The sequence below is a fragment of the Loxodonta africana genome, chromosome 16 (genome assembly GCF_030014295.1).
Source record: "Loxodonta africana isolate mLoxAfr1 chromosome 16, mLoxAfr1.hap2, whole genome shotgun sequence".
NCBI classification, from domain to species: domain Eukaryota; kingdom Metazoa; phylum Chordata; class Mammalia; order Proboscidea; family Elephantidae; genus Loxodonta; species Loxodonta africana.
In genome coordinates this window covers 21179077-21323255 of record NC_087357.1, presented here as the reverse complement: position 1 = coordinate 21323255, position 144179 = coordinate 21179077, and the positions used below count along the sequence as shown (strand labels likewise).

The window sequence follows — 144179 nt, the reverse complement described above, 5'->3', positions numbered from 1 at the left end:
GACTGTGGAGAGCAACACACATTTAAAGTGGCATGGTCAGCCACCATCTTTGATCAGGGCACTGCTGTTTCTGCTGTCGTTGTTGTTGTTAGGTGCCATCGAGTCGGTTCCGACTCACAGCGACCCTAGGAACAACAGAACGAAACACAACCCAGTCCTCCGCCATTCTTACAATTGTTGTTATGCTTGAGCCCATTGTTGCAGCCACTGTGTCAATCCACCTCGTTGAGGGTCCTCCTCTTTTCTGCTGACCCTGTACTTTGCCAAGCATGATATCCTTCTCCAGAGATTGATCCCTCCTGTCAACATGTCCAAAGTATGTAAGACGTAGTCTCACCATCCTTGCTTCTAAGGACCATTCTGGTTGTACTTCTTCTAAGGCAGATTTGTTCATTCTTTTTTTTTTTTTTTTTTTTCTGGCAGTCCATGGTATATTCAATATTCTTTGCCAACACCACAATTCAAAGGCATCAATTCTTTTTCAGTCTTCCTTATTCATTGTCCAGCTTTCACACGCATATGATGTGATTGAAAATACCATGGCTTGGGTCAGGTGCACCTTAGTCTTCAAGGTGACATCTTTGCTCTTCAACACTTTAAAGAGGTCCTTTGCAGCAGATTTATCCAATGCAATGCGTCTTTTGATTTCTTGACTGCTGCTTCCATGGGTGTTGATTGTGGATCCAAGTAAAATGAAATCCTTGACAACTTCAATCTTTTCTCCATTTATGATGATGTTGCTCATTGGTCCAGTTGTGAGGATTTTTGTTTTCTTTATGTTGAGGTGTAATCCATACTGAAGGCTGTGGTTTTTGATCTTCATTAGTAAGTGCTTCAAGTCCTCTTCACTTTCAGCAAGCAAGGTTGTGTCATCTGCATAACGCAATCCTGATGCCCTGTTCTTCTTCGTATAGTCCAGCTTCTCGGATTATTTGTTCAGCATACAGATTGAATAGGCATGGTGAAAGAATACAACCCTGGCACACACCTTTCCTGACTTTAAACCATGCAGTATCCCCTTGTTCTGTCTGAACAACTGCCTCTTGATCTACATAAAGGTTCCTCAAGAGCACAATTAAGTGTTCTGGAACTCCCATTCTTTGCAATGTTATCCATAATTTCTTATGATCCACACAGTCCAATGCCTTTGCATAGTCAATAAAACAGGTAAACATCTTGCTGGTATTCTCTGCTTTCAGCCAGGATCCATCTGACATCAACAGTGATATCCCTGGTTCCACGTCCTCTTCTGAAACGGGCCTGAATTTCTTGCAGTTCCCTGTTGATATACTGCCGCAGCCATTTTTGAATGATCTTCAGCAAAATTTTGCTTGTGTGTGATAGTAATGATATTGTTCTATAATTTCCACATTCGGTTGGATCATCTTTCTTGGGAATAGGCATAAATATGGATCTCTTCCAGTCAGTTGGCCAGGAAGCTGTCTTCCATATTTCTTGGCATAGACGAGTGAGCACCTCGAGCGCTGCATCTGTTTGTTGAAACATCTCAATTAATACTCCGTCAGCTTCTGAAGCCTTGTTTTTTGCCAATGCCTTCAGAGCAGCTTGGACTTGTTCCTTCAGTACCATCAGTTCCTGATCATATGCCACCTCTTGAAATGGTTGAACATCGACTAATTCTTTTTGGTATAATGACCCTGTGTATTCCTTCCATCTTCTTTTGATGCTTCCTGCATCATTTAATATTTTCCCCATAGAATCCTTCGCTATTGCAACTCAAGGCTTGAATTTTTTCTTCAGTTCTTTCAGCTTGAGAAATGCCGAGTGTGTTCTTCCTTTTTGGTTTTCCATCTCCAGCTCTTTGCACATGTCATTATAATACTTTACTTTGCCTTCTCAAGCTGCCCTTTGAAATCTTCTGTTCAGTTCTTTTACTTCATCAATTCTTCCCCTTGCTTTAGCTGCTCGATGTTTGAGAGCAAGTTTCAGAGTCTCCTCCGACATACATCTTGGTCTTTTCTTTCTTTCCTGTCTTTCCAGTGACCTCTTGCTTTCTTCATGTATGATGTCCTTGATGTCATTCCACAACAATTCATCTGGTCTTTGGTCACCAGTGTTCAATGCATCAGATCTATTCTTGAGATGGTCTCTAAATTCAGATGGGATATACTCAAGATCATATTTTGGCTCTCATGGACTTGCTCTGATTTTCTTCAGTTTCAGCTTCAACTTGCGTATGAGCAATTGATGGTCTGTTCCACAGTCGGCCCCTGGCCTTGTTCTGACTGACGATATTGAACTTTTCCATCTTCTCTTTCCACAAATGTAGTCAGTTTGATTTCTGTGTGTTCCATCTGGCGAGGTCCATGTGTATAGTCACCATTTATGTTGGTGAAAGAAGGTATTTGTAACGAAGAAGTCATTGGTCTTGCAAAATTCTATCATTCGATCTCCAGCATTGTTCTATCACCAAGGCCATATTTTCCAACTACTGATCCTTCTTTGTTTCCAACTTTCACGTTAAAATCACCAGTAATTGTCAATGCATCTTGATTGCATGTTTGATCAATTTCAGACTACAGCAGCTGATAAAAATCTTCTATTTTGTCATCTTTGGCCCTAGTGGTTGGTGTGTAAATTTGAATAATAGTTGTATTAACTGGTCTTCCTTGTAGGCGTCTGGATATTACCCTATCACTGACAGCATTGTACTTCAGCAAAGATCTTGAAATGTTCTTCTTGATGGTGAGTGCAACACCATTCTTCTTCAAGTTGTCATTCCAGTCATAGTAGACTATATGATTGTCCGATTCAAAATGACCAATGCCAGTCCATTTCAGTTCATGCCTAGGATATCAATGTTTATGCATTCCAATTCATTTTTAACAATTCCTAATTTTTCTAGATTCATACTTTGTACATTCCATGCTCCAATTATTAATGAATGTTTGCAGCTGTTTCTTCTCGTTTTGAGTGGTGCCACATCATCAAATGAAGGTCCCGAAAGCTTTACTCCATCCACGTCATTAAGGTCAACTCTACTTTGAGAAGGCAGCTCTTCCCCAGTCATCTTTTGAGTGCCTTCCAACCTGGGCGGCTCAACTTCCAGCACTATATCAGACAATGTTCTGCTGCTATTCATAAGGTTTTCACTGGCTAATGCTTTTCAGAAGTAGACTGCCGGGTCTTTCTTCCTAGTCTGTCTTAGTCTGGAAGCTCAGCTGAAACTTGATCCCCCACGTGTCTGTCAGTTTGTCGTACTGGGGGGCTTGCGTGTCGCTGTGATGCTGGAAGCTATGCCACCGGTATTCAGATAACAGCAGGGTCACCCATGGAGGACAGGTTTCAGCTGTTTCTGACTCTCCTCAAAATCTGACAGGCAGGAGAGTTGGTTGCTATGCGACTTGTACATTGTCCTTGTTTTCTAAGAGGGAGGCTAGGTTTCTAGCAGGGCTTCGACCTGTAATTTTTCCCATTCTGGTTTACCCAAATTAAAAAAATTTGGACCTGTTCCAGTTTTGCTTCCATGGCCACAAACGAACTGGAAAGAACTGGTTCGAAGCCCTGGTGCAAAGGCCCTGTGGTGATGACGAAGGAGAGGGAATAGGTGTGTTTAAGGAACTGTGAGGAGGCCACTCAGCTAGAGTTTAGCAGGCAAGGGGGAGAATGGTCCATGGTAAGACTGCCAGAAAGCGCCTGGTTGGCCGAGTGAGGAGTTTGAATTTTATTCTGAGGATAAATAAGAAGGTACCTGAAGGATTTCAGCAGGGAAGTGACATGACCTGATTTTTGTGCTTTACCATGTTCTTCTTAAAAAATAGACTGGAGGCATTGAGGGGTTCATCTTTTCTAACCAAAGGCCTGGGTACCTCATCTTTTTTTGGGGAAAGGCCCATGTTCACTCCAGATGTTACCAACATCTGTGACCAGCAAATGGTACAGGGGGTCTGGGAAAAGGAAGGAGCTTAACTCAAGAGCCGTTCAACCCCAAAGGCCTTCTTGATCTTGTTTAAACATTCCAACAACAAAAGGTGCACCAGCTTTGAGCACCATATTGCCAGGTGACAGGAGTCTGGCTGAGCAGAAGGAGGCAGCAGCCTGACAGCCTCCTTTCCCCGGATTTCAAAATGGGAGTTGAGAGCCTGGAATTACAGCCAGATGCAATCCAGCCCTCTCTTAACATTTTTTTTATCACCTGAACTCTTTCCACAGCTCCCTGGTTCCACAGCAGGTGTTCCCATATGATTTCTGCTGTGATCCACCCCCACTTTCAGGGAGCGGGTTGCAGGTACAGCCCTCCGCTTTTCAAAGCCTTTTCCCTGGTCATCAGAGCATAGGCTCAGGGTTGGGCTCTGTGAAATGTGGGTCTTTCACCCCTTCCCTCCTCCCTTCTTCTCCTCTCCCTCCACCCCTCCACTTGTTCCTCTTCTTTTTACATCAAGTTATCTGTTCAGAGCAATGCCATCTCCCAGAACTGCCTGGATGGCATCTTGTCTCCCATCAAAGCCACTGAAACTTTCTTAGGCCCAGCCAGTTGTGTATCTCACAGCTTTAACTGCTGTGGTCTTTGGGGGCAGCTCCCCCTGTATCAGAGCTGGAGAGCAGGAAGTGTCATTTGTAAGTGCCTGCCACGGAGCCTGGTGGTCAGGCTAATGGTTTGCTAGTTAAAGCAAGACTTGAGCCAGCCCAGAACATTCTGTTAACACACATACCTCTTGAGCAAGGGCTCTGGAGTTAGACCACCTTGGTTCAAATTCTGGCTATACTGTGACTAGCACTGGGACAGATGGCAGAGAATTTATTCTCTCTGAGACTCAGTTTCCTCATCTGTAAAATGGGGCTAATAATTATAGCATCTTCTTCATAGCGTTGTTAGGAGGATTAAGTAAAATACATGTAAAGCATTTAGCACATGGGAGTATCTCAGGGGGTCAAATATCCTATGAATCAATGAAATTCTACCAGATTCTATGGGTGTTGGGATCATGGAGGAGACACAGCTGCCACGAGAGATGCCACAGGAAGCAAGGGAAGGCAGCGGGGGACAGGGTAGGGGAGGACTGTGGCCTTTCCACCCTCCTTCAGTCCTCCAGTTCCTGGGTAGTACAAACGGTTAACACACTTGGTCGCCAACCAAAAGGTTGGAGGTTTAGATCCACCGAGAAGCACTTTAGAAGAAAGTCCCAATGATCTACTTGGGAAAAATCAGCCATTGAAAACCTTGTGGACCACAGTCCTGCTCTGACACACATGGGTTGGAATCAACCTGAAGGCAACTGGTCACTGGTTGGTCTTGTTCTACAATCTTCTACTAGCACCTCCCAGTGGCCAAGCCCACCCAGAGACCCAAGCTTGATAAACATAGCTCCCTTTAGTGCCATGCCAAACTGTGGAAGGGCAGGGAAGGGGTCTGAGAGTGCGTTCATGCACATGCATGTTTTTACGCTTTGTGTGTGTGTGCTCAAGGCCACAAAATCATACATACAGCACACCAAGAAGTAATCTATCATATGTGATCTTCGCAAAATCCTTATAATGCAAAGAAACTGAGGCTCAGAGGGATTCATGTCTCTAAGGTCACACAGCTCGTAAGCCATGGACCCGGAGTGGCAGCCCAGCATCGTTGCCCCAGAGCCCCCACCACACCCGCAGACGCATGGCTGGCTCCAGCTGACATTTTGATAAAACTACAGTCTGGAGGCTTTGTGAAGTGGCTGAAGGTGACCACATGCTCTCAGTCAGGAACAGGCACCCACTCCTTCAAGAGAGCAAACACCCGAGGGAGATGGCCCAGTGCAGCCCACCTCCTGTTTTGATTTTCCGTATACATGCACTTTACCATTTACAATGCTTCCTCAGCAACGCTCACTCTGGTAAGACAGGAAAACCTCTGTGGTTGTTGTTAGGTGCTGTCAAGTTGATTCCAACTCATAGTGACCCCAGGTGACAGAGTAGAACTGCCCCATAGGTTTTTTTTTTTTTTGGCTGTAATCTTTATGGGAGCGGATCGCCAGGTCTTTTCTCCCTCGGAGCCGCTGGTGGGTTTGCGAACCGCCAACTTTTCAGTTAGCAGACAAGCGTCTAACCACTGCACCACCAGGGAGAAGGTCAATCACAAAAAAAGAAAATAGTAGTTTTGGGGAAGAAAAATATTGAATTCTGTTCAGATAAATGCAGGGAAAATTAGTTTCTGACAAGAAATCAAAAGAAGAGCTGCCTCCCCGCCACCCAAAGGCCCGGGATAAGCCTGGGGAGGGCCTGGGCACAAGATGGGAAGCAGCAAGAAGGAAGGCTGTAGATGTCCATCTTCCGCCCTCTTGTAAGCCCAAGGATCAAGGCCACTGGCTGGTCGCAACATCAGGAGGCCAGGGACCCAGGTGAAGTTAGCAAGTATTTTTGTAAGCAGGCAAACAAGCCAACGAAATATGTTTCTCTTTTCCTTTTTTTTTTTGGGGGGGGGCAGTGTGAGAGGAGGGATGAGCTCACCTCTTATTTTTGTAATTAATCACCTGGCCATACTGGCAGCAAGTCTAATCTCTGCCCTTTTTGAGGCCTCCCACTACTGAATTGTGTAATTACTCTGGGGCGTACTCAGCCAAAAGTGGGAATCAGCATTGCTTGCAAAAACCAGATGGAGTGAAAGGCAAAGAAGGCAAAGGTCACAAACTAGTGGCCCCCAGGGGCAAAGCTGGCCCACAGATGTGCTTTATGTGACCCGTACAATGTTGGCCAACATGAGTTAAAAATCAATGATATCGCTATTAACTTTTAAAAATCAGACAAGTTCAGGATTTCTGGGTTCTCTTGAAAAGGTAAACTGTCTGGCCATACTCAGTCCCCATTCCTGGAGGACAAGGATGCTGGCCCTGGTGTGGCTGTCCCCTTTAGCTGGGCCCTGTGCTCCCCAGCTCACCACAGACTCCACCACCCTCCATTGCTCCCTGACCCAGAAGCTAAGTGTTCATTGCCATTCAACACCGTCATGGCATTGCTTTCCCTACCTCTCACTCACTCCACTCATTTGCATTACTTACCTGGTCCCTGTCACCAAAAACAAAACAACCCATTGCCATTAACTCATAGTGACCCTACAGGACAAAGTAGAACCGCCCCATGGCATTTCCAAAGAGCATCTGGTGGATTCAAGCTACTGACTTTTTGGTTAGCAGTTGAACTCATAACCACTATACCACAAGGGTTTCCCTGTAGGTGCCTGCATTTGCCTACTACAGCCATTGTTTCCCTTCTTGCTACTTGCCATCACTGCCACCAGGGAACCAGTGGCCAAACAGAGCCGCCCCAACCTACCCTGCCAAAGTTACCTCTTGTCTGCTTCCACATGAGGCCTCCGTTCAGACTAAGTAGTTGTTATGGATTGAATTGCATCTGCTAAAAAGATAGGTTGAAGTCCTAACCAGCTGTACCTATGAATGGCACTAGAAAATGGGGATGTAAGGATCCAAACACCTAACCTCCCAGCTCCACTGATGCTGTGGGAACACCAGCCCTCAAGATAGGCTCACAGCAAAGATCTGGGTGGGGGGGCCAGTGGGAGGGGTCAGACTGCACCCAGAGTCGCAGGTAAATGCTCACTGACCATCAAGGGAGACCTCTGTCTCTGGAAGAATCAATCCCTGTGGGCCAGTTGACAAATGTTCCCTTTATTTCTTTACTGTTGCTTCCCCTTCTATTTATTTAGACCCAAGGATAGAGGTCAAGGATAAACAGTTCAATAGACTCAACAAGATTTGGAGAAGGGCCCTGGTGAAGTAACGGTTAAGTGTTGGGCTGCTAATCAAAAGGTTGGCAGCTTGAACCCAACCAACCGCTCTGTGGGAGAAAGGCCTGGCAATCTGCTTCCGTAAAGATTACAGCCAAGAAAACCCTACAGGAATTTCTACTCTGTCACGTGAGGTCACTGTGAGTTAATATTGACTCAATAGCACCTAAGAACAACAACAGGTTTGGGGACACATTGTCTCTAGAGAGCACCATTGCTTCTGTTCCTAAGTCTGTCTTCTCTCTTTCTCTTTGTTCTCCAAACGTCCCTCCAAGTTTATCTCACACACCCGTATATATGTTTATTTCACTCAGCAAAGACTTACTGAGCACTTACTGCGTGCCATGTACTGGAGATCCAAAGATGAGAGAATCAGTCTTAGCCCCAAGGCATCCCCAAGTGTGGCACGCAGGGTCCTAAGGCCATACATGTTCAAGATGCCACTGGAGTCCTCAACGTCATGGGCTACCTCCAGCTTCTAGGGGATGAGACCAATAGGCCCTTGGGTGAAGCTTTAAAAGAGAAAGGAATGGGGTTCTCCAAGTGCAAGAGATGGGAGAAGACTTTTCCTGGCCTGGGAGCTACGAATGTGAATGAATTAAGGTGGGAGACAGGCTTCGACTGGAGCTTGGGGTGGTTCAGGATGTGTATCAGGGAAGTGAAGGTAGAGGGTAAAGCTGGATCTGGAGACAAGAGAGCAAAACCATCAGGGGCCAGATAACCAGGGCCTCCTATGTCACCCTAATCAGCTTGGACTTTGTCCAGTAAGCAAGGAGGCACCGGTGATGAGTTTAAGTGGGTGAGTGACACAGCCTGATTGGCATTTTAGAAGATCATTCACCTGGAACACTGAGGGCTAGGGGTTGAGAGCAGGGCTGAGAGACTGGAGGCTACCGGAAAGGTCCAGGCAGCGATGTGGAGGGCCTGAGCCATGGACCTGGCAGTGAGGGTGGGGCTGGGAGGACAGATGTGAAAGATATTTAGTGGGAGAAAACAGACCGACCCACTCACGTGAGTCTCCTGCAAAGATCCCCGCCTGGTGGTAAGCAAGGCCTGTGAGCTGGAAGAAGCACACCCATGGACCCAGGCAGGGGCAGGAGAAAGCGGACTCTGGAGAGAAGAGGCTATTCTAGACTGAGTCACCTGACCCTGGGCCGACTGATCAGCACTGGCTGTACAAACAATTGCTGGAATGGTTGCTGGGCGCAAGGTACAGTGACAGCACACAGATCAGTACTCACCAGTTTGGTGAAGAGACACCAGCAATGGCCAGAAAATAATTTGCTGTGGTTTTGCTGTTGTTGGGTGCTGCAGAGTCGATTTGGACTCACAGTGACCCCGTGTGACAGTAGAACTGCCCCAGAGGTTTTCTTGGCTGTAATCTTTATGGAAGAAGATCACCAGTTCTTTTTCCCGCCGAGCCACTGGGTGGCTTCAAACCACCAACCTTTTGGTTAGTGCTTAACCATTGTGTCACTGAGGGCACTGTGTTTATAAAGCACTTGAGCTCTTAATGAACTACACGGGCAAAATTGGTAAAATTAACTGCATTTGATAGTTGAAAAAACTGAGCCTAAAGGAAGTTGGTGACTCTCCCAGGAGTACGCGTAGCCACCACCAGTCCGTCAGTGGAGGCTTGTGTGTTGCTATGATGCTGAACAGGTTTCAGCTGAACTTCCAGACTAAGACAGACTAGGAAGAAAGGCCTGGAGATCTACTTCCAAAAATCAACCAATGAAAAAATTATCCAGGCGGCATTTCGTTTCTGTTATGCATGGGGCTGCCATGAGTTGGGAGCCGACTCGATGGCAGCTAACCACGACAACAACAACAAAGCTCGTAGGAGAGGGAGCTAGCAGTAAACCCCATCTCTGGAGATGAAGTTTAGCTCCTGGCCACACCATCCTGACTTTCTCTCTCAGATTCTGCAGCTAATGTTGTCTGTTTCGTGTGATCTAACACTTGACCCGTCTCTAATTATTGCATAGGATAGTGATGGCTTAACACTTGAGGTCTATGCTACGTGACACGAGCTGTTCTAGCACTTTCTATGTTGTGAACTGACCAAAGCCAATTTGTCCAACAGCTGTCAGGCTCTTTTGGAAATAATAGGGGCCTCTGATAATTAGGGGGAGTTGGGGGCTCTGTCTCCTGCCCTTCAACCTTGTTACCTGGTGGCTTTATAATACAAGTAGCTCTGCTGGATGGACAAAGAGGCATAAAATCATTCGCGCAGGCTGTCCCTGTAGTCCCCACTCTGCCTTTTTGGGCACTCTACACACACTTGACAGAAAATGCCACTTTGCAATCATAGTTCAAAGCTGGCCTTCTAGCTGGACCGGGAACCAGAGTCAAGACCAAATGGAGGTTGAGTCCTAGAAGCCTATCCCGAAAGTGCTGGGCTACCAGTTTTGCCAGGTTCTTTTGTTTATGACAGGGCAAAGGTGTTTGTTCAGTCATTTTAGTCTTGAACATCACTCATTTCATCAACAAAAACATATTTCTTTTGCCCCTTATGCTAATTAACTGAGGCCTTGGTGCAGCTTAAGATAGGAATATTCAAAGTCCCTGCCATAGACATACTGAAGGGTGGGTTATTTAACAAATGCTCCATATGCTTGCACAGTTCCAAGCACTTTCCACATCTAATTCCCTTAGATTGCCATAATAACCCCATGAGGTACATATTAATAATATCCCCATGTCACGGATGAGGAAACAGGCATGGAGGAGCTAAGGGCTATTTCTCCTTGAAGGCAAGAGACCATGGGTGTGGTCTTTCTCCCCACTTCCACCCAAACAGCCAAGCTCAGTGCTGGGCACGCGCTAAATACTTGTTGGTATAGGTGATCATCACCAGTATGGCAATTGGTTTTTAGAAGGTGGCCTGAGACTGGCGTGCGTGGTTGAGTGCTAGCTGAGCACTACCTGCAATAGTGATTACCTGAATCTAAGCTGCAGCCATCATTCTCCTCACCAGCCTTCCTCCAACTCCTGTGTGTCCTGCCTGGCCCAGTGTTGGCCTCGGTAAGGGCCAGCCACACCAGTGTCTGTAGATTTGCTTGTCTGAGCTCCCCTCAACAGACACAGATTATCTTCTTTGCATCTTAGGGCACCGTAGTACACAGCACTCAACGAATTCTGAAATGAGTAAATGGATTCATGATTTAGGGAGAAAAATCACACAGGCGTGTGTGTGTATGTTGTTTCTATTCCTGTCTAACTCCTTTTATAAAAACGTCCTTCATTGATTATCATGCTAATTTGGAAGAAAATGTACAGTTTCCATAATACATTAGAAATAAACCAAGCAATAGAATATGAAAGAGGAGAAAGATATATTAATACAAATCATGTACCTACTATGTGCCAGGCACGTTCACATATATATCAAATGTGAATCACTTAATTTGCACAAAATTTATTCAAGCCAGTTCAGAGAGGTTAGGCAACTTGCCCAAGATCACACAGCAAGGAGATGGTATTGCTGCCGGCCCTGTCTGATGCCAAACTCAGGTTCTTGCAACCGCGCCACAGAGCTGGCATGCTTGCGTATGCAGAGAAAAGGTCAATGCCAGAAGGTGTCTTTTTTAGTTCATGTCTTTTATTAACCCATCCACAATTACTTGTCTTCTGGTTTGTTGAAGCAATAGATTTTAGAAGGTACTCAGGTCTGCCTTCCCCAAAAGTGAAACGGCTTTTGAAAATATCACAGCGCACTCTTTACTCAGAAAGCTGACAAGTCTAGACAGAAAGGTAGATCCAAATCTCAAGTTCCCTCCTCTCTTTCAGGTTTTCTATTACAATGAACGGAGGGGGAGAAACTTCCCAACATGCAAAACGTATGCAGAATTTTATTCAGAAATGTTTAATAAATCAAGGATGCACTTAGAACAAGGAGCATCACACAGCCCAGGTGATAGCTCTTTGTGAGGCTAGAGATCCAAGGAAGCGGACTCATGTTTCTGCAGATCTGATTGATGGGATGGGAGAAATCAGGAAAAGAAAAAGAAAAAAAAAAAAAACCACTCTGTGCCATAGACAAGCGCGGAACAGAAGAAATTTAAAATGCGAGAGGGAAGATTGAAGCCCCACTGAAAGATTAAAGAAAGGAAAGAAGTACAAATGGGCAGATCAATTGTTGTGCGAAGATCCCGAGGTGTTGTTTAATTCATACTGGTCTGCGCTGCATTTGAAGTTTGCACAATTGTACCATCTCAATGTTGCTGATATCTTTCCAGACCTCACAGATGACAGGAGCCAGAACCACCAGCGGTGAGAGGCCAGGGTCCATGTTGGCAAGGGGGTGGGGTGATGCCTCTAAAGTTGGAATTCATAGCTTGGCTACGAGTCTTTGCCAAAAGAGGGCCTCTGTCATCTGATCAAACGTGGCTGCCCACTTTCGTTTATTTTTTCTGTTTTTATTTATTTTATCCATCCACCCAGCAAATGTTTATTGACACTTACTCTATGCCAGGCCCTGTGCTAGGGGCCGAGAATATGGCAGTGAACAAAACAGACAAGATCTGGCAATGTAAAGAACAGTGCACGGGTCATAAGGGCACAAAACGAGTCTGGAGGAGGAAGCAGAAGTCACACCAAACAAGGTCTATAGATAAGAATTTGGGATTTTATTCTAAGTGGAAAGGGCAGATACTGAAGAGTTTTAAGCAGGGACTGTGACATTATCCAATTCGGTTTTTATAAAATAAATGCCACCTGATTTGTTAAAAAAAACTCAACTCCAACTCATGACCACCCCATGTGTTACAGGGTAGAACTGCTGCATAGAGTTTTCTTGGCTATAATCCTTAGGGAAGCAGATCACCAGGACTTTCTTTCGCTGGGCTCCCAGGTGAGTTTGAACCACCAGCCTTATAGGTTAGTCTAGCACAAACCATTTGCTCCGCCTAGGGATCTACTTGAGTAGAGAGTGGATTTAACAGAGGGCAGGAGTGGAAGCAGGCAGAGAAGTGAGGAGGCTAGGGAGGAGATGGTGTGGGCTTGGACTGGGGTGAGGCAGAGAGGTAGAAAATACTGGAAGGATTTGAGATGTATTCTGGAGGTAGAAACATGCTGACGGTTTGAATTTGAGGAGCGGGGAAAAAAGAGGCCGATGATGATTTCCAGGTCTCTAACTCAGAATCGACCCCACGGCACTGGGTTTTTTGGGTAACTTGAAAAGCTGCGTGTTTCCTGGAGCCATTTTCTAAGATGGAGAGAATTGGAAGAAACTATTCATTCCTTCCATTATCCAGCTGACATTTCTTGAACACTAATATGTTAGAGGGTGCCCTGTTGGTGCAGTGGTTAAAGAGATTGGCTGCTAACCCAAAGGTCAGCAGTTCAAATCCACCAGCCTCTCCTTGGAAACCCTATGGGGTAGTTCTCCTCTGTCCTATAGGGTCGCTACGAGTCAGACTTGACTCGACAGCAATGGAGTAATGGAAAATATGCTAGAGACTGAACAGCTGCTCTGAGGAAAAAAAAAGAGGGTTTGTATGATGGATTCATCCAGACTCCTGGATCAGCCTCGTAGACAGATACCCTCTGGCCACACCGAGGGGCCACATGGAATTCAAGATTGCCATTTTGTCAGAGGGATTTCCCACGCTGTTTACCCAACTTTAACCTGTACTTACCAGGTCACAAGGTTTTTTGTTTTTTTTATAATTTTTATTGTGCTTTAAGTGAAAGTTTACAAATCAAGTCAGTCTCTCACACAAAAACCCATATACACCTTGCTACACACTCCCAATTACTCTCCCCCTAACAAGACAGCCCGCTCTCTCCCTCCACTATCTCTTTTCGTGTCCATTTCACCAGCTTCTAACCCCCTCCACCCTCTCATCTCCCCTCCAGGCAGGAGAGGCCAACATAGTCTCAAGTGTCCATCTTATCTTAGAAGCTCACTCCTCACCAGCATCCCTCTCCAACCCACTGTCCAGTCCAATCCATGTCTGAAGAGTTGGCTTCGGGAATGGTTCCTGTCCTGGGGACAGGGTTTTTAAAAACTCAAAATTGACCTGGAATTGATGATAGAAAAAAAAAAAAAAAAACTTCATTTTTCCTACAAAACTGACTTATGTCTGGTATAAATCATGCCAAATGATCAGGTTTTCCTTTTCCCTTTGGTCAACAGGAAGCTTAGCTATAAACTTACAGCTCAGCTTAATAATTGTGTATAGTTTATGGTTTTCATAATGTGATTCTGGCTTTCCCTTTGGTATGGACCACCCCAACAAAATATCTGTTTTGGTCTGCCCCATGGACCTGGATCAGCCAGGCCATGTTCGTGGTTCCAGCCATATCTAATTGGACCAAGTATAGACTGGGGGTGTTCATCCAAAACTTGACTGAGTCACTCAGGTTTTCTGGATTGGGTATTAAGCTAAGGAATGCAGAGTAAGTGTCCAACTAACGGTTAGAGTGGTTGCTGTGGGGTGCTACCCAATCTCCTCTTCACAAATGAAGCACTCTGTCTCTCAGCTGCCAGGTATTGGCTGCTGAGGGCTCTCAGTTGAAATTCTCTCCAGAATTACCCTTAACCAAAGAGACTCACTTACTTTGTACATGTCCTCAGGAAAGACCAATTGCTAGAAAAAGAAATCATGGTTGGGAAAGTAGTGGGCCAACAAAAAAGAGAGAAATCCTTAATGACATTGAATGACATAATAGCACCCACAATGGACTTAAAGATGCCAATGATCCTGAAGATGGTGCAGGACCAGGGGACATTTCTTTTGATATACATAAGGTTGCCATGAGTTGCAGCCAACTCCACAGCAGCAAACAACAACAAAGAGAGTTGCCTTGCCCAAAGTCATACCCCATCCAACGGGGCAGCCCACATCCAATGACTGGATGATCTCAAACACAAAGGTTCAGCCCCCGTGACTCATGGCAGGGCAATGCTGCAGGCCATCCCAGCTCCAGGGTTTCCAGTGGGGTACACCTCTGTTGTGACTACTACATTGCAGCCCAACTTCTCCCTGTGCCCTGGTCTGCTTTCCTCACAACCATGTTGGATATTGATCCTAAAAGCACTGCCCAAATCTCCTGCACACAAATTTCAGCATCTCCGTTGTTTCCCAAGAAACTCAACCTAAGACAATAGTGTCTGTTGAAGCTGAAAGCACATGATTAATCAACACTGAACACATGGCCATCTGTGATGGTTAAAGTTGAGTGTCAACTTGGCTGGCCCATGATTCTCAATGGTTTGGCAGTTATGATGTAGTTTGGCAGCTTTTTAATGATGTAATCACTTCCATAATGAGAGCTGATATACTATGATCACCTCCAGGATGAGATCTGTTGTGAGCAGCCAATCAGCTGAAAGGGAGTTTTCTTGGGGGTGTGGCCTGCATCCAATATAGGTGGACTATCTGACAAGGCTCACTGGCTTTTAATCATTCAGGATCCTGCAGCTGGCTCCTGTTCATTTGATCTCCAGTTCTTGGGACTTGAGCTAGCAGCTTACCTGCCGTCTTACCTACCGATCCTGAAATTCATTGGCCTCCACAGCCTGTGAACCAGAGGCCTCCTACCTGATTTTGGATTTGCCAGCACTTGTGGATATGTGAGTTGGGAGAATCCTCCAACCTGACCCATGAACTTGGGACTTTCCAGCCTCTACAACTGCATGCCTAGGATATTTATCTGCATTACACAGATGACACAGCCTTGCTTGCTGAACGTGAAGAGGACTTGAAGTGCTTACTGATGAAGATCCAAGACCACAGCCTTCAGTATGGATTACACTTCAACATATAGAAAACAAAAATCCTTACAACTGGACCAATAAGCAGCATCATGATAAACAGAAAGGACTGAAGTTGTCAAGAATTTCATTTTACTTGGATCTACAATCAACACGCATGGAAGCAGCAGCCAAGAAATCAAAAGACGTATTGCATTGGGCAAATCTGCTGCAAAAGACCTCTTTAAAGTGTTAAAAAGCAAAGATAACACCTTGAGAACTAAGGTGCACCTAACCAAAGCCATGGTGTTTATAATCACCTCACATACATGCGAAAGCTGGACAATGAATAAGGAAGACCAAAGAAGAATTGATGCCTTTGAATTGTGGTTTTGGAGAAGAATATTGAATATACCATGCACTCCCAGAAGAACGAACAAGTCTGTCTTGGAAGTACAAGCAGAATTCTCCTTAGAGGCAAGGATGGCGAAACTACGTCTCATATACTTTGGACATGTTGTCAGGAGAGATCAGTCCCTGGAGAAGGACATCATGCTTGATAAAATAGAGGGCCAGTGGAAGAGGAAGACCCTTAAGAAGATGGATTGACACAGTGGTTGCAACGATAGGCTCAAGCGTAGCAACAATTGTGAGAATGGTACCGGACCAGGCAGTGTTTTGTTCTGTTGTGCATGGGGCCACTATGAGTCAGAACCGACTCAATGGCACCTAACAACAGCAACAGCTCATGAGCCATTTCCTTTATATAACTCTTCATATTTATAGGCTCACTGGTTTTGCTTCTCTAGAGAACCCAGCCTAAGTCACCACCTCTAATAATAAGTAATAGTGAGGAAAATGGGGAAACAAAAATTGATTAGTCAATGGTCAATCTTTGCTTTCCAATGGGTTGTTTTCTTCAATAAGTGCTCAGGTGGCTTGGGGTAAATGGCAGAATCACTATCTCAGGATCCTAGTCTACACAGTAAGTAGAGTGGAGACAGCATGTGGCTTGAAGTCAGAAGACTTCAAATCTTGGCCCAGTGACAGCTGTGTGACCTTGGACAAGGTATTTAACCTCTCTGAGTCTAGGTTTCTTTAACTGCAAAATGGGCCAAATAATCTTGCAGGGCTTGTATGAGGACTACGGGATTGTGGAAGCACACGGAACAAAGAAGTTGCTCACTGATGCTGGTGTTCTTTCCTCACAAACATTGAGGGTATCCTAGGATCTTCCAGGTCAGCGAATGGGCTTCTGAAGTACCAAGGAGTTTACAATCAATGTGAACATACTGAACTGTGCTGGAGGATTTGGGGCAGAGTGAGGGAAGGGATGCAGATTGCCTGCCCTGGGCCAAGGTGCCAAGTTAATGAAGCCATTTCCCTTCTCCCTTTCTCCCAAGAGGGGCCCCCCTGGAAGCTACTAGATCAAGCAGGCGGCTATGGGAACTATGGAAAGGAGCAGTGACTCTTCCCCACAGGATGTCTTCTCTGATCAGGGATTACTTTAGGAATTTAACCATAGAATAGTCATGTGGCTTCAAGTGAGTGTCATGATGGGAATATGACTCCACGAGGCAGGGGCCCGGACTGTCTTCTTTACTCCCTAAAGCAGTGCCCAGCACATAGTAGGTGCTCAATAAATACTTGTGGAGTAAATGATTCAGTGATATTTAGCCCTCCCCTCTCTCCACCATGAAGAAGTTCTATTGATCCCACACCTACCGCCACTGAGTCAATTCTGACTCATAGCAACCTTGTAGGACAGTGTAGAACTGCCCCATAGGGTTTCCAAGGCTGTAAATCTTTATGGAAGCAGACTGACACATCTTTCTCCCCTAGAGTGGCTGGGTTAGCAGCCAAGTGCTTAACCACTGTACCACCAGGATTCCTTCTCCTGATCCCAGGGGTGGCATAGTTTCTGGGTAAACACTCTGAGGGCCGCCCTCGCATTGTTTTCTGTGTGAACAGTGCGCCATAAAGTCGTGCAAGGCTTTGACATCCTCTGCCATGGTTGGCCAACTATGGCCCACAGCTTGCCGCCTGATTTTGTAAATACAGTTTTATTGAAACACAGCCAAGCCCATTGGCGTAAGTGTAGTCTATGGGTCTTTCAAGCTGTAACAATGGCAGGGTTGAGTAGCTGTGACAGAAGCTGCATGGCCCCCCAAAACTAAAATATTTATTCTTTGGCCCTTTACAGAAAAATTTTGCCTCCCTTGCCCTAGGTTGGAGACAGGATATAATGAGCACTGTGCCTTCTCATCTCTGAGGTCTTGGGATCCGCAATACCATTCCATCAAAAGACCTTTCTGACATCAAAACTGGTGTCTTTTGCCAAGTTCTGCCTAGTATATGCCAGCCACTGAACTAAGCAGTTTATTCTTAGGCTTTCACATATACCTCTCAGCAAAACAGCATACAGTGTGGTTGTTGTTGTTGTTTGTTGCCACCAAGTCAGCTCTGACTCATTGCAACCCCATGTACAACAGAATGGAACATTGCCTAGTTCTGTGCCATCTTCACAATCATTGTTGTGCTCAAGTTGCAGCCACTATGTATTTTGAGTGCCTTCCAACCTAGGGGCTCATCTTCCAACACTGTATTGAACTATATTCTGTTGTGATGCCTATGGTTTTCATTAGCTAATTTTCAGAAGTAGCTTACCAGGCCTTTCTTCCTAGTCTGTCGTAGGTGGCAGCTCCACTGAAACCTGTCCACCATGGATGACCTTGATGGTATGGGAAATACTGTTGGCATAGCTTCCAGCATCATAGCAACATGCAAGCCACCACAGTACACACACTGACAGAGGGTGGAACACCAGGAAGTAGGAACTCTGCCATCTCTATTTTACAGATGAGAAAACTGAGGCCCAGAGAGGGAAAGCAACCTACCCAAAGTCACACAGAGAGATGCAGCAGAGCTGGTGTCCCTACACACTCCTCTACCCTGCCTTTCCATACCAACGCTTAGCAGGAAGACAACTGTCACTTGAGGAAAAGCAAATAAACATGAAACAGATTCATTCAGATGGAACAGTTGCCTGCTGTATAAAAACAATCCCTAACTCAGGACATCAAAGGGTGGGTCTCCGGAAAAGGCATTGTGAGGAAGCATTTCCTCGAGGTGGAACAGTCAGTCCACTAAAGAACTAGACTCCCGGGGGCTCCCAATGGCAGGACAGGGCCTTTATGCAGCAGTGTGTAACCCGACACGTGAGAAAATATCCCCCAGCACCGGAGAGAAGAGGCTGACGTGATAACATCTGAAACCCCCACCAGGATGAGGGCTAAAGGCTCTGTGTTTGGCCTTTAAAAAGCAGAGATCCCAGGTCACTCCACCTCCGCAGATAAAGACACAGTACATGATAAGCCAGGCCTTTTGTCCTTCCAAATTAAAAGGATTAAGTAACCTTCGGACAGTTCTTTACTTTAGGGCTAAGTACAGAAACGTATTCAACTTCACATTGTCATGATAACACTTTAGGGAAATAAGAGACAATATGTGGGAGACCTGTGGTTAATACAGAAATAAGAGCAAGATTACATGTCAGGGAAATTAATCTGGATTAAAAAGATGACCAGCAAACCCACCCGGGTCACTTGCTGTTGACACAGGAAGAAAAGCTGCTGGTTTATTTTCTGCCAACCTCTCCACAAAGTCAGCAGGTCACTAGTTCACACGAGTTTGTGTAGGGAAAAAGAGACTCTTATATTACATGAGTGATTTCGTGATTTGACATGCCTGAAAATTTTCATTTCTACTTTTTACCGCATGTGCAGATACTGTGAGGATTCCAGCTTTAGAATCTGGAAAATTGCAAACGCCTCTTGCCTGCTGCCCTTTGGCCCTTGCTCTGTGCTCAGAATAAGGGTCGATAGTATCTCAACAACACACCAATGACTCACTTCGCCACCATCACCATCTCCTGGTGCAAGGAAACCCCCCCACCCATGAGATTTTCTGTTACATCATCCTGCCACACTCTTTTTAGCACTTATCACTGTTGTTTTTAGATGCTTTTGAGTCGGTTCCAGCTCACAGGGACCCTGTACGCACAACAGAACCAAACACTGCCTCGTCCTGCTCCATGTTCACAATATTTGCTATGCTTGAGCCCATCATTGCAGCCACTGTGACAACTCATCTGCTTGAGGGTCTTCCTTTCTTTCTCTGATCCTCTACCAAGCATGATGTCCCTCTCTGGAGAGTGGTCTGTCCTGAGAACATGTCCAAAGTACATGAAATGAAGTCTCACCATCCTTGCTTCTAAAGAGCAATCTGGCTGTACTTCCTTCAAGACAGATTTGTTTGTTCTTCTGGCAGTCCACGGTACATTCAATATTCTTCACCAATGCTGTAATTCAAAGGTATCAATTCTTCTTCAGCCTTCCTTATTCATCATCCAGCTTTCGCTTGCATATGAGGTGATTGAAAAGACTACGATTTGGGTCAGGCATACCTTAGTCCCTAAAGTAACATCTTTGCTTTTTAACACTTAAAAGGTCTTTTGCAGCAGATTTGCCCAATGCAATACATGGTTTGATTATTTGACTGCTGATTCAAGGATGTTGATTGTGTGTTCAAGTAAAATGAAATCCTTGAAACTCTTGATGTTGCTTGTTTGTCTAGTTATGAGGATTTTTGTTTTATGTTGAGGTGTAATCCATACTGAAGGCTGTGGTCTTTGATCTCCTTCAGTAAGTGCTTCAAGTCTTCTTTGCTTTCAGCAAGCAAGGCTGTGTCATCTGCATATTGCAGGTTGTTAATGAGTCTTCCTCCAATCCTGACACTTTGTTCAGCTTCTCAGATTATTTGCTCAGCATACAGATTGAATAAGTATAGTGAAAGGATACAGCCCTGATGCACGCTTTTCCTGATTTTAAACCACACAGTATCTCCTTGTTCTGTTCAATGTACAGGTCTCTGTACAGGTTCCTCATGAGCACAATTAAGTTTTCTGGAATTCCCATTCTTCGCAATGTTATCCGTAATTTTTTATGATCCACACAGTCATATATCTTCGTGTAGTCAATAAAACACAAGTAAACATCTTTCTGCTTTTCTGTGCTTTCAGCCAAGATCCATCTGACATCAGCCATGATATCCCTCTTTCCACGTCCTCTTCTGAATCTGGCTTGAATTTCTGGCAGTTCCCTGTTGATGTACTGCTGCAACCATTTTTGAATTATCTTCAGCTAAATTTTACTTGTGTGTGGTATTAATGATACTGTTTGATAATTTCCAATTCTGTTGGGTCACCTTTCTTTGGAATGGGTGCAAATACACATCTCTTCCAGTCAGTTGGTCAGGTAACTCTCTTCCAAATTTCTTGGTGTAAGCGAGTAAGTGATCCCAGCACTGCATTCGTTTGTTGAAACATCTCAATTGGTATTCTGTCAATTCCCGGAACTTTGTTTTTCTCCAATGCCTTCAGTGCAGCTTTGACTTCTTCCTTCAATACCATCAGTTCTTGATCATATGCTACCTCCTGAAATGGGTGAATGTCAACAAATTCTTTTTGGTGCAGTGATTTTGTGTATTCCTTCCATCTTCTTTTGATGTTTCCTGCATCGTTCAGTATGTTGTTCATAGAATCCTTCAAAATTGCAACTTGAGTCTTGAATTTTTTTCTTCAGTTCTTTCAGCTTGAGAAAAGCTGAGCACGTTCTTCCCTTTTGATTTCCTAACTCCAGGTCTTTGCACATTTTGTTATAATGCTTTAGTTAGCACTTAAAACAGACAAACAAACTAGTTGCGGTTGAGTTGATTCCAACTCATAGTGACCCTGTAGGACAGAGTAGGACTGTCCCATAGGGCTTCCAAGGAGCAGCTGGTAGATTTGAACCGCAGGACTTTTGGTTAGCAGCCGTAGCTCTTAACCACTGTGCCACCAGAGCTTATCACTAACCAAATCTAACTTGTTTATTTTTTCATTGTCCGTCCCAGCTTCCCTTCAGCCAGAATGTGTCAGCTTACTTCTTGCCTGGGCACCAGCACTTAGCTCACAGCAGAACCTCAGTAAATATTCAGTGAATATCAGAATCTTCATGATTAAGTTGGAATGTACTTAAAATTTCACTAATACTTTTGTTTTTCATGTACAGTTTTTCTTTTTACATGATGGCTAATCTTATGTGTCAACTTGGCTATGCTATGGTGCCCAGTTGTTTGCTCAAACACTAATCTAGATGTTGCTACGAAGGTATTTACATGCAGGGGTAGGTAATCCAATAAGTTATCCAGTGGTGGTTACCTTGCTTACCAGGTCATCTGTAGTGAACAAATTCACTTTTTTTTTTTTTCTCTCCACATTAAAGATTCTGCTTCTAGGTATGGCTGGCATCTTTTTCTCTCCCAACCCCACAGCACCTTCCTGCAGAATTAAAGCCTCTTCATATATACACACACACACACACACACACACACATATATATATCAGGAGGGATCAGTCCCTGGAGAAGGACATCATGCTTGGTAAAGTAGAGGGTCAGCAAAAAAGAGGAAGACCCTCAAGGAGAAGGATTGACACAGTGGCTGCAACAATAGGCTTAAGAGTAACAGCGATGATAAGGATGGTGCAGGAGCAGGCAGTGTTTTGTTCTGTTGTACAGAGAGTCGCTATTGAGTCAGAACTGACTTGATGGCACCTAACAACAACAACAATATATATTTACAATCTCTAACAGTGGCAGATGACCCAGTAAGCAAGGTAAGCATGGTGAAATCTACGTGAAATTGTTCACTACAGATTAGTGAGTAAGCACAAGTAAGCCTGTGCTTATCTTGCTTATGGGTAATCCATCCTTGTTTATATATGATGAACATTTAAACTAGTCAATCTTAAGCAAAGCAGATTACCCTCCATAATGTGAATGGGCCTCATGCAATCAGTTGAAGGCCTTAAGAGCAAAAACTGAGGTTTCCTGAGGGAGAGGAAGCCTGCCTCAAGAAAGTATATAGAGATATTGCTGGAATTTCTAGCCCACTACCTGGCTTACTGATTTCAGACACAAGACTGCAAGAGGTTCCAGCCCATTGCCTAACTTATGGATCTTGGACTTGCCAGCTCCCCTAATGATGTGAGCCAGTTCTTCAAAATAAATGTCTCTGTACAGTGATAGGAAGAGCCCTGGTGACATAGTGGTTAAGTGCTTGCCTGTTAACTGCAAGATAGGTGGTTCAAATCCACCAGCGGCTCCACAGGAGGAAAATGTAACCATCTGCTTTGGTTAAGATGATAGCCTTGTAAACCCTATGGTGCAGTTCTACTCTGTCCTATCCAGTCACTGTGAGCTGGAATCGACTTAACAGCAATGGGTTTGGTTTTTGGTGTACAGTGATAACATACCCAACTGTCACTTTTATACCTTTTTTCACTCATTCAACATATATTTATTAAGAACCTACCACATGCCAGGCAATGGGCAGTCTTATGTCTGAAATTGGTAGGCCAGGTGGTTGGCTGGAAATTCCAGCAGGATGTTGATTTGTGCCAGGCTTTCAATGGTGAGTAAAACAGAGGGGCTGCCCTCCTGGAGCGTCCAGTATAGTGGGGCAGTGTAGGACCAAATATGAATAAAATAGCAACATAGGTGTGTCATTACGACCTTGATAAGTGTTATGAGGAGCTCGGGTGGTGCAGTGGTTGAAAGCTACTATGGCCAGCTATGGTCAGCAGTTCGAATCAACCAGTCGCTCCTTGGAAACCCTATGGGGCAGTTCTACTCTGTCCTATAGGGTCACTATGAGTCAGAATCGACTCGATGGCAAGGGGTTTGGTGTTTTTGGTTAAGTGTTATGAAGGACAAACACACGCAGGGCTTCTGAGGACATAATGTTCAGGCTGAGAGCTAAAAGATGCATTAACTAATGAGTTAACTTGTTAAGGAGTGATTAGGGCTTGAGTTAAGGACAGAGTTAGGGTTAGATTTACAGTTAGGGAAAGCATAGGGTAAGTTTAGAGAAGAATTTTCCAGAAAAAGGGCCTAGCATGCTCACGTCTAATAGAGGTCAGGTGAATGTTGACCAGGGTGAATGGATGGCTACCTAAAATCAGGTCTAGACAAAAAATTGGAGAAAAGAAGACAAATTGGATATTACTTGGGAGTTAAAATGTCAGGTCTTGGTTAGTCCTTCCAAAGCCCATCTGGTGCCTGGGGCGCTGACTGGCCTTTTCCTGGACAGGTACCTGTGAGTGGTCTCCAGGCAGGTGACCTGGCTTCCAAAGGTGGATGCAGCAACTGAGCAGTCCGTGTGCATGTGGGGAATAGGAATGGCAGACGTGGAAAGGGGAGAGCCAGAGACGTGGGGAACAAATCACAGGCGTCAGGCCCACAGGTGGATTATCCAATAGGCAAGGTAAGCACAGTACTTACCTGGCTTACCAGGTCATCCGTAATGAACAATTTCACAGTTTTTCAGCACATCAAAGTTTCTGCTTCTAGGTATGGTTGGCACCTCTCTTTCTCCCAACCCCACAGCACCTTCATATAGAATCAAATCATCTTTTCAAATTTACAATCCCTGACAGGGGTAGATGACCCAGTAAGCAGGGTAAGTACAGTGAACAGTTTTACATAGATACATCATGTGGTGAAATCTACGTAAAATTGTTCCTTATAGATTAGTAAGTAAGGACAAGTAAGCCCGTGCTTAGGTTGCTTACTGGGTAATCAGCCCTGCCCAGGCCCCAGGAGGGTTGCCAAGCCTGGGGTTAGCACTCAGGTCTGCAGGCGTCCTGGGGCCCTTGCATAGATTACAGTGGACAGTCAGATGTTTACAGAAGCTCAAGGTGATCCCTATTAAGGAGATCAATTATGTCCACAAGAACCTGGGCTTAATAGGTAACCAAAAAAAAAAAAAAATTTTTTTTTTTTTTTTTTATAACCAAGGTAGCTAAGGAACGGAGACAACAATTGCCCCTAAATATGAACATCATGGTTTGTTTGGTTTTTTTCCCCCTTGATCAAAGAAAGACTCCAATAAAAGGAAAAAAAAAAATAATTAAAAAGTAAAAACCTTACACAATGAGATTTCAAAGAAAACTTTTGAAGCTGACAAGCAACTGTGGGCAGTACTTCAAAGGGCCTGGAATCAATGTTTGTCAATAGCAGTTTGCATCCTTTAATTTATCTTTCATGAATATAAAGCGTGATGTAATTAAGAGCCCATCCATGGCCTTAATTCAGCTTGAGATTTGATGAATCAGAACTCCTTGAATATTCTGTTGGAATCAGAAGTGGCCCAGGCCTGGGACTGAAGCCTCGCCTGACCCAGGGCCTTCCATCTGTGGCTGGGATGCTAGTAATACCTCTGAGCCTTCTGCGCTTAACACCCAGTGACCCCACCCCCCCACCCCCGCCCCGCCAAACGCACTCAGGAGCCAGGAAACTCTTTATCTCTGCCCTCTTTTCTTTGGAGACATTCTCCCCAGAAAAAAAAAACCACCCCATGACTCAGCCCAGCCCCAAAGCTACCATTTGTTTAATCAAGATAGTTGGTTTGCAAAACATTAAACAGTATCTGATGCCTAGTTAATAATTTGCATCCCCTTCATTGGTTCCTGAATCCCTGGAGAAGACTGACATTTCCCCCCCTAAAGGCAGAGACAACGAGGGAAATTATATTGAGAGAAAACGCGAGTCCTTAAACTGCAAAGATGTTTGCCCGAGTGTCTGATCTCCAGGTTCTGCTTCTAATGGTTCTGGGGAGGAAGGTCACCTTGGGGGTAAGTGTTCTTTTCAAATACCTACAGTGGCGGAGATTCTGAAGTTATTAGGAGGGCTGAACCAGCTGGACCGGGAGTAATGATAAAGTTTAGTGAAATGTTGATGTTGTCAAGTTGAATGTGTCCCAATTAGCCAGCTGCCACTGAGGTGACTCTGACTTACGGCAACCCCATGTGTATCAGAGAACTGTGCTCTATAGGGTTATCAATGGCTGGTTTTTTGGAAATAGATCACCAGGCCTTTCTTCCAAGGTGCCTCTGGGTGGACTTGAACCTTCAACATTTCTGCTAGCAGCCAAGTGTGTTAATCATTTGCACCACCCAGGGACTCCATGTCCCAATTACCAGAGCCAATGCCCTGTACTATTGGCTGCTGTCGAGCAGCCCATTCCATAGAGACATACATCCGAGAGAGCCCTCAGAGCAGAGCCTCTGTGAACACATTCCCACAAAGGGGCTGGGGTGAGAAAGTCCACTAAGGCGGTGGGTTGTAATGTGGTGTGGATCTCAGAGACCCTTTTGAGAAGCTGTTGAAAGCTACAGACTCTCTCCCCAGCACAACTCACGGGCTAACATGCACACCCAATTTCCAGCCTTTTCGAGCAGACACTAGGGTATGAACCCCTGTGCTATGGGGTTCCTTTGGAGAGAACCTCGCTGGCTGCAAATGATCCTAACAGATTTGCTTAGGTAGATTCCATCTGTGAAAGCTGTATGGTTACTATGGCCTCTCCTTTGTCATGTGACTGCAATGGAAGGTTCACGGAGGGCACCAGCAGCCCAAAGGAGGTTGTGGTGAGCAGGGAAAGGAAGCGCCACCAGAGGTTCTTGGATGGGGACTGGAGACCCTCTGGGAACAGACTAGATGCCAGCTTCTGTGGTGTGCCTCTGAGATCCAAGTGTCAGTGGGCTCTCGGGGGACATGAGAGAAGACCTTAAGCAGAAAGAGAGCCCCTGGGAGCTCCACCTGGGAAGTGGTCTGAGGAATGAGTGCGGGTGTGGGAACCAGCATTGGAACTTTGCTGAGTTCTGGTATGGAATGGTGGGCAAGTAACGTAAACTCTCTGAGCCTCAGTCTCCCCTCCGGTAAAACAAATGACAATCTCTCACAGAATGGGGGGCCACGTCAGGATTAAAAGAAGTAATGCGGGTTTTCAAAAATTGATACTTCTTTTCTCTTAAAATTTCCAGAATAAGCACAACCGCTCTAGAAAAATCAGAGAATGCAGCCCTTTGCGGGGGCGGGGGCGGGGGCTGGAAGAGGGCAGGCAGGGGATGGGAGCTGAACTAACAGTCCTAAGCTCTTTATCTGATTAGGTACCTTTGCATTTCACTTCCCAGTTTACTCCATGGGCTGTTTCTGCAGGAAGCAGATTAGAGTCCAGGTTTTCTGATCGGTATGTTTTCAAAACGACAGCTTCTCCCCCCACTTTCAGTGAACTGTACACAGACACCTACCTACCTCAGCCCTGTATTAAGCTGCCAAATGACTCACTTTTTTCCTTCAAATTATGACTTGTGTACGCAAGGTGGCTGCAATTACAGATTGTTATCAAGCCCTCAACAGCATTTGATTGTTTGTTGAACGTCTGGGGCCGAGACATGACAGAAATACCACAGGTCCAAGGAAAGGCGGTGGAAATTATCAGAGGCTCACAAGGGGCCCAGGAAAAGTGCCAGTCGGAAAGAATTAGACCCTAAAGTTTGCAGGCAAGGAGAAGAGTCAGAAGCAGTCTGTTTGAAGTTCAAAAAAAGATAATGGCCCCAAAATATCCCTTTTTTTTTGCAAGCCCCAGTGAATTTTTAGGGTTAGCAATGAAATTATAAGTCAATAATAGATAAAAGAAAAAATATGAGAGGTAGCCTTCAGGCAATGAGCTTAGTCAATTCCAAAGAGAGGACTCAGGGCTTTGGAATGTTTTCTTACCCCAGATGTGTGCCGGACAGGTGGTCGGGGAGGCGAGTTGCGTTCCACAGGCCAGTACACAGAAATCCAGGGGAAAGTGGGCAAAGAGCTCAAATGCTTTGGAGAGTTCAGGCCATCATCAGGGGGAAAAGGAGCCACATTGCCAGATGGGCTGGGCAGCCTCTCCCACCCCATGGAGCTAAAAATAATACTCAACTGCCACCCTTGAATGAGGAGCCTTGTGTGCCAGGCCTTGTGCCAAGCGCTGTCCATAAAGGGCTTATCTCCAAAGGACCCTAAGAAGTAGGCACTGATACTCTTTCCATTTTACAGATGAGGAGCTGAGCCAGAAAAAGGGTGGATGGGTGGGTGACTTGGCCCCAAGTCATGCAGCTGGGAGATGGCAGAGCTGAGTTCTATGCCACAGGCTGAGTCAGACAGAGTCTTCTGCCTGTAGCCCTGGCTAAGGATAGCATTTCTTCTGTCCACATAGCTGCAAAGACCTGGCATTCGCAGTAGGAACAGGCAGACACTCAGACCTGGAGCCTGTTTGCTGAGTGGATCAGAATGGACTCCCCATGCCTCTGACATTTTAAGGAAAAGCAGTCACGGGATCTATGATCACGACCCATTGGAAAGATGTCGAACTGTCCCCTGAATTCAGATCATGCAGCAAACACTATGATAACTTCTTGGGATTGCCTGCAACTTAGTTCTTTATTCAGTTATCCGTTTCCTTACAAGAACCAAAGGGATATGGGTCAAAAGTTATTGCCGTGAACTCCAGGGAATCATTCATAGTGACTTCTTGTTCTGGTCTAGCTTTGTTTTCCCTTTCCTATCTTTTTTTTTTCAAGTGCAAATAGTTTTTTTGGAGGTAATCCCAGGAAATACAGTAGTGGAGTAGGGAAGTAGGGAAGCAAAGGAGCCAATACAGGGTGAATCAACAAGCAAGTTTCTGCTGTGGGCAACAGGAGACTCATCTCTCTAGGGAACTGTGGGAGCCATTATAGACCACACTCCTCAGAGTTAGCCCAGCAGAGAGGAGAGGAAGCTGCAATGTTTACATACCAACTTCCGTTCTTACCTATTGTTTTTGAGCACCTGTCCTCACTACGGAGACTCTGGTGGTGTAGCAGTTAAGTGCTACGGCTGCTAACCAAAAGGTCGGCAGTTCGAATCCACCAGATGCTCCTTGGAAACTCTATGGGACAGTTCTACTCTGTCTTATAGGGTCACTATGGGTCAGAATCAACTCGACAGCAGTGGGTTTTTTTTTTTTTTTTTTTTCTCGTTGGTCCTCCCTACAGCCTGGTATTGTTGCCTCCATTTTATGGATGAGAAAACAAGCCCAGAGGTGTTAAACTGCCTCTCCCAAGGTCACATAGTAAATAAGTGGCCAGGCCAGGATTTGGACCCAGGTCTTCCTGACTAAAACTTTGCCTTCTCCATCACGGGAGGCCAACTCAACTATTCGAACAACAATGTGAACTGTCCCCAGGGCTCAGAATCTCTTCTAGCTACGGCTTTTAAAGTTATTTGGGTACATCTGGGCTTGACCATAAGGGAATTTGACCTTTTCCAGGGTCAGAAGTCAAAGGACAATGCTGGGCAGACACATCCTTGCTTATCTTGGCTCATCCCCAGAGAGGAGGGAAGACAATGACTTCTCTACCCAACAAAAATCCATTAAAACCCATTGCCATCCAGTCAATTCCCACTCACAGCTACACTATAGGACAGAGCAGAACTCCCCCAGAGAGTTTCCAGGGAGTGACTGGTGGATTTGAACTGCTGACTTTTTGGTTAGCAGCTAAGCTCTTAACCACTGTTCCACCAGGGCTCCAACAATGGGAGTTTACAATTAAAATGCTTGTTTGCTCACATTTCTAGTGTCGGCCCTAGAACTCCAGAATCCTCCTAGGTGAGGAGCCTCAAAAATGTTTGCATATCGATACCTTAGGGGTATATCCTGCCTATAAAAAAAAAAAATTTTTTTTTTTTTTTTTTTTTTTAGGGCTGAGTTTATTTGCCTGCTAGAAGGTCATCCTGAAGAGTATTTTAATTTTCTTTTCATTGCTTGACCTCATTGGAAAATCATAGTATTTCACATAAAAACATGGATTTTCAGCTTTTAAAAAAAAATTTTTTGGAAAAAATCAGACATTCTAGCAACACTGGGCTTGCATTTGTGCATGGCGCCATAGAGCAGAGTAGCAATTGTTCCTTCCCATCATTAGAAGAGGGATAAACCATCCAGGTGCCACAGTCCCCACTGCTCCCTATTGTTGACACCCTTTCTGCTTGGTGACTATACATCATCTTCCTGGTTCTGCCTTGTACTGTGTGTGTGTGTGCATGCACGCGCACGCATACACACGCACATGGAACATGTCTAGTTATTGTTCAGAAACAGTGGATGTTGGAACGTTGGAGCCAGCCATGATGGCTTTGGATAGACAAGTACCTAGGCTAACGTTCTAGTTAATTTAAACATCCCAAATCTGCATGGCCCTCAAGACCAAACAACGCCTTTGGTGGGAAGTGAGCCATGCTGTTCAAAGCCTCGACTCCCCAGAACAAACATGAGGGTCTTTTTCAGGCTTAGGAGAGACGGAAGGGCCGTTCCTCCATCTTGCTGTTGTCCACAGAGTCTTTCGGAAGACAGAGGGACTGAGTTTCACTGCAACTTCTTTGAGATGTTTTTTTTACACTGAACCTAAGCACAACCCCAACTCATTAGCTCTGGCAGTTTACAGTGGTATTTAGGGAAATCAGGTTGCAGGAAATCGCATGTGTATATCGGCACAGATATATTTATATTTTAAATTCATTAGGGTTTCCTAAGTGCAAAGCAATTCTGCTGTCATGGAGAAGCCGCATGGCAGAACACTCGGCAGCCGGGATTTTAAATAAAACATGCTTTTTCTTCATAATTAATATAACAAGCTTTCCTGGCTTAGGACTTGGCAAAGATTCCAGGAAAAATGATGAGGGAGGGGATTGGCGTGACGTGACGGTGACCCGACAAAACAAGTTCCAGGAAAGAGAGTTTGTGCTGAGCGAGCTCTCCTCAACAGGCCCTTCTCCAGCAGCTCACTCAGTGACTTGTAAAAAAATTTTTTAAAAACCTGACTAACAGCCGTGACTAGTAATAATAATAATAGCAGCACCAGTCATTTTTAAAGTCTTTACCATATGCCAAGTATTGTGTGTTTTGTGTGTATTATCTCACTTAAGCTTCCCAACAAACAACACTATGAGATAGGGTCTATGGTCATTCCCATTTTACAGATAGGAAACGAACCTACAGAGAAGCTAGATCTGCCCAAGATGGCATTGCTGGGATGTTCCAGAGCTGGGATTCAAACCTAGGTCTGCCCAATGCCAAGTTCCATGCCTGGAACCACTGTGCTATAGGTTGGAGTTCCAGGCACTGCTCAGTATGGTATCAAAGATTTCCTAGTGGGTGGCAGCCTCAAACTCCAGCTTCAGGCAGGAGATAAAGTCACTTCTACCTGGAGGCTTCTTCAGCAGACCCTGAAGCTTTTCTTTCTAACACCAGAAGGATCAAATCTTGCCAGAGAGCTGAACAGTTGAGTTCAGTCTTTTCAAAATTTTAATCATAAATGTATCCATCTTCAGAAACTTTGCCAAAGCCTGAACTTCTTTCTTCACATCTTTTTGTTAAACAAACACACCTTGTCTCTACATAAGTAAGTTTATTTTAAATGCATCTGTCTCTACTATAAATGGAAAACCGAAGAAAACAAAATGGTGTCATTGAGTTCTAACTGGCTACTATTGCTGCCACACTACACCTCTGCGTCAGGAGCCTACTTCTCTTTATTAAAAGGGGGAACTAGTAAGAGTTAGAAGAACGTGAAGGAGCCCTGGTAGCGCAATGTTTAAGTGCTTGGGTGCTAACTAAAAGTTGGTGTTTCAAAACCATTAGCGGTTCCACAGGAGAAAAGACCTGGCAATCTGCTCCCATAAAGATTACTGCCTAGGGAACAGTACAGGGTAGTTCTACTCCGTCCTGTAGGGCGGCTCTGAGTCAGAATGGACTCGACAGTACATAACAACAACAATAACAGAAGAGTGGTAGAGACATACCAACACCACCTTGAGTCTTTCTCTGTCCCAGGACTGGAAGGATTGACCGTAACTTGAGAAGGGAATTTTTCTCACACTGAGTTTCAATGTCATCTCACATCCTAACCCAGCACCACCTCACGTCATTTCCGGAACCACCAGTGGCTCACCTTCCACACCATGGAAAGCACAGAGGTGAGAATAGTTTCAGTTGTGGAATTGGTTCCCAGCAGTGGGTAGTTATTTCTCTGAACTCTTAGGTTGTTTGCCGAGGCCAATTGTCCAAAAAGGTCCATGTGGGTGTTTGTGCCCATGTGGGTAGAGGTCAGGTTCAGCCCATCTTTTGTTTGTTCATATGCCTTTTCAAAGGGCTTCCAAGTTCATTATCACATCCAGAAATGAGTGTTGACATCCAATCTCCTTGTCCTGGTTGGCTTTACCCTGTAACCTCCAAAATTCTCTCAGTCAGTTTGACCCAAGCCCCTGGGATTACTGATTTGCACAGATATCACTCACCAAGCACTCGACTGAAGAGTCATCCATTGCCATGTGCCACACTCCTCCTAAGAAGGAGTGAATAAAACATCAGATTGGATAACGGAATCCTTACTTCTATGATTGGGCAAACTGAGGCATAGAGAGATCTAGCCACTTGCACAGAAGGAAAGATAGGCCTGCAAGTCTCTTTGGGAGGGAGGTCCATGCCTAAAAGATATAATCAATGTGTGGCCTAGGGTAGAGTCACCTGGGTAGCTGCTCGAAAATGCAAGTTCTGGGCCTGCCCCAGACCTATTGAAGCACAACCTCTCCAAGTGGGGCCTAGGAAGCTGAATTTTTATCAAGCTTATCAGAGGGTCCTTATGCACATGGTAGTTTGAGAACCGAAAAACCAAACCAAACCCATTGCTATCGTCGAGTCGATTCCGATTCAGAGCAACCATATAGGACAGAGTGGAACAGCCTCATTGGGTTTCCAAGGAGTGGCTGGTAGATTCAAACTGCTGACCTTTTGGTTAGCAGCCATAGCTCTTAAACACTATGCCGCCAGGGCTCCCAGTTTGAGAGCCAGTGCCTTAGCAGAGGGGCTCTCTTCTCTGCCCCACTGGCCCTCATGCAATCTCCATCCACTACGTGCTTGCAGCCCAGCCCTCTGGATGAGGTCGTCTTGACTAGTTCACTGGGCAGAGGGCTGTGACCAGCTCTGAGCTTTACAGCAGGGAAGATGCACAGGGATCCTCCAGGCCAAGAGTAGACGATTGGCCTCAGAGCCAAGGGGCTTGGTCCAGGGCCCTCTTGCTCCAATTTGCTCGTGTCCTTACACAGCCACAACACCCTTCTAGGCCTCAGCTTCCTCCTTTGTGGATCAAGGGTCTGCCCGCTCCTCTCCACGATGCCTCCTGGCTCATCACTGTGGTCCTGTGAATGGCTTCACCCAAACTCTCAAGAAGGAAACCATCCACAGGGACCTCTGGCCAGTGCCTTCTCCTTGAGCCTCCAATGTTCCCCATCATAGCCTCCCTTCCTGACCTGAGCTTCAGATTAAAGAAAATCCCCAGTGCACTTGCCAAGCCTGAGGCAGCACCGAGCAGCTTCTGCACTAAAAAAGAGTGAGAGTCTTTGTAGCTAAAAAGGACTGAATGGCTTTGCGTAACTGCCGGCCTCGGGACACAGCTGATGTTTCAGCAGGAACTAGAGTGGGAGGATGACATGAGGCAATGCTTGGGCTGATGACCGGGACATTGGTAACTATTGTCCTCAGCCATCACCACCACTCGGCCTGGCCTTGAGCTCTCTGTCCAGCAGTAGAAACATGTCCTTCTGAGCAAGGCACACTTGCCCTGGTCCACCTTCCAGCCCAGCTTCTGCAGACCACACCTGGCCATGGTGCAGAGTTCTCCCCTGCCCAGGTGGCCTTAGGACTAATGCAATCCTTCCCTGGCAATTGGCAGCCCAGATGCATGGCTGAACATCCAAGGAGGAAGGGATGTGTGGATTCAGAGTCCCAGGCTTTTCCCATCAGGTGAAAGACGTCATTGCTGCTGATTCTGAGCTGAGTCTCTGGGCCCCAAGGACAGGTCTGCCCTGTCTCCTCCCTTCCCTGCTTCTCTATTCAATGAGAATAATGGACAAGGACATTTTTCATCAGCTAACTCCTGGAACACCAACTCAGGCTTTCAGCCTCCACCTTTTTGTTCTGTTTTCCAGAAAGCTGAGAATTCTGCTATGTAGAAAAAAGAGCCTGAGTTGAAATAATCACCAGATTAAAGACCTCAGTGCCCCTCCCCCCGCCCCAGGAGATTACCTTGTAAATGAGTAAGACTTAGAATGGGTCCTTTCTCTGTCCCTTCTCATCTTCTCTACTGACCAACGTCATCTTAAAAGAGATCCAGGCCTTGAAGCATGTTAACTGGAATTTAACATTCCCTAACCTCAGGAAGGCCAGAGTCCTGAGCCCTAGAGCCCTTAAGAAGGCCCGAGTGTGGATCTCAAGTGGTCCCTCTGATCTACTGCAAAGCACCTAACTTTCCATGGGCAAGAAGCAGCTGTTTTCAGCTCTCAGAGAGAAGCTGGGTCAGCGTGACCATGCGCTGCTTTATGAGGTACGTTGAGGACCAGGAATAGACATGGTAGAAATGGGCCTGGCTTATGTTCCTTTGGATCTGAGTAGAAATCATTGCTGACATATATTTGCCACAGTGGGCTAGCTGAGCGGAACTTCATATGTTTCCCAACTGTCCCTGGGGCCGAATGGCCCTCTCTATGGCCTGCTAGGCCTAGACCAATCTGGACAGGCTCTTCCTAAAGCTTTCCAAGGGTAGGGTTCCCAATCTCTTACCTAGATTAACATCCTGTCCCTCATGGTGAGGAACTCTTCTGTTCCCTTCTTCTCCATTCCTTTACTCAACCCATGCATACCATGGTTGTCTCATGGTTCATAGAAATGGGGATCGAGGGCAAGAACTCTGGAGTAAGTCTGGCTCGATTATACCCTGGCTCCGGCATTTACTAGCCAAGTAACTTTGGGCAACTTAATCTCTGCAAACCTCAATCTTCTCCCTTCTACAATGGGCTTAACTATGGTACTTATCAAGTTGATGTGTGCAATAAATGAGACAGCAAGCCTTTAGCACAATCCTTGGTACACTGTCAGCTCTTCATAAATGTGAACTGAGATTGTAGCCATCCTCCTCCTCATCTTCTTCATCAACCTTCCTCCTTGGATTTGCAAGTACCTGTCTCTGGAAAAACTGAACAGAATGACAGGATAAAAGAAGGCAAATATTGTGTCCTTCCTCCCAGCTCCCACCACCAGGTTATTCTCAGGAACCCAGACAGGGCGTCGTGGAGACCAAGCGTATGGCCTTTCCCGTATGGCCCCAGATATTCAGCCTGGTGTTGGGGCTGCTAGTGTTCACCTTTCACCCCCTCCTCTGCCCCGTGGGTGGGCACTGTGATTAACAAAATGACAGGGCTTGCTTCAGATTCTTGAGATCCCTAAAATGCTGCCCAATTGGGTGGCAGCAGCTTCAGCTCCCCAAGAGCTGCTGGGATCTGGAGGGCCAGCCAGCCAGGGAAGATCCTGCTTTCTTTATGTTTGGTTTCCCTCTGAGAGCCAGCGCCAGCTCCTGGGAAGGGCACGTCTGCCACCTGCTGGCTGTGGGTAGCACAGCACCTGGCTGTACCTCGGTTCCAGCTAAAACCAAGATTGGGGCTCTGGCCCAGTTGGCAGGCCCTGGAGGGTCCTTCCTGCTCAGGGCTTAGGAAGGATGTTCCCAGAGGTCCTCCCTCCTGTCCTGCCCAATTCTCAGGCCTGAAGGTAGCCAGACTCAGCTCCAATACAAGAATTAAGCCGGCATCTTCTCAGTGCTGGGTAGAGTAGGACCTTGTCCTCTAGACAATGGCCAGGACCAAGGCAGATATGACTGGCTGTGACGAGAGAGAGGTTGAAGGAGGGGTCACATTTGTTCTTGGGGTACCATCATGCTCCTTCTTTGGCCACTGCCCTGGCACTCACGCCCAGGTGTGTTGGGGCTTCAGATGCTCCCATTCCAGTTCCCCATGCCTGGGAACACCCCTGAGAACTGAACTTGCAATTTTCTTACCAGGCCTCCCTACTATCACCCCCCACCCCACCCCCTGCCCAACAACAACAAACAGAAAAAACACCTGGCCTTGGTCTCAGTTCTTGCAGACACAGAGCTGGATGACCTCGAGGTAATTAAACAGAGCCAGAGTCCTAGATAACAAGCAGCCTTTCTCCTCTTTTCTGCATTGCTTTCCCTTCTCCATCTTTTTTATTTTGTAATTTTTCAAACCTACAGAGAAATGGAAAGACTAATACAATGAATGCACTTCACCCAGGTAGATGCACCCATTATTAGCATGAAATCCCATTTGCCTTCTCATATACACACACACACACACACACACTCGTTTGTTTTGTTTCGTTTGCTGAATCATTTCCCGATAAACTGCGGACACCGCCCCTGAAGACTTCAGCACACACATCAGGACATTTTCCTACAGAATCTCAATGCTGTTCTTACTCTCAAGAAATACAACATTGATACAATAATGTTATCTAAGTCCATATTTAAACTTCCCAGTCGTCCCAACAATGTCCTTTAGTTTTGGGGGTTTTTTGTTCAAGGATCACATACTGTCTTTAGTTGTCACATAGCTTTAGTCTCATTTAATAAAGAAGAGTTCTCCCAACTTTTATGCCTTTCTTGAAGCTGACGTTTTTGTAGAGTCTAGGCTAGCTGTTTGGAGAAGTGCCCCCAATTTGGATCACGTCCCTCATGATTAGATTGGGACATAAATTTTTGTCAGTGATACTATCTGGCGATGCTATACCATTGGTACATCTTATCAGGATATGTTCTTTCTTTTTATTTTTCTTTCCTGATTTATCTTCTGCCTACTTTCCAAAACTGTGTAAGGAGGCCTACAGTAAAATGCTCACGTAAAACAGAAAATGTAAACTCCTGCTGAGGGTAAAAAAAAAAAAAAAGACAAAAATCCAGTTGCCATCAAGTTGATTCTTACTCATAGTGACACCACGCATGTCAGAGCACAACTATCCTCCATAGGGGTTTCAATGGTTGTGACCTTCTGGAAGCAGATGGCCAGTCTTTCTTCCAAGGCGCCTCTGTGTGGATTCAAACCACCAACCTTTTGGTTAGTAGTTGAGTGCTTAGCCATTTGCACCATCCAGGGTAGAGGAAGCAAATCCACCAAACTGCCTAGATTGATGTGGGTACTGGCAAGATGCATCCTGTTGATCTCAGCTTTCTGACAGCCAAGATAGAAAGTGAAACTTGTCGAATGACAGAAATCTCTTTTTCCAAATCAGAAGTTGGCGAGCTTTTGAAAAGTGCCAGATGGAAAATATTTTGGGCTATACTATCTCTGTCACAACTACGATGCCATTGTAGCGTGAAAGCAGCCATAGACAAAATGTAAATAAATGGGCATGGCTGTGTTCTGAAAAAACTTTATTTACCAAAATGCAACTATTGGATTTGGCCCACAGGTCTTAGTTTGCCAACCACTGATCTAAGCGAAAGGAGATATACTAGTTATTAAAGAATAAAGCTTTCTTTTTCGGGTAAGTACTATATTCTAACAGAAACTAGTCAGATCCTTATTTATGTATTCAACAAATACTTTTTGAGGGATGCCATGTGCGAAGCACCATGCTAGGTATAAGGTAATGCATTGTCAATCAGACAAGATCCCTTCCTTCCTGGAAGACAGTCTGGTGTGAGAGACAACAGGAAAATCATCTAATATAAAACTATGTGCTGTAATAAGGACCTGGAAGAGATGAACTGCATGCAGTGACAGAATAATGGGGTGAGGAGAGGTCCTACTGATACAGTGGTCAGGGAAGGCTTCCCTGAGAAGATGACATCTAACCTGAGACCCAGCAAAAGTCACACGGAGAGGGAAAAGCAAGTGCAAAGGCCCTGAGGTCGAAGGAGCTTGGCTTCTGCCATTTTGAAGATCTGAGAGGAAGCGGGGTGTAGCTGAAGCATAGTAAGGGGCAGTGGAGGTGAGGGGGATGGGACAAGGTTAGGCGAGGTCAACGGGGCATTTGTAAATCATGGAAGGAGTTTATATTTTATTCCATGACCAATAGAAAGTCAATGGAGACTTCTCAGCACCTGTCCATCCCCAACCCCCAAGGAGCTGTCAGCCCCAGGAGATCACCTAGACCCAAGTGTGAATCCTCATCCCATCACAGCTGTGTGACCTCAGGGAGTTGTCCTAACTTCTCTGAGCCTCAATTTCCTTGTGTATTAACAAGGCCAATAAAAGGCTCATCACAAGGTGTTTAGAAACCCACCCAGTGGTACCACGGAAGATAGGTCTGGTGATCTGCTTCTGTTAAGATTACCACCAAGAAAACCCTATGGAGCAGTTCTACTCTGTAACACATGGGGTCACCATGAGTTGGAATCAATTTGATAGCAACCAACAACAAGGTTGTTACTAGAATTAAATGCAGCAATGCAAAAGCAAGCAGAGGGAATATGCTCCATATGTGATCATCACTGTAACTGATAATCTCGCCAATACTCGTGCAGCCAGGTTCCAGCATGAGAATAGATAAGTGCGAGAGACACAAGTCCTTGCTGAGGAGGAAGGGCAAGGCTATGGGTGCTCAGCCAGCACAAGAAGGAAGGGGGTATATCCAAATAGACCTGCCCCTTCCTATCAACACCCTGCTCCCAGCCACAACCCCCAGAAAGCACCCAGTGCTCCTGCACCCTGTGTGAGATCCTGAGGAAGGTTCCTCTCCAGCTTGCCAGAGCTCAGGGAACTGGCTAAGCAGAGCCTGGGACTCACTTTTGCTCTGCTTTGTGTTGTTTTTCAGTTCTCCCTGTTGTCCTTACTTCCAGACCTGGACCCAGGTGAGTCTGCTGATCACCCTGGGGCTTCCCACCTCCCATAGGCTGGTTCTGGGATGGAAGAAAGGGGGCCCAAACATGAGAGTGTTGGAGGAACCTCAGGGTACAGCTGGTCCAGGGTGTCACAGACTCCCATGAGAATTTGCCCAGATAAGCACACGCTTGGGGCCTGTAGGCGCATGCACACATTCAATGCTGCCTGGTATGAGGACTTCGAGGGAAAAACTGCTGATGTAGTTAAAGTGCTTCATCTCACAGAGGAGGAAACCAGGGCCCAGGGAAGGGAAGCACTTGCCCAGAGTCACTCCATCAGCTAGTGGCTGAGCTGAGGTGGAAGGGCCAAGCAAAGTAAGGCTGTGAGTGAGCAAGGCCACTCCAGGCAAGCTGGCCCTGTGACAGCCCACCTCCTCCACCCCCTTTGTTGAAGAGCCAGCACCTGCATGCCAGGTGATGTCAGCAGCATGTAGGCAGCCGCTGGATGACCCACTCCACCCTTGTCCCCTTGTCCTGGCCACGTGTTTACTCAAGGCTCGATTTGTTCACTGTCCAGTGAGCCCCTCTCTTTCACCAGCTTAAAGCTACACCTGCAGGCCATACACACACATTCAAACACACAACACACAGCACACACAAACACACACACAACGCACATAGCACAACACCTACAACACACACACACAACACATATACACACAACACACACGACAAACGCACAGAGCATACGCACACACAACACACATGCACACAACACTCACAACACACACAAATGCAAACACACATAAACACACAACACACACACACTCACACATGACACACAGACACACACAGTCACGGGCTCCTGCTCTCTCACAGACTCACCCTCTCACCACTCCCTTTCCTCTCTCTGCCCAGCGCCCACAGCTGGGCCAGGCTGCACAGGCTGCCACATCACCCATCCTTGGTCTCTGGCTCTGGGTCCGAGTCTCTCTTGGCTGCTCTGAACCCCAAGGGAGAAAACTCCCTACACTGCTGCGTCAGGGCAGGGGCCATCATCCCCCACTGGTATGACCTGGGCTGGTTACCCACAGTGGATGGCAGAACCAGGCAGATAGCACATGGAGGCTGCAGTCAAGTCTAAACTTTGCATCGAGGATTTATTTGGAGCAAATATGGTGATAACTGGGCCAAATTCAGCTTAACAGTAGCAAAGCTCTGGATGGGCAGAAAGACTTATGCCAGCTAAAGGCAAGTGGCACTAAATGCCAGGTCTTTGTCCAGCCCATGTGCTCAGGGAACACTTGTGGAATTGAATAAAAATATATATATCCGCATGGCGTGTGGGTTTTGAGAGGATCTGTGTCTTTCCCGAAAGCAAAGGACAGGGTTCAATTCAACACCATCTAATTCAGTTCCTAGGAAGATCATATTTCAGAAGGACCCCCGTTGCTGATGGCCATACCAGCATCCACGTGTAGAGCACAGTGTCCAAAGCCAAGAACCTCAATAAGCTGCCACATCCCCAGCCTTCAGAACCAATTGCTCAGGCACCATTGGAAGAGTGCGCTTTGGCCTGGGGCTGTGCTCGGTGCTTCGGGGAGACAGAGCTTCAGACGCTGTGGTTTCACACAGTGGAAGAAACAGGAGCTCAGAAGACTCAAGAAGCCCCTCTCTTCAAGTATCTGAAAAGCAACCACACCCCTAACTTATGAGGGAGCATTATGGGAATTAAGAGGTGCCTTTATTTTTTTTATCCCAAGACACTCTACTGCCGAGTGCCAGAAGGTTGTAATAGACCTCTCCATGATTATGAGTTTACGACACCCCTGGAGTTGCACAGTGAACAACCTGAACAACTGTAAGCAATAACCCTGCAGAGCAGAGTCACAGAAAAGTGATTATAGATAGATCAGAAACTATAGAGTCAGATTCGATTTGTAAACCAGGAAGAACTTCCTAATCATCAGAGTTATCCAAAGACTAAATGGATTGTCTTGGGAGGCAGTGAGTTCTCCATCACTAGAAGCATTCAAGCATAGGCTGAAAAACAATTTGGTAGGGCATGGAGAGTGTTGGATAAGATCACCTTTAGCATCTTGAAATTCTGGGCTCTAGAAGAACTCTGCCAATAGCTTCCGATAGTTTGGTGAGGAGATAAAGGGCACCTGAAGCAGGGCACCCCAGGGCTTCAGAGTCTATCTCAAAGTTTTCCGTCTGCCCCTGACTGTGGAGTGGGGTGCAATGTAGAGTCTAAGCCTTTCTGCAAAGAGCACGTTAAGTTTGAAAAACATCCTTGTGAGATATCTGAGTTAATTTCACATGATGGTGGTGCTTTGATGGAATTTGTCAGATCCTTCGATAAGAGTGTGGCCAAGGAAACACCGAGTCATGTCCATGGCCGCTGTTTCTTTGGTTGGTCTTGCTGGAGACAGTGCGTGGTGAGGGTCTTGCTGCAGCAGAAGGTGCACAGACCATAGTCCTCAGTGGGTGACAGAGGAAGTAGTCATCAAACAGCCCAGCCTCTGCCCATCTTCCCAAAGCAGGTGATAACGACAGCCCCACTGGCCTGCAGAGATGCCTCTTCAAAGCTGGCTTGGCTCTGCCCAGCAACACAGGCTGAGCCATCCATCAGCTGTCCTGCTGCCTGCCAGTGAGGGTCTCTGCTGGGCTTGCCCCGACAGCCGGATTGGAACCATCAAACACAGGTCGACAGGGCTGGGGTTTGGAGTAGGCCCTTGGAGGAGCCGTCTGTGCCACGATGATGGATGACGCCAACAGGGACAGCATTCCAGGGATTTTTATTTCGTTCCACACATCTGGCAAGCTCTTTAACTGGAGCAGCTGCAAAGTCCCCACGGCAGGAACTCTGAGCTTTATCCGAGAGACCCTGGGCATGGGCCCTGGGCAGGCTGGTCCAACGAACCAGAGCATGTGCTAAAGAAGATTTCCCAATGCGTGCTACTTCCTGAAACCTAAAACCCATTGAGTTTCATGAAAACAAACACAAGAGGCCCCACAGCTCATAAACAGGTAATACTCGGCATTAGGTAGACCTGGGCTATGATGCTATCTCTTTCTGCCTTATTTTTTCCCTATCAGTAAAATAGGAAGAATAATGCCTACATTATAGAGTTGTTTTAAAGTTAAACAAGATTATGTGTAAACCACATTTATTTTATTGTATTTTGGATAAAGGTTTACAGAATAAACTAGTTTCTCATTAAACAGTTAGTACACATACTGTTTTATGACATTGGTTAACAACCCCGACATACCAACACTCTCCCTTCTCGACCTTGGGTCCCCTATTACCAGCTTTCCTGTCCTCTCCTGCCTTGTAGTCCTTGTCCCTGGGCTGTTGTGCCCCTTGAGTCTCATTTTGTTTTGTGGGCCTGTCTAATCTTTGGCTGAAGGGTGAACCGTGGGAATGACTTCATTACTGAGCCAAAAGGGTGTTCAGGGGCCGTATTTCCAGGGTTTCTCTAGTCTCTGTCAGGCCAGTAAGTCTGGTCTCTTTTTGTGAGTTAGAATTTTGTTCTACATTTTTCTCCAGCTCTGTCCAGGACCCTCTATTTCGATCCCTGCCAGAGCAGTCAGTGGTGGTAGCCAGGTACCATGTAGCTGTACTGGACTCAGCCTGTTGGAGGCCGGTGGTAAACGCGGTTCATTGGTCCTTTGGGCTAATCTTTCCCTTGTATGTTTAGTTTTCTTCATTATTCCTTGCTCCTGAAGGGGTGATTAGCTTAGATGGCTGCTCATAGGCTTTTAAGACCCCAGACACTACTAATCAAAGGAGACTGTTTAACATTTTCTTTATAAACCATGTTATACCAGTTGAGCTAGATGTTCCGAGACCATGGTCCCCATGGTCTTCAGCCCAGAGATTTGCTCCTTCAGGGAGTTCAGATGTGTCTATGGAGCTTCCATGACTTTGCCTCTTACAAGTTGTGCTGGTTTCCCCGGAAAATATATTTATTTAGTATAATGTCCAGTACGTAGAAAACACTCAATACAAATAACCTATTATTAGGATGATTTGGGTGAACTTTCATCATTCTTCCTGATAAGTTCTAGAAAAAGACTCTGATATGTAGACAAATCCACAAAAATTTCTTTTTATATCTAATAAAATGTTTCTGACAGCTGCCCCATTCTTTCTTTTCTTTCCCTTTGTTTTCTATAGCCTGGATAAAGTTTCAAATAATCTATATTTAAACCCAGAGTGGTGCCCCCCAGGCTATCAATGGAACCAAATCTCATATCAAGCTGTGATCCTTCTCCACCCAGGAAAACATTTGCACACGTTTCTAGACTCATCAAGGTCATCAAGGAGCCCTGGTGGTGCAGTGGTTAAGCGCTTGGCTACTAGCTGAAAAGTCGAAGGTACGAACACACCAGCGGCTTCATGGGAGAAACGTCCTGACAATCTGCTCCCATAAAGAGTGTAGCCTCGGAAATTCCGTGGGGCAGTTCTACTCTGTCTTATAGAGTCCCTACGAGTTGGAATCGATGGCACACAATATAAAGCTCATCAGGCATTTTCTTCATCAAGTAACTATGACCCAGATTTCACATAGTCTCTTTCCTGAATTCTCCATTTACTCTGCCCTGGTGGCACAGATATTAAGCACTCAGCTGCTAACCGAAAGGTCAGTGGTTCGAACCCGCCAGCCACTCTGGGGGAGAAGGATGTGGCAGTCTGCTTCTGTAAAGATTTATAGCCTTGGAAACCCCATGGGGCAGTTCTACTTTGTCCTGTAGGGTCACTATGAGTCAGAATCACTCGAAGGCAGTGGGTTTTTTTTTTTTTTAATTAATTTTTAGGTAGGCAACATCTTTGCTGGCAGAGCAGTGTGGTGGTCAATGAGAAGGCAGGTGCACTTGGCCACAGACGGACAAGTCCGTCTGTCAGGTGACACCAACAAACTGTATGTGGGGCTCTGTGCTGAGCACTGTAGGCAAGAAAGAGTATTAGACATGGTGCCTGTTCTTACTCTTACTCTCCAAAGCAAAAACCAACTATCACTGAAACCAAATCTCTAGGTGGGGGAAACAAATCCAATAGACTAAGTTCAATATTAATTCCTGGAGAGAGATGCCATCTGGCTTCTTTCCAGCCATCGGATCTAAGATTCTGCAGCTAACCAGGCCACTGAGGAATACTGTTGTATCTGAAATTCTTATCCTCCTAGCAACCCAATATCAATCAAGCCCTGTGTATCAGTTCATTATTACTGTATAATACACTATTTAGGTTATAATTCTCCGAGTTGGCAATTTAGGCTGAGTTCAGCTGGGTGGTTTTGGTCTAGGCCAGGCTCAGCCGATCTTGGCTGGGCTTGCTCAGTGTCTGCAGTCAGCTAGTGGATTGGCTGATGTCTCATTTTGCTAATCTTGAATGACACTTGTCATATGGTTGACATCTCAGCTGGGACCACTGGGCCTGCTGCTGCCCCCACGTGGTCTCCTTCTCCTGTAGAACTTGTTCATGTGGAAGTCACAGGAGTACAGAAGAGGGAAAGGATGCACACGAGGCTCTTTAAGGCCCAGACTTGTTGCTGACACACTGTCTTTCCACCACATGCCCGTGGTGAAAGCAAATTTCACGGCCAGACCAGATCCAAGGCATGGGGAAATGGACTTCATCTCTTGGTGGAAGGAGTTACAAAGTCACATTGCAAAGGGTGTGGATACAAGGAAGGGCAGAGAATCTGGGCCATTTTGTAATCAATCTACCACATTCTGGAATGGGGTTTCAGTTTGTTCGTATCACACCAGGGTTCCAGTGTGGAACTTGAGGCTGCCAGGCCTAGACTCAGCCACATTTAGCTTCCCCACCTCTTCATTACCCATCCATCTCCTCCCTTGGCTGGGTTTCTTCCCCACCCAACCCTGACTGGAAGCTCTTTGAGGGCAGAGAACACTCCCAGTTTTATTTGTATAACTCTCCACTACTGTCCCCAATTCCTTCCTGCTCCCACCATAACACTCGACCACTGTAGGTCCACAATACACGTTTCTCAAATAGGCAACAGAATGAAGTGCCATTAAAAAAGACAAAATGAGCTTTAAATTTGGGGGTAGAGAAACTTTCCCAGGTATTGCTCCTCTAAACCACCTTAAAACACATTTCAGCCCAACCTCAAATGTAAGGAGATTTGCACAGCCTTCAACAGGACAGCATCTTCCATCTTGGTGAGCTGGGGCCTCCAGGCCTATGTTCATTCTATCCACCTCAACCAAGGACTCTTGGTCCTAGGGAATGTGTGTTGTATGTGTGTGTCCTGTGTGCCATCATGTCAATTCTGACTTATAGTGGCCCTATGGGACAGAGAAGTACTGCCCCACAGAGCTTCCAAGGCTGTAATCTTTATGGAAGCAGACTGCCACATCTTTCTCCTGTGAAGCGGCTGGTGGGTTTGAACCACTCACCTTCCTGTTAGCAGATGAGCACTTAATCACTGTGCCACAAGGGCTCCCTCCTAGAATATATAAAAAATATATATATAAAAAAATAGAATAGGAGGGGTTTATTTCACTGCTTAGCAGGAATAAGATTCAAAGTCTAAGTGTTATATTCTCTCTTTAGCTTCACTGAGACATGAGCAGACCTTGTTAACAGGATTGGAGTCAAGTCACAATCCTCCAACAGACATTCCATCCATCCCCTGTCACTTGGAAATTCACAAAATCCAATCTACATAATAGTCCTCACCATTTCCAAATATCTTAAAAGTGGTGATTCGAAATGGCCTAGCCAAGATTAGCCAGTTTGATTCTCATTCTGGGAGTGATGGGAGAAACTATGGGAGCAAACTAATGGGCACTTATCTACAAACACCTGTGGGAAAAACAAACACCAACACTCCAAAGAAAAAAGAAAGTAAGAAATGATGCAACCATCCTATTACCAAGCCCCGTTGTCTCCCCCAAATGTCAGTTTGAAATCTTTCATGTCAAACTCAGGAAACATTTTTTTTTTTCCTCTCTCCCTCACTTTTCTCACTCTCTGCTTTATCATGCTAGATGGAAGAAAACTTTATTTGCTCTAGGAAGACAATGGCTTTATCGTCAACCTAGATCCTCATCCCTGGAAAGGTGGCCCTCCTCTGGGAGCATCTTCATAGTGGGGGAACGCAGCTCGGGAGAAATAATGAGCAAGCAAAGGGAGTCTTGACTTGACACTGTGATAAATGAGGTGAAACTTTGGCAAGGAACCAGAGTTGGCGTATTCAAAAAAGAAATAGAAAGATAGTTCCATTTTAATGGGAAATATAAAACAGCCATTGTGCAGAAGTCGATTTTTCAAAAGCCAAAGAGATAAAGACTGTAACAAACTGACTGAGAGCCAAGTAAGATAAAGTGGTTGATAATCAGGCGTGGTACAGTGCCATCCTCCAAGCCGTCAGCCGCTCTGTGGGAGTGCCTTTTCAAGTCGGCTATCTGCATTTGCTCCTGCTTCATTATCATACGCATCTCTGGACAGCTTCCTTACAGCTTCGAGGACTTGCCACACACCCGCCAGACAGAGAGAAAAGTCAACCCAACTTTCTTCAAATTCCAAACTTCTCTCCATGAACCACAGAGCTACCAGTATCTCCCAAGGCCCCAGACACCAAGGAGCTTGAGTCTTGCCTTACTCACTTGTGCTTTTCCTGGTTAACTAGCATGAGGTTGACAACTAGAGGCAACACAGTACGCTGCCTTCTGCATCATTGGGCAAGATCCATGTGCCTGTTCAAGGTTGACCTAATTAGCAGGCTGGATAGTCAATGGGGATGGCTGACCCCTTTCCAAAGGGCAAGTGTGGGTGAATCCGAGGCAGTGTAAGGTGTCGGTTGAGGCAGTTGAGCATTGAGGTTGAGCTAGTGTGATTTAGTGATTGTTTGGAGACAATTTGCCTGAATTCTTATCTTGCTACTTATAAGCTGTGTGACCTTGGACAAGTTACTTAACCTCTTTGAGCCTCAGGTTTCTCAACTTAAAATACAGATGATAATAAAACACCTCCCAAATTGTCACAAGGCTTATAACAGGGCCTGGTACACAGTAAAGGCTCAATAAATCTTACCTGTTGTGATGAGTGTACAGCTACAACTTGAGGGTCATTTTATGCTATGACCAAGAAGAAAGGGACCAGCTTCTTTGACTTCATAAAGCTAAGGTGATTAATAATGTCCTATTGAGAAATATCATTCACAGACTCAACCAAGAAGACACTCGTGTGCCACTTGATTTAACTCTGGGTAGATCCCACACAGGACCTGGAGACCTTTTAGGCCCTATTCCTCTTCCTGCTGTTCGCAGATGAGAAAACTGAGGCACCAAGAATACAAGTGACTTGTCCAGGATCACACAGTTAGTTCAAAGCCACTTGACTTGGTCTCACAGTGTCCAATAAGGTGCTCCTGAATCTGCCAAGTGCCAACACTGCCTTGCTAGTCCTACCATCTCCCAGATGAAAACTCACAATGCCTGACCTCACCCTACCCCCCACCCAAGGGTACCTGACCCCACCCGGTCCCCCACCAGTGTGAGAACAGGAAAGACAAGTGATTCCTTCCTCAGGATTTTGAACTCTTTGGAAAAAAGATTTTCAACTAAATAAAATACTGACTTCTTTGGGTCTAATGAGGTTTTCTTCTTACTATTACCTCCTTCCAGATTGGACTCCTGACAACTATGAGTATAGCTACGAGTATTATGACCAGAAAGAGAACACCACTAGTACTTTTTCCTACACGGAGAATCCTGATTGGTACTACACAGAGGACGGTGGGTAGCAAACCTGGTTCTGGAGGCCCTCCTGTGAAATGCAGCACACCTGGAGAGGAGTTGACGTGTGGCCATATGCAAGGGCCTCTCTCTCTCTTCCTCTCTGACTAGCATTGTAAAAGAGGTATCAAAAAAATGATTTAGACTGAATTCTCTTAAGTGAGAATCATACAGTATGAGGCCTGGGGAGGTTTTTAGAGACCATTTCTCAAATGACAGATGAGGTGAGTGAGGCCAAGAGGACTTGGCCAAGGTCATACAGCAAGTCAGTACAACACAATCCAGGTGTCTGTGTTCCCACTCTAATAAGCTTTCCACAGCCTGATACTGTGAGTACGAGTCATGTACTAAACCATCCCATAGCTTTGATGGCAAGTCAGATCCTAATTACACAGAAGAGTCTGAGTTAGCATTTGGCATCAGACTGTAGCATTAGCAAATTTGCCATTGGACTTGCTCTTCCTTCCACATTTGCTGCGTTTTCCTTTCTCCTTTCACTCTTCAGAAGCATCCAAATTTATGGGGTGTGTGTGTGTGTCCTCACACATGTGTACTTCTACCACACTTGTGTTTGTAGCTTTGTAACCCAAGCAATGAGGACAGAGAGGAAAATGAGGAGCAGGGCCCCAGCAAAGCTGTGTGACTAAGCCAGGAGAAGGAACGGAAAGCACTTAGTAGCTGGAATAAAAGCTGTGTTAACTGTGCGAAGTGGCCTGGAAGGCAGGGCCAAGATATGGGGCATAAGGGGAACATCAGAAGGGACCATCAAAACAAGAGCTGGGCCCAGGGATCCTAGTTCCTGAACCAAAGAACAATGTGTGTGAACAGAAGGATAAAAATTCCCCAAGGGAAGAGCCATTCAGACAACCATGAAAAGCCAAAGGCACAGATGAAATATGACAAAATCTAACTGAACAAGTAGTTGAAGAAAGATGAAGGCCACTGGGTCATTTCCTCCTCACCGTCAATTCCTCTGTCACCCTCGTGCCTTTGGTCTTCTTTCCTGATGTTCAGAAAGCTTGTGTTTCATTAGGGGTGGGTGTTCTTTCCCCACTTCTGACCCCCACCCCTGGGCACTGGGAGTAGGGAGGTCTTCAGGCTTGTGAAATGCCTTCAGCATCAGAGACAGACCCCGTGGCACTCCCAGTGAGATGGGGAGGAGAAAAACACTGATGGTGGAAAGGGGAGTTTCTCAATGAGAAAGGCCCCATCCAAAGCCAGACCAAGGAGAGAGAGCCACAATTCCTTCTTGCCTATCCTCTTGCGAGCCTGAATTGCTTTCTCTGGTCGCACGACGGCAGTTTTCCTTGCTGTTTAAGGATGACGTATGTTTCTTCCTTTACTCAACCACCGGTTATATGGTTATATAGTTTCTCATTTGAGGCCGGGGGTTGAAACTAGATGAACATGTGGGGACTTCTCACTGGCTGTTCATTGCAAGCGCTGACTCCAGCCCATGTGTCTTAGATCCATGCCAGTCCAACCCCTGTGAGCATGGTGGGGACTGCCTTGTCAATGGGGACACCTTCAAGTGCAGCTGCCCAGCCCTTTTCTCTGGGAGCAGGTGTCAGAAAGGTGAGTGCCTTTTCCCCAGATTCATTCTTCCTCTCAGATGAACAAGAGGCAGTTCCTCCTTTAACTCCAGGGGGTAAAGAAGGGCCAAGTGGTCCCACAGAAAGGATTATAACAGCACGCATGATATCATGTATAATGAATCCTCAGCCTGGTCACAGGCAGCATCACATTGCGTCCTCACCCCACACCGTGACATGGCACTAGTATATCCGTTCTACAGATGAAAAGATTGAGGCTAACAAGGTATAAGAGCTGGACTCTGACCAAGGTGCATTCCAAACCCAGGACATTTTTTTAGGGTGTTTAGACTAACAACAACAGAGAAGCAGTATCCTCAGCGAGAGAGCAGAAGGAATCTCAGGGCACATAGGGCCCAAATCAACAGCTAAATGTAGCCAGAGAGAGCAGAAGACTCGCTCATGGTCACACAGCTAGTTAGGAGGAGAGCAGGAATTAGAGCCTGGTGCCCACTCCTGGCTCTTTGTTCTTGTCATCCTCACTCATGGAAACCCTGAAAAAATCTGTGTCTGCCTTCAGCAAGCTCGAGTGGGCATAGCATGAGGTCAGAGGATAGAGCACTGAGGTTAGAACTCCTATGGGCTAATTACACCCCTGCAGAGAACCTGGATTCTGTTCAATTTAGGAGTCTTCTAACTGGAGGGGCTGCGGTTATTGTTAGGTGCCACTGAGTTGATTTAGACTCATATAGACCCCATATGGGCAGAGCAGAACTACTCCACACCATTTTCTAAGCTGTAATCTTTATGGAAGCAGCTCTGCAGGAGAGACTGGAGGGGTAGGGAAGGTCTTCTGTATTTATAGGGTCTTCTGGTTGGCTTATTTACTCTGTGCTGTCTTCATTGATTATTCCAATTTCAATCCTTTAGTTCCTTAATAGGATCCCTGGTGGCGCAGTGGTTGAGGGCTACGGCTGCTATCCAAAAGGTCAGCAGTTCGAGTCCACCAGCTGCTCCTTGGAAACCCCATGGGGTAGTTCTATTCTGTCCTACAGGGTTGCTATGAGTCAGAGTCAACTCGATGGCAATGGGTTTGTTTTTTTGTTTTGTTTTCATTTACTTAATAAATGTTTCAGGATATTTAGGGATATCAGGCATGAACATAGCATCTGGGATGAGTATGAAAGCTCAAGCTTCGACTTCTCAGAAGAATAATATGTCTGTAAAAGAAACATGAAATCAGCTACAAAATGCAGAAACTCAAATTGCAGCTTTGTTTATTTAAAGTGTAAAAAATCAGGGTTCTTATAAAGATAGAAAAAAAAAGACCGTGAGCATGAGTAGAAACTGGGGAGCAGTCATCAGTGACTCCAAGTGGAAGTGCTATGGCTGTTAACCAAGAGGTTGGCAGTTCGGATCTACCAGGTGTTCCTTGGAAACTCTGCAGGGCAGTTCTGCTGTGTCCTATAGGGTTGCTATGAGTCAGAATCGACTTGACAGTGACCGGTTTGGTCTTTTTTTGGGGGGTGTAACGTGGTATTTCAGGACCACGGACAGGGGCATGTGTAATGCTCTCTGCCACCCACCCACACTCACTCCCAAACATTGTACTGGTTCCGTGCCTATGATGGAGTCCTGGGGTGGTACAAACAGTTAACATACTCAGCTGTTTACCAAAAGGTTGGAGGTTCAAGTCCACCCAGAGATGCCTCAGAAGAAAGGCTTGGTAGTCTACTTCCAAAAAATCAACCTTTGAAAATCCTACAGAGCACAGTTCTACTCTAACACACATAGGGTCTCTGTGAGTTGGTGGTGACTTGACAGCAACCTACATGCTATGATGCATGGGTATTCCTCTAAGTAAAATGTCCTCCCAAATAATGTCCTACTACTTTTCCCCCACTTCTCTGTGAATATTCCACAGTGCAAAACAAGTGCAAGAACAGCCAGTGTGGCCGGGGTGAATGCCTCATTATCAAGAGCCCTCCCTACCACCGCTGCACCTGTAAACATCCTTACCTGGGTCCAGACTGCTCCAGAGGTAAGTGGTCCCTTCTCCACAAGCCTTTCTCTGCCCTAGCCTGAGTCCGGTCTCTGCATCCTCCTGCGTGGAAGTCCAGATGGATCTGATGTTTTTGTGGCATCCAAGATGGCTCTGTTAACTAGGACTTGTTAAGATTGGTCAGCCCTGGAGAGCTTAGTGGGAAGTGACTGATATGTGTCTCTTCCCATCCAAAAAGAATCATCTTGAAACTCACTTCCCCAGGAAGCAGGCCCTGGTCTATTCCTGGGATGGGCCATGTAGGGGAATTAACACATTTTGAGCCACTGCTATGAATCAAGCACAGTCCCAGGAAAGTTACATTCCTTCTTATATTCTCCCAACAACACTGCAAGGAACAGCTTTACAGATGAAGACACTGAAGTTCAGAGAAGTTAAATAACTAGCTCATGGTCACAGAGCTATCAAGGGACAGAGCCAAGTTTCAGCCTAGCTCAGAGTGGTTCCAAAAATTCCTGCTCAGTCCCTCTTGTTCTTCCTTACTGAGAGACCCATCTACTCTTTATGCATGACTTTCACCCACATTGCTTCCTTCATGTTGGCTCGTGTTCTTGAAGTTTATGTGTACATTTACCAGAGAGCCAATGGGTCTGTCTTTCCCCTTTGGTGACCCATCTTTTGTGAAAGAATGGACACAAGAAGAGTGCCACCAATATCTCCTGGTTATCTCAGACGTACCTTCAACTCTGTCTGCAAAACCCTCCTGGCCCCACTTCTTATGTTCACAGTGGTTCCCGCATGTTGGCCAAACCCCTGCCAAAATGGCGGTACCTGTTCCAGGAATAGGCGGAGATCCAAGTTTACCTGTGCCTGCCCTGACGAGTTCAGGGGGAGATTCTGTGAAATAGGTATGAGTCTCTGCCACCACTGCATCAGAAACTCAAGACTACAAGGGAGGTCCCTGGAATTCATTTTGTTTGGGTTTTGTTTCCAGAATATGGTTCAAGTCAAGTTTCCCATACCCTGCTACTGTCTCCATCTGCCAACCTGAGGACATAGGGTGTGTCTGGCTCCATGTTAAGAAAGTAATAAACTGGGATGTAGTACAGGGCAAAGCAAACACACCTGTTCACTCATGGGCCTCAGCCCACCCTCCACCAGTTTTTGTGTGAGCCAAACTTGAGGAACTACCCCTCTACCCCTTCGTCATTTAAAGCTGGATTGAAGGTAGAAAAGTCAAGACACCTTCCTTCTGGGACTTTGGGGTGAAACCTCAGGGTGGTAAAAATTCAGACCCAATCCTATCACCACTTGATATGCCCACCTTTTTGGGAGCAGCATGCCAGTTGCTATCAGTTCTCACATCCCTGCCTGCTCTCTCCGAGGTCCTGATGACTGCTATGTTGGTGATGGCTACTCTTACAGAGGGAAAGTGAGTAAGACAGTCAACCAGCACTCATGCCTTTACTGGAACTCCCACCTCCTCTTGCAGGAGAATTATAACATGTTTATGGAGGATGCAGAAGTCCATGGGATTGGGGAGCACAACTTCTGCAGGTAAACATTACTTTCTTCCCTGTGTTCAGGCTTGACTGCTTATCAGTGTAAGGGTCTGTTTGTTCTTTTTCTCTACTCCCAGTTTTCCTGGGCCAGCTTAGAAATTTTGAAACTGATCCACAAACTCATCAGCTTTCTTTTTAGGAAGATTTTCCTACTCAGGATAGGCTAGATTATGCTGCTGTAACAAATAACCCCCAAATCTATGTGGCTCACATACATCAAAGTTTATTTCTTGTTAATGTTACGTGTGTCATATGGGTTGGTAGGGATGGGGTGGGGGAAGGGGATTCTGCTCCACAAAGTTATTAAAAAGCCCAGGGATGGCAAGGAGAGACTGGAAAATGGAGCAGAGCATTGGTTCACTTTACTGTCCCAAACTAGAAGTGACACATCATTTCCCCACAAACATTTCATTGGTCAGTAGTCACATAGCCCCATGACTTTAAGGGAGATATGTAGAGAAGGAAATAGAATGTTTGGTGAGCATTACAGTCTGCCACAAAAAAAAATGTTCAGGTTTTCCCCAGTAAGAATAATGCCATCACTCTCCCTCTGGTGATGACTTTAGTTACCCTCTTCCTCTCCTGCTGCCTCCAGACCTCTCTGTTGTTCCCTCCCTCTATACTTGGGCTAATCCAGGTCAAGGGCATACATTATTTTTATATAAGGGATAGAGTTTCTTTGCATGGCTTTAAACTGGCTCCATTAACCAAATAGGATTTCTCTTGCACAAAACAGAGGTTACCTCCACTTTCACTCCCCTGAGTTGCTGGCTTCATGGAGCTGTTTTCAGAGTTGCCCGTTGGCAATGGCTCTCAAAGATTCCCATGTGTCTTAGTCATCTAGTGCTGCTGTAACAGAAATACCACAAGTGGATGGCTTTAACAGAGAGAAATTTATTCTCTCACAGCCTAGGAGGCTAGAAGTCTGAATTCAGGGCACCAGCTCCACGGGAAGTCTCTCTCTCTCTGTCAGTCCTGGGGGAAGGTCTTTGCCATTAATCTTGCCCTGGTCTAGGAACTTCTCAGCTGCAGGGACCCAGGGACCAAATGTCGCCCTCCACTCCTGGCTCTTCTTGCTTGATGGTAATGAGGTCCCTTTCCTCTCCGCTCAATTCTCTCTTTTATATCTTAAAAGAGATTGACTCAAGATACAACCTTAATACTGTAGATTGAATCTTGCCTTATTAATATAACTGCCTCTAATCCTGCCTGATTAACATCATAGAGGTTAGGATTTATGACACGCAAGATAATCACATCAGATCACAAAACAGTGAACAACCACACAATACTGGGAATCATGGCCTAGCCAAGTTGACACACATTTTGGGGGGACACAATTCAATTCCATGCATTCAATTCAATGTGTAAAATTAGAGGTTCAGGCAAAGTAGCCCCACTGTCAGCATGTTTCTGTGGATATTTCACTTTCCTGACAAAGAAGGGTCTTCAATAGGGATCTCATTTCTTTTCCTACACACTATCTAATATGTTCCATGAAACTGACACAGGCCTGTGCACTACTTCCTGGTCATTGGAATTCTCCTCTGGAAGTTTAAAGCTTTGCTGAAAAAAGTAGGACCACCCTTAGATCCCATGGCTTGCATGCCATGCTAACTAACCCTTTGGAGGATTCAATGGAATGTGGTTCCCAGCGGGAGTATAAGACTTCTGTGTCCTTTAATGAGAGCCAGTGGATGTGCCAAGCTTTGTCCCTGTTTTTGCTTTTTAAGGAATCCAGATGGAGATAAAAAGCCCTGGTGTTTCATCAAAGTTAACAATGCAAAGGTGAAATGGGAGTACTGTGACGTCTCGGCCTGCTCAGCCCTAGGTAAAGGCACGGATGCCTGGAGACCCAGGCGGTGGGGACCTTGAAGATCCATAGACAGATGTTCCTAGCAGGCACCCCTTCCCTCCCTCCCACCCCTGTTCTCCCACCACACCTGCTTTACCAATCCCCATCCTGGTGACAACCCAACTGCCTGAGTCCCTTGCTTCCCTCTCGGGGTGCTGAGTAGGCCTGGATACATTTGTAAACTCAGGCCAAGTGGCCCAACTATAAATTCATGTTTTCTAACTCCAAGTCAGTGCCCTCAGCAAATATCTATTGATCATTTGCTGTATGCCAGGCAGCCTGCCAGGCCCTGTGCAGACAACGATGGATAAATATTGGGTGGACCCCCACAACCACTCAAAATGCAACGTGGTCTGAATTGCAGCCTCACAGCTGGCTATCCTGGCCCACATCTCTACCCACACCTGGGAAGATGCACCCTCCTCACGTTAGCCAATGGGATTACCCTCCTAAATAGTTTCACTTCTGTGCCTTCACTTCTATGATCCCCTCTGTCTGTAATACTCCATTCAATATCCTCTCTTGTCCATAGCCAACAATTCATTGAAGCCCAGCTAAAATGTTGCCTACTCCAGGAAGTCTTCCCTCTTCTCTCAAATGCTGTGTAATCTCTTCTTCCTTATAACCCTCTTGGAAAGGGGCAGCACCCAGCCAGCACATATCACTCTCTCCTTTGTATTACAGTTATCTAAGCAAATATCTTAACTCCTTTACTCCACTTCATCTGAATATCCACTCCCTCTACACCTTAAAAAAAAAAAAAAAAAGGAGCTGGGGTGGCAAGGTGGTGAAAGCACTCCACTGTTAACTGAAAGGTGGGTGGTTTGAACCCACCAGCCACTCTGTATGAAAGATGTGGCAGTATGCGTCCATCAAGATTCACAGCCTCGGAAACCCTATGGGGCAGTTCTACTCTACCCTATCTAGTTGCTATGAGTTGGAATTGACTAGAAGGCAGTGGGTTTGGTTTGGGTTGGTGCAGTGGTTAAGCGCTCAACTGCTAACCAAAAGCTTAGTGGTTGGAACTTACCAGTGGTTTCATGGGAGAAAGATGTGGCAGTTGGCTTCCATAAGGTTTACAGCCTTGAAAACCCTATGGGGCAGTTCTACTCTGTCCTATAGGGCTGCTATGAGTTGGAATCGACTTGATGGCAATGGGTTTATACCTAAAAAGTACCCAGAATATGTGTGGATTCATTAATAGCTAAGCACATACCCAATGATGGATTTATATATTATGTATATATGTTCTAGGGGTAACACATTTTGACTCACTTTGAAATTAGGAAAAACCAACATCTTCATGGTTAATTGTACAGACTCACTTGTATTAATCAATCAACTCAATGAATATTAACTGTGTACCTACTACTTGCCCACCCTGTGTGTACCAGTGCAGGCTCTTAGCTCTGGACACTTGCTAAGCTGCTGGACTCAGAGTCACACTTCTGAGTAGGTCTTCCTGAGGAGCTAGAGAGAGGCTGAGTAGCTGTAACTGGTCTTTATTGCCCCACAGACATTGCCAGCACAGAGGGAAGCCCCACGGAACTCATGGCCAGCATCCAAGGGTTTGACTTCTGCGGGAGGACTGAGGTGGCAGAGAGGAAGGTCAAGAGGATCTACGGAGGCTTTAAGAGCACGGCGGGCAAGCACCCATGGCAGGCATCCCTGCAGACCTTGCTGCCACTCTCCCACTCCATGCCCCAGGGCCACTTCTGTGGGGGAGCGCTGATCCACCCCTGCTGGGTGCTCACTGCAGCCCACTGCACTGAGTAGGTCCACTGGGAATAGAGACTGGGGTGACTTGGATGGATGGGGGTGCCCTCCTACCCATCTGAGCAGCATCTCGGTAGTGCAGTCGGGATTAGGGCCCTGATCTAGCCCCAAGGGCCAAAGAACAGCTCCTTAAAACCAGATATGAAATAGCTACCAAGTCTAGAATGCTTGCCACATGCAAGGATTATGACATTTAATCCTCAAAATGACCAACTGGAAAACAAGCTGAGGGATGGCACAGGTTTTTTTTTTTTTTTTTTCTGTATTTTTAATTCCAGTATCCCCAGTGCCTAGAACAGGTCTTGGTACATAGCAATTGCTACATACCAAGTAAATATTCATTGAGTGAAAGAGGTTATTGTTATTCCCATCTCATAAATGAGGACCCTGAGCCTTGGAAAAGCTTATCACTGCCTAAAACCCATTGCCATCGAGTCAATTCCAACTCGTAGAGGCCCTATAGGACAAAGTAGAACTGCCCCATAAGGTTTCCAAGGAACAGCTGGTGGATTCAAACTGCTGATCTTTTGGTTAGCAGCCACACTCTGAAGCACTGCACCACCAAGGTTCCTTGCCTGAAGCCATGTGCAAAGTGAGAGAGTAGAAGTTTATCCCAGATCTACCTGCTTCCAAAGTCCATGCCCTTAATCTCTTGGGTCCTGCCCTGGACAAAGAAAATAACATGCTCTCCACAATCTGACGCCGTCACCATAAGCCTCCTGGGCCAGGCATCCTCCAGCCAGGTCTTCTGTGCACTTCAGGAGCAAGCACTTCTGGGCAGCATGAAGAATCCCTAAGCTCACAGTCAGGGCTGGTCCTATAAAGCCCAGGTCTTTTAGGTGACCTTGAAGGCCTTCCGGTCCACCCTGTTATTAAGCAAGTTCTTCTGGAGAAGATCCTCAGGAGAAGTCAATCATGCAATCATTAGCACCTACCAAGAGACTATAGAAGGTTTGTTTGAGACAGCACTTGGATTTCCTTTAGCTAGGCCCAGGAAGAAGGCAAGGGTGCTGGGAAAAGTGGGGATAAATGTTATGCTTACAGACTGCTTCCATTAGTAAAGCAAGAAAGCAGTTTCATTACACTATCTTACTTGGACCACACAGTGAAGTTCTGCCAGGGAGAAGACCATTACAGATGAGGAAGGTCAGGCTGCAGAAGGTTGGTGATTTGCCAAGGCCACAGATCTAGCTCACCGAGAGCAGAGCCAGGGTTTGGCTCCAGGGTCTCAAATCCCAGGGCTATTTCCTAACCATCTAATTTTCCCTTGCAGCATAAAAGCCAAACATCTGAAAGTGGTGCTAGGGGACCAGGACCTGATGAAGACAGAATTTCATGAGCAGAGATTTGGGGTGGAGAGGATCTTTAAGTACAGCCACTATAATGAAAGAGACGAGATTCCCCACAATGATATTGGCAAGTCTCTTCTCTGGCAAAGCTCCCATGGGTCTTATCCTAAGTGGATCTCTCTACTGAGGTTTGGTTTTAGGAGGTGCTCTCATAGTTTTGGTCTCTTGTAGACTCTGTAAGGTGGAGAATTTATTCCAGAGTTTTGTAGTTCTTAAAGGTGTGTGTTAGTATGGCGGATAAATGCCACAAGTTCTTAGATTGAGGAGAAGAGATGTTAACAACATTGTGTGGTGGAAAGAGCTTGGACTTGAATCCCAGCTCTGCCACTTACTAGGTAGGTTCACCTCCTTGAGCCTCAGTTCCCTCTTCCATAAAATGGGAATGCTGATGTCCAAGGCTCAGCTTCCTAAGTGTTAAATGACACAAAGTACATGTGACCCACGTAGCACCTGGTAGGTACCCAGGTGCAGAGGCAATATTATTCTTCAGCTACTTGCTACTCAGTTCTGTACTGTTTCTCCATTTATGGGGCCTCCCTCTCTCTCTTTCCTCAATAGCTTTTTTCTTCTCAGAGCCTGTTTTAAAAGATGGATTAGAAATTATTTCAAACTCAATTATTATTTCTTGATACTACTCTCAGCCCAAAGTTCTACTCTTCTCCAGGTAGGAGGTAAAGAAATGAAATGTCTGAGGAAGAAGGTTTTCAGGCATTGGGGGTGGGGCTTTGCCACAACCACCTTCCAGTCAAGAAGTTGATATTTCTTTGACAAGAGAGGGACATCAGTCACCTATTTCCCCTTTCTAAAATCTCTCCATGTAGCTTTGCTCAAGTTAAAGCCAGTAGATGGTCACTGTGCTCTGGAATCCAAGTATGTGAAGACGGTTTGTTTGCCTGATGGTCCCTTTCCCTCTGGGAGCGAATGCCATATCTCTGGCTGGGGTGTTACAGAAACAGGTGAGTCTAGCCATGTATCCTCCTGAGGCTGAGGTGAGCTATGTTAACCAGAGAAGAAAGGGTCAAACTCAATTGCCCTTCTGAACTCAAAAGTTTTCAAATGTATTATCAAAAGAAAGAATCTACCTCAACTTTCAAGTTCTAGTTTAAATCTCACTATTTCCAAGGAGTCCTCCCTGATATCCAAATCTGCCCCTGTTCTCTAGCCCTACATATTTGACCTTTATTAGGCATTGATCCTGCATCCATGGACACCTATATCCTGCCCTAAGTTTGGAAAGAACATGGATTTGGGAGTCGGACAGGCTTGAGTTAGATTCCTAGCTTTGTTGTTTAGACAACTGAGTTTTACCTTCCCAATAATCATACTTACCTCCTAGGTATGGAATCGTGATCATAGGAGATAGCAGAATCCTACAGAGATATTTATTAAATCAGCTCCCAGCGGGGAAGGGTCAAGTCTCATTCATCTTTTTCTCTCCCACAGTACTTTGTACAGAGCTCTACACATAATAGATGTTTTATAAAATTTTGTTAAATTGAACTGTTGTTTTATTTCTATGATTTGGTCTGATCTAAAAATAAGGTTACTTTTCTCACAGAACTGAAAACACTATGTCCTCCAATCCATATAAATTCAGAAGGGTATTTCAAATCTTCTCCAAATACTCAAAACACATTTCTCTTCTGCCTAAATCTTGTCCTTCACAATGGAAGGTAAGAATCACTTTAAATAGATCTATATTCATGAAGAAACTGGAATTTGATATATAAATTTGTCAGAAGGCTTTTGAGAAAAGAGACTTCTGGTTAATTGGATTCAAGGTCAACCAGAAAACCCTTTTTGTAGCTACTTTCACTTATAGTCAATCTAAGCCTTTTGCCTTCTATTCTGCTCCAGTATGGTAAGGTCATCACAACATTGTCTTAGATGTGAATCTTATGGGGCCTCGGGCAGAAGGATTTTGTCTTTCACAAATCAACCTCTAAGACTTCACGTTCAAAGTCAGTGGCATGTTTTGACTGAATTCATCACCTTAAGGAAAGCAGATGAGGCATTGGTGGTTCGGTAGTAGAATTCTGGCCCTCCACGCAGTAGACCTGGGTTCCATTCCCAGCCAATGCACCTCATTCACAGCCACCTCCCATCCGTCAGTAAAGCCTTGCATGTTGCTATGATGCTGAACAGGTTTCAGCAGAGCTTCCAGACTAAGACAGACTAGGAAGAAAGGCCTGGTGATCTAAATCAGCCAATGAAAACCCTATGGATCACAACAGTTTGGTCTGCAATCAATGGATCACGGGGATGGCACAGTCCCAGGCACTGTTTTGTTCTGTTGTGCATAGTATCAACATGAGATGGGGTTGGCTTGGTGGAAGCTAACAACAAAAACAAGTAGGGGAGAAAAAGCCTGCCCTGGGAAGTAGATGATCAGTTAGGATACTTCCTTCCATCCATCCGTCCATCCGTCCATCCGTCCATCCACCCATCCACCCACCCACCCACCCACCCATCCATCCATCCAGAATCTACTATGTGTCAGCCCTTCTGCTAGGCACAGGAGATTAAAAATTGTTAAGATACCATCCCTGACCACCAGGACCTCACGGTCTAGTTGGGGAGACACAAGTGATTCTCTCCATTTGGATAAGTGCAGTAATGCAGGCCTGATAGAGGCTGAAGAGAAAGAGCTCCTACACTGATTGATTAAAAGCTGGCCCCAGCCTTGGGCAATGAGCCTTCCCTGCCTATCTCCAGGAAAAACCTTTCCTTCCTGGCCTTCTCCTTACCACTTCTGACTCTTTTTTTTTTTTAACCAAGAAGTGTATTTTTTCTGAATAATATCTGTTTATATGAGAGTGTGTCTGGAAATAATTTTTCTATGTGGTAATCATTTTGTACTACATAGCTGCTCTTCTCATTTGAATAATTTTCTTTTTTTTAATAATATTTTATTGTGTTTTTGTTGGATGTTTCACAACAAATTAGGTCCCCATTTGACAATTTCAGAAACACTGGTAGCATAGTGGTTAAGAGCTATGGCTGCTAACCAAAAAGGTCAGCGGTTCGAATCCACCAGGCGTTCCTTGGAAACCATATGGGGCAGTTCTATTTTGTCCTATAGGGTTGCTATGAGTTGGAATCGACTCAGCGGCAACGGGTTTGGTTTGTTGACAATTTCTACACAAATTGTTTAGTGACATTAGTTGCATTTTTCACAATGTGTCAATGTGCCCTTTAACTGAGTTCTGATTGTTCTGTTTCTAGTACTCTAGCTTCCCTGCCCCCTCATCTTCTCATCTTTGCTTTGGAGTAATTCTTGACCTTTTGGTTTCAGAGAGATGGTTTTTTCATGAAGCACCATATTCCCGGATAATATCCTTCATTTTGCGAGCATCCTGACTCCCACACTGACACCCTCTTTTCTCTGCCCCACAGGGGAAGGGTCCCGCCAGCTCCTGGATGCCAAAATCAAGCTGATCACCAACACTTTGTGCAACTCCCACCAACTCTATGACAACATGATTGATGACAGCATGATCTGTGCTGGAAACCTTCAGAAGCCTGGGCAAGACACCTGCCAGGTCAGAAACTCCAGATCACACTTGGAGAAGAAGAGGCTGGCAGGATGTTACACAAGGCACAGAGGCTCCTTAGAGCAGCTAGGGTGGAAGCAGGCTCAGGTGCCCAGCTGCCATGTGAACCTGAATCCACATCAGTCCCCGGTGACTCAGCATAATAGCAATAGGGGCCATGTCACCAGCATTGCCTACTTTGATTCTCACAGCACGACAGTGAACTGGATGTCCTTAATGCCATTTTACAGATGCTTAGTGATGTTATCTTGGGTGGTAAGCGGTAGGGATGGAATTGGAACCCAGTCTGCTGGGCACCAAAGCCTTCTCCACTTTGCTCCACTGTGTCTAAATGCGAAGGTGGCATTTCTGGCCTCAGTGCTGGGCAGCAAGATTGAAAACTCTCAATAAACAGGGAACTGTCAAAAGACCAGTGGCTAGAAAGAGGAGATGAGAGGACTAGAGGATTCATAATAATAACTGTTAATCATTAGGATGTAAGGGTGTATGCGTGTGTGTGTGTGTGTGTATGAGAGAGAGAGAGAGAGATTGATTTAGCCCTAGCAAACTAAGTACCCATGTCCTCTCTGAGTTATCTGTGGCCACAGCCAGCCTAGGGCCTGCCTGACATCCCCCTAGTCCCAGACTTCTGGGAACCCTGAGCTGCTGGGGCCAGTGGTGACTCAAAGAGAAGCTGTTGGGCAGGGAGTTGGTGGTGGCTCCATCATAACTGGTGCTAAAATGACCTCGGGCACTCTGCCCCAAGTAGAAGGCCACACCCCATGATCCCTCTCTCAGATGGGGTCATATCACACAAGAAACTCCCTTTTCAGATTCCAAGAAATGCCTCGATTCAGAATTTATCTCGTCTTCATAAACCGTACAACTGTGTTGGAAAGCCCTGCACGACACATTCAAATTCTAGATCATTGATGGACCCTCCCTGCAAAGGGACCCAACAATGATTTTCTAGGCTCAAGCTCCTCTTTGGGATGAGAAATCACAGTCACTCCAGTGTCTGTAACTCTACGGGGATCCCCTATCCATTCCCAAGGGGCCACGGATATCCATATCCTCAATGGAGGGACATGGGGAGATGGGTGTAACTTGCCCCAACCCCCTGCAAGATGAGTCAGATGAGATCATTCAGTTTCCTAGATAATTCAAGGGCCTTACTTGCAGGCTTTGGAAACAGACTGCCATGGGTTTGAAACCTGGCTCTGATTCTTTATCAAATCACTTGACCTTTATCAAATCACTAAAGTAATTCCCCAATCTCAGGTGCCCAATCTGTAAAATTTAAATAGTATATCCACAAGGTCCTAAGGTTATGGCTAAGATTAAAAGAGATAATTTACTAAAATAAGCTCTCAGCTGTAGCGTTAAAGTAGTATTAAGTGCTCAATATGAGTCGGAATCAACTTGATGGCACTGGGTTGGTTTAAGTGCTCAGTACTTATCATCATCTTCCTCACCATCACCTTCCTTGCCACTTTAATTGAGGGCTTAATATGAGTCAGACCCTGTTCTATGTGTTTTACAGACATTAACCCTCATAAGAACCCTATGGGGGCTGGGTGGTCTATTGCTACCCACTGCTTACAATTTATGAAACTAAGGCCCAAGGGCACACAGCTAGCAGGTGGTAGAGCCTGGTTTAGAATTCAGATGATTTAACCCCGTGGATTGTGCTTGAATGTGTAGGCCAGGCTGCCCCTGAGTCTCCATCCTCCTCACCCTCCTCATCCTGTTCGCCCTGGAAGGCTCTATCCAGGTGGAATACCACCTCACAGGTTGGCTGCCCAAATAAGAAAGTAGAGGGCCCCTGAGAATTCGCAATAGTAATATTTGAAATAGCAACAATGTTAGACTCAAACATGCGAGCGATCATGAGGACGACCGAGTAGCAGGCAACATTTCACCCTGTTGTACAGTCAGCCTTCCGTATCTAGGGTTCCGTATCTGTGGATTCAACCAACCGAGGGTTGAAAATGTTAAAAAAAAAAAAAAAAAAAAAAGACTTTTTTCTTGTCATTATTCCCTAACCAATACAGTATAACAACTATTTGCATAGTATTTACATTGTATTAGGCGTTATAAGAAATCTAGCGATGATTTAAAGTATATAGGAGGATGTGTGTAGGTTATATGCAAATACCACATTTTATATAAGAGACTTGAGCATCCTCAGATTTTGGTATCTACGGGGATCCTGGAACCAAGCCCCTGCAGATACCAAGGGATGACTGTACATAAGGTCTCCATGAGTTGGAGCTTACTAGACGGCAACTGTTATCTATCATTTATCTATCATCTATCATCTATATATCTATCTAAGAGTCAGAAGGTAGGATTGTGGGGGCTGTCCAGACCCATGGCACTGTGCCACGGCCCTGTGTCATCTCTGCCAAACCCTTACTCACTCAGTTACACAGGATGGTATTTGTACCTCTTCCCTGAGAGCCCTGGGTCATATGAGGGAGAGGAAGAGTCCTGTCATTGCTTTCCAGCTGTCTGGCGATTCCATCTCATCACACCTGGCATCCCCCTCAAGGGCAGTAGGAGCCTCTTCGAATACATTCTGCTTCACGTGGCTGAATGCATGCCTTTTTCCATAGGGAGACTCCGGAGGTCCTCTGACCTGTGAGAAGGATGGCACCTACTACGTTTATGGGCTAGTGAGCTGGGGCCTGGAATGCGGAAAGAAGCCAGGAGTCTACACCCAAGTGACCAAGTTCCTGAGTTGGATCAAAGCCACCATCCAAAGAGAGGCTGCCTTCTAAGGTGCTGTCTTCCGAACTTTAGAGCCCATCCTCCTTAGCACCCAGACAAGGCAGGCTGCAGTAGGCAGCAATGGACCCTTGGAGCCTCCTGGAGACCACGTAGCGGAGTATCCGTAGGTCTAAGTGGAGACAACTGCTATCCAGCCCAGGCTTTCTGGATCAGCATTGCTACCATTTCACAGGCTCCTCCTATCCCCCTGGGGAACCCAAGGAATAACGGAATCAACCTGAAATGTATCATGTTTGATTCCCTTCCCACAATTGTTCTTCTAGAAAATCAGTGTTCACAGAAACTGGCTGCATCTTGAACATTTGTGGACATGGAATTACAGAACACCCAGCTCCAATGGGAATTGCCTGTACACCTTTATTCCTTTATCCCAGACACACGAGCAACTCAACAGAACCAGTCAGCCACTGCTAGGTACTAGATAAGGACCAAAAATATACTACATTCTCCATTTGCTTTCATAGTGTCATTGTTTTAACCGAGGCAGAGTGGGACGGTCACGCGTGCCGTTTTACAGCTTGCCAACACTGAAGCCAGGTAAAGCTCGTCTCTGGGGGCAAACACCCTCTCCAGCTTCTCTCCTCAGACTCTTGGGTGGGTGTCGCCAGCTCAGTACAGAGCCTTCCTCTTTTTGACATGCAGAATCTCAGTGGCATCGGGGTTCACGTCTTCCCGTTGATGATCACCAGCGTCCACAGCCTCTGGCCCCCGCTGCAGAGAGCAAACACAACCTCCCTGAGTGAAAACCAAGCTCCCTCCCTGCTCCTCTAGAACAACTGTCTGAGAGGCCTCCTAGTTGTTGTTGTTAGTTGCTGTCAAGTCCATTCCGGCTCACGTCTGCAGAGTAGAATGCTCCATAGGGTTTTCAAGGCTGTGTGTGACCTTTCAGAAGCAGTTTACCAGGCCTGTTTTTAGGTGGGTTTGAATTGCCAACATTTTTTTTTGAATTGCCAACATTTCGGCTAGTAGTCCACCACCCAGGGTCTCCAGGAGCATTTAAAATGTTCACCCTTCCTGTCCCCTCCCCCACCCTCCTTCCAAGAGAAAGGATCCTCAAGGCAAGCATGAGAAAGCAGCAAAGCCAGTCTCGCATTTAGACGTGGTGTCTTTTTTCCGGAACAAAGTCAGGTTCAAAACCCCGACTTTTGCAGCCAGCAAGTCCCTGACCTTTTCCGCGCATGTAACGAGCAAGCAGTCATCACAGCCCGGCCGCCCTGGCCCCAGATTGATGTAGCCTCCGCAGGTTTATCTCTGCAGAACTAATGGCTGTGACTTCAGAGAAAACCCTGCAGGAAGTTTAACCCGCATGTCATCTGCCTGGTCATCTCAGACCCATGAAATTAGGCGCCCTGCTTGAGCTGCATTTCACACTTCTTTAGAGCCAGCTGACCTTTGGCCAAGAATAAACTTTGAAAAGAAACAATGGGTTTGCCTTTCCCCATGGCCTTGCAGGCTGGGGCTGAGTTTGCAGCTTATACTCACATAAGCGCCCCGGAGAGCGAGGCCCCTGGCATTGGCCAGTTCTGCAGCCCGCCGAGCCATCTCCACTTTGTAGGAGCCAGGAGGGGTCCAGCCGACACCTCTGGTCAGGTTCAAGTCCGATTTGTACTTGACCTTCAGGGAAGGAGGAAAGCAAGAAGACTAGGTCAGCAGGGCTTGGGGTGGTTTGGCCACGGAGAGGATAGGATAAAAAAGGCAGCTGTGAGATGGAGAATATGCTGTTGTTAGTAAAGGCCAGACAAGGGGAGCAAATTCATCTCAAGCAGGAGGTGCCTGGCATGGTGGGCTCAATGTGTTGTAAACCAGGCCGGTGTGTTGCTGTCTCTTGCATCTTGCATCTCGCCATTCAAATAATGTGAGCTGCAATGGGGGTGGGGAGTGGAGTGGGGGGGAGGGGGCGGTGGGAAGGGAACTGGCCATGGAGTCAGAAGACCTGGTTCAAGTCCAAGCTGCTACCTTAACTTGTCTGTGGCCTTGCGGAAGTAACTTCCCTTCTCTGGATTTGAATTTCCTCCAAGGAAAAATGCAAAGGGTGGCTTAGGTAACTACTAAGATCCCTTAGAAATAGCACAGCATTCTGATCAAGAGCTTGGGCTCTCACATCAAGTCAAGTGGTGTTCACATCCCAGATCTGACACTTATTTGCTGTGTGATCTTGAGTAAGTTACTTAACCTCTCTGAGCCTGTTTTCTCATCTGTCAAATGGGACAGTATGGGGTTCATTTTGAGGGCTACATGGCACGTTACTTATAAAGCATTTGGCATACAGCCTGGACGTGATAAATGGTTGTTTTTGTTGTGTTTCGTTCAGTCAATCCTGACTCATAATGACTCTATTAGACACAGTAGAACTGCCCCATAGGTTTTCCTAGGCTGTAATCTTTACAGGAGCAGATCGACAGGTCTTTTCTCCTGTAGAGCAGCTGGTGGGTTTGAACCACCGACTTCTCATTTTAACAGCCAAGCACTCAACACTGCACACCAGGGTTCCTTTGACAAATGGTTGTCGTTGCTAGGTGCCATCAAATCGGTCCTGACTCATAACGACCTTATATACAACAGAAGGAAATACGGCTCGATGCCGTGCCTACAAAATACAGTCACTGTTAATATTACATGTGGCACTAAAGTGTTAGGTGTCCTGGATTCTATCTCAGATAGAGTCTCGGGGGTGTAGAGCGAGGAATTACGGCCACCCCTTATAAAGAGGCACCAGGGGAAGGGCCTCGCCAAGGCAGGCGAAGGCACTCACGTCGCTCTGCAGCTGCTGAGCCTTCTGCACGTGCTTCAGGCCCAGCTGCCGCGGGTCACAGGTGGGCTGGGGCAGAGGCTGCCTGTAGTGCACGTCACTGGCCAGCTGCTGGCTCCGCTTGGCTTGGAGGAGGCCGGGCTGGTCTGCACGGCTGTGGAACTGGGACCGGGTCTTGGCAAAGTCCTTCTTGTACTCGTTGTCACTCTGGAGTTTGCCGACGCTGAGGACGTGCCTCGTCCTTGGGTCATCGTTGACGCTGCAATACCCAATCTGTAGGCCCCGCTCCCGAAGGAAGGCCTCCTTATACCGGAACTGCAGGTCAGAGGAACAGATAGGTCATGGACGCGCCTCCCTTCCCCCCCCCCCCACACATGGGCTTCTCAGCAGGAAGTCCAACAGCAGGATAAGGGCACAGGCTTTAGATTCTAGTAGGCCTGGGATCTGCACTGGTTCTGCTACCTTCTAGCTGTGTGGCCTGGGGCCAGTTACTGAATCTCTCTGAACCTCTGATTCCCCATCTGTTAAAATGGAAGAATTAATCTCCACCCCATGCGGATGTTAAGAGGATTCAATGAGATGGGGGCTGAGTGTAGTGTCTGGCATGGGTTTGTGTCCACTGAAAGGCTTGTTGTTGTTACGTGCTGTTGAGTCACTTCTGACTCATAGCTACCCTTGTGTACAACAGAATGAAATACCGGCTGGTTCTGCACCATCCTCATATTGAGCCCATTGTTGCAGCCACTGAGTCAATCCATCTCCTTGAGGGTCTTCTTCTTTCTTGCTGACCCTCCACTTTACTAAGCATGATGTCCTTCTCCAGGGACTGGTCCGTCCTTATGACATGTCTGAAGTACGTGAGACGGATGGTAGCTACTGGTATTGCTGCTATTCTGATACTCCAATTGGAAGGGACATGTGTCTATTCCACTGCAGCCCTCTTCCCTTGATTCTTCCAGCTTTCAAGAACCTAGCCCAGTGCTCCTCAACTATCTGTAGTGAAGGACCAGTTTCATTTTGTTTTGCTTTTTAAATTTCCAAGCTGTCAAAGACCAAAGCAGGTCCAGCAACATGTGCCTAGTATATAGCAGTACCATGCATGTTTGAGAACACTCAACTGGCCTTTACCCTGTTCGACAAGATGAATCCACCCATCACAAGCTTGGATGTCACAATGTCAAGTTGCTAAAAATGTTTCTAAATGTTTGCTCTCTATTTCTGTACTTATCTCATCATGGACTGCTAGCAGACGGTTTACAGATGTGCACAGACCTAGAGTTGAGGGGCACTTACTTAGTCAATGATAGCTCCCTCTTGGATAATAAGTGCTTCCATATTCGAACACCTGCTATGTACACGTGCTGCATATCATTTCGTTTCCATACCTACCTCAACCCCTGGAGACAAGTATTAGGTCCCTGTTTCATAGATACAGAAACTTGAGTTCAGAGAATTTATTTCACTCACCTAAAACCACACAGCCAGTTCCTAAGTGACCAAGCTGGGATGTGAACTCCAGTCAATCTAGGGCAAAACCCCAGCCTCTTGCTTTTCTGCCACACTACGTTTCAGCTAAAAAAAAGTCCACTTATTGCAAAACAACAAACCAACACCTGTTCATTGATTTCTAGGTACACATATACCAACTTCTAAAAGTGCCTCTTTTAATACAACTTTCCCCAATCTTGAATTTCTGACTAAAATCCTAGATATTAAGGCCTTTTTTTTTTTTTTTTTTTAACATTTGGTATATACGTTCAGTTTTGGTGCAGAGGGAATCTTGATGGAATCCTGGTGGTCTGCCTTTCAACAGGACTGGAAAAAACACAGCAAAACCTATCGGTAACCTAGGGGGAGACATGGGGTCTTACATCGCTGGCGATCTCTCTGGATGCACGGGCTGTCTGGAATGGGATGGCATCCAGCCTGAAGTCATAGCCACCAGCCCGAGTCTGCTCCCAAGAGTTTCTGTAGACTTTCTAGATTGGGAAAACAAAGAAAGAAGTAAGCAGAGAGTGAATAGCTCTACTACTTTGCATATGGTTGGTTCTCAGCAGAAGAGGTTGCTAAACACTTACCCTCTACCTTTTTGGTTGCCAGGATGGCAGAGCCCAGGGTCCCAGGGCCACCCTGGGGACCGCCCAGCTCCAGAATTGGTGACCGTGGCCATGGAGGCATCAGCAGGTTTTCTCTGAGCCCCCAACATCAGCATTAGTCCCCGCTCTTGTGGTTTGTGGGGCAGACTCATTTGCTACATCCCGTTGGTATCAGAAGGACCCTTCTACTCCTGTCTTTCTGTTCCCTTTCAGTGCCTCAGGCTTGCAGCTGCTAGCTGCCAGAGTTCAGCGTTCAAGAACCTTGTTTCTCCCTACAAGGTCCTCCTCAGCCCTGTTCCTTGGGTCTGGAACTCCTGTGTTTGGCAGCTCCACGGACTTCCTGGGAGCCCCCTCAGCCTGGCTTCAAGGTCATGCCCCACACTATCACTATGAGGCATGCCGCGTCTCATATGCACCCCTGGTGCCTGGACTAAGGGAAGGGCCTTCACCTGAATGGGATTTATTGTCAAAATTCTGGCCGAGTACCTGACCCATGCATTTCATATCTTCCTCTTTCATTTTTTCCCTTTTCAAGTTGTTCTCACACACCCTCTGGGTATCTGTAATCATATCCTCTTAGTCCTCAGGTAGACCCGCATCACTGAGAGAAGCATCAAAATCTTCTGTGCCTTCATGTAGCTAATACTTTTTTTTTCAAGATAAGGGAATGGCTCCATGAAAGGCGACATCTGGAGAGCCCAGTGGAAGGCTGTTCTTTATTCTGCGGCAGAGACGGGAGACGGCAGGGGAGAGGCAGCCAGACCACATTACCAGGGGATAACAAAGTGAGAGACCCCAGACTGTGCTGATCTTTCACTCATTCCATGGGCTGCAGCAGGTCACAGGGCCCTTAAGAACCTTGCCTTTGTCACCTGGAAATGGAGGTCAAGGCTGGGGCTTCTGTTCTCCAGGGGAGTTGGGGGTATTAAACAAAGGAGAAGTGGCAGACAAAAGGGAAAGCAAAGTACCTCCTCCACCCCACTTCTGGGCCTGAACTAGAAGGGCCACAAGGTGCTTGGGCCAAGCATGGTGGACCTCATCATCATCCATCATCACCTTCACCTTCATCATCATTTCCAACTCCAACATCCAACACCGCAGACCATAAGCCAAATACTACATTCCAGGTCCTGGAGATACAGAACCAACCAGGACTGGGGTAATCACCTAATGGATGAATCATAAAAAGGACCAACACGATTATATTCACTGGGTCACCATTAAGTTGAGCAGCTAGGACTGAAAGATATCTGGAAGTAGAGGAACATTCAGATAATGACACAACCACCAATCCCTTTAGTATCATGCTTCCTGTTTGGGTGGGCCCACAAATATAACAGTAGCAAATAGAGTCAAAACCCTCATCATAACCTGTAAACGGGACACAGTGGCTTCCTAATAATAGCCTCCACACCATATCTGGGCTAGGTAATGACATCAAATTTCGCACGACATCAAGCTCCAACGTCATCCCACTTTGGTCTCCAATACACGCTGGCTCCAGAGTTGGTTAGGGTCAACTAGAGACTGTGGCCCAAATTGGGGTTCTCCCCAACACACTGGCTCCCTGTCACCTGGTAACTTCTCCCTGTATACTATTTGCTTGCTTGTGCTCACTTCCTCCCTGAGTTTTTTTTTTTTTATTCTGTTGAGGTTTTTCCCTTGCCACTGGGAGTCTTTAGATTCTGTAGGCTCTTTGATTTGGAGCCCTGGGCGTTCCTCTTCTTTATCACAGTGGGCACAGTTTTGTCCTCATCCTCACACATTAGAGTCATTTGATTTTTAGTTATTTCGGCTGCCTTACACATCTCAATGGCTTTCTTTGCCCAGGAAGGTCAGTTTCCCTCCACGTCTTCTGCACAGAGCACTTGATCCAATTGTGGGTATTCTACACGCCCCCGAAGAAGCGTTCTTTCAAAAGAGGTTCATGAGTTCTCCATATCCGCATAGCCTGGCGGCTAATTTCACTTCCAGGACCCTGCAGGGTGGCATCCCTTGTCCCGGGAAAGATCCTTCTATCATCAACCTGGGGTGGCTGTGCTCCTTACACAGGCCCCAATGGACTAGTGGTTTTATTCCAGTTTCCATGGCTATGGGTTTCCGACAGTCCCTCAAATGGAGGCCTTGCCTTCCCCCATCCTTGGAACCTTAATGAGACCCATGTTTTGTCCAAGCTCTGCTGAGGGGGAGGTCCTGCTTCCCCAGATGGAGGTCAGCCCACCAGAGCTGCTGTTCTAAAATTATCCCTCTCGCATCCCTCAAAAGCATCAAATAGTCATAATAACTCATATTTACAAAGCACTGTTGCATTCACTGCGTGGGATCCCACAGGGCTTTACAAACGCAACAAACTAATACACACGCTAACTAGAAGGCACCTCTCGCCAACCCCTGCAAGGCAGCCACCTCCAGGGTGAACAGTAGCAGCTGTTGATCTGCATGGAGCCCCAGGACACAATGGCAAGGCCAAGGAAGGAAGAATGGCTAGGCTCTGGGAGGCCCCACGCTGCCCCAGGCGGACACTCTCAGCCTGTGTTATTCGGATCTGACAGTGGCTTTTGATTCCGCCGCCTGGCTACCTGTTATCTGAGGATCACAGCTTTGCTGGCTGAGCAGCCGCCTATTCTATTACAACCAGGGGCATCCAACCCCTGCTAACAACAAGCCTGGGTTTAGGAAACAGCTTCTCAGTTATGCGTGCAAAGGGCATACATCCAAGGGAAACAAAGGCGAGAGCTGTATTTGGACGCGATGAGCTTCAATTGAGGTATCTTTCCATACTGCAGGGTGAGATACTGCCGCTCCGTCTCCAAAGTTACACTCCTCTGAATAGCTAAGGAGAGGGGTCCAGGAAACAAACAGAACAGATGTCTACACCTGCCAGGGCCAAGGGCCACTTCCTGACTGTAACTCAGTACATGACCCAGCTCTTGAAGCCATGCCCAGAATCAGAATCTCAGAGCTGGAAGGGACCACTGGTGTCATTACCCCAGCCCTACCCCCATTTTACAGTCAAGGAAACTGAGGATCAGGAAGGAAGGTGACTCTAAGCACACAGGCAGCTTGTCCCACCATCAGTGCCGCATTCTTTCTGTTCCAAGTCCTCCTTTTTAGCGCTTTTTTTTTTTAAACAAGTAAAATCAGCTTGAAACATGGCAATGGATATTGATGTAACTGGTTCCATTGAATTGTACAAGTGACACATGCTGAATTAGCAAATGGTGTGTGATCTATATTTTCACAACAATTTAAAAAAAAAAAACAGTAAAAAAAAAATCCAGTGTAGGGACAGATAACTGTAAACACAGACGCATGCCACATGACCAAAAGGTTTACTTACATCACTCAGATGAAGCGCGTTGAGGCGGGCTCGGGCGAAATCGGGGTGGTCGGGAATCGGGGTGTACCTGTGCAGGGACTCCACATCCCCTGACCTGTACAGACGCTGCGGGTAAGAGATGCTCCCGGTAAATACAGAACTGCACTTGTTGAAATCACAGGGGAAAAGCAGGCTGATGCCCCTTCCTGCGCTCCTATGAGCGCCTACCAGAGGGAATGCGGCCCAGCCCTGCACGTGGACAGCATCCTTCCAGAACCTGCCAGTGGGTGGAAGGAGCATCCACGGCGGGGGTCAGGTGGGGTGGCTGGAGTGAAATAGACCCTGTTAACAATATTCATCAAGATCTGTTCTACCGTGAATTTTGGTTTATGGGATGGGTAATTTGGCAACAATTATGGGTGATGGTTGCGTAACATAATTTTTTGTTGTTTTTGTTAGAATCGATCCTGATGCGTGGAGGCCCCATGTGTGCAGAGTAGAACGGCTCCACAGGGTTTCCAAGGAGAAGACCACAGTCCTGTCTCTTCAGGTGCCTGTGGGTGGGTTTGAACCGCCAGCCTTTCAGCCAGTAATTGAGCCCTTAACTGTGTCACCCAGGGACCCCATGACGTGGTTAATGTAGTTGATGTCACTAAATTGCTTACCTGAAAAGTGTTGAACTAGCAAATGTCGTGTTATATATATTTTTATGACAATAAAAAAAAATGTAAAAAAAAAAAAAGATTTTCTTCAAATGGGCCACAAGCCAACATCCTGGCTGGCCATACCTATGTATTTTACAAACAATATAAAATGTATGAATATTTCAGAGAATCTTTGCAACTAAGCATTGGACATGCTTTTTACTAGTAACAAAGCCTCATTGCCTTTAACATTAATATTAAGAGTGATAATAACAGTAAGACACAACAGCTAAGGACTTTTTATTACAAAATGCCTTAGTATGTGTTCAGAAAATTCGAGTTTTCATCATCGCCTGGGTCCCAGGAAGACACAATTCGTACATCTCAAGCTATATTCAAAGTGGTGGTTTAAGAATTAAGAAAAACTTTAGGAAGTGTTTGAGTCTCATCAATTTTTAGAAAAGAAAATATAATGTTGAATATTCCGATTCATTTCCAAGGTGAGCTTTGCAAATGTGAATTAGTCAGTGCGCATTCAGGCACACAGTGGTTGCTGTGTGTGCAAAGTTGAATCCCTTGGCAATTTCAGGGGAAAAAAAAAAAGATTTCACTTTCCATTCCTTTAAATAAATATAGGAGAGGGGAAATGAGGCTAAGTTATGCAGAGAATAAGAGCAGAAAGAAGCTTTTAATACAGCTGTTCTTTTTTATTCTATTGCCATCTATCAACAATCAAAATGTATCTGAGCTTGTGTTTGGTGAGGTATCATCAATAATATCTAGTACTATTATTGTTATGATTACTAACAAAACCATAGTAAGAGATATTTATTGAGCACATTTATTTATTGCTCCAGGCACTTGCTAAAAGCTTTACATGCTTTTATTTCTTTAATGCCTATTTAATTCATTGAAGCGGCCCTGGTGGCACAGTGGTTAAGCGCTCAGCTACTAACCAAAAGGTTGGCAGTTCAAACCACCAGCCACTCCACAGGAGAAAGATGTGCGGTCTGCTTCTGTGAAGACCGCAGCCTAGGGAATCCTTTGGGGGCAGTTTTACTCTGTCCTATAGTGTGGCTATGAGTCAGAATCGACTCAACGGCAATGTGGTTTTTTTTTTTTCCTTAATTCATTTACTCTTACGAAATGGTTGCTGTTATTATTCTCCCTTTTGAAATGAGGAAACTGAGGTTAGAAGAGCCTAAGTAACTGACCCAAGGCCATCCAGGTAGTAGACAGCAAAGGCAGGGTTTGCACTCCCATCTCTCCTACCGTGCCCCTGCGATGAGTAAGGAGAAGGAACCCACCTCGTTACAGTGCATGTAGCTGCTCTTGGCATGCACCAGGTCTGGGGAGTCGACCACGGTGGTGAACTTGATGCTGTCTGGCTTCTTACGGTATTTGGTCTGTAAGAAACACAGTCAGACATTACGCATGTGTCCAGATGCAGCTTCGTGAACCCCATCTACTCAGGAACAAACGTGCCAGTGACGTTATCGGAAAACAAGTCTCTCTTCTTGGTGGGCACGTACAGTCAGGGGTATGGGAAAGTTCCAAGCTACCTCTGTGATAGGACCATTATACAGAAGACAGAGGCTACAAAATACCATGGCTCATCTCAATAAAGGAGTACAGGAGAGAGCAGAATTCAGCACCCATGTGGCCCTGCTTGGGCCCTGTCCAAGTAAGTTCTGTTATTAAGAAACTGAAGAAAGCAGTGTCACCCTCCAAAGGGATTCCAGGGCAAAGATTCCAAGTCCATCAGTAAGTAGGGAGTTTAGGTCATGCAACTACCCCTGTGTAACTTCGAATATTATCTGAGATCATATAGGAGACCCTGGGTGGTGCAAATGGCTAGCGAGGTCAGCTGCTAACCAAAAGGTTGGAGGTTCAAATGCACCCAGAGGCACCTCAGGAGAAAGGCCTGGTGATCTACTTCTGAAAAAAATCAGCCATCGAAAACCTTATGGGCATAGATCTACTCTGACACACACAAGGGTCGCTAAGAATGAGGATCGACTCCACGGCAACCGGTAGTGTGGTGTGAAATCATATAATCTCCAGACGTTGGACTCTGTGAGTAAATTCAGTAGGTGGGTGGAAAATTTCCTGCCCTCGCCATGGAAGCAAAGGGCCAGCTTAGATCATAATTGCACATCATGTATCTACTGGGAGCCTTGTAAGGCATCGTTCATTTTTCATTGCCCAGTTAGGAATATGCCTTTAGTTCCCCAGCGGTGAATTAATTTGGAGGGAAATCTTGTTCTCCTTTGCGATTTGCTTGCAAATGGCCTGGAAAAACAACGGCAGTCCAGGTGGCCTTTGGGCCTTCTTGGGAGCCCACCCCATGAGTGGACTCCCTCTTCAAAAGGAAACAAAGGCTTGGTTCCTGTTGTCAGTTCCATGTAAAGAGGTGGGACGATGGTACCTCGCTGATGAGTTCTCCAGCCTTCTTTGCGCTCTCCATCTGCGGGGAGCTCTGCGCCAGCCAGCCTGCACCCTTCATGCCCATCAGGTCTGATTTGTAGCGCCACTGCAGGAAGGAAATCATTGGCTTTTATCAGGAAAATGTCTGAGACAACGTATTAGGGCATTTCAAGAAGCCCCTGATTTGTAAAGGCATTTGTGATAATGCTGCGTCCCAACAGCTTCATTCTGAGCACATTCCACATGTCATCAAGTCAAACTGTTTGCTCCGTGAATTCCACCAGGAATTAAATAATAGATCACGCACAAGATACCAGAGGCCCCCACCAGTGGATGAGCAGGACTCAAAGCAGAAGCTGTGAATGATCACTTAAAGAAGGAGCTGAGATGTGCTCAAGCCGGGGTATTAGTATCAATTACTTTTGCTTCCTTCTGGCAGTGAGGTGATTGCCTATCTGCCTAAATAGAAAACTTCTACACACTGCTCAGTGGGTTACAGGGGCTTTGAGCTCCAGATCAAACTTGTGGTGACTTGGAGAAAATCGCTTTATCAAAATGTGACTCAGTTTCTCTCTATGATACCAGGAGATTATAACCCTTTGTTCTCATGAAAACACCTGAGGGGCAAGAGAAGCTCTATAATTTCAATGCGTGTATGTGTCAAGGATCCCTGGTGACACAGTGGATAAAGTGTTTGGCTGCCAACCAAAAGGTTGGCAGTTCGAACCCACCAGTGGCTCCAGGGGAGAAAGTCTGCTTCTGGGAAAGATTACAGCCTTGGAAACCATATGGGGCAGTTCTATGCTGTCCTGTAGGGTCACTGTGAGTTGGAATCCACTTAACGGCAACAGGATCTGGGTGTGTGTAGACGAGTGGTAGCAGCAGCTGGGGATCAATCATAGCAGGACTCTAAACACTGGAACAAATGTGGATACAACTGGCTAATCGTGAGTACGCCATTTTAATTTTCCCATGCCTCAGTTTACCCCTCCCCCCACTGTGACTCCTTATGATTTGCTTACATTGTAAAAGTGGGCTAAGCTCTATCCCGATTCTTCATTTTAAGAAGAATGGGGACTACAGTTGAGATGTCACCATTCCTGGGAAAAGGAAAAGAAGGGATGCTTTAAGACCACGGGTCTGATTAGGAACCTCCTGTTACTGCTCCTTGATCTGCCCAGCATTACCCACAATGACGGCACTCACGTGAATGCTTTTCTTCTTCTCTTGATGGAACTTAAATATTTTTAACAGTGGGGGGAAAAACACTCTAAGGAAATCTCAAGTTTGGATCTAAAGTAAATTGATGGCATTTCTCTAATTTAGATATAAGCTCTGCTGTAGCGCAAAATATCACTCCAGATACCGGCCTCTCGGCCTTTTTAGTTTTCTTTCATTTCAGGATTCACAGTGCTCCTCACAGCTGGCCTCAAAGAGGGTTCGTGTCTGATCTACTGTCTGCTGGTTAATGTCCCTGTGCAAATTCCACTCTGCTATCCACCTGGGGAAAGGAGACATCACTCAGGTGCAGGACCAGGTTTCAAAACCCCATGTCAGTAAGATGGCTTTTTATACCGCGATCTTTCAGTCTACACCAGCAAAGCTTTTGCCTTCCACTCTGATAAAGAACAGAGAAAATTGGATAAATCTCTAAGTTACAGAGAATAATCCTACGGGGCCTCTTCACAGCCGGGCCTTGCTCCTTTTATAGGAGACATGAAGTGGGGAGCACTCTTTCAACTTGCCTTTTGTTGAGCTGAACAGTACGACCGCAGGTAAGTCAGACAGCAAGATGCAGGTTCCCCAAAGATCTGACTGCGCCTCTGCCTCTCTTATAAACGGATCATCTATTGATATTGCAGCTCCCAGCCCAGCTTTGACTATTCACGCAGACCCTAAAAACAACACTCCAGCCCCAAACTTCACAATAAAAGAGGGGGAGAGGGGAGAGGCACTGAGAAGAATCGGCTACCCTAAGATGGCTTCCAAGAAGGCTTCTAAGACAACAGAAGTCAGTTGCTGCCCAGCTCGGCCTACTTCCCCAAATGGCAGCCTCCAAGTAGGCCCTCACAAACATTGAGGTCTGGAGCCACCTTCAGATCCACACATTGGGGTTTCCTGGCACCCCCATTTTAAAGCACAGCCGTGGCAAATGCAGGTGCTGCAGTGTTCAGCCCAAATTCTAGCCCAGGAATGAAGCAAACCATCATACCCAGGAAGCTGGGGGAAGGGAAGGTAGGTGTCCTTGTCATATTTATAAGAATCATTAGAATCACTACATTTGTAGGGTATGGTTTGCTTTAGACCCATTATCTCATTCAGCCCTCACACTGTCCTGCAAAGGGGGGCTCCGGGGTGGATTACCCAGTAACCAAGGTAGGTACGGGCTTGCTTGTGCTTACTTATTAATCAGTCACTACAGATCAGTAAGGAAGCACAAGTCAGCCCGTGTTTACTTTGCTTACTGGGTAACCCGCCCCTGTCAGGGACTGTGTATTTGAATAGAGGCTTTGATTCTGCAGGAAGGTGCTATGGGGTTGGGAAAGAGACAGAGGCCAGCTATACCTAGAAGCAGAATCTTTGATATGCTAAAAAAAAAAAAAGGTGAAATTGTTCACCACAGATGATCTGGTAAGCACCATGCTTACCTTGCCTATTGGATAATCCACCCCCTGGAGGGGCTCTTGTTGCCCCTGATAGAAAAGTTTTGATGTTAAAACGATTTCTCAGATTCTCAGAAGAGCCATCTGCAGCGTACTCTAGCTACCCCACACCTGGTAGTGGTTAAGAGTAGGCTTCAGTGTCAGAGCACCTAGATTCATATTCCAGCCACCTGGGGGAGCCAAAGAGCACTGAACCAGGCATCAAGAGACCAGAGCTAGACGCGCCCCTTGGCCTTGTACCACCTGTATGGTCTTGAGCAAGTCATTTCCCTGCCAGTTTTGTGGCCTTGGTACATTACTTAGGATACTGGTGCCTGAGGTGCTGCATCTGTGAAAACGGGAGTAATATTAGTGCTACCTAGATATTAAATGAGATAATCCACATAAGATATTTAAACTAGTGACTGGCTCAGAGTAACAAAAAAAAAAGCAAACTCATTGCCAATGAGTTGATTCCGACTTGTAGCAACCCTACAGGACAGAGTAGAACTGCTTTATAGGGTTTCCAAGGCTGTAAATCTTTACGAAAGCAGGCTGCCACGTCTTCCTCCCACAGAGCGGATAGTGGGTTTGAGCTGCCGACCTTTCCGTTAGCTGCCAAGCATTTAGCCACTATACCACAAGGGCTCAGCCCAGAGTAAGAGCTCTATAAAAGTTACAGTTGTTATTTCTGGTGGGGGAACTAGAATGGAAGCTCCCCGAGCACAGGCAGTTTTTACTGTTTTGCTGACTGCTGCAACCCCAGGGCCTAGGACAGTGCCCGGCACATAGCAGATGCTCCAAAAATATTTGTTGAGTGGTTGAATGAATGATTCCAACTTGTATAATAATGACCAAGCAGGTAGTTGTCTGGGGAGTCAAAGCAGCTAAGGAAAAGAGCAGAGATTTACACCAGGCTTGGTAGGAGGAAGAAGGTCATGGGTGGGCTTGTACCCTACAAGGTATCCCTACCTCACTCTGCAGAGCGTGGGCTTTCTTGGCCCAGGCCAGCTTCAGGTCCTCGGGTACTGCGGTGAATGCGTGGCACCGTGTCCTGTAGTCATGGTCACTGGCCAGGGCCTGGGCCTTCCTGGCATGGACCAGGTTCACCATGTCCATGGGCAGGTGGTACTGGGCTTGGGTGCCCGCCGCCTCCCTCCGGTACTGATTCTCGCTCTGCAGCTGGCCCATCCGCTGGCAGTGCTGGAGCCGGCGGTCGTCACTCACACTGCGGACCCCGATGAGCTGTCCCCGCTCCCTCACAAAGTCATGTCTGTAGAGAAACTAGGAGGGGGGACCAGCCAGTCAGGGGCCCGCATTCAGCGTGCTGAAAGTCCATCAGTATATTTTCACTGTGTAGCCTAGAAATGCCACCTTTCGTTACACTACCAGCTACACAGTTGCCATTGAGTTGATGTAGACTCATGGCGACCCATGTGTGCCAGAATAGAACTGTGCTCCACAGGGTTTTCAATGGCTACTGTTTCGGAAGTAGATCTCCAGGCCTTTCTTCTGACACACCTCTGGGTAGACTCGAACTTTCAACCTTTCAGTTAGTAGCTGAGTGCTTAACTGTTTGTACCACCCAGGGACTCCTTTCTTACACTAGAAGGTAGTTATAGGACAAACCACACTGGGCTTGGCCTGCGAGCGTGCCTTCCTCCCCAGGAAATAAACAATTAGAACATTGTTCTGTTCTTCCTGTCTACTTAAAATCAGACCCTCAGAACCAAAGTAAGGACTCCATTCTCCTTCTGTATCTTATGGCCAAGACGGATTTATCAGAAAGGGTAAAAGACAAACTTGTGCTCTATCCATTCACATTTGGCAAAACATTACCATAAACTCAAAAGACAGAATCCATTTATTCAAAGTTCACATTTTCTGTGATTTGTTTGTGAAAGAGGGAAAGTCACCTTCATGTCCCAAAGCCAAGGACATTATCAACAGAGAGGTGGAACACAGCTGGCAAACCCTAACACCAGTGCACGGAACTGCAGAGAGCAGACAGGGAGATGGGCTGGATTACAACTTCTCTGCAAGTTGGCAAACAGGAACTTCCCCATTACAAGGGAATCATTTCCTAGACATTGCACTGAGAAATAAATTGTAATCTCCTTCCTGCTGGAGACCTTAGTCTGAATTTAGCTTCTAATTATTGTTGGTTGCCGTTGAGTCCATTCTGGCGTATGGCAACACCAGGTGTGCAAAGTAGAACTGCACTCCATAGGGTTTTCAAGGCTGTGACCTTTGAGAAGGAGATCACCAGCCTTACTCTGAGATGCCTCTGAGTGTGTCTGAATTACCAACCTTTTGGTTAGTAGTTGAGCGCTTAACCATTTGCACCACCTAGGGACTCCTCAGCTTCTAATTAGCAGAGCCTTTCTTTCCCTCCTTTCCTCAAAGAACCTCATTCATACCTAATATATTCTGCAGGTGACATCCTGTCTCCCATGGTTATAGATTTGCTTTAATTCAAGAAAACCGGCTATAGACAGTGTTTTACATGAAGTGAACAGAAATTGGGCAGGATGGAAGGTCATAGTATTCTACTCACATCGCTGGAGATTTCTCCAGAGGCCCGAGCCGCCTGGAAGGGGAGCGCCTGTGTTGTCAGCTTGTAGCCTTGAGCACGGAAATTCCGCCAAGACTCCTTGTATTTCGTCTAAAGTAGGAACACATGTAGATCTTCTTAAAAAAAAAAAAATTACACGAATCGACGAACAAAGGCTCCCCCCTTCATTTGTAGTGAGGTGTTCCTGAATCGATTTCTGACAAGCAAAAGCTGTCTATTTTGTGGAGAAAATCTCATGGCACTGGACACATTTATGCAAAGGTGTGTTTAACATGGGCATCTAAGATACACGTTTAAAAAAGTTCCTGTGGACACCAGAAGGGTAACTGTGGTGTTGGCTTCAGACATAGATGGAAGCAGCTTTGGAGCACGCCCGAACTTCAGCAACGACAAAGGCTTACGTCACTGAGATTGGCCGCGTTGGTTTTCGCACGGACAAACTCCGGAAGCCCCAGGGTCGTGGTGTACTGGTGTCTCGCATCTTCTCCAGCTGCTTTATAGAGGCGCTGGGGAAAAAGAAGTAAGAAAGTAAGTGCCATGCATTTCTGCAGGAGATCCCTGGTCTGCAACTGAGGAAATCAAGTCTGTAAAAGGTCATTCATGGAAGGATGGATCAATAAAGACAGTCTTTGCTGAGGCAAGTTGAGTAATATAAAAGGAATATGTAAGGAATTACGATTTCTTTGCTCAATTATAGGCTGACGAAAGAAAAATAAATTTAGCAATACTATGGAGGCTCTTCAAATTGTAGACTTTTCCCTTGAGGACACAGCCTAAAGACAATACTAGGACCTGGGGAATTCAGGAGAAGCTCTGCTTGCCAGGATTTTTTTTTTTTTTTCAATTGCCATCTAGTTGATTGCAACTCATAGCAACCCCATGTTTGATAGAATAGAACTATGCTCCATGGGGTCTTCAATGGCTGGTTTTTTGAAAAGTAGATGGCCAGGCCTTTCTTCCAAGGTACCTCTGTGTGGACTTGGACCTCCAACCTTTCAATTATCAGTCAAGTGCGTTAACTGTTTGCACCATGCGGGGACTCCTGCTTGTTGGAATGGAGTTTCCCAAGCCCTGGTGTGCATCTTTTACTAACACCCGGGTCCTTTCCATTGGTGAACTCATACCAGTGCAGCCCTGGGCGGCCTCATCTGGGGCAGAAACATCTCTTCCAGTGATTAGAAATGGATCTGTGCTTGGTGATTTCCCCAAGGCCAGAGGCCGTCACAAGAAACACTGCTGCTCTCATAGCATCCAGCTCGCACAGTAGGTAAACCCGTCGCCCTAGAGCCGATTCCGACTCCTAGCGACCCTATAGGACGGAGTAGAACTGCCTCATAGGGTTTCCAAGGAGCGGCTGGTAGATTCAAACTGTCAACCTTTTGATTAGCAGCCAAATGCTTAACCACTCTGCCAAGGTTAAATCTGAATTTAATTGGTAGTCACTGCACAAGATCATGAATTCTATCTCTTTGCATTTGCTATACCAAGCTGCCATTTCTTACTTTTAGACTTGAAGTGAGGGGATGACAATTAGTACAACTGACTTCTGAAAGTTAGAGTCAGAAGAAGAATCTTAAATAAAAACTAAAGATGATTCATAATTGAATTATCTAGTCAACCTCACCTTCTATTTCAAACCTGTAAGACAGCCAGCGAGAAGAAGTAGAACCAAGAGGACTGGAATGCCATAATGAGATTCCTTCATACTAAAGTGTGAACTGGGTGAAAGGTGAGTCAGAGGAAGGGAGGTTGGAGAATCAAGAAGCCTGACAAACACTACCTGTTTAAGCTATCCTTAGACAGCCGAGCCTCCTCCCTGTGACAATGGGTCCAAATAACAGTATAGAATTGGTTGGCCAATGTTTGCATAGGTAGAACAAATGCACTACACACCAGGACTTTTCACACTTTAATGTTCAAAGGAATCATGTGGGGATCTTGTTAAACGACCATTTGGACTCAGTAGGTCTGGGATGGGGCCTGAGAACTGGCATTTCTAACAAGCTCCCCCTGCTGGTCAGTGACCACACTTGAAAGACTACAGACTAAACCAGATTCCAACTGGGCCTTTTTTCCTTCTGGAAAATATTTGTTGTTGTTGTGTGCCGTAGAGTCTATCCCAACGTCTAGCGACCCCAGGTGACAGAGTAGAACTGCCCCACAGAGTGTCCAAAGCTGTAATCTTTACGGAAGCAGATCACCACATCTTTCTCCCAAGGTGCAGCTACTGGGTTTTAACCGCTTACCTTTCGGTTTGCAGCCGAACCCTTAACCACTCTACCGCCGGGCTCCTTTTGGAAAATGTTTAGGCTCCACATAATGACATTTTTTCATTCCAAACCTCCATACAAACCCCTATGTTCTCACCACCACCACCCCACAAACACACACACCTAGTTGAACAATCTAGCAGTGTTTAAGAGCTAGTGAGACGTTACCTCATTGGTAATCTGATTGCTGAATTTCGCGTGAAGGAGGCTGGGCGAGTCGGTCACAGCTGTGTACTTGAATGACTGGGGCTGCTGACGGTATTTACTCTGCATTCACACATGAGAAGGGAATGAGAAGCTCTTTAAATACCTTCTGTTAATACGAGTAACAAAACCTCATTGTACAGAGGCTGCTAGTCTGCCACTCCAGAAGCCTGCTCTTGTGACCTCAGAGCTCAATGGGAAGAAGAAGAGAGGAAGATAGGACAGACCGAATCAAGATTCGATTTAGCCCTTCACCATGACCGTGAACCAAAACCAAACCAAACCCAGTGCCGTCAAGTCGGTTCTGACTCATAGCACCCTATAGGACAGAGTAGAACTGCCCCATAGAGTTTCCAAGGAGCGCCTGGCGGATTTGAACTGCCGACCCTTTGGTTAGCAGCCGTAGCACCTAACCACTACACCACCAGGGTTTCCATGAACATGACTATTTAAACTCGAGGTTTGCTCCCAACCTTCGCTCACCGGCAATCCGGAGCTCCTCAGCCATTGCAGGGCAGCAGAAACGACGGTGCTGCTTTAGAAATACACACACCTGCCCAGCCCAGGAAATGGGGGCCCCGACTAGGTAAATCACCAGGGGGGCCCAGGCAGCCGCATTTCTGAAAGCTCCAAGGGGGTTTTCATGCACCACAAGGTTTGGAAAGTGCTCACTTTAGAGATTGGTTTGGAAAAGCAAAGTAGAAAGCTAAACTTAACCTCCTACAATAAAGCTAAGTCCGCTTTCTCAGAGCACTTAATCCCTAAGCAAACCAGTCTTGCTGTTGTGTGTCACTGAGTCAATTCCGACTCATAAAAAAAGAACCAGAGTGGAACTTCCTTATAGGGTTCCCTAGGCTGTAATCTTTATGAGAGCAGATCACCAAATCTTTTCTCCCTTGGAGCCGCTGGCAGGTTTGAACCACAGACCTTACAGTTAGCAGCTGCTCACTTAACCATGGGGCCACCAGGGCCCCTTAAGCAAACCATAGCCAGTCTAACTCACTCAGACTGGCCACTGAATGGCTTTTGACTTCCATTAGGCCCTCCTGTCCTTGCCTTGACCATGAATGGAAGTCATGTTGTCCTCTTGGGGGTGAGCAAGATCCCCCAGGAGTTCAAAGAATGGCTCTCTTTAAACCTGAAGGAAATCCTGAGCTTGGAATTCTAGACCTCTGTTCTTTTTAACTATGAAATTATCACCAACTTAATCACCAACACCAATTTCATATACAGCTGCCAGAGAAGCACAGCTCATAAAAAAAAAAAAAGTTTTTTTTTATATTATTGCTAATCCTTATAAAAACAAACGAGGGCACTATTTTTACCCCCATTTGACTGGCTAAGAAGCTGAGGCTCAGAGATGGCAAGTCACTGGCTTACGGTCACACAGCACATGAGTGCTAGCCTAGGATTTTGAACTCCATCTTTCAGTCTCCAAAGCCTGCCTTTTCATTGTCCCACTGGGCTATTCTTCGAAAGGACACTAGGGAAGCACCTCTTAGGTTGTTGTTAGCTGCTGTTGAGTCGATTCTGACCCATGGTGACCCCATGTGTGCAGGGAACTGCTCCATAGGGTTTTCACGGCCGTGACCTTTTGGTAGCAGATTGCCAGGCCTATCTTCTGAGGCCCCCCTGAGTGGGTTCAAATCGCTAACCTTTCAGCTAGTAGTCAAGTGCTTAACTGTTTGTGCCACCCAGGGACTCCAGGCCCAGGGAATGATTCTTACGTGTTAATGAGTAATCGATTCTATAGCTGCAAAGCTGACTTAGGTGTCACCCAGGCTGGAATAGGAAAACCACTAAAAGGCCAGTCAAGAAGTTAAGCAGTAGTCGCAGGTACTAATAGTGTAACATCTGACTCACTTTGTCCAGATCAAACAAAACTGACTACCATACCTCTTCTTGGGAAATACACTTGACACCCAGCACCCACCCCAGGGCCTCCGGTTACCTCACTGATGAGCTCAGACGCTTTCTTCTTCCCTTCTATCTCCAACGTTCCTGGAATGACACAGGCGACGCCCCGCATGAAGTTCAGGTCTGAGCGATACAAATTCTGTAAGGAACAATGCAAAAAATCAGAAAAGCCCAACTCTTAGAACAAGGAAGCACGAAGAAGAACAAGAAGCAAGGGACTCCTGAAATATCATAGCCAGGAGCGTGTCATCATTGGAACTCAAGGCCAAAGCAGCCTCCAGATACATTGCACTCAGCTAACCCATAAATTTGGAAACCCTGGTGGTGTAGTGGTTAAGAGCTTTGGCTGCTAACCAAAAAACTGGCAGTTCGAATCCACCAGGTGCTCCTTGGAAACCCCATGGGGCAATTCTACTCTGTCCTATGGGGTCACTATGAGTTGAAATCGACTCGATGGCAATGAGTTTTTTTTTTGGAACCCATACATTGCTTCTTAATAAATGCTCGTTAGGGAAAAAAAAAAATGTAGGTCAGAAGAAAATAATTCTGCTGTCACTTGTTTCCAAGTAGCTGTGATAGGGACGCTACACGGATTTTTATTTTAAAGCGGGCTATCAAAAAGTCAACGCTGGAGTGGTGTTCAGAAAGTCAGTTGTCTTGGGACATGTGCAAAACGATTTAATAGGTCTTCTAAAACAAAACCCAGCAGCAGAGGGTGGTTTTAATTAATCATGGGTTAAGAAAGAGCAAATAAATGGATCCGGAATAATCTGGCAAAAGCCTGTCTGGGTCTGCGTGGGTGGGGGTGAGTGTGTGCACCTGAGTGATTCAGGCTGACAGTTTAAAGGGTCCCCAAATTCATTCTGCCGTGGAGCGTCCTCCCCTCTAGCTGCCGAGGTGCCCCCCCGGGCGAGCTGCCTCCCAATCGCTATTGCAGCGAAAGTCAGGGTGAGCGAGGGCTCAGCTCAGGTGACAAACGGGCCCTGAGAGGAGCATGGCAGCTCCCTCGCAGGGAGTTCCTACAATTGCTCACAGGTTCCTGACAGTCTGTGTCATTCAGTAAACGCTGTACACAGGCGACAAATCCTAACAGACGACAGATACCCAGATCTGAGCAACGCTCGGCTCACAGGCACGGCCAAATCAGCAAGCAGGCTGTGTGCGGTATTTTGTTTTCTGACTCAGGCCCATTTACTAGCAAGTCTCACGCTACGGAGGCCCAGCATCCTGGGGAAGTAAAGGGAGCATCACCAAGACCTGCTGCCTGTTGGGAAGAGACATCCTGATTGTCCCTTGGAGAGAGGGGGTTCTACAGTGCTCCCCGGCCCTCTGGGCCTGCCTGCTTCAGAAAACAGGCACGATGAGCTAGAAGTCACATCAGAGGGGCGTGGAGGCTGCAGACTGCTGGAGGACCCAGGAAGGATTATGGGGCCCTGATCTTCCTGCCCTCCTCCCTACGTTCTCTTCTCCCCGAAGTGGGACAGTTCGAAAGGGGCCCTGAGCAACCTCTCCCAACAGGTCATAGCAATCCTCAGAAGAAGGAGGGCAGAAGTACTCCCACTGCTAAATCCTGAACATGCAAAGCCATGAGCCTTGAGGGCGTCTTTGTAAAGGCACCCAAAACAAACAAAACCCAGTTGCTGCTGAGTCGGAATAGATTCCAGCTCATGGCAACCACACGTGTGTCAGAGTAGAACTGCTCCATAAGGTTTTCATGGTGTGCCTTTTCAGAAGCAGATTGCCAGACGTCTGAGGCATCTCTGGGTGCGTTCAAATCACCAACCTTTGGTTAGCTGTCAAATGCTTAACCATTGTGACACCCAAGGACCGTCGCAAGTCACCATCTAAGTTCAAATCCCAGCATCCTCATCTCTCATTTATAGATGGGTGATCCAGGGCAAGCTAGGTAACTTTGACCCCCACTGTAATTTATCGGTAAAATAGGAATAAAGATTATCTACATATGGTTATTATGAAGATTAAATGGGATAGTGCATTAAAACACAATGCTTATACCTTACAAAAATACTCAATAAACAATTGTTGCTGTTGTTAGGTTTGTGTCACTGCAGTTGAGGCCCAGGCAGAACACCAGGGCAGTGTTTCAAAAGAAGACCCCAGTTCTGGAGGGTTCCTGGCACCCCCGCTGAGCCCACAGGAGCTTGCAGGCCACTGCATCGTGGTCAAACTTGAGCAGAAACTGGACCCAAAAGAGAAGTCAGGTCTCCTTACCTCACTCTGCAATTTGTGAGCTTTCTTGACACAGCTCAGCCTCAGGTCTTCCGCCAAGGAAGTGTACTGGGGGAGTGGATGTCTGTAGTCCTGGTCACTGGCCAGGGTCTGAGCCTTCTTGGCATGCACCAGGGTTACCATGTCCAATGGCAGATGGAACTGGGCCTTTGAGTGTTCAAAGCCTTTCTTGTAATTCACCTAGAGGGGCAGACAAATCAACAGTGGCTGTTTCAAAGCCACTATTTGCTTCTGGACCATCAGGGAGGGCAACTATATGAAATTGCCCCAGGCAAGCCCAGGAAACGCTCCTAGAAGGGCCGGCATTCCTTTCTTGTAGGAACTGGCACATTAACCAGGGCTCGACTCCAGGCCCTGACATTCACCTTCCCCAGCAGCTGGAGGCCACCGGTTTGGGTGAGGAAGGCCCATGGTTTCTGCAGTTGGGGAAAATACAGATTTTCAAAGGAAAGACATAATGTCAGTGATTCCCTTGCTCAAGTCTTTAAATCCTCTCATTTTCCAGATGCAAGAAGATGCTGGTTAACCTATGGCCTGCCCACCATATTCCTCCCTACCACCAACCTGAATTCAGATTTTAGACACTAGAGGTTCTCCTCTCACACTAGCTTAGGAAGAGCTCACTCAAAGCATCAAATGGCTTTGGGCTAAATCTAGGAGCCAGAGGAAGTAGGGGGATGCTCGGAGAGCTAGGCCTGAGAAATGAGTATTCCCCCAATGTACCCCGAGGGAAGAAGGGGGAGGCCATTTCCAGGCCCCCAGCTCCACCCCCAGTCCTTTGAGAGGCTATATTAAGGCCTATGAAGCTCACTCAGGGCTTTCTTGGGAATAAACTGCAAAACCACTGCTGCTTCTTCCTCCTTTGCCTCCTCCATCCATCTCATTGCCTTTCAAAATTTCCAGCCACTGCTCCATACTTCCCCATCCTCAATAAACCAAAAACAAAACCCACTGCAGTCGAGTCAATTCCGACTCATAGCGACCCTATAGAACAGAGTAGAACTCCCCATAGAGTTTCCAAGGAGTGCCTGGCAGATTTGAACTACTGACCTCTTGGTTAGCAGCCATAGCATTTAACCACTACGCCACCAGGGTTTCCCCATCCTCGGTAACACCCCCATATACCTATCACAGTGCCAAGAACAATTCATGTCCAACCCCATACTCTTAGGTCAGGACAGAAAGGGAAATAATGTTAGAAATGGGGAAACCGAGGCAGAGACCATGTGGTGCTGTGGAAAGAACATGAGATGTAGAGCTGGATCCATGTGCTGGCTCTACCCCTTTCTAGCTGACCTTGGGCAAGGGAACAAGCTATTCAGAGTCTCAGAGTCTTTATCAGTAACCCAGCATAAACAGCAAGATCAAGTTCCTAGACATAGTTTGACTGTTAAATGAGACATGGCATGGAAAAATGTCTAGTCCTCTGTAACATGCTGGACACACATTAGATCTCATCCTTTCCATTAGCCAACTCATATGTGCAAGGAGACAGCATCCACACATGGATACCAGCAACTAGAGGGCTGCAATCAAAGGTTGCAGACTCAGATGCCTGCAGGGGACGGGAAGGTAACAGAGAGAAGTGAAGCAAGAATCAGGAGGCTGTATAATCAGGGGAGCATGTCGCTTCTAAATGTAGCCATCAACAATCAACTTGAACCAACTGTAGCCTTGGGGAATCCAGACCCAGCTTCTGGCCAGGAGTTGAAAACTTTTATGTAAACTTTTCCATTTTTAAAGATTTGCAGTTAATTCAATCCTCCACCCCCCATCACTCTTCAGACCCAACAAAATATATCTGCAGGTCAGATCCAGTCCACAGGCCACCATTTGTGGCCATCGGTCAAAGTCATAGAATGCCTAATCTGCCTAATGGTTCATGCGGTCCAACCCCTCACTTTACAGAGAAAGAAGCTGCCGCCCAGAGGGGTTAAGTGATTAACAATGCCACACAGCTAATTAGTGACAGAGCCAATACCCACATCCAGAAGGGCAGAGGATATGAGCCAGCTGTGCCTTGAGCACCGCTCTGTGCGGGCATATAGCTCCCTGTTCATTGTCCCCAACTTACATCGCTCTGTAGTGAGGTCGCATACACGGAGTGTGCAAGGCTGATATCATCTTCCAAGCTCCGGGAGCCAAGCATCTGTCCTTTCATTTTCTCAAATGCCTCTTTGTATTTATACTAAAGGGAAAGAGAGCGGGAGAGAGTAACAGCTCAGGGACAAGGGACACGAAATGGAAGAGGTGGGTATTGGGCAAAAATGTTTTGTTCTTTTGACAGTAACTGTGTGAGTTAAAAGAAAATGCGTGGAAGTTGTCAAAAGGTCTATTCTTTCATATGCAAGTCTCCCAATGACTAAAGGGCTCAGCTATGAAATGGTAGGATGGTTAGCACTTGGGCGGCCGGGCTGGAAAAGGTGGGTGCGTTGTTAGCAGTCTCTCTACATCGACTGGCTTTGTGAAAACGCTTGGTGGCAGGTGTGTTCATCTGCCCCGGGGCCCATGTTTACAGTTCAGCGTTTGGCTTTGTACCCCAGACCAGGGGATTTTTTGTTATAAGATATATTCTTCCTCACCAGCTCAGAGAAGACAGGATATTATCTACAGGCAAAAGAAGGCAGATCTGGGTTAGGGGCAAAAGGAGTAAGAATTGGTTAGTGGTAAACATTTCTGGTGCTCACATCACTTATGATTTCAGCAGAAGCCTTTGCTGCCTGGAATGGAATGGCGTCCAACCTCAGTTTATACCCGCCGTCTCGAAGTTTGCTCCAGGATTCCTTATAACGTGTCTGTTGGGAAGATGTGTACAAAGACTTTCTTGTGATCCACTGGTTTCCTAAATTCTGTTCTACCAAAATGAGGTTTGTTGTGGTACTTTTTTCCCCACTGTTGGCATTAGAGGTCACTGAGGCTTAGCAAAAACCACCAAAGGGTTGGATCCTGCTTCATGCCCACCCTTACGGGTACAGCCATAGAGTGGTTGAAAGCAAGGTCATTGGAGCCAAATCCAGATTTTTCTGAGCAGCAATTTGATTGGAGGAAGGAGGCATGTGGTTGAATTTGCATAGCTCTTTATGTAAGATGGAAACCCTGATGGCATAGCGGTTAAGAGCCACAGCTGCTAACCAAAAGGTCGGCAGTTCAAATCCACCAGGCACTCCCTGGAAACCACATGGGGCAGTTGTACTCTGTCCTATAGGGTCGCTGTGAGTCGGAATCGACTCCACGGCAATGGGTTTTTTGGTTTACGTAAGACAAAGAAAAGTCAAATGTCTTTATCAAAGAGGGAGGAGTTGAGAGAGATTACAGAGGGGTGGAGTTAAGCCCCCAAGCAGTTCACTGGCATAGCCACTGGATATACTTGGCTGAATTCTGGCACTCTCATATTTTAGATCCAAGGCACAGATGCCCTTTGTACTAACACAGGCATTTCTCGCAGTTTTATTCTTTTACATGAACTTGACTCTTCTGCAGGATCGGCTAGACAATTTGCAGACAACACCAGTTGCCACTGAGTTGACTTCAACTCATGGTGACCCCGTGTGTGTGTCAGAGTAAAAGAGTGCTCCACAGAGATTTCTGTGGCTAATTTTTTAGAAGTAGATCTCCAGGCCATTCTTCCAAGGTGCCTCTGGGTAGACTTGAACCTCCAACCTTTCATTTAGAAGCCGAGCCTGTTAACCATTTGCACCACCTAAGGACTCCAAAATTTACAGGGCCCATTGCATATGAAAATGCAGGGCCCCTTGTTTAAAAAATAGTTACAGTGAAATCTACGAGAACTGGAACTCCATGGGATTGCCTTATTTTTCCAGGTCTCTCAAGCTTTCAAACCTTTGTCCGGGTGCAGGCACCGTTTTTTTATTAGTGGAAAGGGAACCTGATGGCATAGTGGTTAAGTGCTTGGTTGCTAACCAAAAGGTTGGCAGTGCGAATCCACCAGCTGCTCCTTGAAAACCCTATGGGGGCAGTTCTACTCTATCCTACGAGGTCATTGTGAGTTGAAATTGACGGCAACGGGTTTGGTTTTTTTTTAATTAGTGGGAAATGTTTGTGTTTTCCTTCTCTGACAGGTTTCTGCCTTTCACAGGTTTTACTGTACGAATTTCAAGACGGCGGGAGCAGAACACTAAGCCGAGCCCGGGATCACACACCTGTGGGGCCAGACCTGCTGTCCCATATTTCAAACCAGTGTCCCTTCCATCAGCCTCACCTCACTGAGATTCATGGCGTTCATCTTGGCCAGCAAGACTTCAGGGAGGTCTGCCGTCTGCGTGTAATGATGTTTTATGTTTTCTCCTTGCTCCTTGTATAACCTCTGTGGTTGAAGAGAGTTTTGGGGTTAAACACGGAAGCCTCCCCCACGCAGCCATCAGCCAAGTTACACTCAGAGAGACAAAGGTGCAGCAGCGGCCGTCACCCTGTGGAGACGTGCCCATGAGCTCCCTGCCTCTGCCCGGGTTTCACAGCTAGCTCGGTGACAGGCACTTCCTTCCCTGCCGACTACCACTTCCAGCTCAGAACGTGACAGGCTGAAACTTTCCCCACAGTTAACGCCGTACTTGTAGTATACAGCTTAGACGGGTGTCAAATGTGAAAATGAGGTCTAGTAACATCTATTAATTTTGTGATTAAGCCATGAGAAGGCATCAAGATTCAGAAGGCATGAGAGAAGATGGCTCTTCCACACGTGATGTGTTCCCCACACTGACTTCAATCCTTGTTCCCCTTTCCCCATCTCCAGGATACGCGCACTAATAAACGTGCCTTGAGTGGGTCTAGAGCTCTATTCACCCACAACTTCGATTCGGGTTTGTGATATCCTAGTAGTTAGCGGTGACACATGGAGTTGGCATCAGCCAAATTTCCCTGCCACCAGAGAAAGTTTCTAAACAGGGCTGTCCCATCCCAATCTTATCAGAAGTGTCCAAGTTTCTGCGTATCACAGCAGTGCCCCCTAGAGTTAGTTAATGTAAGGAAGAAACAGGTATCTTTTTTTTTTCCTTCTTCAGACAAAAGTTTGTGTCTGATCATCTACATTTCTCAAAATTTGATTTGATTCTGATAAGCAGATTTTAAGAAATAATAAATTCCTAAATCTACAACCTTCTAAATCACTCCATCACACATTCTAACAAGGACTCAGGCTAATTCAGAAGGACTGTCGAATAAGGGACAACCAGAATAATTTGTAAAACTGGAAAGTGAAAGAGAGAATTTTGATACTCCCTTGCCCAAGGATTTTAAATTTCCCTCATGGCAAGTTGAATGGTTGGAAGAAACTTAAAAGCTGTGTCTGCCCTGTACAAAGATCCATGGGCCTCTCTCAGCACAATCAGCCAGACAGGGCCAATCCATGGCCTAAAGTGAATTTTAATAGGACTTCACCATTCAATTCAGTCTCCAGCAAACCCTGAGCTAGAGGAGTGAAGGCCCACATTTCAGTTTCACATCATAGAGGGGATATGGGAAAGGGTTCCAAAGTTAATCCGAGGGGAATAAATCAGACCCAAATCATTTTCAAAGTTTTTGGAGGATTCAGAGGGCATCGATTCTAGCCCTGGTTTCCCAAGAAGCCGGAAGCATGCCTTCGATATTCCAATTACCCAGAATTTCACCCAAAGTTCCAGTTCTGGAACCAAGACTTGAAAACAAAAGGACAGCGCAAAAGGGCCGACCACAGACAAATGTGTCAGGCTCGCAAATGGTGAGCAATGAGCACATCAGGGCTGTGGTTTGGCGGAGCGGCACTTGGCATCCTAAGTGCAGTCACACCCCATTTGCATCCTAATGAGGAAGCACCCCCGCTAAGGTGCGCCTCCACAAAGGACAAGAAGCTCCTTCATCCTTGGGACAACAGAAGGAGCAAGCCCAAGAAGCCCTGTCCTTCAATTGCAGTGTTGAAAGAAGAGCCCACTCTTACAGTCGTAATGTCTATACATTATCACTTACATCCACGGCTTGGGTATAACTAATTCGGGCCTGGACCATCTCTGGAGTGTCTTTAATACTGGTAAACTTCAAAGCATCAGGATGCTGACGGTACTTCCTCTGTTGAGCAGAAAAAGATCAAAGCCGTGAATTTTGCACTGCTCTTTTCATGCCATTTGAAAGAGAAAATCATAGGTTGCTTGAGATTAGAGTGAATTTGTGAACATAATTATTATTCTGCTTCCTCCATCTTTACCTCCTCGGTGCCTTCAGGTTAATATTTGTTTCAATTTAAGAATAACCTCATGTCAATTAACATTAAAGTATTTCTACCTGGTGAAAGGAAAATTAGTTTGTGCCAATCAAAGACTCTGGGAGACACGCTTAGGACAGGATTCTTTTTCTAGGCTTCCAATCCGGTCTCACATTTGTTTACATATCTTAGTTTGGGTCTTCTAAGCAAGAAAGAGTCTCCATAGTGACGTTTATCAACTGGAGCTTTCTGTTTTCTTGCTACAAAAGGACTTGGCAGAGATGATCACAGTCAAGACCCTTGCATTTAACAGTGGGTGAGCACATAGCATCCAATTACTTTATAGCCTGGCTCAGTTAACATATGCAATAATTCTTTAAAATATTACAATAATTAGAAAAAAAGATGCTATTATTAAAGAGGAAACCCTGGTGGCGTGGTGGTTAAGTGCTACAGCCGCTAACCAAAAGGTCAGCAGTTTGAATCCGCCAGGCACTCCTTGGAAACTCTGTGGGGCAGTTCTACCCTGTCCTGTAGGGTCACTATGAGTCAGAATTGACTCAACAGCAATGGGATGGGTTTATTATTAAAGGAGTCATGATACAACTGGAAAGACACTGGAACAAAACCAGACAAAATTATAAAGAAACTCTATGCTGGCAAAGACTGAGGTACCCAATTTTAAAGTATTCCGAAAATGCTTCAATTAATTCCTTTTTTTTTTTTTAAATTAAAGTACATTCCCAGGGAACTCAAACGGATACATTTTAATGGAGCTGTGGAGTGTATGTTTTCTCAAATCAAGTAAGTATTTTATAACACTCTCTCGTTTACCTTGTTGGGTTTTTGCATAAGGGGCTGTCTTAAGAAGACACAACCCTCCATATCCAGCCAAATCCGGCCCACTGTCTGTTTTTGTAAATAAAGTTTTATTGAAACACAGCCATGTTCATTCATTTATGTATTGTCTATGACTGCTTTAGGAGCTGTGGTGACACAGTGGTGAAAATGCTCCACTGCTAACTGAAAGGTTGGCAGTTGGTGGTTCAAACCCACCAGCTGCTCCGCAGGGGAAAGATGTGGCAGTATGCCTCCATAAGGATTACAGCCTTGGAAACTCTATGAGGCAGTTCAACTCTGTCCTATTGAGTTGCTATTAATTGGAATCCACTCATTGGCAATGGGCTCGTTTTTTTTTTTTTAATTTTTTGATATGACTCATCCTATAAGGCAGAGTTGAGTAGTTGCAACAGAGACCTATGGATCGCAAAGATGAAAATATTTACCATCTTGCCTTTTATAGAAAAGGTTTGCTGACTCCTACTTTCGATGGTAGGTGTGTATTTACTTGGAGATCTTTGAGCAATGCCAGGCATTCAGTCTGAAAGTTAAGAGGTCAGCCTGATTCGACATTAAACTGAGAAGCTGCTGAAAAATATCTTGCCTTACTGAAGTTTAAGGACTGGTAGGAGGCAAAGACATCAAGGAAGATAAGCAAATTTGTTTAGCAAATTTGCAAAATGAGACCACTGTGGAATAAATGGTTCAAAAAATCCCTGGGCTGCCAGACTTAGACACATGCAGGAGTCATCTTGAGGCCTAAACAATGCGTATGATGGCTTTTATTCTTTACTTCCTTTTACGATGAGCTCAATAGCGAGAGTTTAGGAGTAAAGAATCCTCAAATCCATGTTTGTTCCTGGATGTTTTCATGTCCATCATCCTAAGAGGGGCTCTTCTCAATCAGATTGAACTACTTAGGGCAGTTTAGGATCTACTGAACTTTGGGTTGTGGACCAAGGTCCCTAAAGCCTGGCCAATCCGAGTGAGGCACTTGAAATCAGCTCTGTGATGAGTAACTAGAATGTTCTCCCACAGGAAAATATTAATGCTGGGCAAGTGTGTTTGAAAAATCAACATAGGTATCTCACTGTTTTAAGTATCGAATCATTAAGAAAGTCTTCTCAAAACAAGGCCCTAGGAGGCTCATCACCAAGGTGGAAGTCTTCTGGGCTATGGTCATTATTGTTTCCTCCCCTCCCAAAAAAGTCCAGAAAGACCAAGCTACCCTGAAGGCAACTAAAGAAATGTTCACTGGCCTTCTGGGCAAGCCCCTCCCCAAAGAGACACAAGCAGAAGGGAATTTGAGTTGTCTGATTGGCATTCAGCCTTTGTGTGACATGAGCCAACTGACAATCCCCACTGTCTCTGGCCCAGTGTTTCTTCACTGGGGCAACTCTGCCCCCTAGGGGTTATATAGCAATGTGTGGAGACGTTTTTGGTTGTCACGGTGGGGTTGGCATTGCTAATGGCATCTAGTGAGTAGAGGGCAGGGATGCTGCTACAATGCATAGGATACACTCAGTAACAAAGAATTATCTGACCCAAAATGTCAGTAGTGCTGAGTGTAAGAAACCCTGATCTAGTCTTTAAAAGGAGTCCCTGGGTTGTGCAAACAGTTAACATACTTGGCTGCTAACTGAAAGGTTGGAGGTATGAGTCCATCTACAGGCACCTCAGAAGAAAGGCCTGGTGATCTATTTCCGAAAAACTGAAAATCCTGTGGAGCACAGTTCCACTTTGACACACATGGGGTCACCATGAGTCGGAACTGACTTAACTGGAACTGGTTTTTTCTTAACGTAAATTATGGACTTTAGTTAATAATAATATATCAGAATCAGTTCAACTGTAACAAATGTACCACACTAATACAAGACGTTAATAACAGGCGAAACTGTGGGGTGGGAGGCAGGTAACTATGGGAGCTCTCTGCACTTTCTGTGCAATTTTTCTGTACACCAAAAAGTGCTCTAAAAAATAAAGTGTATTTAAAAAAAAATTACAAGAACAAAACAGAGCCACTCAATGACACTGTCCTACAATGTGAGGGAGGGGCTCTTTTTCTCAACCATGGTGCCTCAGGGTCCAAACCAGGGTGGCTACAAGTAGGCAGGGGTAAGGTTTAACTAGAAGTGAGACCCCCCACAAGAGAGAGCCTGTCACGGGCTGGACACCATGTGAACTTCCACAAACTGTTTACACCATGGTGAAAAGACAGAGGGAGAAAATGTGCTTTCTGGGTGCAATAAATGTATCTTTTCATCATCTCTCCTGTGTTGCTTCATTAAAAAGGTAAGTAGCAAAGGTGGGTAGCAATTGAGCTCCGTTTGATTGTCATTATTATTCATAATATCATTTGTCACCCACTTTGTTTTTGCCTGGGCTCTCTGGGTCCCTACTGGGGTGTGTTTGGTATGTGGTTTCCCTCTAATTACCAGCCTTAGCCTGGCTTTGGAGGCCTTTCATGTGGCTTTGCCTTTTTCTTTGCCTTTTGAGTGGAAATTATTTTAATTTTATACAGAGCCGCAGCATGCGTAATGCAGCCGGGCCTGCTACACGCTGTCAGGAAATCTCACCTCGCTAACGAGCTCTCCTGCCTTCTTTGCCTGCTCCACATTTAATGACCCGGTGGCGACCCAGCCCGCGCCTTTCATCCACTTCACATCTGCTCTGTATTGGTTCTGAGAAAGGAGACAGGGGGAAGAAAGACAGACCATTGTTGGTGCACAGGCTTTTAAAGGGCTGTTAACAGCTCCCGACTTGGCTGTGGTTCCCGCTGAGTCAAATTAGATGCCGCTTTTGTCTTATCAATTTCTGCACAGTCACAGGTAGGGCTCCAAAAGGTAAATTAATTTCCCCTTTAATTGGAGCCTCCTCTGCCTGGGGTGGCTTCAGGCCGCACCCAACCCCACTGGGGGTGGAGCAGGAGGGGCAAATCAACCTGGTCCCTTGTAAAGGACTCATTTCTACCTGGGAGAGAAGCACCACCTCGTTGTCTGCTAGGCCAGTTTCCTTGTTTAAAATGACATGCAGGGGGAAAAAAAAATCCGGATTCACAACAGAGCCCAGGTGGGGAGCTATTTGAGGGAAGTTCACAAGACATCCGAGGCATCCCACAGTACCATTCCTTCCTACGCACCTCCAAGGGGGGTGAGAGGTACTTCTCATTTCTTTACTTGCCATTGAACAAGCAGTTTTAATAGAAAGCCATTTAAACGGATACTTCTGTAAAACTAGCCTATTACCGATCTGCCCTGAACCAGCCCTACCAGGACAGGGGTGTCTACACTGCCCTACCGTGTAACAGTCCGGCTGCAGGTGACCTGCATTTTCAATTCACCCACTTTCTTGAACAAGTCAAATGACTCATAAAATACAGCATATTACCTGTGAGTACTGATCTCCTTTAAAAAAATCATCTATAGGAGACCATATGGTCAAAACTTACTCTAAAGCAAGGGTGAGAAGATAAATGGGCAGGGAAACTAGAATACCGGAAATGGTACAACCAGAATGGAGTGAATGAGGATGACACGTTGTGAAAAACCAATATCACTGAGTAATTTGTGTAGAAATTGTTAAATTGGAACCTAACTTGGTATGGAAACTTTCACCTTAAACATAATAAAATATTATTAAAGAAAAAAAACGTCATTGCCAAAGAAAGTCAACTGAAAACAAAGAACACAGAATCGGGTGGTGGGGCGGGGCAGGGGGTCTATGGAGGAAGGGGATTAGCAAGCTGCTCGTTCTAAAATTGGGGACTCCTACTGCTGGGGTGAGCGTTAGTGATGTCCTCTCATCAGTAACAGCCCACAGGTAAGACTGACACAAACGCATTTCTTTCCTGGCAATAAAAGGAAACGTGGAAAACATATGTAGATGACAATCCCATGAAGAAAAAAGTAGCTCCCTGCTTTTCTGTTTTTAGTACAGAATCTAAAAATGGGCATAGTTTGGATAAAAACTGAACTCTTAGAAAGCTAAAATCCATTATGATACCCCAGTTGGTGGGCCATAAGTGTAAATTATCATCCTGAAGGGCTAGTGAAAATGTACCAAAACCAGCACACTCGAACACAGTGTCACACACACACACACACACACACACACACACAGAGACAGCTTACATCACTCTGTAAACTGTAAGCCTTCTTGGCCCATTCCACCTTCATGTCTGTGGGCAAAGCAGTGAATTGATGGGACGCCGTCTTGTAGCCTATGTCTGTGGCTAAATGCTGAGCCTTGCGGGCATGCACGAGGTGGACCATGTCCAGGGAGACATGGCACTGGGACCTGGTGTCCTCGAATCCCTTCTTGTACTCCAGTTCACTCTGCAGCTTGGACATGTGCAGTGAGTGGCTCATTTGTGAATCCCCCCGTGCATCCTTTGCTCCGATAAGCTTCCCCCGGGACCTCTCGTAATCCTCCTTGTACTTCACCTGAGTAAGAGGAAGAGAGCAAGGATGCATCAGAATCTCCTGAAGGAACTGGGGATTGCTAAGCTTCAAACCACAGGTGCGGGAGTTAAAACAAAGCCAAATGACAGAATTTGGTTAGAATGAATGTCATAACAAAAGTTTTCCTCTTCTGAACAGCTGATATATTGCTTTTCACCAAACAGGGCACTAAAACATGACTAAACGTTACTTCCCATTTTGCCTCAACTGCAAGAAAGCTCAGTGCCAAACTGAATGCTCTGCTATAGTAACGGTCTTCTCCTGATTTTCTCATGAAATTCTATCTTTTCTCTATACTCTTTGTGATCGCTCTTTCTAGTTTTATTTTAAGTGGCTTACTGCTTTCGGTGAAAAGCACCTTAAAATCTTTTTTTGGTTAGAGTGTGAACTCTATAAATAAAAAGTAGCTTTGAAATGAAAAAGATACAAATATCCAAAATACAATTTCCATTTGAGAAAGGAGTTCAAATTAGAGAGCAACTGAGGCACACATTATGTATTTAGGAGTACGGGGAGCAAAAGAGAGCATATTGGCCCAGCAGGGGTTGGGGGGGACCACTGGGCCAAGAGTAATGAGAATCAAAACAAAGATTAAATATTAAATGTTCTGAAAACTCTAATGTGATACTGGCATTATTTTCAATATTAATTATCAACTGTTATGGCCATGATGAGACTTGGTTTCTATTCTCATCTTTGCCAGCAACAACAACAGCATCAATAACTGCTATTGTTTATTGAGCCAGGTATGATATAAGCCTGTCCTGCTCCAGGTGCACCCACAGACTAATGCTGGGCTGTGAAATGTTTGTTAGAGTTGACAAGGAGATGAGGAGCTTGCGTTAGAACGTAAATCAACTACCTCACGAAGCCACTGTTTAGTTCAACTGATTTTTTTTTTTTTTTTTTTTTTGAAGCAAGACTTTCTCAGTGAAGGAAGTAGAGCTTGACTTATATTCTGGCTCATGTTCCTTTTCTCGCAACAAACTTGACATAGACTGCACTGGGCTCCGTAAAACAGTTACTACACATTAATTCGTTTCATTTCCTGATAACCATTTTGTAAGGCAGGTATCTTTATCCCCTATTTACCAAAGAGCTAACTGAGATTTTGAAAGGTTAAACTATCCGCCCAAAGTCAGAATGCTAGTAGGTGATGAAGTTGGGATTTTATTCAAAGTCTGTCAAATGCCAGAGCCTATACTCTCAGCCATTCACAGGCCAAAGGTCTTTAGAAAGTCATAGACTATCTCTCAGTCTCAGTTGATTTATGCTGTTGTCATTGTGTGTTGTCAAGTCGATTCTGACTCATAGCGACCTCATGTGACAGAACAGAACTGCCACATAGGGTTTCCTAGGCTGTCATCTTTGAGGGCAGATCACCAGGTCTTTTCTCGCATGGAGCGGCTGGTGGGTTCGAACCGCTGACCTTTCAGTTAGCAGCCGAGCACTTAAGCATTGTGCCACCAGGGCTCCTTCAGTTTATCTATAAAATACAGAATTTGGATTATTGCTAATTATTATATCATATAATTATTACTAATGAAAGTTACTGTTCATTGAAATCAAGGTGTGTCAAGCAGTGTACTAGGCACTTACATGATTATCTCATGGTAAGGTGGTCATTACTTTCCCCATTTACAGATAAGAACCCTGAGGCTCAGACAGATTAAGAACTTTCCCAGACATTCCTAGACTTAAAGTGATAGGATTCTGCGGTCTTTTGTTCAAGTTTGGGACTAACTCACCTCACTTGCCAGGTCCCTCTTGGCTTTGGCTGTCAGGAAGGTCAAGGAGTCAAGACGCAGCTCAAACCCTTTCGCCTTCTGGTTTTCCCAGCTGCTCTTGTACAGTTTCTAAGGGAATTTAGGAGAGGACAGGTCATCCTCAAATGAGAGGACTTTTCTGGATTCTGTAAACAACCTTTCTAGGAAGGACCAAGAGCCATAGCAATCGTACAATCTGAACACAACCAGGGTTTCTGGTTCCTGCCTTAAGGCCTCTTGACACACAGTGTATCAATGAAAACAAGCAGAAATTGAACCCCAGAAGCCTTGCAAAATAGTAGCAGTCTTCACCGAAGTCTCAAAGATACAGCAAAGGTGAAAAAACATTTCATAAGACACCAACATTTCTGGAAAGTCCTTTCTCCATCTCTCTCCACACTCCTCACCCAGCTCAGCAGCCATTCCAGGTGCAATCCTTTCTTGTTCCAACTCCCACCCTCTACCCATTTGGATCTTTCTCTTGTTCCCCACATCCCCACTCCTGTGCCTGCTTTCACACTTCAAGATCTTTTTTCTGGAAGGCTCCCCTCTCTTTCTCTATGTGAATCAATTTAGTCTCTGTTGTTCCTTCCAATTCTACTCTCCACCCATTACTTGGATCAGGACCCCAAAGAACTGGGAACTACGCAGAGAGAGAGCCAAGAAATTCCCCTCCCTAGAAGACACAGGTGGAAAATGTTGGGACTGTGGCTGCTTTCATATCTAACAGTAATACTGTTAATAACAGTAATACTGCACACACATCTCCGCTTGATTGAGATACAATATACCCATTGAAGCCTCACAACAACCCAATACAGAAAAGACTACTATTATTCTCATTTTACCAAAGTCACAGGTTTAATAAGTGGCAGAATCAAGGACCAAAACCACGTCATTTGGAGCTAAAATCTGAGCTCCTAGCCAGTCCCTTATACCACAACTCTTATGCTATTTCAACTCTAAGCCCTGGAATAACCACTACTACCTCCTACTCCATGATATATTCAGTGGCTTAAGTCCTCTACCACCTGATTCCTACAAAAGGTTGTGCTTTCCACCCCCTAAAACACAGATCAGGAATAAGGTCGGCTGTATGGGCTGTGTTTAGAAGAATCAGTTGTATATAACCTCTGTTGACACAGACATCACCAACGTGGCTGGAGGGTTTTATTGATCAGGTGGCTATCCACGCAGGGAAGCAGAGGCCACGGCCGCCCACTCCCTCTTGCTGTACCTCACTGAGGTTTGTAGCATTCGCTCGGGCCTGCAGGAAGAGAGGTTCATCCTTGCTGATGGTGTACTGATGGACAGACTGCGCATTTCCTGCCTTGTATGCCACCTGTTGGGAGAGAGAAAACCGAGTCAGGAGCGGGTGGCACGGGCAAGGGGAGGAGGATGGAATCTTTACGTTGGCTTAACGTTTCTCTGACTTGCATGGGGAGTTCACTATAAAATCAGTCAGACCAGACTTTGGGGGGCAGAATGTAGAAATTGAGGCCTAAGGCAGAAGAGCGGACAGGAGAAGAAGCAGCAGTGAGGAGCCTGGAGAAAAATGTGACCAGTGGACCAAGGTAAAATCTCTTCCAAGGTTTTTCCTTCATACTTTTCTTTTGAGATGGTTCTGGCTTCCCCCAAGCTGTCCCCGTCCATACTGTCCCCCACCACAAAAACAACTCCCTATGAAAACTTCTCACTCTTCTCTTTCTCTCCACCCACTTCTCCAAACTAAAGAGTAGTTTTCTACTGACTCTGAATTATGTCTAAGCATCCTTTCTGGCAGGTGTTCTGAACATTTAGGAAGGAAAGCTAGGAAGGTCTTAGCCAGATTGGTAGCAACTGTGGCACAGCAAGTGCGGTGCACGTGCACAGTAAGTGGCTATTGAACTCTAGTGTGAAAAGAATGTACACGATGCCTCATTGTTCTGCCTCCCATATTTGAGCTCAAGTGGCATCGCCTGCACACATCCCACAGGCAAAGGATGTCCTCCTCCAAGATGCTTCTCTACTAGCTCCAGGATTATGGAGTCTTTGATAAGAAATAGAAGAAGGAGAAAGAAGGAACTAGAGATTGCTGAAAGTAGGAAAGGAATACAATCAGTCCTGCATCCATCCCTGACAACCAAGGAAAAATATGGTGGGGAGCTGTCCAGTTCCCAGAGACAGCCTGAAAGCCTGCAGAAGGCTGGGGCCAGGCTATTTAAAGAGAAGACTCTTTGGTTCCTGGATCATGCCTGGGCAGTACCTGCTGTTGTCCCTGGAGGGTCCCAGACCCATGACACAGCAGCTTGGTGGGGAAAGGGCAGCCCAGGACTCACCTCGCTCTGCAGCTCCTGGCTCTTCTTGGCATGCTCCATCTGGGAGCTGTTGGCCACACTGGTGAATTTCAGCTCATCGACTCTCTGCCTGTAGCTTTTCTGTTTCCAAAGAAAAGGGACCCATAGCATGAAGATTACCCCCCCCACAAGCACACATGACACCTATACACACAGTCTTTCTGTGCCCCAAGCATGTCCTTGAGGGGACATTCCAGCTGGTCCTGTAGCTTATACAGGACCACACAGCCCCGAGACAGCTTACTCTGAGGAGCTTGCTTTAGTTGCAATTACTAAAGAGGGCTTTAATTTTTCCTCTCGGGAAATCCTATACTTCACTGTGTGCCCTGGGATTTGTCTGTTTTATACATCTAGATCTGACACAGGAGTGTGAGGGAAGCATGGTGAGGTAGAAGAAGCTTGGGCTTTACAATAATGAAGACATAAGTTCAAATCCCACCTCCTCCTCTTTCCACCTTCACCTTGGGCAGATCACTTAATAGACCTGAGCCACTCTTGCTTCAGCTGTAAAATGGAGACAAGAACAAATGCTCCCTCACACTGGGGCAGAGCAGAGGCTTCAGTGCCATGTTTTACATATGAGTAAAGTCCTTGGGAAAAGCCCTGGCGGTGCAATGGTTAAGCACTGGTCTGCTAACTGAAAGGTCCACAGTTTGATCCCGTCAGCTGCTCCACGGGAGAAAAGACCTGGTGATCTTCTCCCGTAAAGATTATAGCCTAGGAGTACCTATGGGTCAGTTCTACTCTGTCCCATAGGGTCGCTATGAGTCAGAACCTACTTGACAGCACACAACAACAACAACAACAAAGTCCGTGGCATGGAATAGACGTTTAGTACGTCAGCATCACCATTACTCATGGTATTATGGTTACCGAGGAAACATTCAGGGCTAGGGTTAGGGTAGAAATTCAACCTCACAGTTTCTGAGTTTTTCAGATCACCATGGTCTTGTCCTCAATAGTGTTCCCTGTCTCACAGCCACAGACTAATTGGCAAAATTCTGAATGTGCTAATTATGTCCCCACAGGGACTTCTTGTCTTTCCTAGAGATTAGTTCCTCTGGCTTTTCCATTGGCATTGCCAAAGTCCATGGTAAAAGCTCCTCTGAGGATGGCTTGTTGAAGCAAAAGCTTCACACGGTAGGGAGGTCAGAGATGAGCTCACAGCCTGATTCTGACAGCCACCAACTGCCACCAGCTACCACTGACCAAGCCCAAAATAGAGCCTGGGACATTGGAAACTCCAAATTTCTTCCCTTTAGGAAAAAGAAAGTCTAGGGAAAATATTCCAAAGGGACTTCTAATTTTCCTTCCTGGCTTCATTGTGCCGAATGGGAAAACACCCTCACCACATAATTGAAGGAAATCACATTGCCCTCCACTGTTGAAATTCCCAGACATTCCAGACCCTGCATTAGTTAAGTCATAAGTACTTATTCAGAAGCCAAGAATCCACCCTTTACTGGGCACCACAGACATAAAGTCCATGGTAAAAGCCAGGAACAGGCAAAGGAGCTTTCAAGGAACTTAAAAATTAGTAGGTGGCTGTGGGGTAAAGAATTTAATTTTCCCAAAGAATTTGGTCTTTTTCCTTGGTTTCTGAGAGATAACCTCTAAAACAGTGGACTTTTAACCAAAGTATCAGAGAAGAAACTAGCCTACAGGGCTAATAGCCTACATGAGCCACAGGCTCATCTACCTGGAGACCAGAAGAACAAATGGTTCCCGGCTACCACTACCAACTGCTTTGATCAGGGCCACAATAGACAGACTCCAAGACAATGAGAGAAAAGTGTGAAATAGAACTCAAATTCTTAAAAATTTCAGACTTACTAGATCGGTTGAGACTAGAGGACTCCCTGAGACTACTACCCTGAGATGCTCTTTAAACCTTGAATTGAAACTATCCCCTGAGGTCACTGTTTAAGGAAATAACAGAGTGGCACACAAAATAAAGGATATTATCTGTGAGTACAGAGCTCCATTAAAAACTCATCTAAATGAGATAAAAAAGTCAACAATTACTCTAAAGCATGGATAAGAAGATAAGGGGGCAGGGAAACAAGAGTATTAGAAAGGCAACAACCAGAACACAACTAAAGACATGTTGACGCACTGTGAAAAATGTAACTAATGTCACTGAACAATCTGTGTAGAAATTGCCAAACAGGAACCTAATTTGCTGGGTAAACTTTCACGGAAAACATGATAAAATATTATTTTAAAAAATAAAATAAAAATAAAACCTTGGACTTTTCCACAATGATTGAAGTATCTTTGATGAGGACCAGACCTGAGGGTTTTTGACTCATGTTGGGTGGGGAATGGACATGCCAGAAACATCCACCGAATAATATCAGCAGACCTCAGGGGAGAGAGGCATGATCCAATCAATTGTGTGTACTTAATGAGGTCCCAATAAAGGCTCTGGACAGGGAAGCTCCATGGGCTTCCTGGTTGGTGAGAGACATCAATGCATGTGGGAGGGTAGTGCATCCCTTTTTGGGACATGGAAGCTCCATGTTGGGAAACCTCCCAGACCTTGCCCTATAATAAAACTATGATCATAGGTATAGATTTCTGTGGGTTTTGTAAGTCATTCAAGCACATTATCAAGCCCAAGGGAGTAGTAGGAGCCAGCAGGTCAGAAGTGAGGGGGCCTGGGACCTCTGAGCTTATGGCTGGTATCCTGAGGGGAGAGAGGGAACACCTGAATTTGTAGTCAGCAGATCAGAAGTGTGGGTGTTGTGGGGACACCAAAGCTTGCAGCTGCCACCTGAAGTCTTAGGCAGACTTGGCAGGCTGGGGGACTGTGCTCTTCAACTTGTGAGCTCTCATCTGCCTCTGGGTGGTTAGGGTCAAAGGAGAAAGTGCTGCACGTACAGCTGGTGTTAGAAGTGGAAGAGCAAACAACAGAATTGAGAATAAACTGGTTTGGATTGATCAACACAGCAGTACAGGAAGGAAGATAGAAACTGACATTCCTAACGCTGAAGAATCAGCTGCTTGGATCCCCATTACACCTCCAGACTGAGTCGGCCCTGCCCAAGACAGGTGGGGTTCTGGCTGCTCCACCCAGATTTCAGTTGGTCTGAAAGAAGCTAGGTAATAATAATCCAAAAGGGTTATTCTCTTCTCTCTACTTCCCTTATCCGTACGCTCTAACCCTAAATATATCTTTGTCTGAGAGAAGCAGGACTGTGGTGGAAAAATAAGCATAAATTCCAAAATATGCTTTTGGGATGCAAAATTGCCTCGTGGGGCAGTGGACTGAAACACCCTGGCTGGAGATTCCAGCTCTGCTGCTTACCTGGTGGTCACTTGACATTAAGTCTTACTTTTCTCCTGTGTCAAATGGTGAAATTACTAGGATAATAATAGTATCACCCACCCAGGATTGCTGTGAGGAATAAAGGAGCAATGTGTGTGTAACACACTCAGACACAGTATGTGTCAATAGATGACAGCAATGATTACCTAATTATTATCCGTTGATAAGTGGCCGCTATTATTGTCACTATTATTATCATTTGCAAGAGATATGCTGGCTCAGCCTTTCTGGCCCCAGGACAAGAATCCCCTTTGAAGAACCCAAGCAGAGTTCCCGATATAGCCACATTTCCAAATGCAATGCCCTTCAAAAGTCCTCAACTGCCTGCTGCCAACTCCAGCTTTACACGGCATAAAGAGAAGCACAGTCATAAAGCTGGAAGTATATTAAAGGGTATTCTGTCCAAACTTCTTGTTTTTAGATGAAGGAAAAAAAGAAATGGATGGTTAAGTGACTTGCCCAAAGCCTACGGTGAGTTTGTGGCATGACCACAATGAGAATGCTGACTTCTGAATATTGGACTCTCTGACTCAAAGAAATCATACGCTCCTCACACAAGAGAAACAATTTTCCATGTGTTAACTGACCGTAGGGTAGACCAGTTGCCAATAATTCCAACTCATGGTGACCCCATGTACGTCAGAGTAGAACTATGTTTCATAGCAATTTCAATGGCTGATTTTTTGGAAGTAGATCACCAGGCCTTCCTTCCAAGGAGCCTCTGGGTAGACTCAAACTTCCAACCTTTCTGTTGGTAGCCAAGTGCAATAACCATTTCCACCATCCAGAGACTCCAGCTGTATGTTGTTGTTGCATGCCATCAAGTCGATTCTGACTCATACTGACCTCATATGACAGAGTAGAACTTTGCTCCGTAGAGTTTCCTATGTTGTAATCTTTATGGAAGCAAATCTCCAGGTCTTTTCTCCTGGAGCCACTGGGTGGGTTTGAACTGCCAGCCTTTCAGTTAGCAGCTGAGTGCGTAACTGTTGTGCCACAGGGCTGTATATTACAAACCTTTAAATTAAATTATTCTTTGGATGCAACACCTACTTAAAGTATACTTACAAATACCACCCCAGGAAGATTAAGTCTGCGGAAAGTTAGTTCAGGGCATGCTAGGCGTGCAAAATGAAGAAGCACTTTTCTTTGAATTACACTCAAAATAAACCAGCACAGAGGTAGGGGGTGAGGGGAGTCACATCCAATGAGAAAAGATGACACCTGGTGACTCAGGGGCTGTGAATACTGGAGGCCAGGGGCTTAGGCTAAGGTTACCTCGCTGACCAGCTGTCCAGCCTTCTTGGCTTGTTCCAAATTGAGACTCCCCTCGGTCAGCCATCCGACTCCCTTCATCCATGCCAGGTCGGCCTTGTACTGCAGCTGCAATAGAAAAACCAAGTTATAAACAGGCACATCGATGCAGACAGGGCAGAGTTCAGGGAGGAGTTAGGACTATCTCTGATCCTGCATTTGTCTTCTAAAAGAACTGCCCTCTTGGGAGGTGAAGCCCTGAACCCACCTTGTAATCAGGAATTCACATTCTACCTTAGTGGAAACACTACAACTTTACTAAAAATAGGGCTTTCCGTATTTTTTGACTAAGGACCTTCTTTGCCAACCTGCTAAATTCCCAAGATTTACTTGCCATTTTCACATCTGCTTCCCCTTTGCTCATCCCCTATTACTGTCACACCATGGCTTTCACAACAGCTCTGAGCTCCAAATCCTCCATCCTTGAGTCTCCATTCTCTCAACTATGTCTACATCTCTACCTCCCCATCTGTCCTTCCTGGGCCCCGTACACCTCCAGCCATTCTTCTCAGTCTTCTTTAAGAATGCCTAAGGAGCTGAAAGTAAGTTTCCAGCTTCCCCATTTAGAGCTTTGTAACAGATTCATATATAGGTTCAAAGTCCTTAAGAAACTGTCCCTGCATCCAATTACAAGAGACGCATGATGAGAACTGGTGACGAGACAGCCCACCTCACTCTGGAGCCCATAGGCTTTCTTGGCCCAGGTAGTCTTCATGTCTTCAGGCAACACTGTGAACTTGGGCAGTTTCTTCCTGTAATCCAGGTCACTGGCTAGAGCCTGGGCCTTCTTAGCATGCCTGATGTTCACCATATCCATGGGCAGGTGAAAGTGGGTCTTACTCTCTTCAAAGCCTTTCTTGTATTCAACCTTGAGTGTACAAAGACAAGGCCCATTACTTAAAGCCTTCTCTTGCAGGGGTGATATAAAAATACGGGAAGGAATCCCAGGCTTTAGTGAGGAATTGGTGCTCTGGACAAGGCCACCCAACTGTCGGGAACATATGACCCAATTCCTGGCTCTGTAAAGCAGCACTGCTGGGAGCTGAGTGTCCACACCACTTTGTCTCTGGAGGGTAGGCCTCTGACTAGCCCTAATTTTTTTACCTGGCTGCTCCATGGTTCCTGGAAAAGCTTTGAGAGGCATAATAACAAACCTGGGGCTCCAGAGCCAGACAAGTCTGGGTGCAAACCGGCACCTGCCCTTTACTAGCTGGGTGACTGCTGGAAAGTTATACCCCCTCTTTTAAGGGCTGGTTTTCCTTAGAGGACTGCTGTGATAAGCAAATTAAATAGTAGCTAAAACATGTTTGGTAGAGGTACCGGCATATAGCAAGCCCTTGATAAATGCTAGCCATGGGGATGATGGTGATGATGATGATGGTGACCACAGTGATGATGGTGGGTGTAATGGTGGTAATGTTGGTGATCATTATGGTGATGATAGCAGGGATGATGGTGATGGTGGTGACAATATTGATGATAATGATGGTGATGATGGTGGTAACAGTAATGATGGTGAGGCTCTGGGAAAAGGTAGTGTGCTACAGTAGAAGGAGTAGAGCCTGTAAGTAAGAGTTCTAGGGTCTGATTCTCTATTCCTCCGTCACTACAATTGACTACCATATGACCTTGCACAAGACACAATCTTCCTGGCCTCAGTTGCTCCAACTGCAAGTATGAAATTTTAATGTGTCCTCTGTCTAAACTTAATATCTCTTTATGCTTTATGACCGTACGCTTCTGTAGGCACATCTGTAGGGCTTGTTCTGTAGGCACATCCAAAAAAGTGCCCCATATACAACTGTCTTATTCTATTCAATCCATGGCTCTTAATGACTCTTCAGGTAATTATTTTCAATTGCACCATCGAAGCAGCCCATGCCAGCCCCCCAGCTTGGAGCAGACAATTGTAAGGTAGAAGCCCAACACTTGTGTGTCCCCTTTGCCTGTTTAGCATTGGCAGGCAAAAGCTGGTTAGAAACCAGGTCTCTCTTCTAGCAGAACTGTCCTCCAGAAGCTGTTGGGAAGAGACGTTTACCATATTTACCAAGGTTAATCCTCCAGCCATTACAGTTATTTACCAGGCAGCCTCATTTTGATTGGCTGGAGCCTGGACTGTCCTAGTTTTTTGTTGAATATTTTGAATATCACTCATGTTTGTGACCATAGGATTCATCCAGGACACCGCCAAAATAAACAGAATGCTTTCTGTCCAACTCTCCTAGCACAGTTAAGCTCCATCAGGGAGAAACCTGTTATGTGTTGTTTGTTCTTATAGCCACAGGGTCTTGCCCATAATACTTGCTCAGCCAACATTTATGAAATGAACAAACATGGTCAAGCACCTTGGTACCTTGATCAGCAGACGCTGGTCAGTCTTAGGACCACACGCCTCATCTACTTTAAAAGAATGGTTGGTTACACTTTGGCCAAAACAAAGAAACTGAAAAAGCTGCTCATACAACCCAGGAAAGAAAGGAGTTTCGGGTGGAAGGAAGTCAATGAAAAGGTAGCAGTCCCAAGTGAAATAGGCCCAGGAAAAACTTATAAAGTAACAATTCTCAGTAAAGGGAAGGGAAGTAGAAAAGAGTTTACCTCACTGCTCATCTTGGCAACCTGTAGGGAGTGCAGAAGCCTGGCGTCTGCAGTTCCCATGGCTCTGCCTTTTGTTTTTTCGTATTCTTCTTTGTATTTAATCTTAAGAGAAAGAAGAAAGTCCACGGTGAGTGGGAGAGAAACTTTGCCATCTAAGGGGCTCTGGTTTTAACAAGTGCAGAGGGAAAAATTCTGAAAAAACACCTCACTCTTTCGTGAAGCCAGAAGAAAATCAAAGTATTGCAATGTTTACAACGTTAACAGTCATTATTTTTTTCTGCAGGACCACTGACATTTTATTGGAACCATTGCTTATGCATTTCCGAGTTAATGAGAGAAAACCTACATTGCTAGCAAGCTCCCCGGAGGCTTTGGCGGCCAGCAGAGACATAGCATCCAGCTTCATCTCAAAGCCTTTCCCCTTTGTCTTCTCCCAGCCTTCTTTGTACTTCACCTGACAAACAAAAGCACAGGTGAGTAGGAGTCGCTATCCGTATCCCTGCCAAAAGTAGAAGAGGATATACTTTTTTAAAAAGCAAAGTTGGTCTCTTCATCTGTTTGTCGAATGGAATCTTGGCTGTTGTTATCAAAATGATAATAATAATTATGAACACAGTTAATTGACTCCTTAGCTGTAGGGCCATGCAGCTTTGTCTGGTGATAGAACCAAAGAAAAGAGTTATGTGTTCCTCCAAGCTCTGTTGTTTCCTAATCGTGTGATCATGAACAAGTCACTTTAACCTCTTTGGTCCTCAATTTAACACCTGTAAAATGAGTATCATATCATCTGCCTAATATGAGAATAAGCTGGACCCACTATATTAAAGCAGATTCTTAACTGGTAAGTGCAATAACGGTAATAATAATAATAAATAAATAATAAACGAGTTGCTATTGAGTCAATTCTGACTTACGGTGACCCCAAGTGTTTCAGAGAACTGTGCTCCATAGGGTTCTCATGTCTGGACCTTTTGGAAGCAGATTGCCAGGCCTTTCTTCTATGCTTCTGGGTGGATTCGAACCACCAGCTTTTCAGTCAGTAGCCAAACACTTGACTCTTTGCACCACCCAGGGATCCATTGTAATAATAGCTGCCACTTATTGGCCCCTTCCTAAGTGCTTTGTACTCATTAACTGTAACTCTTTGTATTAAGCCTGAGAGGCTCAGAGATGTTAAAGAGCTCGCCCAGGGCCACACCAGTCAAAAATATCGGTGCTGACATCTGAACCCAGGTCCATCTGATACCAAAGCCCATGTCATTAACTGTGTCCCTACAATACCTCCTGAGAGGTTATAATACTTGAATAATTCAGTACGTAAAATGCCTTGCCCAGTGTCCGGCTTAGAACCCATAACCCATTGCTACCAAGTCCATTCCAACTCATAGCTACCCTATGGGACTGAGTAGAACTGCCTCATAGGGTTTCCAAGGCTGTAATCTTTACGGGAGCAGATCGCCAAGTCTTTTCTCCCATAGAACCGCTGGTGGGTTTGAACCGCCAACCTGTCAGGTAGCAAATGAGCACTTAACCACTGCATCACCAAGGCTCCTTTTGGCACAGAACAGGAATTCAAAAAAAGTTCCCTTTTTTCTTCTCCTCTCTCCATAAATCCCATTTCGAATGAGAAGCTGAATCATACCCCATTTGTGACTCCAGGAAGCATCTGCTAATCAAGATTGATCTTTTTAATGCTGAAATGTTCTTCACACATCCAAACACAAGTTGGAAGTCACCAGGATAATGGTGTGTCTGTGGATGCGTTTGTGTGTGGATGTTTGTGTACTGTACATCCACAAGAATTCAATCGCTATAATCAATTGATCCCCAGTGAAGCACCACGTGCTGTGAGACAGCAAAATTCACATTTGCAGTAGGATGGATATCTCTGATGACCCTCTCTCATGAATGGAATACTCCCTGCCTGTTGGACCACGCTGGGATCTCTGTTTTCATATCTGTACACAACTCGCCACCGTGTTCTCACCCCTGCTGTCTGCTCACCTCACTAAATAGTTCGGCATTGTTTCTGGCCTTCACCAGCTGAGGTACATCCTGCGGCAGTGTGTAATTCAGCTTATTTTTCTCATAGTCAGCGCGGTAATTTACCTGTTGGATTAGAAGTAAATACAGGGTTTTTATGCAGGCAGAAGGAAAACTTGGAGAAAGCTCTCTCCTTTCCACTTCTAGCTGAGAAAGAGTTTCTGGATTTTAGAAGGAAGTCTGTGGTTTTATAAATATTTTAAATCAATAGATTGATTATACAAAACGAAAAGTAAAACAACCAAACCAAACCCGTTGCCATCAAGTCAATTCCAACACATGGCAACCCTATAGGACAAAGTAGAACTGCCCCAGAGGGTTCCTAAGGGGTGCCTGGCAGATTCGAACTGCCAACCTTTTGGTTAGCAGCCATAACTCTCAAGCACTAGGCCACAAAGGTTTCCTAAAACAACCAAAAACACTTTCAAAGCTGAGTTTGCGGGAAAAAAAAAGTCTCCACAGCTAGCTCACCAGGTCTCCTGGGTAAATTTTTATTCGCCACGGTGTTGAACATCTTGCTATATCCAGAGTAGATACTCAAAAAGTAATTACCCAATGACTGCTTATATTGAAAAAAGGTATCTTAAATCACACACACACAAAAAGAGCCAGCCACACTGAGCTGCCTTAACAATGGCGGAATAATACAGAAACGGACAATGGTGATGACTGCATAACATGATGAACAAAAACAACGTTGCCAAATGTTACATGTAAAAAAATGTTCACTGGGCAAATGGTTTGTTATATATATTTTTCAATCACAAGAAAATAATAATTAAAAAAAGTATCTATCCATGAATTTTAAAAAAGGAGCCAGACAGACATGTGATTTCTGATGGAAGGCTACAGTACCATCTAAGAAACAGACCAAAAACTACACCTGAACCTGATCAAGTCCATAGATCCAATTACTATTCTATAGGAAATTCAGAAGCCAGAGGAGCACATTAAATGCACTCTGGGATACAACTGGCAAAACTCAGACTGTGGGACACTTTACAGGACTAAAAATACAGTTTCTTTCAACAAATAGCTTGAAAGAACATCACAAAACGGACTTTGTTTGGATCCTGATTCAAACAAACTGTAAACAAATCATAACATTTTGAGGCAAATGAAATTCTGAATTATGAGGCAATTATACAATGGTGATATTAAGAATTATTGTTAATTTTTTGTGTGATATGTTAAAAATGTCAAAATATGTTTAATCTTTTAGGAATTTATACAGAAATACTTATAAATGAAACTATATAATTCCTGGGATTTTCTTCGAAATAATATGAGAGTGGAAGTGGTTGGGCACGTAGATGGAACAAGACTGTCCAGGAGTTGATAGTTGTTGAAGCTGCATGGAGGTACGTGGAGATTCATTATGCTATTGTGCCTACTTTTGAATATATCTAAAGTTCTCAGTAATAAAAAAATTTAAAAGGAGGGGAAGTCGTTTCATGTGTGTAAGAATTTTTTTTAAGATATGTATCAACATTAATGAAAGTCAAATATTTGGGGATCCAGATGTCCAGAAGCCTTAAAGCAATCACAAGACACACATATATAGCTGGGAGGGGTGGGTCACTTACATCACTCAGCTGCTGGGCATTGATTTTGGCCTGAACAATCTGAGGAGTGTTGGTCACAGAGCTGTACTTCAACTTGTCGATGCTTTGCCTGTAGTTGACCTGGGTAAAAAAAGGCATAAGAAGACGTCACTTGCTCTTTTCTCTAAGATTTTTTTAGTGCTCTAGACTAAACAGAACTTAGTAGAAAAAGAACCAAAGATTCATATTGGATTCCAACAGATACTCTAAGCCCACAGACAGAAAAACAGTACATAGAAGAGTTGAGTGACTTGAACAGGCAACTCATGAAGAGGGTCATCCAAGTGGACAGTGAACGTAGGAGAAGGTGCTCATTCCATTATTAGTTAGATAAACGCACATTAAAACCACACTTACCCCTCCATGGAGAGGGAACATTAAAAATGTTGACAATATCAAGTGTGGGTTAGAATGTCAAGTTATGGAAACTCTCACAACACTGCTGGCAAAAGCACAAACTGGTACAACCACTTTGGAAAACTGTTTAGCATTTTGGCACATACACTTACCCTATGTCCCCACAATCCTATTCCTAGGCACATACAAATGAAATGCGTGCACAAGGGAAATAGGAGGCATACATTAAAATGTTCATTCTGATGTTATTTGCAATGGTTCCAAATTGGAAACCACCCGAATGTGTATCAACAGTACAACAGATAATAAATCATTATCTACTATATTAAACCAAAAAAAAAAACCAAACCGGTGGTGTATTGATTAAATGGTATGGCTGCTAACCCAAAGGTCAACAGTTCAAATCCACCAGGTGCTCCTTGGAAACTCCATGGGGCAGTTCTACTCTGTCCTATGGGGTCGCTATGAGTTGGAACAGATAATAGTCATACAATGGAATTCTGCATAATAATAAAAATGACAAACTAATGCTACATAGAAAAAAAGGATGAATTTTATAAAGATAATATTGAGAGAAAGAAGCTTGATATGAAGTGTCATGGATTGGATTGTGTCCCCCCAAAATATCTGTCAACTTAGCTGGGCTATGGGTCCCAGTATTGTGTGACTGTCCACCATTTTACATGATTTCCTTATGTGTTGTGAATCCCATCACTATGATGAAATGAGATGGATTAGTGACAGTTACACTGATGGGATATACAAGATTGGATAGTGTCTTAAGCTAATCTCTTTTGGGATATAAAAGGCAGAAGCAAGCAGAGAGACATGGGAACCTTTATACCACCAAGGAAACAGCACTGGGAGCACAGCGTGTCCTTTGGACCTGAGGTTCCTGTGCTAAGATGCTCCCAGACCAAGGGAAGACTGATGACAGGGATCTTTCTCTAGAGCCGATACACAAAGCCTTTCCCCGGAGCTGACACCCTAAATTCGAACTTCTAGCCTACTGGACTGTGAGAGCATAAACTTCTGTTTGTTAAAGCCATCCACTTGCGGTATTTCTGTTATAGCAGCACTAGATGACTAAGACAGCGAGTATACATATTAGATGATTACATTTACATAAAGTTCAAAAAACAGGTGAAACTAAACTATATGGTTCAGGGATGCATTGTTAGGTGGCAAAACTACAGAAAAGAAGAAAAATGATTTCCATAAAAGTCAGGATAGTGGTAACCTTTGTGTAGAGGGATGAGGTTGTGATAGGGATTGGGTAGGGCGTGTGTCTTAGTTATCTAGGCTGCTATAACAGAAATACCACAAGTAGATGGCTTTAACAAACAGTTTATTTTCTTACAGTTTAGGTGGCTAGAAATCTGAATTGAGAGTACCAGCTCTAGGGGAAGGCTTCCTCTCTCTGTTAGCTCTAGAGGAAGGTCCTTGTCTCTTCAGCTTCTGCTTCTTGGTTCCTTGGAAATCTCCACGTGTCTTGGTATCTATCTTACCCCATCTTTCTTGTTAGCTTGCATTTTTTTATCTTTTATATCTCAAAAAATACTGACTCAAGAGACACCCTACACTAATCCTGCCTCATTAACATAACAAAGACAACCCATTCCCAAACGGGATTATAACCACAGGCATAGAGGTTAGGATTTACAACACATTTTTGGGAGACATAATTCAATCCATAACATTATGTTTGAATGGCTTTTGTCTTTGCTCTACTTCTTGATGTGGAAGATCACCTTAAAATAATTCAATCTATATGTCTACATTTAGTGTACTTTTCTATATGTCTTATATGTCACAAAAGATTTTTTAAAAAAATGAATGAGGTACAAAAACTCGAACCAAGGCCATGCAGGTGTCTTTAGTGGGAGGTGATAGAGCATCGATGGCTCTGTGTGGGGTCAGTCCTAACTCATCTCTACTCAATCCAAAAGCTCAAATCATTCCTCAGTGTTCTGTGAGCAGAGTCGACCTCAGCTGGGGGAGTTTCTTGGTCCAAGAAACTCACCAGAACAACTCATGGTTTTTCTGGCTTGGATGGGCTCTGGTTATAGGAATATGGAGTTAACAATGCCAACATCTGGGATGGCTCCTATGTGGGAGAGTCTGCTCCATTCCTGTATGAGAGTGTTTCCTGAGGTAGACAATTCCTGAGAGGCTCGGGAATGGGGATGGACTGGTGCCAACTCATCCTGTCACCTGGCATTTCCAACCTACACACCTGACTTACAAAAGTACCAGACATGCACACCCAGCCCTGCCTGGTCCTCACGTCCACCTTGCCAGAGCCCCCAAGGCTGTGTGCCCATGCTTGGCCCTTTCATGTGGTTTCAGAAGAGGAATTTCCAGTGCAGCCTGATGCTTTAACCACCTGGTTTCCTATTACTTTGAGATATTTAGGGCTAGTGAGTTTTCTCTTTTGAAAGTACAAATTGCCCTTCAGAGAGTTAAGAATTATTGGCCATTTGCACACAGGAATGTATCCATTCAATCATCTTATTTTCCTCCTGACACACTTAACCAAGACCCACAGCAGAGAAAATGGGAACTTGGGCAAGGGGAGGAAAGACGTACATGCCTGGAAATGTTCCAGGCGCTTTACATGTATGAACTCTTTTAATTCTCTCAACTACCCTACGGGCAGGCACTCTTATTATCCCTGTTACAATGTGGAAACAGAGGCACAGAGAGTTGAAGTGACAGCCTCAAGGTCACCCAGCTAGTAAGTGTCAGAGCTAGGGTTCCAATCCCAGCAGGCTGCCTCCTGAGGTGACTCTCAATCTCTGCACTATAAACCTGGTTCTACCAAAGCTACCACTTGTTCTATCAAAACTATTGTTATTTTACAAATTGACGAGGGGCTCCCAACAGCCCGAGCAAACATTGTTTACACAGGGAAATGTATCCCAGTCGCAAATAAATGATTTACAAATTAACTTCTAGAAGAGGATCTAGAAAAAAAGAGAGCGCTCTTGACACGAGCTCAGAGGCCTTTGTTAAATTTGGGGATAAAGGACATCATCACTGTGTGGTGAGAAAAGTTTTTCCATATTCTGAGTTTTGGACCTAGAGTCTGTAGGGACAACTAGGAAATACAAAGTCATTTCAAGGTCAATTATTAATGAGATTAGAGTACAGTGGCTTCTTAAGGCATTAATTCAGAGAGAAAAATTATCATCTCATAATAGTCTATTAGAATTCAGAATTATGCATGATAAAATGTGATGAAAACTGTATTTTTTAAGTGGCATGCTCCTTCCTGATAATTCTGCATTAAGTACATTACAAAGCACAATTACTTTTCTCTGCAGGACATAATTAACAGTCCCCATGAGTCATCAAATCTCTGCAACATCACAAATGCTTGGTCGTTGCTTCAACCTGCATTCCGAAGGGCCTCTTTACTGAGAATAGAGTCTTATTTCAATCCACCTGAAGGGAATGCTGTCCAATTAAGCATCCATGCTTGCTTATTCAATTTCATAGCCATGTGACCACCAGGCAGGAAGAGAAACCACAAGCATTCTTGTAAATAGATTCTGCACACTTCGCGACTACTAGAGTCTCCGGATTACACAGGCCGGTTGCTGTTGTGTTGACGCTGCAGCCTGGGTCTGGCTCAGGTGCTGCCAGTTTAGAACCTACCTCACCTTCCTATTAATATTTATGATTCAGTCTAGTTTAGTTTTTTTATGAGAGTTTCCCAGGAGATGGCTAAATTTCAGGGGCATGGCTTGATCTAGAGTCTTATGTAAACAAGTCATGTTAAAATGGGAGTACAAAGTTGTAGCAATCTATCTCACTTTGTTTGTGCTCTTAAGGATGGTTCATAGAATTCTACTACAGAAGCACACACTCACATTCCGATGAGGGCTCTTGATTCTCAAGATTCCCGGGTAATGTATGCAATGAAGAAAGTAAGTAGCTTTGACAGTGGTCAAGTCTGACCTTGGGTCACATTAAAGTGCAATGAGTAAGTCAACCCAACTAAAGTTTCTGGGAAAAGGAGAAAAGTTTAGGACCTTTATAACTCCTCTACTTTCCCCTTTCCTGCTTTATTCCATATTTGCAAAACCCTTTCATCCATTACATTATCATTCGCCACTGATAGTCCTTCATTGTCTTGGACACTGGGGTAGACACTAGGAATATCCAGCTGAATCCAAAGTCGCTGCTACTCTCATGGGGTTCACCACTTAACAAAAGAAAGAGATATTTGAAGACTTAACTACCAATAGCAAAAACCCAAGCCAATTACAAAGAAATATGAGACAAATGTCTATACTGGGCATTTCGATAAATGTTTGTTGAATTAGTTATTAAATGATTGATTGATTGATTGGAGGTAACCCTCGCTGATGAAAATACATGACACCCTCAGTTCTAAACTATCTTAAATACTTTTTAGGTAGTTTAAAACTGAGTGGTGTCAAGTATACAGAAAAGTATAAAGAAAAAGGATAAAAATCATTAGATAGCAGATGATTTTTATCCTTTTTCTTTATACTCTTCTGTATTTTCTAAATTTTCAATGATAAATATGTAGCAAAATTTTGTGATCAGAAAATGATAAACTTAATTAACTGTATTATTTTGTTTGAGGCAAGCTAAACTATAAACAAATGCAATCACTGGGGTAATAATTAAGGGACACGTATAGTTTCCCAAGTGTTCCCAAAGAAAATTTCAGAAGTCCTGGTGGTGCAGTGGTTAAGCATTCAGCTGCTAACCAAAAAGTTGACAGTTCGAATCCACCAGCCACTCCTTGGAGACCCCATGGGGCAGTACTACTCTGTCCTAGAGGGTCGGTATGAGTCAGAATTGACTAAATGGCAAGAGGTACAAGTTTAAGTTCTTAAATATACCACATCCTAAAGCTTAAAAAAATAAATAACTCATTATTGCTAAGTAACAATTCTTTTAAACCAGCCGAGCAGACAGGACCCACACAATTTTAAAAGGAGAAATTGAACCTTGGGTAATTTTGAAGATGAAAACCAGAGTTGTCCCAATTTTACATTGAAAATCTGAGAGCTTCCAAGCATGCATGCACAAATGGACTCTGAGTGGAAAAGAGCTTCCCTTTCTCAGTCCCTTCCATCTCCTACAAGCTGTTGTGTCTTGTTTCTTTCCATCTTGCTGCCTAAGTATCACTCCACAGGAGGGAAGTGAAGAGTAATTAGACAGAAGGAGCTAGTAGAAGAAGACTTACATCTTTCAAGGGAACCAGTTTCACAGTGGTTTGATAGGAAGGAGTAAGAGTGGCTGGGTAGTTGTAGTCAACAACGTCATGTTTATAATCAGCCTTGTAGGCAATCTGCAACCCAGAAATGACAGGAGAAAAGAAGTGATTACCCATGCTTCCTTCTGACTGTTTGAATGTGATAAGAAATAGTTTAAAAAAAAAAAAAAACTGAAACAAAATTAACTCTGTTTCATCACCTCCAAGGAAAATTAAATTATGTTCACACTTTTGCCTTTAATTAATTTGAATTCTTCTCCTTAATTCATCCAAAATTAGTTAACTTCCATCTGTAGCACACCTATTTTATGGAGCTCCTTAGAGCTGTGTACAAACCAAAAGAAGCGGTTTGTACACAGGTATACAATGTAAGAGTTTATTGAGTAACCCCAAGTAAATAAACGAAATGTCAAGAGCCTCCAAAAAAAATTTTTTTTTTGCCCTTAAAGGTCAAATTTGAGATTCTCAAGCAGAGGAAATTTGGCATTTCTTTGCTTTAATAATGAAGTCCATTTCAATCTTTTACCTCCAAGATTTGCAACTTGGCATTTGCAAACCAGTAAACTGGATTGACAAAACCAAAGAGAGGTTAACAGTGATTACACACTACAGGGAAAACAAGGATCTTGATCTGTTTTGAGCATTACCTTGACCACTGCCTGGCCATGGGAGTTCCTCAGTGAACACTATGATGGAATAAATGAATGAATGAACCAACCAACCAACTTCAAATACTCCACAAAAGGCTTTGGAAGCTTGAGGAATTTCAAGAATCATGTTCATCCATTTCTCCTTATCTCTCAGAAATGAAAATTTATAGATCAAGTACTCTTCAAAGAAATTTTGAAAGAGTCTACCCTTGGTTCTACAAGTCAGTCTCTACATTGGAGAATACTGATTTTTAAAAAGGGAGATATTGAAAAAGAATTGGCTGAATTCCTCATGCCCCACCCGCCTGCTCCCCAACAGGTCCCAGGCCCTATAGGACTTTGCACAGAAGGACTCACATTGCTTGCCAGACTTCCAACTTTCATAGCATGGAGAGTCCGTCTGTCCATACCAACGCCTTCGTAGTGGCCTCTCATGTGGTTCTGGTAGTTTTCTTTGTATTTATTCTACATGGAAACATAAAATCTTCAATGAAAGCATTCTGTTTCCAACTAGCTGAAGGTAAACGGCTCTTCTGAATGCACAAAATCCAAAATATAAAATGATTAAATACAACCTATTTAAGTAGCCAGTGTATTGATGCATTAAAAATATAAGCAAACCTATTTTCTTTCCTTCTTTTTTTTTTTTTCTAAGAAAACAATTTGAATTTCAAAATAGCATGAGAAGTTAGAGGGAGGAAGGCAGGCAAGCACACAAGAAAAACATGGGGTCTCGTGAACATAAACAGAGCAAAACAGACTTGATATTCTTTTCTCTGTTTTCATGTGTAAATACAGCAGACTTTTCCAATGTGAGGATCATCTACAAGCCAAGGGACCCAGGAACACCCAGGACTACCTACAAAGAAGTAATTGGTATGGTCAAGACCCTGATTTGGGCTTTCAACCTCCAGAACTGTGAGATAACAAAAGTCTGTATCAAACCCACCTACTTGTAGTATTTGTGTTACAGCTGCACTAGAAAACTAAGACACTGTCTAAGGGGAGAATATTTTCATGAAACTACACTGAAATCACCCATCCTGGAAGGCCATTAAGTTTCCAGGCAGTGAGAGCATTTCAACAGAAAACTATTATTACTACACATTAGACACTATTCTACTTCTCTCAGCTAATCTTCACAAGCCCTCTGTAAGGAGGAAAGAACTATTACCATGCCCATTGTACAAATGGGGTGATGTGGTTTAGGCAGCTTAAACAGCTTGCCCAAAGTCAGCCAGCTGGCTAATTGTGAAATCAAGTCTGTCTGCTCCAAATCTGGTGCTCTTAACCACTATGTTTGTACAGAATAAATTCTTCAGTGAGCTTTACGAAGTTCCTTGCAATTTTAAATTCCATGTCATATGTACCTTTAAGCAGAAGTAAGATCATGTAATCTAGTACAGGATACATCCACTCTAGCATACATGTGCTTATCTATAAAATGAGGAAATAATGCCTGGCTCCCCACTGGGGATTAAATGAGATAGTGTGTTAATTAAGAACCACAAAGCCACATTGAGAGGGTTGCTGGGTGCTCAGACAGGCTCACTTACAGCATGTCACACCGGGAGCACTGTGCTGCACACAGGTATGCAGGGATGCAGGGATGCAGAGATGCAGGGATGAGGGATGCAGGGATGCAGAGATACAGGGATGCAGAGATACAGGGATGCAGAGATGCAGGGATGCAGAGATGCAGGGATGCAGAGATGCAAGGATACAGAGATGCAAGGATGCAGAGATGCAGGGATACAGAGATGCAGGGTGAGGGATGCAGAGATACAGAGATGCAGGGATGCAGAGATGCAGGGATGAGGGATGCAGGGATGCAGAGATACAGGGATGCAGAGATGCAGAGATATAGGGATGCAGAGATGCAGGGATGCAGAGATGCAGGGATGCAGAAATCCAGGGATGAGGGATACAGGGATGCAGAGATGCAGGGATGAGGGATGCAGGGATGCAGAGATACAGGGATGCAGAGATGCAGAGATACAGGGATGCAGAGATGCAGGGATGCAGAGATGCAGGGATGCAGAAATCCAGGGATGAGGGATACAGGGATGCAGAGATTCAGGGATGAGGGATGCAGGGATGCAGAGATACAGAGATGCAGAGATACAGGGATGCAGAGATGCAGGGATGCAGAGATGCAGGGATGCAGAGATGCAGGGATGAGGGATGCAGGGATGCAGAGATACAGGGATGCAGAGATGCAGAGATACAGGGATGCAGAGATGCAGGGATGCAGAGATGCAGGGATGCAGAGATACAGGGATGTAGAGATGCAGGGATGCAGAGATGCAAGGATACAGAGATGCAAGGATGCAGAGATGCAGGGATACAGAGATGCAGGGTGAGGGATACAGAGATACAGAGATGCAGGGATGCAGAGATGCAGGGATGAGGGATGCAGGGATGCAGAGATACAGGAATGCAGAGATGCAGAGATATAGGGATGCAGAGATGCAGGGATGCAGAGATGCAGGGATCTTTAGGACTCATGGTCAAGTACGGAGGCAGGGGGCTGGGAGGTAAGATAAAATTTAACACTCTGTGGACCAGTCTTAATCAAAACTCATAGGTGTCTGTGTCTACGAGGCCATGCTTCTCTGAGACGCACAGGTACATTCACATAAGCTGTCTCTTAGTCAAGCTCACAAAAATGCCCCAACAAACGCTTCAGTGGAACCACTCACATCACTGGTGAATTTTGAGATCTTGCTCACGTTCCTGAATTGAGGCGTTTCACAGTAGTTGATGCTGTGGCCTTTACTACCTTCCAGATCCTTCTTATACTCTACCTTGGAAACCAAAACACCAGATGCACAATAGACCCAAACCCGAACTCACTCCTGAAAAGGGCTTCAGGACTCAACTAGGGCATTTTTAGGAAACTTTCAACCTGAAGTTTTAAAATGCCAGACAGAGGATACTGCAAGCAACGGTACGTGTTTTCATTTGTAAAAATAAATAATAATCAGGTTGGTTCAGAAAATGAAAAATTCATAGTCCCTTTCAAGAGTAAATGCTATAAGTTTTCACCCAGCTCAAAAAACGGCAAAGCTGGTTTTAGAAATCAGGATGGTGGTTATTCTTGGGGTGAAGTGCCTGAGAAAGGTATAAGGGGGTATCTGGAGTTCTGATCATATTCTGCTTCTTGATTCACTTGTGAAAGTTCATCTATCTGTACGTGTACGATACATGCACTTCCCTGTACACACATCATATTGCAATAAAATGTGACACAAAAACGTACTTTACAAAAATCTAAAAAACAGGTCAGCTCTGACTCCTGGCGACCCCATGTGTGTCAGAGTGGAACTGTGCTCCGCAGGGTTTTCAACCGCTGATTTTTCTAAAGTAGATCCCCAGGACTTTCTTCCAAGGCACCTCTGTGCAGGCTGAAACCTCCAAACTTTCAGTTAGCAAAAGAGCACATTAACCCTTTGTACCACCCAGGGACTCCATTTGCACCATAAATCACTCTAATTCCATGACTTTTTGTATGCTCTATGCTCTCTGACATTACACTAAGACCATATACCAAAACAAAACCAAACCTGTTGCCATCGAATCAATTCTGACTCATATGGTTTCCAAGAAGCAGCTGGCGGATTTGAACTGCCAGCCTTTTGGTTAGCAGCCATAGCTCTTCGGAGTATAATAAATGAGACTGCTCACAGATGTAGGCAGCATGTTCTAATTTAAAATGAGCTGGCTTCTCAAGCTCCCCTCGGTGGCTGGATGAGGATGTGAGGCTATCGTTATTAAATAGACTCCAAGTCATCACAGATAATTGGAGAAAGCAACTGAGGGCCAATTACCATTAATGGAGGTGTAGCTCATTGTCTTACTCAATAAACATAAGGGCAAAGAGAAACTGAAGACCACCTTATGACCTCTTACCAAAGGAAATACAACTTAATTTGTTATTTTATAAAATTTTGTGAGGATATACCCTTTAAAGTATGCAAAGTTTATTAATGCTCATATATGATGTAAAACAAAAGCAATACATAAAACTATATATACAGTTGAATTCTAATTATTCATTTATATTATGTTCACACATAAAAAAAAAAGCTAAAATGTTAACATTAGCTAACTGCTAACATTTCTGGGATAGGCTCACTCTTAGTGCTCTGATCCCAGTTCTGTGCCTGAAAGTCTCTATGAACCGGAACAAGACATTTCGCTTTTCCAGGCCTATGACAGAGCGAGGGCCTGAAGCTCACAATAGTCACACATAGCTCTAATGTTCTGTGAGTCTAGAGCAAGGGTTGCCAAACTTTTTTTCTGAATGTCCAGATAGTAAGTATTTTTGACTTTGTGAGCTCACATGGTGGCAGTTACTCCACTCTGCCTTTGTGGAAGCAGCCATAGACAATATGAAAACAAATGGCTGTGGCTGTGTTCCAACAAAACTTTATTTACAAAGACAGGCTGCCCAGCCAGATTTGGCCCTCAGGTCATAGTTTGCCAAGCCCAGATCTAGAGCATCTGAATCACCTGGAGCATTTGTTTAACATGCTGCTGCCAAGGCCACCACACCCACCTACTACTTCCAACTAGTTGAGGCTCCTGAAGAGCCTTAGGAATATGTCATTCCTGGTGATTCCAAATTTGGGCAATTCCAAAACTAAAAATTTTGGGTGAAAGACTGACCTTTAGAGGTTAGAAAAGAAAAAAGATTTTAGGGTGCTGGCATATCTGTTTCTGAGTTGCAGACAACTTAGGTGAGCACTGTTAATAGCCTTCATTCTTCCAGTGGCAAGTAGTTGCCAAGCCAAAAGCCATCAGAGTCTGGGCAGGTAACACAAATGAGAGAAGTTGCTATGGAAAGACACTGTTGCTGTGTGCCATCGAGTTGATTCCGACTCACAGCGACCTTATATGACAGAAAAGAACTTACATTGTACATACAGCTTCTCAGAAACCTGACTACAATAAGAGAATGAGTGTGATGCCAGGTTTGAAACACTCCTTCCTAACTTCAATTTCGCTCTATAACAACCGTATATTGCTATAAAAGTTGGATCATCCACTATTCTGTCAGCTAGCAGTTTACTGCCTGTCACATATGAATACCTACTGCTCTTGAGGATTCTGGAAGAAACTTTTGGACCATCAGAGACAGATTACATTTTGTTCGAGTCTACCTATTTTATTAATTGCGTGCCTTGGTCGCATAGCCATTCTTTGGAAACAGTCCATGTTTCGTGTTGTACTCTTAACCAGAGTTTTTTATTATGGGCCACCCCAATCACTGTCTACAGGAGATAAAAGGTAACAGCAAACAGGCATGGCTATTCCCCCAACACGCACCTCGCTCGCAAGCTTGTTCACACTCTGAGCACGCTGAAGAACCAAGTTGTCCCGGGCTGGAAGGGAGTGGTAATACGCAGCGCCTTTCATCTTGTTGAAGTCCTGCCTGTACTTTATCTGAAAGAAACACACAGAGAGTGTGGTCAGGCTGTTTTGACGCCCGTGAGGATTTGGCTAACATTCTACTTTGGCTGGGCTGTAATAAATTTATCTGTGTGTACATTCAATTAGCACAGCCTTCATTCAAAGTCTCCTTTCTCCTTTATAAGGAGAAATATAAGGTTGGCCTTACATGGTACGGTACTTACATCACTCACAAGCTCGTTGGCTTTCTTGGCGTTCTGATAAGCTGGGGTAATCATGGCCGGGAAGCTGCCCTTTCCCCTGTGTTCTTCATACTCTCCCAAGTAACCCTGTGGAGTCAACGGGAAACTTTGATCAGTAAACCCTCCCTCCCCAACTGGGTGAGATATTAGTGATAATCTCTCAAAAAACCTGTTCCCATAAAGGCCCTGTCCACTTTGGACATTGCAGTGATCACCCTAAGAATAGTACCATGTGGTGGTTAAGATGGCAGACCCTGGAGTCAGGTCCATGTACTAGGGCCCAGCACACAGTCAGCACCTGATAAATCGTAACTATTATTATCACTATCATGATTATTTTCACAAAATAAGAGTTGGTCTGCTAACCAAAAGGTCAGCGGTTCGAAGCTACCAGGCTCTCCTTGGAAACCCTATGGGGCAATTCTACTCTGCCCTATAGGATCACTATAAATTGGAATCAACTCGACAGCAATGGGTTTGGTCTGGGTTTTGGTAACAGTCTTTCTGAGTCCCTAGGTAGGGCAGTTAACATACTTGGTTGCTAACTGAAAAGTTGGAGATTCAAGTCCACCCAGAAGCACCTTAGAAGAAAGGCCTGGCCATCTTCTTTTGAAAAATCAGCCATTGAAAATCCCATGTAACACACTTCTACTCTGACACACATGGGGTCACCATAAGTCAAAGTCAACTCAACAGCAATTGGCTTTCTAGGAGCTGTGGTGGCACAGTGGTTAAGCACTCGGCTGCTAACTGAAAGGTCGGTGGTTCAAACCCACTAGCTGCTCTGTGGAAGAAAGATGTGGCAGTCTGCTTCTGTAAAGATTCACGGCCTTGGAAATCCTATGGGGCAGTTCTACTTTGTCCTTATAGGTCACTGTGAGTTGGAATCGACTCAACAGCAATGGGTTGGGTATGTATTTGCCACCTAATCCTATTGGGGAATTGATTGGTTATAAATAATAAATCGATTACATGGTATAATCCATTAACCTAAAAAGATAGTTACTCATTAGGAAGAAGAACGAATTGTTTGGCATTTTAGGCACTAGAGATATTTATAGTTTGTCCGCCTGCCTGCCTCTCTCTCACTCCCTCCTACTCATGCCCCAGCAAGTCATGCCAAGTCCCATAATGAGATGTCACACCAGACTGAGTTCTCTCAACAGCTGGTAACACGATGCTCTCAAACGACACCCACTTTGGTTCTTGTATTTGTCATTGTCAGGGCTGTAAACTTCATTCAAAATGTCCTAATAATCAAGAACCAACTGTGAAAGTCTGAAGTTGTATCTCGTTTATGTACATATTATGTGTGTGTGTGTGTGTGTGTTATAACTAGTGACAGATTAGATACAGGACCTGTCCACTAGAACAAGTCCAAATATAGAACAGATAAATGTCACTGAACAGTCCAAACAAAAAAAGTAGATATCAAAAATCTGAATGCCAAGAAAGCCAGTGAACATGAAGCCAAGTATTTGTTTTTACTTTTTTTTTGGTAATTTCTATTGTGCTTTAAGTCAAAGTTTTCAAATCAAGTCAGTCTCTCATACAAAAATTTATATGTCCCTTGCTGTATACTCCTAGTTGCTCTCTGCCTAAAGAGACAGCACACTCCTTCTCTCCACCCTCTATTTTCATGTCTATTGAGCCAGCTTCTGTCCCCCTCTGCCTTCTCATCTCCCCTCTAGACAGGAGCTGCTCACATAGTCTCATCTGTCTACTTGATCCGAGAGGCTCACTCCTCACCAGTATCATTTTCTATCCTATAAAAGTCCAGTCCAATTCCTGTCTGAAGAGTTGGCTTTGGGAATAGTTCTTGTCTTGGGCTAACAGAACGTCTGGGGACCGTGACCTCCGGGGTTCTTCTAGTCTCATAAGTATTTTTTTAATAAAACTAATTTTTTAAAGTTGTCCTGAGCCTATAACATATTTAAAACATGAAATCAGTAAAACATATTCTCCTTGAGTTTAAAGCACTAAGAGATCATTTAATTAACTTATAATTTAATAAAATAGCCTTTTTTATTCAAAAGAAGCATTTTTCTCAGGCAGAATTTGCAAACAGGTCATAACCTATCTTCACATACATCCTAAGACTTATATGAGTGTATGCCCAATATAGATAATTTGTTTTTCTAAAGAAGAGAAATAAGTTGTTTGTAGTTTCCTTTTATAAGTCAGGTATGTTGTAGAAGTCTACTCAATGCTAGGTAATTCAAACAATTGTTCATTTAGGAAACTAAATCAATTAAACCCATTGAACGTATTCTTCCAGTACACACATTTGCTCTTCCAGTATTCTTTACGTGAAACTATGAAAAAATAAGGTCTCTGTCTTCCCTACAACACTTGGCTAGTACCAGAAAATACAGAGGGATATGCAAATAAAAATTAGCCTGTAAATGTCATCTTGACATTTTTATTCCCTGTCAAGATGTAATTCATTTAAGAAGTAAAATTAGGAAAAGGGTTTGCATTCTATGGCATACTGCTTTACCTAGTAACCTTCACTTCCTAAGAAATGAGTTTCACTACTCACTGAAATATTTTTCAAAAAGTGAAATTTGATTCCTTTCGTGCTTACTCAGTAACAAGCTAAAATGTAGCCAGCCTTAGTCCTTGCAACCATGCTTCAATGAATACATGAGAACGCTGTATTCTTGGAAAATCCATCGCATTGCTATACTTAGGACCAAAAAACCCAATGCCTTCGAGTTGATTCCGACTCATAGTGACCCTATAGGACAGAGTAGAACTCTTATTTTAAAAAAGTTCTTGGGATCTGTTTTCCTAACTAGGTCAAGTCAAACCCTGTGCAATTGTTTGTCCACTGCTTGCTGGCTGGGAAAGCTGTCTTTCAAAAACAGGGTAAAGATAAACCACAGCCCAACTTCTGATTAAATGGCCATAGACTGTGTTACAGGCTTGAGGGGTCAAACAGAACTTATCATCAGAATGGGCAGTCTACCAAGAAGTCATTTTGTCACATACCTGGCCACACCGGTCTACATATTCCTTTGAAAACATGCCCTCAGCTCCAGCAGCAGGACCGGCCATTCCCTTCATTTCTTTTTGATATTGTTGATGGTACCTCACCTATTTGAAGGGAAAGGACAAGCCCAGTGAATTTAGCCTCCTAAAAACACGAATGTATGACGGAATGTTCTGTGCCAGGTCTTTTTCTGTGTGGTTCCAGGGAGTGTGTCTTAGACACACAAGTGCCAGATCATTGTCATGGCAAAACTGATGGAAAATTATGAAGATAAGTTACTTCCTGGCTCCAGGATACATGCAAATATAGACAGGAAGATGGGCTGCCCAGGCCCAGGTAACTTCTTGCTTCCTCCCCTAACATCATAAGAGTGCTGTGGACACTTACATCACTTGCCAGCTCATTGGCCCTTTTGGCTATCTGATAGGCAGGTGTGATCATAGCAGGAAAACTGCCTTTCCCTCTCTGCCGTTCATACTCCTCTGAATATCTCACCTGGAAAATGCAAAAAAAAAAAAACAAAGTTAATCACATGTCACAAACCCACTGCTTACCAGACGGTCTGCTAAGGCTACCACAACACCCTGCACACCTGTGACCCCTTCTACAGCTTGTAATTGGCTGTTCTTTTACCTGATTCCCCAGTAAACTCTACGATTGCTAAGGATGGGACCATGTTGCCTTCTTTACTTTTTTATTCCCAATACTTAGTGCAGTGCCCAGCACAAGGAGGCACTTAATGTAAAATTTAACACCCTAGTATGGGCCGGACAGCAGGGCTAGGCAGAGTCATAAGGCTCCTGCCCTCAAAGAGCTGCCAGTCAGCTTTGAGAGAAAAAAAAAGAGGCTTTTCGACACTATATCTGGGCCAAGACAAGAAAAACCCACTTATTAAGCTAAACCTAGGCTTATGCTTAAACCCCTCACTCAAAACACAACTAAGTTCATGGTCTTATTATGCTATGAAGCATTTGGGCTACAGAAAGGCAAGCTGTGAAAAGTCTTTAGAAATTACAGTCTCTAGTTTGCAAGAGCAAGGAGGGATTTCTTTCAGATTAATCAGATACATCCAGTTTGGTATTAATACAATCTAAATTTTTTCTCTAAAGAAGAGTTTTTGTGGCATGACGTTATGGAAGATAGCGGAGTAGGAAGCTCTATAAATTGGTCCCTCCACCAAAACAGCTACTGAGCTGGCAAGAATTGTCTGAAGAACTGTTTTGAACACCTGCAGGGTCCCAGAGAGTGCCTGATGAAGAAAGAGGCTGGCAAATTTCAGTATTTTGCATAGTAACTACCATCCCCCAGCCACCAGCCCCACACGTAGGAATTATGGGAATGCTGGCCCACAATCCTGTTGTGGCTTGCTTGTGCCAAGGTGGGCAACAGGGACTTGTCCTCCAAAAACTGGAATTGTGTATTTTGATGACTGCTTTTGATTGGCGAGGGGCCAGCATAGAGATTGACCATTGTTTCAATACTCATGGACAGAAGCAGCTACTCCAGTAGTGGTGGTCAAGGGGGTTTTAAGAAAACTTAAAAGTGAATTCTGAGAGTGCTGAGAGAAAAAGCCTGTCAAACAGGAATTCTATATCCAGCAAAACTACACTTCAAAAAGTGAAGGAGAAATTAAGACATTCTCAGGTAAACAAAAGGTAAAGGAATTTGTTACTAGTAGGCCTGCCTTGTAAAAAATGCTAAAAGAAGTCTTTCAGGCTAAAATGAAAGGGCACTAGATGGTAATTCAAAGCCATATAAAGAAATAAAGATCATAGGTAAAGACAAAAAAAAAAATTTTTTTTAGGTAAAGATAAATACAAGTAAATAGAAAAGCTAATATTGTTGTATTTTTGGTGTATAATTACTCTTTTTGTTTCCTAGACAATTTAAAAGGCAAACGCAGAAAACAATAATTATGAATCTACGATAATGGACACACAATGTATAAAGATGTAATTTGTGACAATAACAAGGAGGGAAAGAGTTTGATAGAAACAGAGTTAATGTATCTACTAAAGCTAACCAAAAAAAAAAAAAACTTGTTGCCATCAAGTCAATGCTGACTCACAGCCACGCTGTAGGACAGAGTAGAACTGACCTACAGAGTTTCCAAGGAGCACCTGGTGGATTAGAACTGCTGGCCTTTTGGTTAGCAGCAGAGCTCTTAACCACTGCACCACAGGGCTCCTACTGAAGCTAAATTGGCACAATTAAAGCTACACTGTTATAAATTTAAGATATAATCTTCATGGTAACTACTAAGGAAACAACTAAAAAATATACAGAAAAATTAAAAAATTAAGCCAATGGTGCATTAGAAAAAGAATCAATCAAACACAAATGAAGGCAGTAATGGAAGAGTTGAGGAACACGCAAAGATATAAGACATGTAGAAAACAAATAGCAAAATGGCAGAAGTAAGTCTTTCCTTATCAGTAATCACTTTAAATGTAAATGGATTAAACTCACCAGTTAAAAGACAGAGATTGGCAAGATGGATTTAAAAAAATATATCCAATTCTATGCTGCTTATAAGAGGTTCGTTTTAGATCCAAAGATGCAAATAGTTTAGAAGTAAAATAATAGAAAAAGATATTCCAAGAAAATAGTAACCAAAAAAGAGCTGGGGCAGCTATCCTAATATCAGATAAAACAGACTTTACGTCAAAAAACTGTTACAATAGACAACAAAGAACATTTTACAGTGATAAAAGGGTCAATTATAAACATATACACAACTAGGCAAGAAAAAGAAATTAAGAGCACCCAAATTGGAAAAGAAAACATAATGAGAATGGGGAGTGATTACTTAGTGGGTACAGGGTGTTTTTATGGAGTGATGAAAGAGTTTTTATGGGGTGATGAAAAAAAAAGGAAGCATCTGCACAGTAGTAGAATGCCTTCTGCATTCTTCTTCTCTGTACCTCCAGGTAAAGAAAGAATAAAGAATCTTAAATAAAAACCACTGAGTCTTGGTTTCTATCATTTCTTACGTCACTCTGAAGCTGTGTCCCTGCCTTGGCCCGTAGCAGCTCAGGGGTATCTGCCACCGTGGCGAACCTGGAGATGCGCTCATCATGCCCTCTCTTGTATTCCACCTGGTGAAGAGACAGCACAAAGTCAAGGTTGCACCCACCTCACAGCCTCTGTGAGGACCTCTCCTTTCAGCCCTCTTGAATGGGAAGGCACCACCATCAGGTCATATTCAACACCTGTGGCAAGCCTTCCATGGCTTGCTTTATGGATTGCCCTCAAAATATATTGATCCTAATGTGTTAGGCCCATGAAACTGCCGGACACTGCTAAACATTAACAAATATTAACTCACTTAATTTCCGTAACAATTGTATGAAGCAGGACTATTATACAAATGAGAAGCTGAAGAACAGAGAGGTTAAGTAACTTGACCAATGTCATACAGCTAGTAAGTGGTAGAGTCAGGATTTAAAACCTAGCTCTCTGGCTCCAGAATTTGAGGTCGTAACTACCAAGCTACGCTATTCTTTCATGTAGGTCTGCCACTCAGTTAATAAAAATCAGTGTCCTTAATGCTGAAACAACCTCAAGTAATCATTGCTCTAGTCTTTGGGGGAGCTACATGGTCTTCTCTCTACATTACAGATGTGGCCCAAGCAAGGTATAAAGGATAATTGATGGGAAGAGGATAAGAACAGTTTTCTCCTTAATACTACAGTAGCAGTACCTATTGCCCAAAAGCAAATCTACTGGTTTGTTTTTTTTCTGTTTATTAATGTCAAAAAAAAAAAAACCCAGTTGACGGTGAATCAGCACTGAGACACTCACTTGGCTGGCCAGCTGGTTGGCTTTCTTGGCCCTTTGATAAGCAGGAGTGATCATGGCTGGAAAGCTCCCCTTGCCCCTCTGCTGCTCATAGTCTTCTGTATATTCCTGCTGGTCAGAACCAATGTCAGAATGAGAACTAATAAGATATTGGCTGAGACCTAATAAAACTGTAATAACAAGACTTATCAGAACCAATGAAACTGGATTTCTATGGTACTTGGAAAATATTTCAACCGCCTGGAATAAATTTGAAAATGTTATTCAACTGGCAATTTGAATACCACCATCAACACCGCCTATGTCACATTACCAAGCCAAAGGAATTTCTCCTCCAACGCTAACAGCAAATTATGTGGAACCTGGCACAATCTAAGGGGTGTGTTTGGACTCAAAGGTTTGTATGATAACATAGCAATTGATATGCAAGAGGCTTTTCTGTAACCCTCTAGGGCGTTGAGGGAAAAATGTCTGCCAAATTGTCTGCCTTACTTGCTGAATATCTCACTCAGTGTTTGTTTTCCGAATAAGATACCTCACTTTAATATTTGTGTTTCTACTGTTTGCTTCACATGTTCTAAAGGAAAAGTCACTCAAGAGTAACAATCTTTTTCAAAGTAGATGCTTCAAAGGTCAGTGCAGTGGGTGTGCAGAGAGCATGAGAGGGGTACTGCGTGCAAATTGTTAAGGATTTCCGAAATCCAGGCTAAAATTACCTTTCCTGCATGAAAACCTGCAATCAAACTCGTTCCCATCGAGTCGATCATGACTCCTAGTGACCTTACAGGACAGAGTAGAATTTCCCCACGGGGTTTCCAAGGAGTGGCTGGTGGATTCGAACTGCCAACCTTTTGGTTAGCAGCTGAGCTCTTAACTACTGCACCACTAGGGCTCCAAAATGTACAGGGGTCTCCAAAATAAAAGAACATTCAAAACTAATGTTAAACTAATTGCTAAAGTAATTTCCGGAGTCCTTACCTCACCAAGAGACTTCCGTGCCTCAACAATCCTTACAATTTCAGGGTCTGGCAGAGCTCCAGGGCACCAAGTATTCACTTCCCCATATCCAGTCCAATAAGGTCTCTATAAACGAAGCACACAAACTCATACAAACACACATCCTACACATTTGGTTGGTAAGATCCTCGTACCTAACCCATGCTCCCAGCAATGCTTATATACATTGTTCACATAAAATAGAAATTCTCTAAAAACTGTAAAACTCCTATTAGTATATGGAGGGTCTCAGCTAATCAGATGTTCAGTTATCCAGACTAGAAGATAACCTAATATTCTGAATAACTGAACTTTCTGAGATTCACTTATATCAAAGACCTCCAAATGTAACTTAACATTTCTTTCTTCATCATTGAACAGCGACTGGGAGAGAAGGCCAGGACAGAATATCTAAGACTAATCAGTATTATTCAAACAAGCTTCAGGAACTTATGTGCTTAACATTGGGTTAAACACACATTATTGGGAAAAGAAAAACAAAAACTGAAAGACAAAGTTCTTCTTTTAGGATACTTATCCTCTACCTGGGGAGACAAAACTGACATGTGAAACAATTAGCAATTAGAAGCATTTGTGTGCTTAAATGTACTGTACTGATATAACGGGAGGCTCTAAAAAGCAATCTGTATGAGATGGGCCATGTTATTAGCAGGAAGACTGAATTCGAGCTGGGCCTCTAGGTCTGAGTCAGTTACCAGAGGCAAAGGGACAAAAGGCATCTACTCTAGAAGGTCAGCTTCTTACAGGCAGGAATTTTCATCTGTTTTGTTCACTAATATAATGTATCCCAGAAGCCTGGCGCACTGCCTGACACAGTAGATTAAAAAAACATTTGCCGAATAAATTCTATGGGTGAGAATGCCATGAACAAAAGCATGAAGGCAGTGACTGGCTTCTCATAAAAGACTGTGAGAAGCTGCTTTGATGGGAATTGAGGGGAACAATTGGGGACAACGGTGGCGTTGGAGGTGGGCAAGTTGGACAGGTTGGAGAGACCCAGCCTTTGGAGATGTGGAAGACAGACAACTAACACATGGAAACATACTCAGCCACACTAGTAATCAGGGTAATTTAAGTTACAACAATAAGATACAAATTGTCAAAACATTTATTTGGCAAAACCAAGTATGATGAAATAGGTATTCTCATACTCTGCCTGTGTGGAAGTATAAAACACTCAGCTTTTTTGGAGAAAAATTTGACAGTGGTCATTACAATTTAAAAGGTACACACCCTTTGACCTAACAACCTCGTTTCTCATTAGCTAGAGAAACACAAGGGGTCACCTTAAGTCAGAATCAACTCCACGACTTTTAGAGGGATCATAGCAAGGATGTTCAGTGCAATCTTGTAATAGGAAAAATAACTGGAAACAACCCTACCCATCAATAGGACAGCATGGTACACTTCATGATCGTTTAAAAAGATGCCAACATGGGAATATCTCCAAGATATCTGTTGAGCGAAAACTGCAAGGTTCAAAACAACGAATCTTGTTTCTTTTTTTTAAATTATATATTTCAATATGAATATATATAATTTTCAATAAAAAATAATTTTATTGTTAGGTGCTGTTGAGTTGGTTCCAACACAGTGATCCTGTGTACAACAGAATAAAACACTGCCCAGTCCTGCGCCATACTCCCAGTTGTTGCTATGTGAGCCCATTATTTCAGCCACTGCATCAATCCACCTCGTTGAGGGTCTTCCTCTTTTTTGCTGACCCTCTACTTTATCAAGCGTAACAAAATAATAAGAATAAGAATAGCTGATGTTTATTGTGCCTACCACTGTTCTAAGAACTTTACACACAGCTCCTCTTTTAATCTTCACAATAGCTCTGTGAATTAGGAACTGTTTGAAATTCACTTTACTCATGAGAAAACTGAGGCAAAAAATGATTAAGTAACTTGTTCAAGGTCTCTCAATAAGTGGTAGTTGGCCACTTTGGACTGATGTCCAAATGTCAGTTACAAATATAAATATGAATATATATATATATTTGTAAATGAACAACAAAGTCCGGAAGGATATCCGTAAGATTGATAGCAGTGGGTACCTCTATAGAGGGAGCTGGGCTGGAAAATGTGTACGAGTTTTGTATTGTTTGGATTTTTTACAATAAGAAAAATTCAAGTATTGTGTATATAATTAAAAATAAACAGCTGAGGAATTTTGAAATGATGAGGTTGTCAAACAGAGGGTGACCCTAGATTCTCAGGCGGTGGGAAGAGCAAGACAGAGATGCCCAGGAAGCTGTGTCTGACCACTATGAACAGGACACAGTAGAGAGAGGCAAATCTGGAAGCGGGAAAGCCACTTCGGACCCCTCAAGAAGGACCAGGCAGGAGAATATGTAGCTCGGAATTGGGATAGTGAAAATGGAAAGGAAGGGGTGGAATTGAGTAGAATGTCAGGGCAAGAAAGGAAGCCTTGGTCTCAAGCCTGGGTGACCGTTACCAGAAACCAAAATACAGTGATTGGGAGGGAGACGTCAATGAACTTGGACTGGAGGAGATAGAGCGAAGCTGATCTCGGGCATGTTGATAGGTCTTCTGCAGACAGCTAGAATTACAAACTGAATAAAAGAAAGCCTAACTGATTTTTTTCTAGAAGTAATAGTGATAATGCGTTTCACTTGTATTTCCATTCTCTTTGCCCAAAATCACTTATAATTCTTCTCTCACCTCGTTCACCAGTGGCTGCCTGTTAGGTGCAGCTGCTCCATCCTTGGATTTCATGTCCCAGTGAAAAAATGATTTAAAGCGTTCACCATCTTGCTCATCCATCTGCACAATGAAGATGCCATCAGAGAAGAGAAAGAAAATCAATAATACAGAGATAAACCTTGGAATTTTTCTTAGCCTTAAACTCAAAGCATCTTAACTGCACTACAATGCAAACTGTGCTGTCAACCTCACTGTGGCTTCATCTGTACCCCGTGGCAGCATGTATACAGCACCTGCTGTGTGCAAAGCTCTATTCAGCAGGGCGGTTAAAAACACTTTGGTAGTGTCTCCGTGAGCTTATCACACTACACAAAGTATTATAGTAGCTTCAGAAAACACTCCAGACACTAGAACAGTAATTCTTAACTTCAGTTGAGTAAGAATACCCAGGGAGCGTGTTAAAAATGCTGTCCCCCAAATTCACGGACGTATTCTCCTGTGCTATTGTTTTATCTTTAACATCTTGATCTACATATAATACACCTCCAATTAATCATTGTATATGGCGTGAGGTACAGATCAAGGTTCATTTTTTCCATAAGAATATCCTATCACCCTAGTACCATTTACTGAAAGATCATTCATGCTACTTTAAGGTCAAGTCGTGTCTTTGTCATAATTCAAGGGGCCATATATGTGCAGCTCTGTGTTGGGACCTTGTGTTCTGTTTCGTTGGTCTATTTGTCTGTCACTATGTGCCACTATGACACTGTGTTCATTGCTATTGCTTTTAGAGTAAGTCTTGAAGTCTGGTAGCCTAAGTCTTCTAGTTTTGTTTTTCTACAAGATTTCTTGGCTATTTTAGAAACTTTGTATTTGCATATCAGTTTTAGAATCGGCTTGTCAAAAACACCAAGACTCTGAGTGGGATTGCATTGAATGTATAGACCAATTTGGGGAGAAATGACATCTCAACAATATCTTCATGACCTTGGGATAGGCAAAGGTTTCTTAAAAAGAACACAAAAAAGACTAACCATAAAAGAAAAAAAAATTCTAGATCCCAGACCCAGAGATCATAATTTATAAGGACTGAGATGGGGCCTAGAAATTTGCAGTTTTAACAAGCTGACAAGGTGACTCTTATTTCATTGTGTTAGAATTTGTTATAATTTAAACCCTTGATTTTCCAGATGACAAAACAAGGTCAAAGAAAAGAAGGAAATTTGTTAAAATCACATATCAGGTTACCAGAGCCAGGTTTAAAATCTAGGGATTCTAGTTCCCTATTGAGGGCACTGTCTGATATTGACTTTCTGGTCTTGCTTCTGGTTAATGTCTTTCATATATACATAAAACAAATATATAAATTGAGAGATCTTTGCATGCTTTCTTCCTTGTACTTTGAGAAACTTCATGAACATTACACAGATTTAAGGCAGAGTTTCTCAGCAGAGCACCATGGACATTTTGAGCCAGTTATTTCTTTGTTGTGGGGGCTGTCCTGTGCCTTGCAAGATGTTCAGCAGCATCCCTGGCCACTTCCCACTAGATGCCGGTAGCAACCCCCATACCCTGAGTTGTGACAATCACATATATCTCCAGATATTGCCAAACGTCCCGTGGGGATAAAATTGTTCACTATTGGGAACTACTGACTGAAAGAAACACATGGCCAAAATATTTTCTGCCTCCTCCCACAGTACAAATCTACCACTCCGAGTTCCCAGAGACTTTTCATGAGACTCTTGATTACCCCGGGGAATTAGGAAGGGGGGAAAGCTATAAATGTTCTCAGCAGGGTAAGGGAGCATTAAGGCTAGAGTTCATTCTCTGAATAGAAGAAAACCTAGATGTTTTATTCTTCTGAAAACTCAGTTCACACCTACAAAACAGGAAATTCTGTCGTAGTAAAAATTCATATTTTTTTTAAAGAGCGACATTTAGCAAACAGAAAAATATAAATCTGCTTCAAATGCCAGCTCAAAATCTTGACTTCTCTCCTTCATCATCATCACTGAAGTATCACTTTCTTTCCCTTTTTTATTTTAGCACATGCATAATGAATGTGTTTTCTATTCAGGTGGCAAGTCTCCCAGGGACAGAAGGGGGTAAGAAAGTAATCCACCACACTCCCTAGGGTGGTTACAAGATCTGACGCTTAGAAAGGACATGGTTGTCCATTTGAATTCTTTTCTGGTGGGAAAAGAGGAGAAAGTGATCTCAGCAGGCAGCTATTCGGTACACACACGTATGCAGGCACGCACATACACACACCATATACACATACGCACACATACAAACACACCACACACACACATGCGTGTATAGACATATACACACTATATACACATACACACTTACATATACCACATACACATGTGCACATACCACATACACACACACAAGTATACACACACGTATGCATATATAATCACACACATACACACCACATACCTCACATACACATGCACATATACATATACATACATATACACACTTACACACAGCACATACACACATGCACACACCACATACATACATGCATGCACACTGCACATACACACACTTATACAAATATACACACACATGAATAAAACCATACATGTATACATGATACATATAGGTAAATTCATATACACACATGTATACACCACAAACATATGCACATACAAATACACAGGAGTACACACAGACGCATATGCCCACATATGCATATATTCATATACACACCACATGCATGTACATCTGGATATGCACACACACATATATGTACAAATATACCACACAATACATTCGTGCATACACACACACATACATATACTTCCCATGTGCACACACATACATATACACACATATGTACATATATGCAAACAAATGCATATACATAGGCCTCCTGGGAAGCTCACATCATCATCTGTGGCTGGAAATAGAAGCAGTGACAATCCCAGCCTCACTCCAGTCTGGGCCTGTCATACACAGTTAAAAGAAGGTGAGCCCACTACTACCACAAAGCAGATAAATACCATGTGACCTGTCACATACCTGTAAGGTGGAGTCAGGCCAGCTGAGGCCCAGAGTGGGTGGGGAAATACAGACATATGGACCTTTTTGTAGAGAATGTAGGCCACGCAAACAGCACTCTGATGTATAAGTACATTTCCTTGTGTTTAATCTGTCCAACTCTGGCTACGCAGCTGTAGAAACATCTGGATATTTGAGAATATAGATAACTGCTTTTTTTCCTTCTCTAGAGTTTACCACGCTTTAGGAATTTATGGAAGTGGGCCAGTGAAGCAGTTTAGGGTATGGCTTCTAAAGTCAAGTAGGCCTGGATTGGTGCCCACTCCACCAGCTGGGTGAACCTGGGTGAGTTACTTAACCTCTCTGAGCCTCAGCTTCCCCAGCTGATAATAAACCGATAATATTACAGAGGGTATTGTGAAGAATAAATGAGATAACATAGATTAAAAAAAACCTTAGTGGTGTGCCTGACACTCTGCTAAAGAGCTAAATCCAGGATTTATTGTAATCTCAGGTAGCTGCTCTCAGACACCAACAGATGACAACAAAGGCCTATAAGAATTGGCCTTCTCAGCAACCTAGGACTGCTCGTGAATTCTTAATGTTGGTGAATTCTCGAAAATCAGTGAGCTATGAGCAATTCTCTGAGCCTCAGTGTCCTCACTAATAAAATGGGGATAATTATAGTATCTACTTCATTGGGTTGGAATGCGGATTAAATGAATTAAACACTTTTTTTTTTTATGTAAATGATACGGCACTGGGTTTTTTGGGTTATGGTAAATGCTATATAAATTTGTTTTAAAAAAAAATTAGTAAACTAACAATGACTGCAAAGCAGTTAGCAAAATAAGGTATCTCAGCAGTATGTGCAGAGAGCCACAGGTAGGACACGAGCTTGACCAAGGACACATTTTGTTGAGGAAGGGGCTGGACTGGGCAGGCCGGAGAGGCCCCATGAGGTCGGCTAACGTTCGGGACCAGGGCTTGGGCGAGGTGATTATTAGAGAGCTTTCTGCCTCATGTGCAATTTTCTAATTTTAGAAAGTTGCTAAAGCTGCTTCCCACCGGGCAACTTCTCGTGGGCCACGGGGAGGGAAGTCAAACGCCAGTGATTCATCATTTTAATAGATGCAAGCGTTCAGTCAATTGCTGGCTATTTGACAAAACTCTTCTGTTGGATTTTCAAACAAAGTTAGGTTTATCAAGGTGGCCTACTCTTCTCCCTCTCCATCCCTCCCACCCCTAAATGAAACATTACTTTCAAATAGAAGAAATCTTCCACTTGCCTTTACTCGAAGGGGAAAGGGAAGCTACAAACAACCTTAAGCAATGCTGAACTTAATACTGAACTTAAGCAATACTGAACTTAAGCAATACTGAACTCAGAGATTTCAGAGCCTGGAATTTGCAGCGTTTAATTTTCCTTACCAAACTATCACACTGGAAAGAAAGGAAAGGCCCTTGTGATATTTCCTAACTTCCTGTTACAGTGTAAACAGGGTCTATTGCATAAATTGTCACTGGTGTCCAGAGCTGGCCAGGCACAGAGATTAGCCTGGATACAAGGGCTCTAAATATTTACACTACATTATTCTGTGTATCGGCCCCTACATTGTGGGAGGAAAAACAGCAATACTTGTTATTTAAATGCACTTTGCATGTGTATATGGAAAAAATTGGACATATTTGGGCAGAGACCCTGCAAAAATATAGCAGGTGCCCGAGCAGGGGCATTTTCCATAAAGGTTATTTTGAACAGCACTATTAAGTAACTTACCCCACTGATGGCCTCTGGAGCCTTCTTCATATTTAGATTTAAGGGAGTGTGATAGACACTTGTGAAAGTGTTGTTCTTGGGGTTATGGCTAGAAAAAAAAGTATATATATATATGAATCAAAATATAAATGTACTTTATCTAAGACAATTGATTGTGAGATTATTTTTAAAGGCACAGTTTTCAATGAATAAATATAAAACTTAATAATTGAGTCAATGATCTCCTAGGCAACGAGTTTTAAAGGGGAAAACCAGCAAATGAAAGAATTTCCACATATACAAATTACAGACCAAATTTAACTGAAAATGATCATCATTTAAAAACTTTCTTAAAAAAAAAAAGAGGATTCTGAAATTATCTAAAAGAAAAAATATTTGAAATTTGATATACATATCCGTGACACATACATCGTTCTGCCCAATAGTAATAACTTGACATACAAAACGATCGTTGGCTAGATTTGAACTTTCACTTTACAGAAATTGGAAATTTCCAGTCCTTTCTGTCTATGGCATAAAACGCCACCTAGGTCTCTTCAAGGAATATATGTAAGTGAAAACTTCTGGGAAGACATTTCTTGGATTTAACAGTGGAGTTTACGATTTGAACCTAGTTCACTACTTGTTATAAAACAACCAAACCTTAAGAGGTGTCGGGGAGAGGTGTCCAACACTTACGCATGACAATATGGCTTTTTCTGGTGACTCACGAAGTTATTAACCGATAGCATCATCTTGCAGACTTCACAGTGAAAACATGCTTTATGCCATATCTAGAAATCACATAGAAAAGATTTAGCAAAATTACCCTTCCTTTCAGACTCAGGATTGTTACGTATTTCAGGGTAAGAAATTGTGCTTCAGAGACAAAATGGCAATTTAAATACTGGCTAAAGAATGTTAAATAAGTAGATACCTTTTTTTTTTGAAGATAACATAGAGAAGACATAGAAATGGAATTCAAGAAAGGTAAGGAAAAGACATCTTTTCCTCGTGGTTCAAAAAACACAGCATGTCCATAAGTGAGAAGGTAAATTTCCAGAGGTCAAGAAGTGTGCACTGACCTGATCTATACAGCTGATCTTCTCAGCGGGATAAACCCCATATCCACACCTAGAGCAAGCTTGCACATTCATCTTGAAGTCAGAAGAGAGAAGACAAAGACAGGCAACAGTCAAGAAATCCAAGAAGAACCCCCAGGCTAGTTGATGAAGTCTCCAAAATGCCAACCACTGTTAAATCCCTGTGGCCACCTTGATCGCTCAGAATCCAACTTCCACTTTCCTTTGCTGACCTTCTGGTTTGAAGTTAGCAGTTGGATGGTTTTTAAAGCTGTCACTTACTCAAGGCACTATTTTGGCAACTGGCTCAGTACGCATGCGCCCAGGAAGTAAGGTGGAGGTATTTCTAGCTGACACGTTTCCCTAAATAGAAATGTGAACTCACAACAGCATCGTGTTTATGTGGATGACCAAATCCTGGTGATGACCAGGCAGCATGCAGTAGTTTAACACTAGCTACGATCATAATCCAAGAAAAGGATCTAAAGGAAGACGCTACACCCTCATCCAAGGATCAAATTAGAAAAAGGCCCTCTGTGAGTCCTATGACTAAGAAAAAGAACAGCTCCCCAAAATACAGGAAATAAAGTCGGATTGATCCACTCCATCAGAAGGGTAAATACCATATTTGAATCTTAGCTTTATCTATTAAAAATGTTTACCACAGTGAGACTGAAATTTTTATTTTTCAAGATACTAATTTATGTTGGCTTTTGCTAGAATGGGAGAATCAGAACAAATGAGAGCACTCTGATTTGGTCTCTGTGTTTTGTCCTAGGCCATTTTCCAAGAAGCCTTGCCTCAAAGGCTTGAAGCAGAGGTTACCTGAAGACAAAACCTCTCTTCTTGCCTTTGGTTTCTCCTTCAATGTCACCTTGTTGTTGCTATTGGTTGCCGCTGAATTAATTCCAACTCATAGTGACCCCATATGTTACAGAGAAGAATTGCTCCATAGGGTTTTCTTGGCTGTAATTTTAACAGAAGCAGATCTCCAGGCCTTTTCTTCCATGGTACCACTGAGCAGGTTCAAACTGCCAAACTTTAGGTTAGCAGTTGAGAGCAAACAGTTTGTACCCAATACGAAATGATACCTCACCTATCTCCGCCCCTCACTCATCACCCACCTATTACCCACACCCTGTTTCATGTACTTCATAGCAGTTATCACTACCTGATATACTAAATATGAAGGCATCTATTTTCTTTTAAATATCTGTCTCCCTCATCAAAATGGAAGCTCCAACACAGGGCCAACCATAGTGTCTACAGGGGCCAGGTGTGAAGTAATAGTGTTATGTACTAAGCACCAAACAGGAAACACAAGCCCATCTGAAGTGGGCAACCACCTCTTAGCCCCAGCCAATTGTCGTTATGAGTTGTGCCCATGTAAAGTTGGCCAGGCCCCACACAGAGCTAGTTGTCACTGCAGAGGCTGGGCTGGAACAAGTAGGCAAAGGCCCTAAGTGAAGCTGAGTGGATCTACAGTGGCACCTGAGGGGTCATATACACTGTCCAATTAGAGGAGAGTCCAGAACTTGGGTTTGGTGGCATTGAGTTAGAGCCAGATCATGTAGAATTTCGTCCATCTTTCATCTGGATGTTTCTGCCGATACCACCCTCTGTTGCTTTGGCCTTTTTTAAAGTCTTGATTCATAAGGAGCTTGTTATCAGTGAAATACCCACAGCCTTTTGCCTCATATAAATGACTATTATGTACGGAATGTGGAAAAGCCTACATACTGTACATGAGTTCCTTTTGGAACTTACTGTGTTCCCTTTGGAACTTACTGTGTTCCTTTTGGAACTTAAATAAATTAAATAATAACTTTAAAAACGTCCTTTTGGAAATAAACATAGCACTCCTTATTTATCTCTTTTAAATGTATTTGTTGATGGTGGCCCCAATGCTTCAACTGGTTAAGTTTTTTTAAAATATTTTATTGTATATTAGGTGAAAGTTTACATAGCAAACTGGGTTCCCATTTAACAGTTTTTATACAAACTGCTTCACGACATTGGTTACTTCTTTCACAATGTGTCAACATTCACGTTATTTCCATTCTGTTTGTTTTGTTTCCATTAATCTACCTTCTCTGGCCCCCCTTAGCTTCTCATCTTTGTTTTAGGGTAATTGCTGACCGTTTGGTCTCATATAGTTGATTATTTAAGGCAGCACAGTATTCATGGGTGATACTGTTTATTTTATAAGCCGATCTATTACTTGGCTGAACAGTGACCACCAGGAGGAGCTTCAGTTCCAAGTTCAAAGGGTATCTCAGAGCAATAGTCTTGGGAGTTCCTCTAATCTCTATCAGTGCAGTAAGTCTGGCCTTTTTTAGGAATTTGAGTTTTGTTTTACATTTTTCTCCTTTTTATTCAGGACCTTCTACTGCGTCCCTGGTCAGAGCAGTAGGCAGTGGGAGCCAGGCACCATATAGTTCTTCTGGTCTCAGGCTAGATTTGGCTATGGTTCACGTAGACTATTAATCCTGTGGACTAGTTTCTTCTTTGACTCTTTGGTTTCCTTCATTCTCTTTTGTTCCAGACAAGTAGAGACCAACAGTTGTATCTTAGACCCTAGATGCTACTCAGCAAACTGGGATGTAGAACATTATCATTATGAACTGTTATGCCAATTGACGGTCAAGATATTTTTGTACCTTGGTTCTGTCATCCAGGGTATGAGCTAATTCTTTCTATCGCTGAATCATTTCCAGTGCCCTCCAGGGCTGTGGATGTGAAATGGTTTTGAAATAACAGCGATGACAAATTCGAAATGAGGGAAAAGCTACTAACACTTCACTCTGTCACCATTGCTCTGGTTGGTTTTGGGATGTTCCTTCCATGTTAGGGGATTATGCCTGCCTTTGTTAAGGTTCCCTCAAAAGCAGAGCTTGAGACAAGAACTTGGGTGTAGGTAGTTTATTTCAGAGGTGTTCCCACGATGAAGGCATAAGGGTTTGAGGTGAGTGAGTTAGGGAAAGAAGAGTCAATAAAGGATATATTCTGAGCCACTTACTGCCACGAGCAACTGGGGCTCAGACCTGCTGAAGACCCTGAGGAATTGTGTAGAATGTGCCTCAGAATTG

The 144179-nt window shown here is 44.5% G+C and overlaps 2 protein-coding genes across 6 annotated transcripts; one reads left to right on the top strand and one right to left on the bottom strand.

The window, feature by feature from the left end:
* Positions 1–33760: 33760 nt before the first annotated feature.
* On the top strand, positions 33761–63354 carry HABP2 (hyaluronan binding protein 2). The gene is made up of 14 exons (XM_023546702.2): positions 33761–33777; positions 35284–35392; positions 38061–38097; positions 46735–46845; positions 48313–48420; positions 50302–50418; positions 51168–51287; positions 51765–51936; positions 53675–53772; positions 55313–55568; positions 56846–56988; positions 57743–57877; positions 60318–60463; positions 63073–63354. The coding sequence occupies exons 1-14, from the start codon at positions 33761–33763 to the stop codon at positions 63235–63237; spliced, it is 1734 nt and encodes a 577-aa protein (XP_023402470.2). The 3' UTR covers positions 63238–63354.
* Positions 63355–63449: 95 nt separating this feature from the next.
* NRAP (nebulin related anchoring protein) lies at positions 63450–141632 on the bottom strand. 5 transcript variants are annotated; one of them, XM_003408947.4, is made up of 42 exons: positions 141094–141632; positions 140708–140802; positions 140030–140117; positions 135244–135345; positions 132518–132622; positions 131543–131647; positions 130732–130836; positions 128126–128233; positions 127738–127842; positions 124726–124830; positions 124418–124534; positions 121789–121893; positions 119444–119551; positions 118407–118511; positions 112805–112903; positions 111180–111284; positions 109522–109629; positions 109176–109277; positions 107251–107448; positions 106545–106649; positions 101918–102016; positions 100837–100941; positions 99582–99689; positions 97504–97815; positions 95950–96054; positions 92299–92397; positions 90560–90664; positions 89028–89135; positions 88415–88528; positions 86323–86520; positions 84125–84229; positions 82138–82236; positions 80101–80205; positions 79682–79789; positions 78097–78408; positions 74484–74588; positions 73363–73461; positions 71433–71537; positions 67868–67975; positions 66000–66311; positions 64730–64861; positions 63450–63958 (listed from the first exon to the last, which is right to left on the bottom strand). In XM_003408947.4, the coding sequence occupies exons 1-42, from the start codon at positions 141163–141165 to the stop codon at positions 63857–63859; spliced, it is 5187 nt and encodes a 1728-aa protein (XP_003408995.2). In that variant the 5' UTR covers positions 141166–141632; the 3' UTR covers positions 63450–63856. The 5 variants fall into 5 exon arrangements, with proteins under 5 accessions (XP_003408995.2, XP_023402464.2, XP_023402465.2 ...); XM_023546696.2 differs by lacking the exon at positions 121789–121893 and having other exon boundaries at positions 131543–131650; positions 141094–141601; XM_023546697.2 differs by lacking the exon at positions 121789–121893 and having other exon boundaries at positions 141094–141597.
* Between the last annotated feature and the right edge of the window lie 2547 nt (positions 141633–144179).

Bases quoted from the DNA above. Each gene is read 5' to 3' on its own strand.
- HABP2 (XM_023546702.2), top strand. The intron at 35,393-38,060 runs GTAATTAAACAG...GTTGTTTTTCAG, and splicing joins CAGAGCTGGATGACCTCGAG to TTCTCCCTGTTGTCCTTACT. The intron at 55,569-56,845 runs GTAGGTCCACTG...TTTCCCTTGCAG, and splicing joins ACTGCAGCCCACTGCACTGA to CATAAAAGCCAAACATCTGA.
- NRAP (XM_003408947.4), bottom strand. From the start codon at position 141,165: ATGAATGTGCAAGCTTGCTCTAGGTGTGGATATGGGGTTTATCCCGCT. The intron at 128,234-130,731 runs GTAAGAAATGAT...TGCATTTTCCAG, and splicing joins GGACACAGCTTCAGAGTGAC to GTGAGATATTCAGAGGAGTA. The intron at 107,449-109,175 runs GTAAACTCTTTT...TGTACACTCAAG, and splicing joins TTGCCAAGATGAGCAGTGAG to GTTGAATACAAGAAAGGCTT.